Source organism: Balaenoptera borealis (genome assembly GCF_965194805.1).
Source record: "Balaenoptera borealis genome assembly, chromosome: 1".
Taxonomy (NCBI): Eukaryota; Metazoa; Chordata; class Mammalia; order Artiodactyla; family Balaenopteridae; genus Balaenoptera; species Balaenoptera borealis.
The window spans coordinates 74,887,638-75,031,816 of NC_138860.1; the positions used below are offsets into that span (position 1 = coordinate 74,887,638).

The following is a 144,179-nucleotide window of genomic DNA, read 5'->3' on the forward strand; positions in this document are numbered from 1 at the left end:
TTCAGCAGCCCCAGGAGTTGTAAATTAGCAAATGCTTTTAGGACTAACTTTCTCCATTGCTTCCCTCTGTCGCTTTGCCTGCCCCACACCCATCCTACACCTTGTCTGTCTGCCACAGTTATTTCTTACAAAGCACAGCAAGGTAAATAACCCACTGTAACATCACCAGCCCCAAGTCAACATTTATGGAGTGACCTCAGTGACCAGAACACTGAATGAGGTGCCAGGAGAGGAGGGCAGGGGGAAGGTGGATTATAAAGGAATCCAAAGACATTCCCTCTGTCCTTGAGTAGTTGATGATCCAGGAGGCAATTTTTGGTAAACATTCTTATGAAATAAGATCCATTTCTGTATTGATGGATTAGAGATAGAATGATGACATTATTTGGGGGCTGATGGCATTATTTGGGACCTACATTAATTCAGATTATTTTAAACTATTCTATATCATTTGTTATTCATTCTTTTAAGGTAGGGTGAGGTAAGAAGTTGCAACATACATAGTCTGGCACAATGTAAAGAAAGTGACAGCAAAGAGATGAGGTGTACTTTTTCTTTGGAAGCCATAAATATGTGATGTAAGCAGGCTTCCCAGTGCATCCACCTTTATCTACTAGACCGAGCTCACAGCCTTCCTCTGTGAAGGGCCAAATAGTAAATATTTTTGGAACTGTGGGTCATATGGTGTCTGTCACAACTACTGCACTCTGCTATCTTGACATGATCGCAGCCATAGACAATATGTGAGCGATGAGCCTGGCTGTGTTCTAATAAACCTTTCTTTACAAAAGCAGGGAGCAGGCTGGTTTGGCCCATGGGCTCTGGTTTACCAAACCCAGCACTACCCCTACCAGCTGCTTTTCACCTTGTCTGAGGAAAAAGAGCCTTATTCATTTCAAAAATCAAAACTCAAAATCAAAAAGCATTGATTGTGTCCCAGTAAGTACAAGGCATGGTGCGAGGCCCTCAATCATAAATGATGAATAGTTGGCCTTCAAGGATCTCACAGTCTAGTGGAGTAAACTTTTAATGGATTTAATAGATGTAGTGGATTAAAACATTACAATTCAGTGGAACAAGTACAACAGTGAAAGTTTTTAAAAAGTGCTGTGGGGAGAAGAACATGAAAGACCAGCCACAAATGGAAGACATTTGCAAAGCATACAACAGACAAAATGTAGTATCCAGAATGTAAGAATATGTATCCTTGAAAGCAATAAGGAAAAAAATAAGTAACCAAATAGAAAAATGACCACAATACATGTACAGGTAGTTCACCAAAGAGGAAACTTGAATGGCCAATAAATATATGAAAGGATGTTTATCCTCACTAGTAAACAGGAAAATGGAAAATGAATGCTAAAGTGAAATGCCATTTCACATTCATCTCATTGGCAAACATTAAGAAGTCTGATTATACCAAGTGGTGATGAAGATATGAAATCTCTGGCACACGCAAATGCTGCTAGTACTCATGAAAAATGGCAAACCACTTTGGAGACCCTGGTATTCTACTCTTTGGTATATATCCCAGAGAAATTTCACCATGAGTGCATAAAGAAATATGTAGACAGATTTTCTTAGTGCTTAGCATATTTACAACAGCCAAAAAAAAAAAAAAAGGTAGGAAGTTATCAAACTCCTGTCCCTCAACAGGAGCATGTGATATAGCCATGCAATGAAATATTATACAGAAGTGAAAAATGAAACAAAAATAGCTACACATATAAATACGAACATAGCTCAAAAATAGAATGCTTATTCATTCAAAGAATATTTGCAGGCTTCCTATGTGTCAGGCACTGTTCTAGGTGCTATGAATATGAACAGCATTGAAAAAAAAGTCATCACTCTCAAGTTGTTCCCATTAAGTGAAGAGTGAGTTACAGGAGAATATATAGTATGCCATTCAACAATATGCCTACATATTGTTAGGGATGCTTCATCTAGGCAGTGAAAGTATAAAGAAATTCATGGAAATAATAAATATCAATTTCAGGATAATAGTTACCTGAGAGCAGTGACTGGGGTTTGTCATCATGGAGGGCTATGGAAAGGGCTTCGATTGTATTGCTAGTATCTTCATTTTTAAGTTGAGCGATGGTCCATGGATGTTCATTATTATTCACAATGTAGTAGCCTTGTATGTTTCTGAAATATAATACCTTTCTTAAAGGAAAACAGAAACATCTTTATGCTCAGTCGTTACGTAAAGAGTTTGATTATTAAATGTTACAATCAAATTAAAAAAAAAACAAACTAAAGAGTTTGCCTGACATTCTGAATATCCAGAATAGATTCTGCTAGCTGATGACAAATTAAGCACATTAGAGATTTTTCATTACATTGAGAATAGTGCTGGTGACTGTGATTTGGTTGAGTATGAATTAAAACAGAGCCTTCATTGATGTTGTGTCAGTGTTTCTGGGCTAGGGCCCCATGTAAGATGATTATAATTTCTTAGTAGAAATTCACTTTTAACCAGGAAAAAAAAAAGATGCTGACCTTAGGGAAAATAGAAAATTAAAACTAATTTTATCTGGAAGAGTTAGGTAAAACTTCTCAGTGGATACTTACAAAAGTGACTATGATTACTAGTCTTCTTCCACTAGAGCAGTGCCACCTAACCTCGCATGGCGATGACCTATTTTAAAGACTTTGAGGGGACACGTCTCCTGGGGTTGATGAAAGCAGGACTACACTGGAGGAACTAGTTTACTCTGCAATCACCTTTGGGAGGAGTCACTCTTTGGGGCATGCTATGTAGCTATCAAATCATTGGGACTAGTGTAGGGTACGCTGGTTTGGAGTCCTCAAGGAAAAAATGCAGACAACCAAGACATATATGGGACATGGTAATCCCAGACTGCCACAATAGAAACAAGGGTGGGAAAAGATCCATATTTGTATCTTATGAAGGCATCAAACTGGGCATCCCAAAACCATATTTGTGTTTCTTATATAGGCACCCCAGCTAAAGAGCCAAACAGAGCTTCCCAAAGTTTTCAGATCTAAATTTCTGGAATTTCACCTGGTTTGTAGAGTTCAGGCTATGGGTTCCTAAATTCTAGAAATATGGCTAATATGAGTTTGCTTTTATTAAAAGTTCAAAGAAGATCAGATCCTATTTGGAAGCAAATTTCTTAAATAACTAAATAAATCTTTAATATTTCTAAGTGCAAATATAGAGAATGTACAGTCACAGAGGGTCTTAGAACATCAACTATTTCCTTGATACATTGTTACATCACAACTGGGGGAACTCAAGCCCAAACCCCATGGTTTGCTTTGTTTTTCCTTTTCATAAAGCTACAAAAGGGGAGGGCTAAGTGTGACTTTGGGGCTAAGTATGTAGAAAGGAGAAGGGCTTTTCCCCTTGCTTCTGCAGATGGCTGGGGAGTGAGGGAAGGAAGCATACCTCTGGGCAGATGCCCTGCAGAGGCATACCTCTGGTGGGTACGGCATGTGGAGCTCTGGCTTTTGTTCCCCACCTGCCTTTCTGAGCAGTTGGAAAAATAATCTTCGCTTACAGAAAGTTTGGTAGTTTCCTTCACCCTGAACATAAAAGGTAAGCAAAAAAAGAAAAAAAATAGTCAGACTTCTCTGTACTGGTAGAGGATGGGAGAGATTTCTCCAGAAGTGTCTGGGGCCTGGTAACATAATTTGTTACACAGCAATGGATAATTAATAAAGGATTTGGGCAAAAAAAGACTAACAACATTTGGGTGGAGAGAAGGTCCTTAAGAGATGACAAGGTCCACGGACACTTCTTGAGAGCAGGAATTATCTTTTTCACTTGACTTCTTCCAGTGTATATACTCATATGGCATCTGGTATAAAGCGGACTCTTAGTAAATGACCACTGAGATATTGATTGAAGATGAGACCTAAATTCTGTGAAAGTAAAGGGAGCCCAACCATGGATACGAGTAAGGGAGCAAATAGGGCTTCATGTAATATATATGTCTAAGGAGACCAACCATCTGGGTTCGCTCAGAAGCCGGTTTCCCGGAATGTGGGGCATTCAGAGCTAAAACTGGGACAGTGAGAGAACTAAAGGAACCCTTCTAAGAAAAATGGAAAATAAATAGGAGAACTTAACAAGGGACAGCCTTAGCACCTTTGAATACAGTGGGGTTTCTTCATTCGTTTCTTCACCAAATATTATTTTGCTTCCATTGTATGCTAAATTCTGTAGATTAAAAGATAAATTACAGTCTCTGGCTTGAAAGAGCGCTGATATAAAATTGCCTTGATTACATGAGGACAAATTTGCCTCTGAGATAAAATGCAATTGATTTCTGAGAACTTTTAAAAAGATATTAATATTTCTATAACATTTTCTTCTTCAAGTCTAGTCTAAAAGATGGTTTTAAGCATCTCAGTGTTTTCTGAATCCTTTCTGAGGTATGCCTGGTGACATACCCGAGAGCAATAAATAAACATTACTAGTGGGTAGGTCATAATCATGAGTATCTGGTGTTTTTTTCTGTTTAGATTATATTTCTTTCAAATCGTAAAATCTCACCTAGCATCTGCTGCAGCCATTTTTGTCTCATCTATTTCTTGGATTTCACTAGTAATAATAGCCATTTACAAAGAGTGCTAAGTAGCTCACAATTATTTTCTGATTTAATTCTTACAAGAACTTTGTGAAATAAAGACTACTATAATCCCTAATTTACAGATGAGGAACCCAAGGCTCAATGCCATTCTGTAACATGACCCAGTTTACACAGCTGGTAAGTTGCAAACATGGAATTTGAAAGTCTCTCCAAAACGCACATTCTTCACCACTGCACTAAATACCTCATCTTAATAATTGCTAACACAATATAAAGTGCTGGGCTATGCACTGGGTGCTGTGTCAAGCATTTTACATATACCATCTCTTTTGAAGGGCAAAGAACTTGGTGATATGAATGTGGAATCAATGAGGAGAGACAGGGAGGGCTATTGACTTCCGTATTCCAAGTGTGGTCTGTGGTTCAGCAGCATCGGTATCACCCAGGAGCTTTTCAGAAATGCAGGATCTCGGGTCCCACCCAGACCAGCTGAATGAGAATGTGTATTTTAACAAGATCTCTAGGGGACTTGTAAGCACACCAATGTGCCCCTACTGCTGTGGAAGACCTATTAAAAAAAACCTATCCCCAGCTGTGGGTGGATTTCTTTACTGCAGTGGTTCTCTAAGTGGGATCCCCGAACCAGGAGTGTCCGCTTCACCTGGGCACTTGATTGAAATGAACATTCTAGAATCCCACCCCAGACCTTTTGAATGAGAAGCTCTGGGGCAGCAATCTGTCTTAGCCCTCCATGTGATTCTGATGAAACCTGAGCTTTGAGATCCCTCCTCCAAACGCCGTACTGTCCTCACACTTATGCTCAACCTGGAAAGAGGAGTCAGCAGTGACACCCTGTGGAACCAAGGGAAGCTTGCAAGTTTTCTGAGTGTACCTGCTATTTTCCCCTGGTAAGATAAAACCGTCATGATCTATGTTTTTTGCACTGAAAATATAAAGCTGATTTCTTTCCCTGTAAACTATTTGCTTTAGGATCCTGCATTCATTTTGGTCAAGCAGACTAGGGTTTTTAATTCAGCAAACATTTATTCATTCATCACCAAGTAGGTGTAAAGGACTGCCGATAGAGGTTGTGTAGAAAATAGAAAACATATCAGATTGGTCCCTGGAGCAATCTACTACCAGTTATGTTTATAACAGCACCAGCTACCATGTGAGTATTCGCTGCGTAGCAGGCGGTGTGCTGTTTTATAAAACTCACTCAATCCTTATGAACTATAGATGTATTTATTATCCTCATTTTATAAGAAAAGAAATGTAAATACTGACTCTGAAGTGTATGCTTTTAATCACACAGCAGAGCTTCTTAAAGTGATCTCCAAAGATCATTGTTACAAGAACTAAGTGCACTTGTTTCAAGTGTAGATTCCCAGAGACCCACCAAATCAAGGCATGTTTAACAAGTACCCCAGGCAAATATTACACACACTACAGTTTGGGAACTACTATACCACACCACACTGCCTCCATCAAAGTACTGGCCTTCAAAGTATTACGGATCTTACCCTGAAATAGGTTAGCATCAAAGATTTGTAAAGCGGTGGCAAAGAGATGATTAAATTTGTATTTTAGGGAGATCTATGTAGTGGCAGTTATGAATGGATTAGAGGAGGATGGTGGTAGTAGAGACTGACTTTATCATCTTATCAGAAAAAAAGCATGTCACACTGAGACATCAATGCCAGGTGGTGGTCTAGAGTTCATTCCCTAAGTGACTTGCTCATTGTTTTATGAGTATCTCAAATTCTTGTCTCAGGAAAGTTCAGTTTTAAGAGTTGCATGCAATCTGAGCTAGAAATCCTGAACAAGTACTAGGAAGATAACTTAGACAAGATAATCTAAAAAAGATAATAAAATAGGATCAGGATTGGAGCTTTGGCCTAAGGATCACCCTTTTAGCAAACTTTTAAAATAATTTTAAGCTACTGTTTAGAATTTATTTCAATTCTATAGATTTCAACAATCCAATAGATTGTCTTTAAGTTCCTTTTGACAATTTTTTGAGTTACTATCACTTTAAAATTTTTCAGCTTTGCTGCTTCAAATATTAAACTCGAGTTATTCTAGCATTGGTTATACAAGTTGTGTTATGCCTCCTGGTGGCAATATGGATAGGAAGATGAGAAGCATATTTCAATCAAAAGAGGGCCAACTTAATTGAAATAGGTGGCAGGCCCTGAACTTGAAATGGAATTTCATATAAAACTTTTCTGGTCTTACTAAAAATAGGAAACACCCCGTTAAACTAAAATCAGATGTATTAACTTCAGCCTTATGAAGGTGCATATTTCAATTTCCCTTGCTTTGTCATAAAATGGATTAGCTCCTTGAAATATGTCAGTTGAACCTGAAATTAAATATTTGCTCTACATAAAGCTAATAAGTAGCTGGACTCATAAAAGATAACTAAAGTCTATATAGACACAGAATTTCCTTCAAGATCAGGCCTCAGCATATGTCACATATACATGATGCCACTGCCTTCTTTCAGAGCATTCATTTCCCTATATTAATAAACTTTTAAAGGTTACATAGCCCAAATAGTCATTTCCAAGAAGGTGTTAGAAAAAAGTTCTAAATTTTGTCATTTGTTCTCCAATCAAAACAGCCAAATATAGGTTTTAATGTGGATTATACTGAGGGCTGCTTAATTAAGGCTTTTATCTGTTTGGGGCCAAAAAAAAGATGAGAGTGAAGACACTGAACTACTAGAACGTCTGTTGATGTTTGATGTGAAAAAAAAATGCATGAAAGATAAGTATCTCTTCTTGGATTAAGATAACTTGGCCTCAATGGCTATATTATCTGGTCATAGGAGAGAAAAATGGCTATTCCTTAAGTAAACAAAGTGGCCAACCACGTGCCTGGCACTATGCTATACTATTAGTACTAAAAAAAGAGACGTCACTGGCCTCAAAAAACATGAAGCCTAGCACAGTGGAGGATGTGTAAAAAATTACAGTATAATGATACAAGTTATAGTGAAAATAATAACAGAAGAAAAGGAAAACCTGACATTTAAAAAGGTATTACAGCTGTAGTTCGGGTGGAGACTTGAAAAATGCGTATTTTGGACATACAAAAGAAAAACTGTGAGAAGAAATGTGAAAACACAGAGAAGTGTGAGGTGCTAAGGAAGCTAAAACAGTTCAGTATTACTTGAGGATAAAGTTCAAATGAGAACTGGCAAGAGAAAAGACATGAGAGTCTAGAGTATGAAGGGTCTTGAAACTCATGCAAATTTCTCCTGTAAGTGACAGGTCCCAAGACTTCCTCAGTTCATGAAGCCCTTAGTATATCAGAAATTCTTTTACTGTGCCCCTTGGCCAAAAAAATCAAAACACAAGAAACTTAACAGTTCCATTATCAAGCAGTTTCAAGTATCAAGTTGAACCTAAGTTCAAACAACTTAATAGGTATTTATGCCCTAGCAACGTGTATTTAAGAAAGAAAAACACACAAACTGAAAGAATATTTGTATTCTACTCTTAGATAGCCAATTATTAATTGAATGTGCATGCCTATCCGGCACTGTACAAATTCTCAGATCCTGAAATCAGATTGGATGTTGCCACCCTCATTTCTTATTCCATAATGATTTTCATGTGATATGTGATTTGTATCACAGCAAATGCCAGAAACCCAGCTTCATAAAGATATATCATTGAAAGGAATGTAGTGTGATCTAACATTGAAACTGTGAACTTCCTTGAGCTAGTGGTTTGCATTGGTGTCCAATAGATAGCAACTATCACTCTGCTTTCTTTGCAAATTTAAATATTGCATGGTTTCTCTGTGAGTTCACTATGGCACCCGAGCAGCACAATTTGAAAATCTAAAAAACTTTGTAAAAATTACTGACATAATCTAATTTGCATGTTTAGAATAACCTAATACCTTTGTAGAGGTGGGTTAGAGACTGGAAGCCTGGTAAAAAAGATTATTGCAAGTACACTAGCTGAGAAATGATGATGATGTAAACTGCAACATGGGCAAAGATGTGAAAGAAGGAGACTTGGGTACATCAATGGAGTTCTTGCTAACTAAATGGATATAAAGGAGTGAGGGGTAGTGGCATAAGAGGGAAAGTGGGTGAGTTCCTTTTCCATAACATGTTTTTAAGTATTTTGATAATCATATTTGAATCTAATCGCTTGCAATCCTGTGTTTTATTTCATGCATGAAAAACATTACTCTGAAAAGGTCCATTTAGGCCTCACCAGAATGCCAAAAGGTTAAAACCATTTACAGTCATCCCTCAGTATCTGCTGGAGATTGGTCCCAGGACCCACCTCAGATTTTGTCAACTTATGCTCTGGTCCTCTGTATCTGTGGCTCTGCATCCACGGATTCAACCAACGGTGGATCATGTAGTTCTACTGAAACAAATACACGTAAAAGTAGACCCTTGCAGTTCAAAGCAGGGTTGTCAAGGATAAACTGTACTGGCTATTGGATACCCAAGTCTGAAATTCCGGAAAAATAGGACAAGTGTAACTAAGTGTATATAATGCAGTAAAAGTTGCATGGATGTTTAATTCGTGATTGAAGTGGTGGGTGTTGATAAAAGTCTTCAAGGAGGGGTACAGAGGTTGAGAAGAGAAGGAGGGTCAAGGGCAGAAGTCTAGAGAACACAAACACATCAGAGAAGAACAGAGAATGAGGCCCTCGTGGAAAAACATTTAAAAGGAACAGACAGAGAATTAAGAGAACCAAGAGAGCAGTGTTACTGAGATGAAGGGAAAAAAGTACTGGACGGGTAAAATGTAAGGACGATAAAGATTAAAACACGTCCAGGGAATTTTGATAACTATTAATGTGATCTTAGAAAGTTCAGTGAATTAGTATGGAGAGAAGTAACAATGCCATGATGGGCAGGGAATGAAGTAGAAGCACATGTATAGATTAGGTTTTCTAGAAATTTGGTTGTGGAAAAAAAAAAAAAAGAGCAAGAGCTGAAGGTGGAGATGGGTCCAGGGGAGTTAAAATTTTGTAAATATAAAATGAGAGACATGGTCATGTTTACACCCGTTACCTAGCCTCCTAAACAGACCTTTCTATGGATTAAAATTCTATTTTAAAAAAGCAAGAAAGGGATAGAGCAATAGCTCAATTTTGTGTCCCAACTCTTCCTCCCTGGACACCTAGCTCTTTCCACTCCTCCTATTCCAGGGCTTTTCCTCTCACTGAAAGCCTACTCTCTACTTACCGTAGTATTTTAGTATTTCTGACAAAGAGAAAAGTACCTGGAACTCCAAATACCAATACTTAATATATACATATGTCTACCAAACATATACATGTCTACCATGGCACTGTTCTAAGCAGTTTGCACATTTTAACTTATTTTCCTCATAAAAATGCCATGGCATCAGTGAAGAATTAGACTACCACACTCAAACTTTCTCTTTTAAATAATTACATTAGAAAGTGTGGGACAGTAGAAACATTCCAGACCTCAGTCTCATACAGAGCACAGTTCAAATTTTGGCTCAGGACCTTCATAGCTACTCCAACTATAAAGTAGTTATAAAAATGTCTTCCTAGAGTTGCTTGAGTGAAGATCAAATGAGATCCCACAATGCTTAGTGCAAAGTCAGGGCTCAATAATACTATACCTCTGTATGTCGACAAACAAAGCAGCAACAGCCATGATAATAACAGAGAAAAATTATATATTTCAAATGCAATTATTTCTGTTTTACTCCAACCACCACTTACAACAAGGAGCAGAATAGAGACATGAATGGCTGCACAAGCCATTTTAATTTTAAGTTCATAAAAGTCTACATTAAATGCATTATCTTACAAAATAATAACCTATGAGAGTATATAAAAAATAACTGAGCCAACATTATTTGGTACTTTTGATACTTCCATTAACTTCAACTTAACTATTCCCTTTCCGAATATAAAACTAAAAATTGGCAAGCTATTTACAAAAAGATGTGTAATTTTGTTAATCAGGTTGACATTCTGAACATCTTTTTCTTCAGTTCAGCTGTTTTCTCATCTATTTTAGTATGACAGTCCTCTGTTGCCTTTTCAATGCCTTCATGGTATTTCTCCAAAGCAGCTTTCAAGCTGAGAAATATTTCCTAAGTAGAAAATGAAATATAATAAGAATGATTCCATGCAATGACCTAAACTGAGTTACAAGAATTCCAACCGTCTCGTTCATATTTATTAATATTTTAAAGCCTGAAGTACCTTATGCACATGTACACACTCGTATGCCTACTCTTATTAAGCTGTGCAGATGCATCAGAAAGTCAGCTACTTAGAAAGAACAAAGCAGAAACATTAACAATGGCTTGAATTCTAAGACATTAAGAACATATTTTTAATCATCAGATAAAAATTTTTACTTTGGAGCTTTTCATGTTTACTTGGCAAATACCTAGATTACTGTACTCTGCACTTGACCCTGATCATTATTTAAATGATATGTAAACAGATTTAATAAGTAATCTACAGGACTGAGAAATATAGGAATACCTTTTAGAATTGTTTTAACAAACTGATCAGGCAGTCCTACTATAAGCAATACTGAGTTTTCATATAAACCTATATGGATGTGTTAGGAATTAAGACAAAAATTACAAAACAATTTCTATAGACTGAATAAAATAATGAATGAACCACTTTGCATACATTTTATTCTATCTCATACTCATCAAATGCCAATTTTGATCCGTTTATTACTGATTTTTCTTAAGCAAAACAATTCTCAAACCTTGATACAAGAAAAAGTAGTATTCTGGAAGATTATAAAAGGTGTTTCACCACTGAAATAAAACAGCAGGCCTTTTCCAATGGAAGGAAAGAGCAATAAATGGGTATAATGGGTATAAATGTTCTCAATTTTAAGTGCTGCTCCCATTAAACTTTTCTTAAACCCATAGTTTGGCTACTATTTGTCTTAGTTTAAATTCTAGTGTAGATACTGTCTGATTTTGAGCAAATTAAATAGATTATAATTTAATATAGTATGGATTCAAAATGTTCCAAAAAAGGACGACACTATTTCCAGAGACTGCCACCTATGCAAGTTTGAGAACTACTGCTCTAGATTAAGCGAATATAAATAGATGCTTAAGGCTAAACATTTCCCCAAAATCTAAACATAGATCATTATTAAATCCTAATACAAAAATAGAAGAGGGTAATTAGATTCCCAAGATCTAAATCAGGCATCAAATTACTACAACTATGATGGAATACTAATCATTAGGAAAATAAATCAAAAGTTTTTGATACCTTTATTTCTTAAATCTTGTAGGAAAAATAAGGTGAATTGCTATCTTATGTAAACACCATTTTTTTAAAAAAATCAGCACATTCAGCAGCTACAGATCAATTTAATTTCCTGGCTCTACAGAGATATGTATTTATTCATTCCAAAGAGAAAGCTGAATAAATTTAGTAGAAAGACATTACTCATGAGAAACTATTAAAATGAAGTGTGGTTAAATAAAGATATACAATCTGTAAATATCTGAACCAACCATTTCAACACACTCAGAGGAACAATTTTCTCCTGAGAACAACTATATTCTCAAGGAGGAACCAAATCCTACAGGTAGAGCCACAATAAATGAATGAAACATTAAAGCCCAATTCCACTGGCACATCCACAGAAGCAAACAAACATTTGAAGTTCTAAGCCAACCCTCACAGGATATTAATAGCAATATATCACAGCCCTCACAAAAGCAACATATTTCAATTTCCAATTAAGTTCTGTATCCAAGTGGAACTTTATCATATTCATTCACATAATAAGTAAGTCTTACTGTGATAGCTTGGCTGAAGTTAAATATTTTTAAACTCAAACTCTAGTTCTACAGTGCCTAACATGACAACCACTAGGGACACGTGATTATTTAAATTTACATTTAAACAGCTACATGTTCCTCAGTTGCACTGGCCACACTTCAAGTGCTCAGTAGCTACATGTACCTAATGGCTACCGTACTGAGCAGTACAGAACATTCCTAGCAGTAAGTTCTTTGGACAGCATTGGTCTAGGTAATTATCTCACTTTTCAAATCAGAGAAATTCAAGATGACATAACAGCCAAGGAATTTTATGGCCAGTGTAGCCATTTACCCACCAAGTATGTATTCATTCATCAACCAATATATTACTGAGTACCTTCTACAAGTAGCACTGTAAATAGTACAACAGTACAATGGAACATGCAATTATGCTTTCTACCCTAAAAAAACATACAATCCAGACCAGACTGGATACTGAGCACTTAAAATATAGCTAGTATAAACAAGGAACTAAACTTTAAATTTTATTTCATTTTAATTAATTTAAAAGTAAATGTAAATAGCCACATGTTGCTAGTAGCTACCCCATTGGACAGCACAGATCAGAATAGACTAAAAATGCTACAGTATTTGAGAAGGAGAGAAATCAAAGATATCTGAAAGGAGCCAGAGAAAGTTGTATTGAGAATACACTTTCCATTAAACCTTAAACAATGAAAATGATTAACTTAGACACAAAACTTTAAAAATCCTAGAAGGTAGGGATCATGCCTTCCTCGTTCATACTTACTCCCTGAATCAAATATAAAGGCTGGCACCTAGTAGGTGCATAGACCATTTGTTGAATGACTGACTAAATGCATGAATAACTACAGGAAAACAGGGAGTTCCTGTTTTAAACGAGAAAATGTAGTAATAAGAGTGATATTTTAGCAGGTTAAATTTGGCAATACTTAGGATTCAGGGCAGATTTGATGCAGGAGAATCTTAAGTCAAAGAAGAAATTTAGCCAGTGTTTGCTGGAATTCATGAGTATTAGAAAATTATGTGATAGAAGTATGATTAGAAAGGATTTGTTATGAACAGTATCAATGACATTATCTTGGTGATTGGATATCAGGATTATCTAAAGAAAATCCAAAATTGCAATTCTTTGTGATATTTTGAAAATGATGATGCCACTGAAGAATATGAAGAAACTAAGTGAAAGAGAGAAGGAAAGGGAAGGGGAAAGAGAGAGAGAGGGGGAAGGAGAAAGTGAGGAAGAGGAAAGACACTAAAGATGTTGAATGTAATTTAATAATTGTTTATTTTTGTTGTGATAAGCTAATCCATTGAAAACATCCATCAGGCAGCTAAAATAAGAAGTAGAGTTGAGGTGGACAGAACAGGAAACAGATTTTTGAAAGCTATCTAAATAAAGATGATGATTGAAACTAGAAGAGATGAAATATCTATGGAAAAGAATATTTAGTGAAAAAAAAGGATATGATGATCATTAGGATCCAACAGAATTACACAAAGAACAGTCTGGCAATCTTAACATATCCTTCTTTCCTTTTCATGAAAGATGATTATGAAGTAAGCTAAAGAGGGTTCTTTGACAAAATATATCTTGATTTCACCAGGGGACTTAGAGACTCTCCCAAGCTATTTTGGAACAAGTGGATATCACAGTGTTGTCTGGGTAGAAGTACGGTTAGAACAACTTAGCAAGTTGAACAGCTGTATCCAAAGTTTTGATCAATAGTTCTATGCCATTCTGAAGGAAGAAATACAACACAGCAAAGGGCCCAGTTCTACTCAACATTTATCTCCCCTGGAGCAAAAGGCATGCTGGTCAAATCTGTAGGTGATGCTAAGCCATGAGAAATAGTTAATGTGAATGATACATAGATTTAAACTGACCTTGAAATTTTGGAAACCTAGGTGGAAATAAATAACATGAAACCTAAAATAAATAACAGTAAAATCCAGAATTAAAATTTCAAAGAAATAGTTGCATTAAAGTGTGGTGAAAAAATTTTAAGTTGGCAGAACCTCATATGAAAGAGACAGAGGTCCTTTAATTGATCACAAGCACAATATGAGCCAAGGGCAAGATGCTGCTGCTAAAAATCCAACCCAATATTATGCTTCATTAACAGTAGCCTTGTGCTCTGGGGCTGGTCACACCATTACTTGGAAGACTATGTTTAGCACTGGGTTCTACATTTTAAACGGAATAAAAAAAGCAGGAAACAGAGTAGAGAGGACAGTAAACAGAATAACGAATCTGAAAATTAAACTATATAAAGAATGGCTGGAAAACTAGGGCTAATTAACCTGGATGAGAAGGCTGAAAGAACCCATGATCTTTACCCTCAAATGTCTTAAGTGCAGTTTTATTCAGTAGAAGAGGACACAGATTTGTTCCAGAGAGGTGATCTTGGTTCACTAGGGTACAGAAATGAAAATTTTTAAACTCAGAATAAGAAGTAACATTTTAATAACTATAGCTGTCCTAGTAGAACAGCTTGGGTAGTGATGAGCTCTATAATATTGAAAACAATGAAGCAGGACACATCAGTGGTTCTCAAGAGCCATGCTAAAAAATTTAGGCTCATGGGCCCCACTGCTGGTAATTCTAATTCAATATATTTTGGTGGGGGGTTGCTCATCTTTAAATTCCTCACTGAGTTCTACCACATGGCTAATTTTAAGAAACAGCATGCTAGATGGCTTTCCAATTTTACAAATATTTATGGAGGGCATACTACATATAAGGCAGCATTCTAGGCATGGTTTGACATGACATACTAAGGCGAAAAATAAGATTGCTATTGTTGAGAAACTTAAAATGTTATTGGCAAGACATATATGCACAAAACTAAAAGGAATTTAAGGCAGGCACGGCACCTTTTATGACCTGTAGACAAAAGGTACTTACATTAGTAACTGGTTCATTAATTGTATCTGACCATGTGATAACAAATAAATATCTGCTCATTTGATTTGGTTAAGAAGTAGGATTAAATATCTCCTAAGGTCCTTCTAACCCCCATTCTAGAGAGAAACAAAGGGCCAAAGGCTTGGTAGATATCCAGTTAAGGGCAGAAAAAAAAAAAAAGTAGTTGAATGTAGAAAGAAAAGGAAGAATAGAAAAAATCAGGACAGTGTACTGGGCAGACCATGGGAGGGGAAACCCAGCCATTTTCTTTTTCTTTCTTCCATTCCTTTCTTTCTTTCCTTCCTTTTAAAGTAGCCGTGAGACAATCCTCACTACGTATATATACACTTAGATGTGCACGTGCTAACAATCTAATATTTCAGAGGATAAAAGTTCCTGAGAACAAGAGAGGGGGTTGCCTACTGTGGTTCTTTTAGTATTAAGAATCCTTGCAAATTAAATGTGAATGGTGAAAGGTAATGACGCATGTTTAAATATCTTTCAGGTTTCAGAGGTTTAGGATAAGATATCAATGTAGGCAAGATGAAGAATGAGAAAAAAAAGAGGCTAAGGGATTTTACATGATAAAGGGCTGTTTTTAGTGACTTCTGGTAGAGCAGTTTGGGACAATCTTGAGGACACTGGACAAACTTTAAAGGCTAAGGATAGAATGAGATATGATAAAGGCAGCAGGAATAGACTACTTCTTTGGGTCTTTGGCAGTCAACAAAAAAAAGAGAAATAAACATAATAAACATATCATGTTTGGCATTATACTGACATTTTGGAAGATAAAAATGTAGAAGACAAGATGCCTGTCCTCATTAAACTTGAGACTGTTTATGAAACAATAAAATAAATACACTTGAAACAAGCAGAGTAACTTTAGGTAATTATGATAAAGTTATCATTAAAAAAAAAAATCTCAAAATACCGGTAATAACTCAAATACATTTAACACTGATGATAAGAAATACTTTTGAGATCCTTTTATCAGGAAAAATTGCAAAAATTTTTTAGAAGACATTACTTTAAATCACCATCTAAATTCATGTATCAAAAAAATTCAGAACCTTTATGGAGCACCTACTCATATTGCAAAGCACGATTCTAGGTGCTAACAGGGAAAAAAGGCAAGGAAAAAAAAGGTATGAGGAGACATACATGCAAACTATCCCAGGGTAATGGAAAAGGTGCTATAAATGGAAATAAAAGCAACAGACCTGAGGGGTCAATTTCTACTCTGGAGAACTGACAAAATCTTCAAAATGAGGAAGACACAATTTACATTTTAAACTTGTGAGATTATCTAAAATTAATTTCTTATGAACACATACTCACCTGAGACTTCAGTTTCTCCCTTTCAGCAGCATCTTTTAGTTGTTGAATTCCAAATTTAATTTTTTGGATTTCTTGATTAATTGTGGTTACTCGCTCATAGACAGCACCTCTTTTTTCTTGAACTTTATTGCAGTCTCTAAAGGAAAATAGAGACAGCTAAATTATAATTCTTCTTAAGAATCTAAACAGTCAAGCATTTAACTCTAATTTTGATTCCAAAGAGACTGTCTGTATTTGACTGACACACCTAAAACTCTTCTCAAGATACAAAAGCAAGCAGATGAGAATCGCAGGGTGGCGCTATATTCAGGTCATGGCATACAGGAAGCTCTTCCACACAAAGCTGTTATTTAACATGGAGATCTTAAGTCACATCTCCCCAGTTGTGCTCACTCATGTACTGTTGTTAGGAGTGCGAATCAGCACAACTTTTCTGCAAGGCATGTGGCAACAAATTAAAACCTTCAGGTTCTGCCCTTTTTCTTCATCTGCATGAGGAAGAGCAAAGGAAATCTTCAGACCATCCTAATACACCTTTTAGAGGCTGAAATAGTGTCATCTCATAGACATATCTGGGGCATTTATTCTAAAAACACATTTTTGGAACGGATGGGAAGAAGACTCTACCAATGAAACACCCAAACATACTGGCCAACAACAACGATGATGACGGCCATGACAAAATGCTTAGCAAAGTACTACTTCGTATATGAATAAAAAAATAAGACTTTTTCTCAAAATATGCTATGTTACAGACCAGCTGCACAATAAAATGAACCAGTTGATTCACTCTAATACAACTCTAGACCACTGTCTCTAAAGTACACTGAAATAAGCAGTAGCACCAGAACCCTTTTGAAGAATTATGCAAAGGATTTGGAATTGTGATATCAGGAAAAGAAAAAAAAACTAGTACCTAAAACATCTCTAAATCTAGATATAGCAACATTATGAGATTCATAATTAACTCATCTGTTTTAGTCACCTAACGGTGGAATACCTTTTTGAAATTATAGGAGATTTGGAATCTTAGGGAAAAAGTGAATTAGGTTTTTCTAATTACTTTCTAATGCATTAAATTTAAAATAAGTTCATACTCAATCACGGTGCGTTTGTACTGCTTGACATCCTCATGCTTCTTATTTATTCTGAACTGTGCTGTGGCAAGTTTTTCCTTCTTCACAATCATCAGTCTTTTAAAGGAATTTTCTTCAGCCTTCAATTTCTTCAGTTCTGACTCATCACTCTCAATTTTGTCCTCCAAGTTCAGGCTCTGTATTTTATGAGATGTATTTAAAGTCAATACAACCAATTAGGATTTACAAATAAAATGAAGGACTATTTTCTAGGATGAGCTGTAATAAAATACAATTTTTAAATGTGATAAAACTGTTTAAACACTGAAAGCCCAGCACAAGAACACAGACTGAACAAAACAGACAACAGGAAGGCACTAGGGATACTGAGAAAGAACCTGACACCTAGAGAGGTGTTATTTATCATGTCATTTTATCAGCAAGGATTGCAATAGAGGAACACGTTAATAAGATCAGCCAACAAGCTAAGTTGAGGGGGTGAGCATCTGAACTAAGGTAGTAGGAATAAAGAGGAAAGAGTAGACCCTAGAAACAAAAGCAGTGGATCTCAATCTTTTTTTGTGCTGACTCTTGATGGGAGATAAGGGAAGTGTGTAGCTGGGAAAGAATATCTCAGGCTACGCACCCTTCAACCCCTTTTTCCCTCAAGAAAGAAATCTTTCATCAAACGCTATGTCAGTGATCCTGGGGACAGTCTGGATTAGGACAATGAAGTGAAAAGGATTTTCAAGTTTCTAGCCTAAGAAACTTAAAAACGTTGGCCTTAGCTGTCCATCTTCACTCAGGGCAGGGTCTGTGTCTTAAACTTTAATTCTCTTTATAGATCCTAGCTACAGTGTTAGGCAGTAAGTTGGGACTTTATGCTTACTGATTAGAAGATCATTTCCAACTGTCAGAACAAGTTTAAAATTCCATTACTTTTTTCCAAAATATACATGGTAATATGCTATGTTAATTAATTTATTATTCATTTCATCTGAAGGTTAAAATGGGTCTACTATTGCTATGTTTAAAAACAACAGTGTTTTATCCTTGAGCACACATTGCCACATCTATTATAATGTAGAATGACCCAGCTTTTCTGTAGGAAAATAGCAACAGAAAGTAAAAGCAAATCCAAGGGACTACAGTAAACTAGTACATAATAAAGACATAAAAACTCCATACAATACAAACCTCCTTTAAGAAAGTGGTTAATTTTTCCCTATTATCTGCAAGGTCCTGTATTTTCTTTTGATATAGCTGCACCTCCAGCTGACATGAAGGCAGGCAGTCAACAGAGTCTCGATAGATTTCATACTTTTCCATCACTTCTTGCTTTGAAAGAAAAAAAACACAGAAACCAGGTTGACACTCTCCTTTATGAAACTGCAGTAATGTCAATTTGTTTGCTCTTAAATAATTTCTGTACTTAATACTGAAAGCTTAAGAGCAGAGAACAATTAAGTTTCTAGGTCAGTAACAAAGCACTATTACTGACATGTGTCTAAGCACACATAATTATGCTTCCTAATTGCCAAATATCCTTGAACAAAGAAAAACTACCATAATTTTACTAAATCACTCATTGAAGTACCTTCCAAAGGTTATTCATAATGATTTTAAAAGAGTTCATTTCTGCTAATACTCAAACTACTCCTGATTATTCCTGGGCAATTATATTACCAATTATAATCTTCCTATTCATTTGTGTAATAACTATTACTACAGCTAATTCTTTCAAAAAGATTAATCTTCTAAAATTAGGAAATGAGCATATGTTTACCACAAGCACTGCAACAATACAAAGGCTTCTTTCCTTTCCCCACTAGTCTCTCCCTCCTCCCGCCTTATTAACCAGTTGCATTTTGTCTTCAGTGAAATGCTTAATCATATTTCAGCTCATTTTTCCATTAAGTTGTCTTTTTCCTACTAATTTGTAAATACTCTTGTGTCTTTGCATATCATGGATACAATCCCTTTACCTGTCATATGCACTATATATATGTTCCACACGTCTACTTTTCTCTATAGCTTTTGAGTTTCCAATCTTAATTTAAAAATTCTATCCCAGTGCAAGATAATACAAGTGTTCTCCTAAAATCTGTAAACTTGTTAAATTTTCAATCCAATTAAAAATTATTTTTGTAAATAGTGCAAGGTATAGATCCAACTTGCTTTTCGTCTAGATGAACTGCCAATTGAATCAGAATTGCTTATTAAATAAATAGATCTCATAAATACTCAGATCTATTTCTGAGCTCTCATTTCTGTTCTAGTAATCTTTGTCTATTCCCGTGTGATAATTCTCAATTATCAGGAATGACTTGAATAACAAATTCAGAGATAAACCAGAAATGTTCTTTTTAATTAATAGTTAAAAACCTTTCCTCATAAAGGATGCTAAATTGTCTACCCACTTCTACTTTTGTCCCACATACCTCAATCCATCTCCCAGAGTAACCCATAATCTTTTTAAACTTAAATCATACCATGTTCCAACACTCCCCTTTTAAACTAGCCAGTGGTATGCCCTTGCTCTTAAGGTAAAATCCAGCACCCTGAATAATCTGCCCATTGCCCATTTTTCCATCATCATCTCATGCCATTCTCCTTCTTATACATCATGCTTTCTTCCTTGAATATAACTTACTCTCTACTACTAACTCATAGAATTTGCATATGCTGTTCCCTCTGCCTTGAATGCTCTTCCAATATCAATTTATTAATATAACCTCTGTTCATCCTTCAGATCTCAACATAAAGTTCCATTCCTTCCCACCTCCACCTCTTGATTTCCAAAATACTAAACTAGGCTACTCTCATTATGTTATTTTGAAGTACCCTATCCTATTTTTTATCTGTTTGTTTCTCTTTTTGGTGCTTTTTTAAAAATAGACTTTATTTTTTAGAGCAGTTTTAGGTACACAGCAAAATTAAGCAGAAGGTACAGAGAGTTCCCATATACTTCCTGCCTCTACACATGCACACCCTATACTTTTTCATAATACATATTATAATTTATAATTATATAACTAATTTTAAAATTGTTTAACACCTTTCTCACTTAAGATAAAGTAACTAAGTCTCATGAGGACAGGTCATTTCTGTTTTGATCACCCAGGGCGAAAGCCTCAAAAATTTGTTGCATAATTAAACAAATATCTTGAAATTATACTTCTTTTTCTACATCCATTTTAGAGAAGAGCTAAAAATTAAAGACAAGGGCAAAAAGCCTAAGAAGAAGAGATGTATAGATAATCTGGAAATTAGAAAATTAACACACAATTAAACAAGAGTTGCTAAAAAGAAAAAGAGAAAAGCATTAAAATTAAAAGGAAACTCACTCTGGAATTCTTAAGCTTCTGGACTGTATCTTTCATTTTTTCTTTATAATTCTTAAGCTTCTCTGGAGAATCCACAATTTTTGTTTTCAAACTCTCTTGTACTTCTTTCAAAGAAACCACTGACAATTTTAGTTCATTCTGTTGAGAAAACATTTTTATATTGTTAGATATAATAATAAAACTGGTGATTAGCCACTACAGTAATGGAAAAGAACAAAGAAATGGGTCTGTGTTTGTTGTAGTGGGGGTTAAATTAAATTTTGACCACATCACTCCCCTGCTTGATTGCTCACATTTGTCTGCAGGGTAAGATCAGGCTCCTTAACACACCATTCAAGATCTTTCATTATGTAGCTCTTACTCCCCTTTCCAGTGTCATCTTCCACCAGCTTCCTACTATACTCTACAATCTGGTAATATAGTCAGTCTTATGTCTGGACAATTATAAGTGATCTCTCTCTGATAGTATAGTCCTCCTGAGTACCATCATCCCATTCCTGTACTGCAAGTGAGTTTCTATTAATCCTTGAAAATCCTGTTCCTACTTCCTCTGTATTCCTTCTATAAACAGTTATTGTACATGTGATACTATAACTATGTATTTAATATGTGTTTCTGAATTAACTGAGCAACCTGGGATTGTGAACAGTTATCTTTGCTTTCCCAGAACCCAGTGAAAGTAATAGCACTGAGAAGGTACTCAGTACACAGTTACTAAACTAAAACAAATTTCCTTCTCCTGAATTTCAAATCATTTGGGGAATTAAGATGAAGGGTATCTGAGAATTCTCTTATATAACACAAATGCATTCCTATGAAAACAGAACAACAAAACAGCAACAAATGACTATATGCACCTACATCTGTGCATGTAACGGCACAGAAAAAGGACTGGAAAAGTGTAACCTCTAGGTACAGTTGGCAGAGAGAAGAGGGCCTTTCATGTCTCTCTCTCTCTCTTCCCTCTCTCTCTCTTTATATATGCATATGTGTGTTATCTGAGTATTTTACAATAGGAATGTATTACTATACAGCTTATATAATTTGCCTAAATTATTTCTAACTGAAAAATTTTTTAAAGTTCTTACCTTTTCATCAACTAACTCAGAGGCCAAAACTGAATGTTTGAAACGATATTATTTACTTTATTCTTAGAATTTAGCACACCACCACATTATCTACTCTTTTAACACCCTACAAAATTAGAGATCATTTTCCTTACATTAGCATTGACGTTCATCAATTTTCTTCCCTTTACAAAAAGCCTAAATTTGCTATTTTAACTACAAAGTGATTTTGTTTTAATATAGATTTAAATGGGACAGAGAGAAATGAGTAATAAAATTGAACCATAGTCAATACTACTCTGATGAAAACATCTGCCAATAAAAAGTGACAGAAAAATAAGGAATATATTATACCAAAGTAAATTTCAGATAGCTATAAAGTATAAACATTAAAATAATAGGGGGGCTTCCCTGGTGGCGCAGTGGTTAAGAATCTGCCTACCAACGCAGGGGACACGGGTTCGAGCCCTGGTCTGGGAAGATCCCACATGCCGTGGAGCAACTGGGCCCGTGAGTCACAATTACTGAGCCTGTGCTCTAGAGCCCGCGAGCCACAACTACTGAAGCCTGCACGCCTAGAGCCCGTGCTCCACAACAAGAGAAGCCACGACAATGAGAAGCCCGCGCACCGCAACGAAGAGTAGCCTCCCGCTCGCCGCCACTAGAGAAAAGCCCACATGCAGCAACGAAGACCCAATGCAGCCAAAAATAAATAAATTTATTTAAAAAAACAAAAAAAAATAGGGAAATAATAAAAGTACAAGAGAAAATATGGGATTAAAAAAATGAGGAATGAGATAGGCCTTTCTCTGTATAGAGTTAAACCCAAATGTAGAACACTGTATCTATCAATTTTACTACAAAAATACATAAACCTGCCAATAGGAAAAAATGATGAATTTGAAAGACAAATAGAGTTAATACCCCTAATTCATGGACTTAAAAAAAAAAATGAAATAAACAAGGAACATAAACAGGTAGTTCACAAAGTAAGAAATAACAACAAATCACTGAATAAGGTGGTCTAAATCACTAAAAAAAAAAAAAAAAAAAAAAAAAAAAAAAAAAAAAATCAAAATTAAAATGAAGTGTTTTTTTTCCCCTATGAGAATGACAAAGATAAAAAGAAAAGAAAAGTAAAAACATCCACTTTTGACAACAATGTAGGGAAAAGAATACTCTCATATTCTACTGGTAGAAGTGCAAATTGATATCTTTTTAGAAGTCAGTGTGGCAATGTGGGCCAAATTTAAGTGTGATTCCCTTTAACCCAGAAGTCCAAATTTAGGAATCTACTGTATGATAAAAAGCAGCCTGGTGCACAAATATACAGGTACATGGGTAGGTGTGTAACACACATGTGCTATTGTTCAATAGCAAAAAAGTTAGAAGCAATGTGAATGTCTATCAGTAAGACACTAAAACAATCTACATTAAGGTGTATACATAGAATGCACAACTATATGCAGTTATTAAAACAATGAGGCTGTATACTGACGTGATAACTACTCACACTGTACTGTAAAATGAAAAAAAAGCAGGTTTCAGACATGTCGAATGTAATACCGTTTATGTAGAATTACACATATATGTGTATATTTGCACAGAGAAATGTAACCTATGACATGTATCTGCGTGGTGAGCTTTCAGGTGATTTTCACTTCTGTCATACATTTTTGTGTTTCCATATTTTTTAAAACAATAGTCAACTATTATATTTAAATTGGAAGAAGTTCAATTAGTTTCACTTTAAGGGAAAAAGAGAGAAACATTTAACAATAATAACACACAGTTAAAATACTCCTCCAAACAAAAGATTCAAACCTTAAATGCTAGTTAAATGAAAAGATGCTTACCAAACGCTTGGTTTTCTCTGAAATATCTGATTTCTTTTGTGAATTTCCCTCTTGCAGCACTAACTAGGGAAAGAAGCAAACAACTGTTTTATAATGATTCAAAACAGATTTAAATTTAGTCAATGCTTTTTAATAAAATAAAAGTAAGAAAGGAGAGGAATTAAATGGATTAGACCAGATAATCTCAAACTTTCTGTTCATTATGACCTTAAGGACAAAAGAAACACCTAACAGTTCCTTTATTAAGTAGTTAAATCCTAATAACTGAATAAGTATTTATGTCCTAATAAGTTAGTAGCCCTTTGAAAAAGTAATACATACAAATTGAAAGAAAAATACTATTTTTATTTCATTCTTAAACAGCCACAACTACTTCCAAATTGGATGTGTGTACTGCAAAAATTGGGCACTGCACAAATTCACACATCTTATAATCATTGGACACAGACAATTCTTATTTCCTGTTGCATGATGATTTTCACATAGCACTTGCTTTTTATCATGGCAAAAGCCAAAAACCCATGCTCACAAAGATACGAAAGGAAGGTAACGTGAGTTCATGTTGAAACTGTGAACTACCTTGAGCTAGAAAAGTTCAAGCAGTGTATGACAGATGCTGAATGTTGTTTCCCTTTAAAATTTAAAATATCCTGAAGCACCCTTGAGGGTATGCTGCACTATCCAGGATGCCTCAGTACAGAGTTTGGAAACATCAGGTTTAGACACAGAAAAATCTTAAAAAATTCTAGTCAACAAGATAGCATATACCTTTGACAACATCAATAAATAATCATGGTTTGACCTGGACAACAGAAGTATTTATCTGTTATAAGGTGCACAAATGGACACAGCGATATACCCCATTTCTTTAGTAATTGAAAGCAATGTGATCTTAGCTCCTTCACATCTACAAAAATACTTTAAAAAAGTTTAAGGCGTCCAACAACAGATACCGTTTTTTGACGAAACTCTTGATTCAGCGATTGCTGCAGCTCCTGAATATCATCTGAAAGCTGCTTGAACTCTGCTTGCTCTTCAACTGGAACAGAACTGAACACAGCAAAATAAATTAAAATAACATATATCAAGTTCTTAACCTTGAAAGGCCAAGAACAGTCTCTGCCCTCCAATAACTTAAATGAAAAAAACTATCTGCTTTCATGTTTATGAGTTCTCATTCTTCCAAATGACAGTAATTTAAAATCCATGACCTGGTTGGCCTCTACTACAAAGAGAAAATAAAAATTAGATGAGCTCCTTCAACTTCCTGCCACCAAATCTCTGTGTGGACTCATCTGCATACATACCTACCCTTTCTAACTCCACTCCTAATTTTAGTGTTGATTCCTCCACCTCTGCTCTGGCTCTCATTTTCTCACATCTCTCTCCTGTATCACCCATTTCTTTTGCTCTACTAATCCTTCTTAACAGCACTTACACATGTTTCAGTCTCTTCCATATGAATGTTCTCAACTTTAGTTTTTAAAAGATGGTGTAGAATTGTTACTTTAATTTTCATTTCCTTGACTGCTACTGAGTTTAACAATCTTTACATATTTTTAATTAGCTATTTGTACTTAATCCTCTGTAAATTCCCTGTTTATAGCCTTTGCCCATTTTTCCATTATCTTTTTTCCTATCAGTTTGTAGGAGTTCTTTGTAGATTAAGAATATTACATGGCCTTTGTTATTAGAGATAGTAAGGCTTTGCTGCATATGTTGCAAATATTCTCTTCCAGTTTGTCATTTCTCTTTTGACGTGGTTTATGGTGAATTTACCATGTTAAATTTTAATATCTGCCTCCTACTCCCAGTCTTTTCAGCTTACTGCTGTCTCTAAAGGCAATTTATGCCAGGGTAGGCTAAAAAAGAGCTCTCACCTGAAACAGAAAAATCCAAAGACATCATCATATTAGAAGGGATAAAAAAATCCTTTTGTTCAAAATCAATATATATAAAGCCAAGAAATCATAACCCTTGAATGATTCCTTCTCCTATCTGACCTTTGAGTCAAAAAACAAAACAAAACAAAACAGCAAACCTCTGTGGAAGGAATAAAAATTTTAACAGAATTAACTGATCTGAAGGAAAAAAGAGAATCCTGTCAGTAACTGCTCACCTATGTAAGATAAATACCACTAGATATAATTTAGGAGAGTAAGTTAATGGCTTTAAACATGTCTGGCTGATGCACTAACAACAAAAAAGAAGTAAAAGAGTAAATTATGCACTAAAAGTTAGAAAGAAGAAAAGCTAGTTTTTCTTTTTCAAAAAAGGTAAACTTAAACACTCTGCTATTTAATAAGGAAGATAAAAGAGATGAAGTAGACTGTAGACTGTAAAATACTACTTACATTCATTTTGCATTTTGAAATTGCATTTATTTTATTTGTAAATCTCCTACTTACTCAAGTCTCTCCAATTTCATTATTGCCTCCTGGTGTGCAGTATTTAACTGCTGCATTTTGTCCACAGAAGATTTCTATTAAAGCAATTTTAACAATTTCATATTAGTGTTTTTCAACAAAATCAGAGACATGTTTAAAAAAGTATCTACTGGTACTGGCTACAAAATGCTTCCTCACTCCACAACTTTCACCATGAGAACTAAGAAATTTAAGAAAGAATTTGGCATTTACGACAAGTGACTTAGGAATTCCTTTACTTATTCAACACACAAATGCTGAGTTCTTACTACAGTCAGGCCCTGTGCTAGGTACCAGGAATAATTTCCAAGAAGACTAACTTGTAGTTCCTTGACGTAAGTAGTTCAGTCTCCTTGACAAGTCAGAAAAACGAATATAAAACTACAAAACAACTTGTCACAGAACTGAATATAATGACATCCAATCCGACTTGGGCAATGGCTGGGAAGGTGTATCGCAGAGGGTTCACAGAAATGATAGCTGTCTGAGCCATGTCTTAAAAAAATGAAGCGAAATTAGCCAAACAAAGTTGTGTGTTTGTATGTGTCGGCACATACATCTGTACACTTTGGAGAGTATGTGATGTTTAGGTGGTATAAGCTGAACATGATTTGTACAAGGGAATGTTTATCAATGTAGCTCAGTCACTAGAGGCCTAATTCTCTGGTGTTACTCCGGTGCTTTTCTAAAAGTATGGTACCCTCAAACTGAGGACAGATGGGAACAAATCACACAGATAACCCATAATCTTTCCAAATTCCCTAAATTGTTGATGAAATGAGTTTCTATCAGTTAAAGTGATTTACTTGAACTGAATCTTACAATGCAATGCTGAGTAAGCATGATAAATAGAACAAAACACCTAATTAGGCCATTATTTAGAAAGCAAATATAAACGTCAAATATCTCAGTTATTTAAAGAACACTACATTATCTATTAAACTTCAAAGAAAAGGAATGGGTTATCACTATTCTCTTCCCTTACATTTCCTAATAAAGGAGAAAAGGAGTCTCAGCTACAAAATTAAAACAAAAACCCCAGCTTCTCCCTAATGATACCAAATATAGAAGAAAATCTCATTCTGAGATCAGCTTACTAAAATCTGCAATTTCATATGAATATAATATTGATATGTAAATTTAATTCTGATGGCCATAAAACAATTAGGTATCTGTGACAACCATTTCAAAACAGATTAGTGGTGCATAAATGATGTTATTGATCTGGTATGTGACCCAAAAAATACACTTAAATCTTACATATTGCCAAAGAAACTCCATGTATGTCTCACGGCATGCTTCTCTGAAGTGAATAAAGTTGATGATGCCACTTAAAAACCGACTTGTCCGTTTTGCCTCTAAAACAGAAGGAAAGACTCCTTAAACAAATCTTTGAAACAATATCATATAAAAGTGAAAATTTATCCTTTTTCCACCATATATTCCTCTCATAGTTACAGAACAAAAATGTGTGTATGCTAATTAACCAAAGTGAGGAACTTCTGCTCTAACTTGATGATCAGAATTATCTTAACCAAAAAAAAGCACTTTGACCATGAAAGAACAACAGAGACCAGATTTACTATCCCATCTTAAACAACGAGAAAACCAGACAAAATATATAAAACAACAAATTTTAGACACTGAACAACGAGCACTATAGGACAGCAATCCACAAGAGAAGTAAAATGAGGTGAACCCTATTAATGAATGCACTAGCCCACCACTTAAGGGAATTTTCAGGCTGTAACCCAGGGAGGTAGAATATAAACAGAACTCATGGTTTTGCTGAGTCATGAAGATAGAGTTTAGAGTTTGGAGAGAACAAAGCAACTATAATTTTTAGAGTCTGAAGAGGCCAAGGCAACTAAAATTTATAAAAACTCTATCTTCTTGATTCAGCCTTTGAATTCATTCAGCCTATGAATATATTCTATAAATATATTCCATTTGTTCAGGAAGGTAGAGAAAAGCATTAGCATTATGAGAGAAAGGGAAAACCTGAATCAAATTTTACAATTGAAAAATAAAATACCTGAAATGAAAAATGCACTAGATAGGATTAGACCTACAGATGAAAGGATTAGTGAAACTGAAGACATAGCAATAAAAGCTATCTAAAATGAAGGCCAGAGAGAAAAAAAAGAATAGAGAACTTATGAACTGAGGGACAATATCAAGCAGCATAACAAATGTGTGATTGGAGTCCTACAAAAAGGAACGGCAGAAAAAACTTTTATAAAATAGCTAAATATTTTCCAAATTTGATAGAAACTATAAACATATCCAAGGAAGTGAGCAAATCTAAGTGGGGGTAAAAAAATAAAATAAAATAAAATCCCCAAAGGCACATTATAATCAAATTGCTGAAAATGTGTGATAAAGAGAAAGTCTTATTAAAAACAGACAGACAGGGACTTCCCTGGTGGCGCAGTGGTTAATAATCCGCCTGCCAATGCTGGGGACACGGGTTCGAGCCCTAGTCCGGGAAGATCCCACATGCCGTGGAGCAACTAAGCCTGTGCGCCACAACTACTGAGCCTGCGCTCTAGAGCCCGTGAGCCACAACTACTGAGCCTGTGTGCTGCAACTACTGAAGCCCAAGCACCTAGAGCCTGTGCTCCACAACAAGAGAAGCCACCACAATGAGAATCCCACGCACCACAACGAAGAGTAGCCCCCGCTCGCCGCAACTTGAGAAAGCCCACGCACAGCAACAAAGACCCAATGCAGCCAAAAATTAAATAAATAAATAAATTTATTAAAAAAAAAAACAGCCAGAAATGAGGAGAACCAAGAGAGAATAACTCCAGGTTGAGTAAGCAAGTGGTTTAGATTATTAACTTTCATATAGAAACAGTTGATGATGCCTTGGACCCACATGACACAGGGAACTGGAACTGAGATCCCTAGTAGATGTGGGACTCTAGAAAGGCTACATCCTTAGAGAAAAGGTAGATTCAGGAAAGAAAAATTTCTCATAACAGTGCAGGGAAATGACAAAGTTACTAGTGGCTCAGCCTTGTCTCTAGTAAGGAAATAGCCTCCTCTGAGAATTCTAAACCTTGGGCCCATTGCCATATGGGTTTTTGGTTTAAATTAAACTATATATTTGATCCAAGAACTATCGAAATTAGGAATTAAGATAAAAAGTGGTCTTTAGCCTATGATAATCCTGGAATAACTTCCAAAAGCAAAAGATATCTCAGGAGGGATATGGCCTCAACCCCAGAAGCCAAAGAAGCACAGGACTATCCTGCTGAAGATGAGCTTAAATTTATAATCCAAAATGCATGTGCACGTGTACACACGTGCGTGCGCACACACACACGAAACCATCTATAATCAGTCTGTGGGACACAGCTAAAGCAGGGCTAAAGGGAAATTTATTAGCACTAAACACCTATATTAGGAAAGAAGAAAGATCTCAAACTGATGGCCTCAGCTTCTAACCTTTAAAAAACTAGGAGAAAAAAAAAAAGAAGAGCAAACCCAAAGCAAGCATGAAAAAAGAAGGAATAACAATAGCACAAAAACCAATAAAACAAGAAATAAAATACATAAAAATCAGTGAGATAAAAATCTAGTTCTTTTAAAAGCTCAAAAAAATTGATAAACCTCTAGCCAGACTGATCAGGGAAAAATAAAAGAGTGCAAAAACAGATTACTAATGTCAGAATGAGAGACGGGACATCACTACTAACCCCAAAGACTATTAAAATGATACGGGAAAATTAGGAGCAACTTTATGTTAATAAATTTGCCCATTTAAATGAAATGGATAAACTTGCTGAAAAAGGTAGCCTACAAAATCTCATTCAGTAGCTTTGGGAATAAACAAGCAGCGTAGCCCTTTATTTATTAAAAAAAAAAAATTGAATTATTAATTAATTTAAAACCTTCTCACAGAGAAAACTCCAGTCCCAGATGGATTTACTGGTGAATTCTACCAAACATTTAAGGAAGAAATAACACATATTTTACAAAACTATTCCTGGAAATGAAAGAGGGAATCTTTCTAAACTTATCCTAAGAGGCCAGAAATACCCTGATATACAAAGTCTGTCACTGCAGTAAAATTACAAAAAAATTACACACCAATAGCCCTCATGAACATCATCACAAAAACACAACAAAATATTAGCAAATCAAATCCAACAATATATTAAAAAACATAATGTATCATAATCAAATGGGGTTCATCCTGAATACAAAGTTGGTTTAACATTCAAAAATCAAACAATGTAATCCACTAGACTGAAAAAGAGAAACCATTTGATTTTCTCACTAGATGCAGAAAAGCAATTTAAAACAAGTCAACACCCATTCACGAAACAAACTAGGAATAGAAGTTGCTTACCCTGATAAACGCAATCTAAGAAAATCCTAAAACTAACGTTATACTTACTGGTGAAAGCCTAAATGCTTTCCCCTTAAGATCAGGAACAAGACAATGATGCCTGCTCTCACCATTTTAATTCAACATTACGCTAGAAGTCCTAGCCACTGCAGAAGGAAAGACAAATAAGTAAAATACATCTAGACTGGAAAAGAAGTAAAACTGTCTTTGTTCTCAAACAATATGATTGTCCGTGTAGAAAACCCTAAGGAATCTATTTTAAAGAATCTACTAGAAATAAGGTCAATATATAAAAATCAATTGTTTCTCTACACTAGCAATAACCAATCAATCAGAAATTTAAACTAAAAGAAGTTTACAATATCACTTAAAATTGAAGTACTTAGGGATAAATTTATCAAAAAGTATATGACCTGTACTCTGAAAATTATAAAACACTGTTGTGAAAAATTAAAGACAACCTAAATAAATGGAGGGATATACACATGGATTAGAAGACCCAATATTATCAAGTTGTCAATTATCCCCCAAATGAACTATACATTCAAAGTAATCTCAGTCAAAATTCCAGTAGGCTATGGGGAGTGGAGGGGGGGTTGAAAGTGACAGGCTGATTCTAAAATTTATATGGAAACACAAAAGACCAGAATAACTAAAACAATTTTGAAAAAGTGAACAAAGTTACACGACTTCCACTCCCTGATTTCAAGACTTACTATAGAGCTAAAGTAATCAAGGTAGTATGGTTGGTGTAAGGACAGACATATAGATCAATGGAGCAAAGAGTGAAGCCAGAAATATACTCATATATATATATGATCATTGACTTTTTAAAACAGAATTCTTAGAGCACTTTAGTTCACAGAAAAATTGAGCAGAAAGTAGTTTCCATATATGCTATGTCCCTGTACACGCACAGCCTACTCCACTATCAACATCCCACACCTGAGTGGTATATATGTTACAAAAGATGATCCTACACTGACACATCATTATCAGCCAAAGACCATAGTTCATATTAGAGTTCACTCTTGGAGTTGCACATTCTATGGGTTTTGACAAATGTATAATGACACGTACCCACCATTACAGTATCATACACAATAGTTTCACTGCCCTAAAAATCCTCTGTGCCCTGGTTATCCATTCTTCCCTCCCTCTAGTCCCTGGCAAACAATGATCTTTTTACTATCTTTATAAGTTTTGCCTTTTCCAGATTGTCAAAATTGGAATGGTACTGTAAACAGCCTTTGTAGATTGATTTCTTACACTTAGTAATATGCATTTAAGATTCCTGCATGTCTTTTCATTGCTTGATAACTCATTTCTTTATAGCACTGAATATATTCCCCTGTCTGGATGTACTAGTTCATCCATTCATCTACTGAAGGACATCTTGGATGCTTCTAAATTTTGGCAATTATGAATAAAGCTGCAACAAATATCTGCTTGCAGGTTTTTGTGTGGACATGAGCTTTCAACACGTTTGGGTAAATACCAAGGAGCATGACTACTGGATCAAACAGTAAGAATACATTTAGTCTTGTAAGAAACTGAAAAGTGTCTTCCAAGGTCACTATACCATTTTGCATTCCCACAAGCAGTGAATGAGAGTTCCTGTTGCTCCATATCCTCATAAGCATTTGGTATTGTCAGTGTTTTAGATTTTTGCCATTCTAACAGATGTACAGTGGTTAATCAATTACTTTTGACCAAAGTGCCAGGGTAATTCAATGGGGAACGGATAATCTTTTCAATGAATGGTGCTAGAATAATTTTATAACCATATGCATAAAGGAAAAAAAATGAACCTTGACCTATGCCTCAGATGATATACAAAAATTCAGGCATTAAACAATAATAGCTGAAACTACAATACGCTTACAGCAAAATATAGGATAAAATTTAGCCAAATAAATCCTTAAGGCCAAGATTTCTTGGTAGAACACAAAAAATAGTTTTATGAATGACAAAAGAAAAACAATGATCAATTAGAATATCCTAAATTGAAATATATTTTGCTTTGAAAAGACACAGTTATGAAATTAAAAAGGCAAGCAACAGACCAAGAGAAGATATTTTCATAACACATACCTGATAAACTACTTGTTTCCAAAATACCTGAAGAAGCCTTCCAACTCAATTTAATTTTTAAAAAGTAGGTAAATGATTCAAATAGACACTTCACCAAAGACATATGGATAGCAAATAAGCATATGAAAATATGCTCATTATTATCTAGTCATCAGGGAGATGTGAATTAAAACCATGAGATACAACTAGACAGCCTCTAGCATGTCAAATTAAAAACCTACAATATCAAGTCCAGGGAGGATGTGGAGCAATTGAAACTATCACATGTTGCTAGTGGTAATGCACTAGCTTCATGATACAGCCACTTTGAAGAACAGTTTGGCAGTTTCTTAAAAAGCTATAGCATATACTTACGACGTGAACCAGAATTTCTACTTCTAGTATTTACCCAGAGAAATGAAAACATGTGCATACAAAGATTTGTACACTAATGGTCACAGCAACTTTATTCACAATGGCCAAAAGCTGGAAACAATTCAAATGTCTATCAACTGGACAATGGATAAACAAATTGTGGTATATACTTATGATACACTACTATTCCAAAATAAAAGAAACAAAGTACTAGTAAATGCAATAACATGGACAAATCTCAAAAGCATTATGCTAAGTTAAAGAAGCCAGACACAAAAGACTACAGACTATATGCTTTCATTTACATGAAGTTCTGAAAAGTCAAAAAATTATAGTGATAAAAAGCAGATCAGTGATTGCAGGTAAAAGGGGGTGACCAAAGGAAACTGACTTCAGAGGAATGTGAGGGACCTTTGGGGGGGTCATGATTGTGGCACTGGTTATATAACTGTATATATTTGTTAAGATTTACTCAATTATGCATTTAAAATTGGTGAACTTTTGTGTAAATTATGTCAATAAACAACAACAAAAAAAGGAGGAGATCCAAAAGAGGATAAAAACAAATTTTTAAATAGCACACCAAATATCTTTCAACATAAGATAACCTGATATATAAATACAAAAGGGTCAAATGAATAAACGGACACAAAGTTAGGAGAATTTTACATTTTAATATAATATCATGACTATTATCAGTGTTAAAAGGTACTTTCTTCATGGTAAAAAGTAATTACTACAGTTGATAAAACTGGTATAATTAACCCACTATGCAACATCATAGCTTGCGTATTATTTGTATTCATATTCTCAAATTTACAGGACATTTTTCAAATGTAAGGAGTTAAGAAAAACTAATCAGAAAAACAGCTTTTCTGTGGCTTTACAAAGGAAAAATTTCCAATAATAGGATATGAAAAAATTCATCCTTGAGAATCAGATATACTTTCTAAATCCAAGTTCCCTGAAGTCTTTTCTCTTTTTTTTTTCACATTTATTGATGGAAAGGTAAAATGTTAGATTGAAGCCAACCGTTAAAAATTGTTTTAAATTCTCACTTACTTGGATATAGAATATCAGCAATCTCGAAGTCATTCACCCGACAGATGGGCAGAAATGAGTCCCTTGAAGATAAAGTGGAGCAAGCATATTGAAAAGTGTACTGTGAATTACATACTAAGCCAAAGGGCATAAACATCTTATTTTCAAAAAGATTTCTGGATATATTTCTCAATGTCAAAGGACCAAGTCAGAAGTCTACTACAATATATAATCCTACAGCACTGAAATCTACTTTTTCTGCATATTACACAAATATTCATGTAATACCAAGGTATCGTTACAGATTCTAATAAACAACCCACATTCTTTGAGGTACTAGGACTCTCCAAGAATGCAAAACCCTCCAACAATTTTAGACTCACAATATCTTAATACATCAATTGAATGAACTGAAGGTGCCACAGGTGGAGGCAGTTAGCTGTGTTTGCTGAAAGTGTACAATTTTGGATATTTATGGGATGGAGTGGAAAGAAAAATAGTAGAAATTCCCTCCCAAAGAAAATAATGTCTTTAAGAAAGCTGAATGTAATGTACATATGAATGTGGACTAAGAAAATAATGACTCTTTACTCACAAATGAATAAACAGATTGCTGACTGGTAAGAAGCCTTCCATTATATGTGGATACATGACTTCAGAGTTCACTGGCATCTAAATGAAATAAACCAGAAAATCTAAGTTACACATTGATTAGACAAAATGAGAAAAATCGTCAACCTCAAGAAATCTTAATCAGAGATTACAATCAAAATATATTAACTTATTATCATTAATTTAAAACAAACAAGCAAACAATACAGATCCTGCCACAAAACTAGAGTTGTCATTAATATTAATAATGCTAGGTTCACAGTCAGTGCTCAATAAAGACTTTTTAAATGAATTAAAAAATAAAGGGGTTATACTCAAATAAAGATGTCAAAAAAAAATAAATAAAGGGGTAATGGTTAGCATTTACAAAATATCAGGTACTATGCTAAGTATTTTCAATATATTCTTTCTTAATTTTTATAACCACAGTAGGACAGAGTACTATCCCTATTTTATAGACAAAGAAACTAAGCTTTAGCAAGGTTTCGTAGCAAATAAGTGACAAACCCTTTGATTTTTAAATAATATATAATATTGGTGAGACTCTACAGATATAACATTTTTGTACATCTTCAGATGATGCCCTGATGATTTAACAACAACAGCAAAAAAAGATTAAGAAAAATAATCTTCCTACTAGAAATACCTAATTTGCTAAAAGCTCAATTGCCTTATTTCAATTGTTTTCAATCTTAGTGCGTATCTCCTACTCTAATTTGGGAGTCCTTCATGAGAAGAGAACAGTATCTGTAAAGACTTTGTTGTTGCTTACTATAGTCTCTGAAGACAAACTGTAAATCTGTCAATAACTGCATAGCATCAATAACTTGTGTCATTTAGGTCTTTAGTAATAGTTTTCATCTTACTAAAGCTATCAGTATAGGCCATTATTATGCCTAAGATTCCCGTGTAAGTGACATTAATTTTAAATAAGCCTTGATTCTGTTAAAAATAAAGTCAAGAACTTCCCATCCTGAAAACCAGTACTCAATGTAAACATGAGAAATGCAGCAAAAAACATAATTTTGCCTCATCTTAAACCCACCATGTAAAAATGCTCCAGTCGAACTCCATATACTATCTGTAAAGCTCTCATGTAGATCATATGCAAGACTTCAGGCTACAATAGAAAAATAACTTTTAATACTCTGTTGCACCACTATCCCCATTGCTGTCCAATATTACAGTAAATGGATACAAAGAAGAAAAGAGTGATAACATTACTCCAATCCCCTTGAAATATTTCTTAATTTTTCCAAATTTTAAAACACCTTATATACTTATCAGTTTGCTCACATGTGATAAGTGTCAATAAGATCAGTTGTTTAAGCTTATATACAGAATGTCAGCAAGTATATTCAAATCCAATCCAGGCAATCTATCCACATTAGGGAATGGAAGATGGGTTAGTCTTTCAAAACAGGTTGTCAGACATATGACAAAAATAATGAGGGTGTATTTTTTTAAAAAGAACATGGGAAACCTTGTTTGGTGCCTCAGATGTTAAGGTTAAGATGCCTTAGCTGTTAAAGTGACTACTATGATCGAGGAGGTATAAATTTAATAGGATAGTATGGGATTTTTAACTTTTATCTTCTAAATCAGTGGTTCCCAAATGCTGGCCTATAGAACCTGTTCTCATCCATATACAAGTTCATTTATTCTGAGATTATTTGTTCTATTTTAAAGAATTAAAGAGGCATCAATATCAAGAAGTTTAAGTTCTACATCATTAAACCAGGTTTTATTATGTTATCACTTCAAGATGAACACAGGAAACTGGAAGGAGACTTTGGGATTTTCTGTGACACATGAATAGTTCTTTTTTGCATTTAATAACTAAAGATATAAAGAACAGTGTCTGTCAAAACAAGTCAATTCCCCCTTGGGGCATAATGCAAGAAAATTAATCTGTAAGCTTCCAAAGAAGACTGTTTCTAAGCACTTTTTCTGATTGGAAACCACTTGGAGTTAAGTTCCTTCAAGCTTTACCAATAAATGATACCCTCAGACCACTACTCCGATAATAAAAAGTTTAATATACTTTAATATGCCTATGGTTTAGAAGCTTTTTTTTCAGGGTCGGGGGAGAAAACAACCATATTAAAGATTTGAATTCCTAATGGGAATGTAGAAGTTGCCCCACATATAAACTTAATGTTATTTTAAAATTACACTAGGTGAGAGAGTTTCTCTGGATTAAAATGACTAGCCTATATCAAACAGTAATATACATGCCTTTCCACATTCTATAGACCTAGTAGTTTAATTTCTTTTCAAATAACATTAACCACATGCAAACACAATCACATTTTACCTTGGGATTTGGAGAAAGATCATTCTTGGAGAGGTTTTTACCATCAGCTCCTGTTAAGATTTTGTTTCGAATATGAACCACAATTTCAGCTACATTATATCTGGGGAAAGACAAAGTTTCCATCTTGGGAGTCTCCTGTTAGTCTGAAGGAATTGAAAACAAAAATCAGAAACATGGCACAACAGGCAGTTTTCATTATGTAGAAGCTGATAAATATAAGGACAAAATTAACAACCCAAGGTTGAACTATATTGATAGTAGTGTTAACTACCATCAAATCATCAAACATCCTAGTAAGATAACATGAAAGACAATATATATATATATATATATATATATATATATGTGTATATATCTCCTAAAATAACTTTTATTCTAAAGCAACACAGTCATTTTCTAGTTTTCTTAATGCTGTTTTCTTTCATATGGGAAAGAAGACAGGTTGAACAGACAGATGAGAAACTTCTTTAAATCTGGGGGGCACAGAGTTTAATAAGATCTATCCTGAGAATTAATCCTCAAAGCAAGATATATAGGCAACACTATCAACAGAATCTATACACAAACAACAGCAAAACAGCATAAATAATAAAACTGTATTCTGATTTAACATTCTATTCAATGTACACACAGTGAGATGATTAATTAATAAGGTTTGAGATGTAAGTAGGAAGAGAGAGAAAAAAAAAAAAACAACTGTAATTGGCAGGAATTCCAATCACTAGAGTGAGAACTTGAAAAATAAAATAAAATAAAACAAAAAACCACTTCCCCTAATGTCCTTAGATAGTAAAATATTCCCACCTGTGTTCTCCTAGAGCAGTAGTTCTCACAACTTTGGACACACTTTTGGTTGTCAGGACTAGAGTGCGGACGCTACTGGAATCTGGTGGGTAGCAGGCCCAGCATGTTGCTAAACATCCTGCAATGCAAAAGGGGGCCAATCAACAGAAAAGAATTATTCAGTTCAAAATGTCAATAATGCTGAGGTTAAGAAACCCTACCCTACAGCTAGCACTGAACTCTGTTATAATACTTGCCACAGTGTATTGTGATAATGTTTATAGAACTCTGGCACTGCATTGTGAGGCAACAGTAAGCTAAGACACTTTCATTTTCTCCATATCTCTAGCTATGCCTAACAGAATAGCAATAGTAACAGTAGTCGTAGAAGCAGCAGCAACAGAAGCCACTTTCTCCGCCACTCGGTTAACAATACTTGGTTCATTACTTATGGATCTCCTACTCTCTAGAGAAGCAGTGTGAGCCCAGAGATCCAAAGTGAATACACTCACTTTTGCAAACAAACTGAAATGACCCACAATTCTGGAAATCTATTTCTTTAGGCTACTAATGTTTCTCTGAATGTTAGGGTTAAAAGGCAGCTTTGGCAACTTTAACCACTGACAAATGCAGGAAGCCATTCTAAAAGATGATTAACAAATAACTTCTCAGTTCTGCTTAAACACTTGCAAACATCACAGAATTCACTGTCTCAGGGAAACTTTCTACCTTAGTATGTCTCTAATAATCAGATAACTCTCTCTCATACTGTGTAGAAATATGTTTGTTGTAACTCTTACCTTCTGGTCCTACTTCTAGTCATTGCAACTACTTAGAATATATTAATCCTTGTTTTTATGACTCCACTTTCAAAAACGTGAAGAAAGCTATCATATCTCTGCTTAGCCCTGTCTTGTCTAAGGTAAGTATACTTTAAGAATAGCCACTCCTTTTACGACTTTGTTTTTAAAAGTTTACCATTCTACTCACTTTCCTCTAAAACTGTTTTGTCAATGTCTTCTTAAAGTGTAATGCTCAAATTGAACACAATACTCCAGATATGGTCTGCTTAGAGCAGAATATCAACACAGTTGATGATGGTCACTGCTGATCTTGTGCTACTATAACACCTATTGACAAATATATATATGTGTGTGTGTGATTGACTGAAACTCCCAGAACTTCTTCAGCATAGCCCGCTTCTCCATGACTTCTTACGTGACTTCGTAGCCAACAAGCCAGGACTTCCCCATGTTCTGTTTACATAATTGATTATTTGAACCTTAAGCAAGGATTTGCATTTCCTATTATTGAATTTCCCATTATTCCTATTTCCTATTATTGAACTTTGTAATTTGCATTTCCTATTATTGAATGTCCTATTATTCCTATTTCCTATTATTGAATTTCATAATTCCAAGCTTTCCTTCTAGAGCCAGAATCTTTTTGGATCCAGATTCTGACACCTCATATATTATATGTCCTTTTCAACATAAATATGCATTCTATATTTTCACCTAAGTCATAGATTTAAAAATCATCAATTGCCCAAAGACTGCAGAAAAAGTCAACTTTCCAAAACAAACTATATCTGGATCAGAGATGGTCTCAATAGAGAAAGAGGTGTAAAATAGCTTCATTAATTATTATCGCACATCCCTCTCTTCTAAAGTCTTGCACACTGTGCTATCAGATGAATCTGTATAGAACACCAAATGCATCATGTAACATCTTTACAAAAATACTTTAATTACTCATCCTACCCACCACATCAAATAACCTCATGAATTTTCTGTTACAAGTTAGTCTCCTTCAAGACGTTTCCCAAATTTCCAATGTTTCCTTTTGGAACCACCTCCCATATCCAATTTCTATCTTTCTTTGATAGTACAACTTCAGTTCCAATTCATTCATGTGTGTGTGTAGAGAGGGAGGGAGAGCCGGACAGAGGAGAGGGAGAGAAAAGGACAGAGGGGAGAGAGGGGGAGAGAGGCCTTCCAATACAGTTTGAGCTCTGGTGGGATAAAGTATATAAATGACCTAGTATATGTAAAGTGACCCTCAGATCGCCTACCAAGTAGCAGGCATTTACTACTAATTACCCCTCCATTCCTCATTTATTTGCAACACCACGATCCTGTGCACAGTAGGTATTGAAAGAATACCGATTAAATTTCAGACACTTCATTTTTCTAAAATAAACTAGATCGTGGAAATCAAACTCCCAGGAACCAGAGGCTAAACAAAAACAAAGAGAAAAGACTCCCAACCTCAAAAAATTAAGTAAAAAGTTTCCTGAACTCATTCAGGGAGAATGATCGTGCCACGCATGCAAAGCGCCACGCATACACCGCTCTCTTCCTCTGACTTTTGGATTAAGCATGATATTTTTGCCTTTTGATTTTTGGGTTTGACTTTGGTTAAGCGATGTTTGAGCAACGGAGACTTGTCTACAAAGACAGTGGACCAGCATCTGCAACCCCATAACCTTCTAAATAACTGGGTTAAAAATATACAAATACAAGATTTAACTGACCAGCTGCACCTCAAGTTTCTTTTCCCGTAGTCTATGCTGTACTAGCAAACACCCATTCGTTTCGTAGGAACTGGGCTCAGGTTGTTTGGGGGACTAAAATCCAATAAAAACGACCTATGAGCTTTCCCCTACCTCCCAGGGGCTGGCTTCTCCAGCCTCCTCCCCAGCTCTATGCGTAACGAAAACACTGCCAGGCTCCGGCTGGCTGCTCCGGAGCGAGAGGGCGCACTCAGTCTCGCGTCCTCTGTCCGAGAGTGTCTGCACTCACCTACCGCACCAGCCGCCCACAGGAAGGCTGCGAGTCCGCGGAGCAGCTACAGGCGAACTCAAAAATCAGCAAACACCGACCGTTGTCTCTTTTCAAACCTGCCGCCTCCTACTGGAAGTCCCACCCCATTCCGCCCCGCCCACTTCCTGCGCTCCGCCGCGCCGGGTGCCGGTTGGGCTCAAAAGACACGAGACGGCTGGTGCTGGAGTTGCGAGAGAGGACGTCGGGCTCCGAGCGGAACTATTTTTCGCGGAGTTGGCGTCTAGTCGGACCTAAATTCCGCAGGAAATGGGAGCGCCGCGGTTTGGGGGAGGAGTCCGGGGCTGGTACGAAGTTCCGCGAGACCTTTGAACAGTTTTGGAGTCCGAGGTGAAGAGCGAAAGTGAATAGAGGGTTTCTGGAAACGAGCTAAACTCAAGGGGCCAAGGGAAGGAGGACGTGGGGCTCTCAGTGGGGCAGGGTAAGTCATAGAGTCTCAGAGTAATAACACCGATATTTTTTGAGCGTTGATTGAGACGCCAGGTTCTGTGTTGGATGCTTATAGGCATTATCTCATTTAGGCTTCATTAAAAAGGGAAAGGGGGCTAATAGATACTATCATCAAATGAGGGATTAAATCAGGGATATTGTGCAACTAGCCCAAAGCTGTGCGCAGTAGTTCACAAGTAGCATAACCAGGATTTGGACACAGATCATCTGATTCTGCGTTGGTGAGCCTAACTTCAAAAGGTGGGAGCAGTCTTAACAGTTCATCTGGTCAAATCCTTTCACATTTACAGGCAAGAAACCTGGGGCTCAGAAGTGATTTGTTTCCACTTGTATAGTAAGTGGCACTATCTAGTGTAGAACCCGTGTCCTTTGTTCTCCCTCCCTTCATTCATCCCTCTACAGGAGCCAGGCACTCCCGGTGCTAACAACATTGAACTGTTCCCCAAATTTGCACGTCCCGGAGTGAGTTGGATTCTTCAGATGATGCGTGGCACTTCATACATGATCACAAGTCTGGGTCTTGCAGCAGAAGGTACGACTGGCCTAATTGTCGGGGGTGGGGGGACCATTTAGTTTTATTATGGCTTGGAGCTCTAGAAGCCGTAATAGGACTTGCTTCTGACTGCAGCGTACAGTATTATCTAGTGAGGGTGGTGTATTGGGTGGGAAGTCTGCACTGAATCAAGTGAAAAATAATACTGGAAAGACTGTATTGAAAGTACACAAATTCTGGTGCTTTGTTGTAGGGGGGTGGTGGAGGCTATACCTATTGATATAGAAATTTATACCGATTTGAAATAAAAATACATTTCATATTCAGTAGTTTAGGGCTTCCTTTTCCCTTTTCTATGTCCACTTACTGATGTAATTCTCAAGAGTCAGAATCTAGTAAAATTCAAAAGTGAGTTAGAAAATAGATTTTTTAAAAAATACTTGGAGTGAGGAGAGGAGAGAAAAAAGACCTTTCTCATTGGCACTTACCAAATCAAACTGATTACTTGTGCATGCACATACTCCACTAGGCGGTATCTTCTTAGAGGCAGGGTAAAGGACCATAGTTAGCATAATGGCTGAGAGCTCAGCTCTTGAGTCAGAAAGAGCTGGTTTTAAATCCCTCATCACGGGGCTTCCCTGGTGGCGCAGTGGTTAAGAATCCGCCTGCCAACCCAGGGGACACTGGTTCGAGCCCTGGTCCAGGAAGATCCCACATGCCGCAGAGCAGCTAAGACTGTGCGCCACAGCTACTGAGCCTGCGCTCTAGAGCCCGCGAGCCATGACTACTGAGCCCGCGTGCCACAGCTACTGAAGCCCGCGCACTTAGAGCCTGTGCTCCCCAACAAGAGAAGCCACCACAATGAGAAGCCTGCGCACCACAACGAAGAGTAGCCCCTGTTCACTGCAACTAGAGAAAGCCCGCACGCAGCAACGAAGACCCAATGCAGCCAAAAAAAAAAAAAAAAAAAATCCCTCATCACACTGCTTACAATCTGTATGGACTCAGGCAAGTTGTTCAACCTAAGTAAACTGGTTTATGCATCTTTAAAGTAACAATAATATTTTATAGGGTGTCATGAAGATTAAATGGATTCATTCAGGTAAAGTGTCTGGCAGAATTGTAAGCACTCGATAAGTATTACCTGTTATTTTGACTATTATTATTTATACATTGTCCTAGTAAAATATCTTGCAAATGGTAAGTGCTTGACAAATGCCTGAACCATTGTTAAGAGTCCAGACAAGGAAAGAGTGACCTATATGTAAATGAAGAATAGAATGGACCATATGGAGAGAGAAAAATGAGGTGAAGGAAGAGCAGGATGACTCTATTTACAATAAAATAATTGTTTATTTGGTGGATAATTTTACTGTAGATATGGCAAATTGATAGTTATATTAGAAGTAAAATTAAGAAAAAAACGAATGGGTATTTATTCAGATTGTCTCGATTATAAGGGTAGATCTGATTTTTCAAAATTCAGTTGTCTGTTACTGGTCATTGTGAAGTAGAGGGCAGAAATCCAGAAATCCCAACCTAAACTTTCTAGAGTTTTGTCATTATCCATAAAGACATTAACTACAGCAGAAAATTAGACTCCAGTACTCTTTATGGCTGTAGCATCTTTTTTCCCCTGGACCTATATACCTTCACATGCTCTGTATCTGCTCTTATATTTCATTTTCCCTGTCAGCTCTCCTCCCATTACCTCCCTTCCCAGCCTAGACTGCATGGTTTATCAACATCCAAACTCCCAGCATCCCTTGCCTCTGACCCCAGTGCCTGTCAAAATCCTAACCCTGAATCTGTCCCATAAATCCCCAGCTGAGCACCCTGGAGAAAATCACACAAAGTGATGTACAACAGGTTCTTGGTCTGCAGCTTCAGCTCACCCCCAATTCTTGACACTCCTTTATCATTTGTCAGTTCCCTGTCTTATAACTTGCAGTGATTTCTCATAACTACCTTGCCATCCTCAGGTTCAACTTCTCTTTTTATTTGAAGGTGACTAGAGTAGTGTAAAAGATATTTTTCAAGCACTTAACACACATTCACATGCATCTGCGACTTTTATGCCAGTTTCTTTTCTAATTTTAATTCCATGTTCCTTTTCTAGATTGCACTTTAGATCCTGAATGACAGACCTGTAAGGACTGAGCAGACCTTTGACTGACAAGATGGGATGCTCAGTGAGACCATGGCAGCCTGCAACTAGGACTTTATCTTTAATTCAGGTGGTGGTCCTGTGGTAGCTAGTGCTTTTGGTTAAAATTTTTAAAATCTCTTTTTTAAGTGACAGGAATTCCAAATTGTTGTTTCTGCTTTGTTTTAAGTGGGTCAGTGAGGATGAACAGATGAAATACTCAGACTGGGTCCTACACCCTCCTTGCCATCAAGCACCCACTTATTTGAATATAGAGATTTCCCAGGGGCCACAGACATTTCCAGCAACCTTGTTCCCAGTTAATTGAGAAAATTCAAGCCATCATGCAGCACATTCCTTAACTTCCTGCCCACCCATTTCCCTTACCACCGCATTTATCTGCCTCTCTCTTATTGATCTCAGAAGATGAATAGTGCCTACTCCTCCTGTGCTATTAATCAGTGCCTCTTTCTAGACCTCTCTGCTACATTTTACACCATTAATCAGACCCTTCTTGAAACCTAAGTCCCTTTGCTTCTCTCCTGTGTCTTCTGCCTATCTCGTGCTTCTTAGGGGGCTCTTTCTCTTTCTGCCCTTTATACAGTGTAAGTTTCAACCTTGATTTTTCTTTTTTTTTGCATAAATCTTCTCCTTCAGAGTATCATCCATTCTCATTGTTTTAATCTATTTGCTTAAGGATCCAAAAACTACTGCTATCCCTGACTTCTTCCTTGAGATTCAGATTTTTATTTCCTTGCCTCCTAGATAGATGCATTTGGGAGGGCTCCTGAGCCATTCAAATTCTAATTTATCCCTTTCTTTTTTTTCAACTGCCCAATCTATCTCACTGTTGCTTCGGGCCTTACAACCCTCACCTGCATCCCCCACTTTGTCTTCTAAGTAGCAGCCGTAATGATCAGTCTTAAATGTAAATCTGACTATTTCACTGGTCTGGTTAAACTTCTACAACCCCTCCCACCATCACCTCCAAGACAAAGTCCAACTCCATAACCTGCACCCTGGGACCTCCATGATCTTGCCACTGTTTATGTTTCCACTGTCATCTCCCATCACACCCACTGCCCATTCATGAGGCTGTTTTATACTTTGAGACCTTTTCTTATTCTTGTTGACTCCGTCTGGACTGTCTTGATTTTCTTTGCCTGATCCCTACTTTCTTTACTTACTTTTCAGATGTCTTCTAAGAAGCCTTTCCCTAATCCACAGTCTGAACTAGTTGACTTTCCTTCTGACTTTCTAGGTATAGATTTATTCATTCAAAAAATATTTATTGAGCCTCTTATTTTATGCCAGACACTAAGCTAGGTACTGGAAGTATAATAATGAACAAGCATATGTGATAATAATCTAATAATTGACCTAACAGAGCTTATACTCTCATAGGGAAGGGAGACAAGTAATTAAAAAAAAAAAAATTGTGGTTTAGTCTGAGTGGCTCCATGCAGGAGACTAGCTAGAAATTGGCCAAGTTAAAGGGTGGAGGGCAAGAGAGGTAACAACCGTGAAGGCCCAGACATGAGAGGAGAGCACAGCCTAGGAACAGAGATTCTAGACACAGGGCTGGGAGGTAAAGAGGCACCAGATCATGAAGAGTATTACTAGTCATGTTAAGGCGTTTGGACTTCTTCTTAAAAGTAATAAGACGTTTAAAGGGTTTCAACAAGATTAGGTTTGTATTTAGGTGATGACTAGCTGCTGTGAGAAAATAGAATTGAAGAGTGGCAAGACTGAAGGAAGGAAAACCAGTTACGACCTCATTGTAGTAATCCAGGGGAAAGAAGATGGCAGCCTATACTAGGGTATTGCCAGCATGGATGGAAATAGATCCCACTGGAATTCAGGAAGTAGAAGTGGCAGGACTTGATGACTGAATTGGGCTGGCAGAGGTGAGAGAAGTCAAGAATGAGTTCCATAAACAAGTTTTAGTGAGGACCCTATTTGCTATCATATGTTCATGGTCTAGACGTCATTAGACATTGTAGATGCTTGATAAATATCTGCTGAGTGAGAGTTTTCTGGCTTGAGCCCCTAGATAAATGGGATGCCATTCTCTGATTTAGGAAATATAGAGGTGAACTCATTTTGGGAGGTGACTGGTGATTGAGTTTTGGACATGTCTAGCTCAAGATGCCTGTGGAAGATACACATGAAAATGATAGATACAATGCAATTGGGAGAGATCTCACGTGTATTCTTTGTATACTGAAAAAAATAAAAGTTTATACTTTATTGAAATGATCAGTTTTGTGTCTGTCTCCACTATTGCACAGGGCTGATTCTAAATGACTTGATTCCCTAGCACCTAACGTTTGTGTCTAGCACAAACTGGGTACCCAGTCAGTGTTTGTTGTTGAATTGTGAACTACTCCTTTTTAAACATGGTCCATCTAACAGGAGAAATTAGTAATAGTAGTAGCCTCTGAGGAGGGAGACTGGGGCTCAGAGTGAAAAGATTTTCTTTTTATTGAATATACTTTGGTTCTTTATACTTTTCCCCCATGTGCTTATATTTCCTATGAAAAATAAAAAGATGAGAAAGAAGTGTTCTATTTGTATGAACTTTAAACTGAAAACAGTACTCCAACTATGATCTGATTGGTATAGAGTAGAATAGTAATGATATCTGAGGTCATACTAGCTTTTTTTTAAAATTTTTTATTTATTTATTTTTGGCTGTGTTGGGTCTTCGTTTCTGTACGAGGGCTTTCTCTAGTTGCGGCAAGTGGGGGCCACTCTTCATCGCGGTGCGCGTGTCTCTCATTATCGCGGCCTCTCTTGTTGCGGAGCACAGACTCCAGATGCGCAGGCTCAGTAATTGTGCCTTACGGGCCTAGTTGCTCCGCGGCATGTGGGATCTTCCCAGACCAGGCCTCGAACCCGTGTCCCCTGCCTTGGCAGAGATTCTCAACCACTGCGCCACCAGGGAAGCCCCATACTAGCATTTTTTGACCACATCACATTATCAGTTGGTTTACAAATTTGATGACTATCATTGATGCCATTGTTCAATTCACTTACACAAATAATATTTATTCATGTCTTAAAAATAATGACTAACCATGAATAGCAGGCTAAAGTGAAATTATGAACACATACTTTATATTAAGGGCATCAAAAAATCTTTGAAACAATGTATCGTGAGGTATAGGTAAAACCTACTAAAGCAAATGAGTATCATAGTTTTACATCTGCCTAACAGTTCATGTGAGAGGAAACAGTGTGCCTCTTTGACCTGGCAGCTACCATTTATTGCTTGCCAACATTACAAGTAGTATCTAATATACAAAACCCTTATTTACAACTGTTGGAATATCCTTTACACGTCCTAACTAGTTAATTATGAATGAATAGGTAAAAATGCTTTTATATATTTGTGAATTGACATTTTAGTGTATAATTTATTTAAAAGGTTGGGGTTATAGGTATACTGAAGATGCACTAATATTTAAAGTGGTAAATTCTAGTAACATTTTTATTTGCACAGCATATTCACTGGGTGGCGCTATTGTATTAATGTTAACCTTACACAATTTGGAAGTTCTGTTTCATTTTCTTTTACATAAGTAAATAGAATTAGAGTGTAAACATTGAACACAATGTTCTAGGTGGAAAAAATTAGATTCTGAATTTATTGGCTTTAAGATACATGTTTAGAGTTCAGGCTTAAGAAGACAAGCAGCATTGAATTCAAAGTAGCTGTCTGCTTTTTATTACCTTTTAATCATTCCAGACCTGTTAATCTACTTCATTCCTCAGCTGTGTTCATCTTTGTTAGTAGATTTGGAAACTGAGCTATACATTTGAGGTACTGTAAACAGTATCTTTGTTTTGGATTCAGATGAAATTTTCAGTTTGAAACCATAAAATGTGTCTTCTGTTAATCTGCGATGAACTCTAAAGCAGATTTAAGGAAGCAAAAATTTGGTATGTTATATTCTAACGTCCTAGTATCCTATCCCCAGCTTTCACATCAACCTATATTATTTTAACACAGTATAGAGAGCCTTAGGAATTAATAGTCCAAAAAATTGGATATTGATAAAAATATTTGTCCAATGTGACTTTTTTAAATGCAATTTTTATTCTCTGGGTATTTCCAATTTTGGTATCATAATATTCTGTGGTGTTTCCAGTTATTTCAAAGGAGTTTAAAAGATTCTCAAGGGGGAAAATGTTAATATTAATGAACGCTTATGTTAAAATTAATCATAACAAATTTTGGAAAAGGAAGTTAAAAAAAAACAGAACCAATAATGACAGTATCATAAATCAGAAAACTCTGGAGATAACTAGTTTTTTTTTTTTGTCAGAGTGTTAGTGTCACGTTGTCATTCCTATAGATTCTTTTTTACTAGTGATTTCTATTATCTAGAGTAATTCTTCTAGTATGGACTTTATTTAATGAACCCTTAGAAGGAAATAACTTCTGAGTTCTCAACATCTTTTCATAGCCCCGAATCCTGTTTTCTCTCAGAAAGGAGACTGTATCTGAGTGTTTTATCAAAACATTTCTACATTAAGTACCAAGTAAGAGTATCTAATTTCATCGTTAGTATTTGAAAAAATTACCCTTCAGTTTTCACTGACTATTTATTAAGCAGGCAACCTGATAAACAGGTTGACCATATAAATTCAAAATTGATACCTGAATATTGCTCCTAAGATAACCCATTATGACAATTTCCATTTATATACCTTTTGCATACAGTACTTAAATAATAATTCACATTCATAGAAGATATTCTAGGTGCTAGGTCCTCTTCATGTATTATTTCATTAATTCTCACAACTGCATGAAGTAGTTTCCATTCCCATTTTTCAGATGAAAAACCAAAACTTAACTCACTTAAAAAACTTAAACAATTTGCTTATAGTCATATATCTAGAAAAACGGAGCCAAAATTTGAACCCATGTAATCTAATGGGGGAAACTCTGTCTTTATCTGCTGTACTGTGCTACCTAATCTTGAACCCTATAACTGGTAGGGACAGTGTTAATTTTTGTAACCTGAGCAGTAGACCCCTTCTTTTTATGTTCCTCAGGTTGTATCCTTGGGTCCTTCTAGGAAAGATTGTATCCCTAGATACCTTCCACCCTTTACCAACCCCCTACAATACTCACAAAATACCTATGAAGCCTTGAGCAGTTCTTTGGGGAAGAATTTAGTTGACTGGATTCTTTGATCTACTTTTCCCTTGTGTTCTAGGGATTATGCCCCCTTGTAGGCTTTTGGGTAGACTGGCAGCCTGCCTCACAAGGGCATTCCAGGCCTTCAGAGATGTCCTGTGTAGGTATTCTCACCTTCCTAACCCTCTTTTCCCACAATTTGGCAGCTTCCAGTGTCTCTCCCAGCCCTTATTTCCCTGGGACCTATGATCATTCCAAAGAAAAAGAGTAAAGTTCCAGGCTCGCTGTTTCTGCCTTTGTCTTAACAGGAAATTTCACAGCTATAGCCATTTGTTGGTTGTCATTTGCTTCTGGTTCTGCTCATTGATGCGGGCTCCACCAAAAGTTTTTTCGTGGAGCTAATATTAACTAAAACAACACATTTAATGCATTTACTCCACCCCAAGGATTAATTTCCTTAGGAAAACCACTATTTGCTCTATATGAGAAATTCATAATCACAGTATTAACATAATTTTGACTTATTTCTTAGGAATAAACCAGACTATATTATGCTAGGAGATCATTCCCAACTCGAGTGACAATGAATTATCTTAAAATCACTTTATTTCTCCCCTAACCACAGTGGGGGTGTAGTTGTTCGGGGTGGGGTGAGGACATTTTATTTCATTGTGTTATGTTTTCATTTTAGGCTTGGAGACAGAAAGCAGAGTGGCAAACCACATAGGGTGGTAGCTTAGTAGGGAATAGAAATTTAAACTAAGATTCTAACCCCTAGGTTAATCAGAATTGACAAGATTGCAAAGATTTTGTATAAACTGTAAAGATAACGGCCATGATACTGTCAACAGGAGTTCATTGAATATTTGTATGTGTCAGACACTATACTTTCAGAACCAAAAATTAGGACAGATTTGCTACAGGTGCAAAATAACGTTTTAACTTTGTATTCTTCTCTAGGTGAGTGAAAAGGGAAAAACTCTGTTTCTACTCTCAACACTGTTTCACTTGTGGTCGCCAAATGTGTGGGGTTTTTCCCGTATGGCCAATTCTCTGATACCAGCATCAGTTCTGACACTATCTGTTGATAGCTGGAGTTAGTGTCAGAGCCCACAAGTTAAGGGCTCAGTCCCACAAGACTGCCACCACTTCAGAGGCCAATTGCAAGTCCCAGGTTGTCACCTGTACTTCTGACTGATGGACTAAAAATTAGAGTTCCCACAGCCCCCTCCTCAGGTTCAATAATTTGCTAGAATGGCTCACAGAACTCAGGAAAACACTTATGTCTACCGGTTAGTTATATAATAAAGGATAAAGAGGAACAGCCAGATGTGAGATACATAGGGTGAGGTGTGGAAGGGTCCTGAGCACAGGAGCTTGTGTATCCATGGAGTTGGGGTGCCCCATACTCCTGGCACATTGATGTGTTCACAACCCCATATTTAGGGATTTTTATGGAGGTTACATCCCATAGACATGATTGATTATTAACTCAGTCTCCAGCGCCTCTCCCCTCTCCCCTTTCCTCTCTCCAGAGAATGGGGGTCAGGGCTGAAAGTTCCAAGCTTCTAATCATGGCTTGGTCTTTCTGGTGATCAGCCCTCATCCTGAAGTTATCCAGGAGCTCACCAAAAGTTGCCTCAGAACAAAAGATGCTCCTATTACCCAAGGTATTTAGGAGCTCTGTGTTAGGAACTAGGGTCAAAGACCAATTATTAGAACAGAGGATGCTCCTAGCACCTTTATCAGTTTTTTAGTAGGTTTTTTAGTAGCTCTAGCCAGGAGCCAGGGACTAAGACCAAATATATATTTCCTATTATATCACAATATCACAGTGAGAAACTGCAATGCCCTTTTATCTGCTCAAATTTAGACTCCTTATTCTGGTACTAGTCTATTTCTCACATCATCCAATCCACTTTTCTTATCCAACTTAATCTTCCACTACATTTTTTTTTGTTGAAGTATAATTGATTTACAATGTTATGTTAATTTCTGCTGTACAGGAAAGTGACTCAGTTATATATATGTATATGTGTGTATATATGTATATGTGTATATATATGTATGTGTGTGTGTGTATATATATATATATATATATATATATATATATATATACACTTTCTTTTTTATATTATTGTCCATTATGGTTTATCCCAAGACTTCAAATATAGTTATCTATGCTGTACAGTAGGACCTTGTTGTCCATCCATTCTATATGTAATAGTTTGCATCTACTAACCCGAAACTCCCAGTCCATCCCTCCTCCATCCCGCCTCCCCCTTGGCAACCACAAGTCTGTTCTGTTTGTCTGAGTCTGTTTCTGTCTTCTACTACTTTTTAAAACATGCCCTCTGGGCACTCCAGGATTGTATTGACTTGCAGCAGGGATAGGGGAGGATGGGGGCATCGGCTGCTTCTTCTAGATGCCAGGGTATGCAGCTGGACCTGGATCCAAAGCAGGCTATCCATATCAACCGGGCCAGAGGACAATGCCCAGCTGGAGGACTGAGCAGAGCACAGACGGCCGACCATGCTGGGCCTTTGGATTGGAGAATTTAACCCATTTACACGTAAGCTGTGTGGCTGAGAGGGTCTTGGTGCTCCGGCCGGGTGTCAGGCCTGAGCCTCTGAGGTAGGAGAGCCGAATTCAGGACATTGGACAACCAGAGACCTACCTGTCCCATGTAATATCAATCAGCAAGAGCTCTCCCAGAGATCTCCATCTCAATGCTAAGACACAGCTCCACTCAATGACCAGCAAGCTCCAGTGCTGAACACCCCATGCCAAACAACTAGCAAGACAGGAACACAACCCCACCCATTAGCAGAGACCTAAAATCATAATAAGTTCACAGACACCCCCAAACACGCCACTGGACGCGGTCCTACCCACCAGAAAGACAAGATCCAGCCTTAGCCACCAGAACACAGGCACCAGTCCCCTCCACCAGGAAGCCTACACAATCCAATAAACCAACCTGAACCACTGGGGGCAGACACCAAAAACAATGGGAACTATGAACCTGCAGCCTGCGAAAAGGAGACCCCAAACAAAGTAAGTTAAGCAAAATGAGAAGACATACAAATACACAACAGATGAAGGAGCAAAGTAAAAACCCCCCAGACCAAACAAATGAAGAGAAAATAGGCAGTCCACCTGAAAAAGAATTCAGAGTAATGATAGTAAAGATGATCCAAAATCTTGGAAATAGAATGGAGAAAATACAAGAAACGTTTAACAAGGACCTAGAAGAATTAACGAGCAAACAAACGATGAGCAACACAATAAATGAAATTAAAAATTCTCTAGAAGGAATCAATGGCAGAATAACTGAGGCAGAAGAACGGATAAGTGACCTGGAAGATAAAATAGTGGAAATAACTACCGCAGAGCAGAATAAAGAAAAAAGAATAAAAAGAATTGAGGACAGTCTCAGAGACCTCTGGGACAAAATTAAACTCACCAACATTCGAATTATAGGGGTCCCAGAAGAAGAAGAGAAAAAGAAAAGGACTGAGAAAATATTTGAAGAGATTATAGTTGAAAACTTCCCTAATATGGGAAAGGAAATAAGTCCAGGAAGTGCAGAGAATCCCATACAGGATAAATCCAAGGAAAAACACGCCAAGACACATACTAATCAAACTATCAAAAATTAAATACAATGAAAAAATATTAAGAGCAGCAAGGGAAAAGCAACAAATAACTACAGGAGAATCCCCATAAGGTTAACAGCTGTTCTTTCAGCAGAAACTCTGCAAGCCAGAAGGGAGTGGCAGGACATATCTAAAGTGATGAAAGGGAAAGACTTACAACCAAGATTATTCTACCCAGCAAGGATCTCATTCAGATTCGACGGAGAAATTAAAACCTTTACAGACAAGCAAAAGCTAAGAGAAGTCAGCACCACAAAACCAGATTTATAACAAATGCTAAAGGAACTTCTCTAGGCAGGAAACACAAGAGAAGGAAAAGACCTACAGTAACAAACCAAAACAATTAAGAAAATGATAATAGGAACATACATATCAATAATTACCTTAAATGTAAATGGATTAAATGCTCCAACCAAAAGACATAGACTGGCTGAATAGATGCAAAAACAAGACCTGTATATATGCTGTCTACAAGAGACCCACTTCAGACCTAGGGACACATACAGACTGAAAGTGAGGGGATGGAAAAAGATATTCCACACAAATGGAAATCAAAAGAAAGCTGGAGTAGCAATTCTCATATCAGACAAAATAGACTTTAAAATAAAGACTATTACAAGAGACAAAGAAGGACACTACATAATGATCAAGGGATCAATCCAAGAAGAAGATATAACAATTGTAAATATTTATGCATCCAACATAGGAGCAACTCAATATATAAGGCAAATGCTAATAGCCATAAAAGGGGAAATCAACAGTAACACAATCATAGTAGGGGACTTTAACAACCCACTTTCACCAATGGACAGATCATCCAAAATGAAAATAAATAAGGAAACACAAGCTTTAAATGATACATTAAACAAGATGGACTTAATTGATATTTATAGGACATTCCATCCAAAAACAACAGAATACACTTTCTTCTCAAGTGCTCATGGAACATTCTCCAGGATAGATCATATCTTGGGTCACAAATCAAGCCTTGGTAAATTTAAGAAAATTGAAATTGTATCAGGTATCTTTTCCGACCACAATGCTATGAGACTAGATATCAATTACAGGAAAAAAATCTGTAAAAAATTACAAACACATGGATGCTAAACAATACAGTACTTAATAACCAAGAGATCACTGAAGAAATCAAAGAGGAAATCAGAAAATACCTAGAAACAAATGACAATGAAAACATGACGACCCAAAACCTATGGGATGCAGCAAAAGCAGTTCTAAGAGGGAAGTTTATAGCAATACAATCCTACCTCAAGAAATAAGAAACATCTCAAATAAACAACCTAAACTTACAGCTAAAGCAGTTAGAGAAAGAAGAACAAAAAAACCCCCAAAGTCAGCAGAGGAAAGAAATCATAAAAATCAGACCAGAAATAAATGAAAAAGAAATGAAGAAAACAATAGCAAAGATCAATAAAACTAAAAGCTGGTTCTTTGAGAAGATAAACAAAATTGAAAAACCATTAGCCAGACTCATCAAGAAAGAAAGGGAGAAGACTCAAATCAACAGAATTAGAAACGAAAAAGGAGTAACAACTGACACTGCAGAAATACAAAGGATCATGAGAGATTACTACAAGCAACTATATGCTGATAAAATGGACAACCTGGAAGAAATGGACAAATTCTTAGAAAAGCACAACCTTCCGAGACTAAAGCAGGAAGAAATAGAAAATATAAACAGACCAATCACAAGCACTGAAATTGAGACTGTGATTAAAATCTTCCAACAAACAAAAGCCAACACCCATTTATGATAAAAATCCTCCAGAAAGTAGGCATAGAGGGAACTTACCTCAACCTAATAAAGGCCATATATGACAAACCCACAGTCAACATTGTTCTCAGTGATGAAAAACAAACCATTTCTACTAACATCAGGAACAAGACAATGTTGCCCACTCTCACCACTATTATTCAACATAGTTTTGGAAGTTTTAGCCACAGCAATCAGAGAAGAAAAAGAAAAGTAATCCAAATTGGAAAAGAAGTAAAACTGTCACTGTTTGCAGATGGCATGATACTATACGTAGAGAATCCTAAAGATGCCACCAGAAAACTACTAGAGCTAATCAATGAATTTGGTAAAGTTGCAGGATACAAAATTAATGCACAGAAATCTCTTACATTCTTGTACACTAATGATGAAAACTCTGAAAAAAAAATTAAGGAAACACTCCCATTTACTACTGCAACAAAAAGAATAAAATACCTAGGAATAAACCTACCTAAGGAGACAAAAGACCTGTATACAGAAAACTATAAGACACTGATGAAAGAAATTAAAAATGATACCAACAGATGGGGAGATATACCATGTTCTTGGATTGGAAGAATAAATATTGTGAAAATGACTGTACTACCCAAAGCAATCTACAGATTCAATGCAATCACTATCAAATTACCAATGGCATTTTTTACGGAACTAGAACAAAAAAATCTTAAAATTTATATGGAGACACAAAAGACCCCGAATAGCCAAAGCAGTATTGAGGGGAAAAAACAGAGCTGGAGGAATCAGACTCCCTGACTTCAGACTATACTACAAAGCTACTGTAATCAAGACAATATGGTACTGGCACAAAAACAGAAACATAGATCAATGGAACAAGATAGAAAGCCCAGAAGTAAACCCACACACCTATGGTCATCTAATCTATGACAAAGGAGGCAAGGATATACAATGGAGAAAAGAGAGTCTCTTCAATAAGTGGTGCTGGGAAAACTGGACAGCTACATGTAAAAGAATGAAATTAGAACACTCCCTAACACCATACACAAAAATAAACTCAAAATGGATTAGAGACCTAAATGTAAGACTGGACACTAAAACTCTTAGAGGAAAACATAGGAAGAACACTCTTTGACATAAATCACAGCAAGATCTTTTTTGATCCACCTCCTAGAGTAATGGAAATGAAAACCAAAATAAACAAATGAGACTTAAAAGCTTTTACACATCAAAGGAAACCTCAAACAAGATGAAAAGACAACCCTCGGAGAAAATATTTGCAAACGAAGCAACTGACAAAGGATTAATCTCCAAAATATACAAGCAACTCATGCAGCTCAATAACAAAAAAACAACCCAATCCAAAAATGGGCAGAAGACCTAAACAGACATTTCTCCAAAGAAGATATACAGATTGCCAGAAAACACTTGAAAGGATGCTCAACATCACTAATCATTAGAGAAATGCAAATCAAAACCACAATGTGGTATCACTTGACACCTGTCAGAATGGCCATCATCAAAAAATCTACAAACAAAAAATGTTGGAGAGGGTGTGGAGAAAAAGGAACGCTCTTGCACTGTTGGTGGGAATGTAAGTTGATACAGCCACTATGGAGAAGTATGGAGGTTCCTTAAAAACCTAAAAATAGAACTACCATACGATCCAGCAATCCTACTACTGGGCATATACCCTGAGAAAACCAAAATTCAAAAAGAGTCATGTATCACAATGTTCATTGCAGCACTATTTACAATAGCCAGGACATGGAAGCAACCTAAGTGTCCATCAACAGATGAATGGATAAAGAAGATGTGGCACATATATACAAAGGAATAATACTCAGCCATAAAAAGAAATGAAATTGAGTTATTTGTAGTGAGGTTGATGGACCTAGAGTCTGTCATACAGAGTGAAGTAAGTCAGAAAGAGAAAAACAAATACTGTATGCTAACATATATGTGGAATCTAAAAAAAAAAAAAAACTTCTGAAAAACCTACGGGCAGGACACGAATAAAGATGCAGACGTAGAGAATGGACTTGAGGACACAGGGAGGGGGAAGGGTAAGCTGGGACGAAGTGAGAGAGTGGCATTTACATTTATACACTACCAAATGTAAAATAAATAACTAGTGGGAAGCAGCCGCATAGCACAGGGAGATCATCTCCATGCTTTGTGACCACCTAGAGGGGTGGGATATGGTGGGTGGGAGGGAGACGCAAGAGGGAGGGGATATGGGGATATATGTATACATATAGCTGATTCACTTTGTTATACAGCAGAAACTAACACAACATTGTAAAGCAATTATACTCCAATAAGGATGTTTTAAAAAAAAACCAGTGTAATGTGTAAACCTTGATTGGGCCCTGAATTAAATAAATAACCAGCTCTATAAGACATAAAAAACAAAACAAAACAAAACCCCTTTGTTATCAGGTTTGTCTCCTTGCAACAATCCCGGCTCACATCACTATCAACTCTCAGTAGCTTACTTCCACCTGGTGCATTTTGTTCCTTTTCCATTTAGGATTCTCCTCCCCCTCTTTCCAACCTAGCCAAATTCAATTCAGCTATCATTTCTTTCACCAATCCTTCACTTCCTGCTCCAGTCCACACAGATCTTTCTTTTATTTGTTCTCCCAGTATGTACCACATAATTACATACTAAAAAAAAAAAAAAAAAACAACTATGTTATATAGCTTTTGAATCATTCCATACAGGTAAATTTGATTATCTAAATTGCAAACACTCTTAAAGTCAGGGACTGAAGCTTCTTCTTTATACACCCTATAACAATGAACCCTACAGTTGGTCTATAAATATGGTCTGACCCATGGACCTATTTTGCTCCCTGATGAAGTTTTATCAATTTAAATGAGAAAAATAAGGACAGTGTAGTGAGTTTTTCGTAAAGCTAAATTTACTTTGTTTAAAAACCAGTTTAGTATTATGTCTTTTCTACATTTTTTAAGTTGAATTACCATTTTCTCCAAGATGATTATAATAATAGATGGCCGCTTTCTAAATGTTCCTATTTGTCAAAGTACAGAATTGTCAATCTTGTGTCAGTATCTAGCTTTTGCTTGTACTGTTTCAAATAATCCAAAAGTCAGAGCATCACTGGTGTCACATAAGAACTTAACGACTTAGTTACTTTAATTCATGTTGCATGGCTCATTAATTCAAGAAGTTTCAGTTGAGTACCAACTCAATTTAAAATGCTTTAAATATTAAATATGTTGAAAACATGCTGGTAAACATTGAAATGGGGAGGGTTTCTTTTTATTCAATTGTAGAGTAGCCCATGTTCTCTGGTAAAGTGACTGATCTGAACTAAAGATTAAGAATCACTCTCACAGAAAAAAATTTTTAATGTGGCTCACTGCTGACTTCTGTCAAAATCATGTGTGGTGCTGAACTGTTTAAAACTCAGATTATTGGACCCCCACCTCCAGACCAACTGACTCAGGATCTCTGGGTTTAAGAACTTTAAACTAACACTTTAAAGTAGTTCCCCAAGTGATTCTGATGCAGGTAGTCCATTAGAGTCAAGAACAGCTGCTAACTAGGTTCAGAACCCAGTCCTGCCTGTTACTAGTCATTGTTTTCTGGGGAAAGTTTCTAAACATCTTTACATCTCAGCTGAGTGTTCTAGAAAATATGGTTAATAAGGCTGCTGTGATGAGGGTTAAATGAGATAGTGAATATAAAGTAGTAACACAATAAGGATGGTCAATAAATACTAGTTTACTTCCTTTCCTTCCTTTGAAATCCCCTTATGCTTCAGTGAGTAGAATAGAGAGTTTCTGATCATTTATTTGACATTGCTCTTGACTGCAAATCTCATTATTGAACCAGTTGTGTGTTTCTAAAGCTCTTTTTTTTTTCTTATTACTGTTGAAGCCAAGGTCATCCTACTTGTCATTAAGTTGCAGGAATGTAGTACTTTCTTAATCCCCAGGTTCCTGCTACTCCTTTTCTTACCAGCAAGGGACCAAATGGACTAGAAAATATCTGGATATTGGTTTCTGTCTGGGAAAAACTGTGTTTCTCCTTAACTCACACTCACAATACTTCTGACACCAGATGTGGGGGGATGGGGGTGGCGGTTTCCATACATCAAGCAATTATTCAACACCAGCTGGGTGTCCTACAATTCAACTCAGTTCTGACACTGTCTACCTGGAGTAAGTATCAGATCCCACAAATTCAGAAATCAGTCCTACAAGACTGCCCCCATTTCAGATGTCAACCACAAATTCTAGGTTGTTACCTGTACTGTTGACCAATCATCTGTAAATCAGTGTTCCCATGACCCCTCCTTGGGTTTGATAATTTGCTAGAATGACTCACAGAACTCAAGGAAATACTTGTGTTTACCAGTTTGTTATAAAGGACATAATAAAGGGTACAGATGAACAGCCAGATGAAGAGATACATAAGGTGAGGTCCAGAAGGGTCCTAAGCATAGGAGATTCTGTCCCTGTGGAGTTGAGGTACCCTACCCTGCCAGTATGTAGATGTGTTCACCAACCCTGAAGCTCTCTGAACTCCATACTATTGGGATTTTTATGGAGGCTTCATTATGTAGGCGTGATTAATTATTAACTCAATCTCTAGCCCCTCTTCCCTTACCAGAGAATGGGGGTTGGAACTAAAAGTTCCAAGCTTCAAGTCATGGCTTGGTCTTTCTGGAGACCAGCCCTCATTCTGAAACTATCCAGAAGCCCACCAAGAGTTGCCTTATTAGAACAAAGACCTCCTGTAATCCAGGAAATTCCAAGGGATTTAGGGGCTCTGTGTCAGAAAGTAGGGTCAAAGACCAATTATTAGAACAAAAGATGCTCCTAGCGCTCTCATCACTTAGGAAACCCTTAAATTACAAGGGTATTAAGAGCTCTGTTCCAGGAAGCAAGGGCAAAGACCAATATATTGTTTCTATTATTTCAGTTTCTTACTCAATAAAATAGGAAATTTTTCTAGATAATTTGATAGGTCCTTCCTGCTTAAAAAAATTTTTTTTTTCTTATTTTCATGTCATAAATAAAAATTGAGAAGACTTCATTAAGTTCTCCAACTAATTACCACTTTTCCAATGTAGAATCCTAGATTTATATTGGAGAAAACGATTTTATTTCAGGAAAAATAATAAGTAAAGGATATACTAGAGTTAGTTTTTACTGAATGATGACATCTCTTTGGCTCTGAAAGGGGATGAGGTAAGGAGAGATAGCAGGGGCTAGAGAGATAAGTGTGGGAAAACCACACTTTGAGTAGCCTGGTCATATCAAAATCCCAGTAGCTCTTTCCTCTGTTTTAGCCTTACCCCTTATAGGAGTTGCTTGCAAATGTGGGATGAGTTCTTTTGTATATGAATTCAGAAATTAAGAGATTAGAAAAAAGGCATTATGTGTTGGTTTGCTAGGGCTACTGTAACAAGTACCTCAAACTTGGTGTCTTTGGCAACCAGAAATTCATTGTGTCATAGTTCTGGAGACTAGAAGTACAAGATTTGTAACTGAACAAGGCTGGTACTGAACCTAAGTTCAGCTGCTCACCACTTGAAAGGCCAATGTTTGAAAGGTGGAAAGGAAAATTTGCTTTATTCAGGAGGCTAGTAACCTGGGAAGATGGTGGACTAAGGTCCTAAGACCATCTTCAAGTTGCAGGCTAGAGACAAAGGTTTTGAAGGCAGTGTGAGGGAGGAGGCTACAGGGTACATGATCAGCTTGTGCACAATTCTCAGATTGGTTGGTGAAGAAATCCAGGTGAAGTTTCGAGCATCACCAGTCTTCTGGTTTCAACCAATCTGTGGTGTACATGCTTGCGGTCAGCAGTTTTCATCTGGTGGAGGTCTGCTCCCTGTAAAAACAACTTAAGAATGTGTGTCAGGCCTTTATCTATATCTTTCAGGGAACTGGGAGTTCAGTGAGTCTGCTATGTGGCTGATTTATAGTCTAAATTGTTACTAGTTTCCAACCCAACAACTATTCTTTATTTTTACATCTTCACGTTTCCTAATCATTAACTCTTGAGACAGGCTTTTGAGACTCTGGGGAGGCCTGGGAGACTAAAGCAAAGCCTTTTACTTCAAAGGACAGGGAATAGGGGCTTGTATGTGGTTTCAATCCCCCCTTTTATTTGATACTCCTCAATCTTGAGGGAAACAGGATTGGGACCAGAAAGGCAATACAATTTTGGATAGAGAGGTTAATCATAAACTCGGCAGAGGAACTCAGTTTTGGGGGGACTCGGTTTCAGATTAAGGTGTCAACAGAGTTGGTTCCTTCTGAGGGCTCTGAGGAAAACTCTGTTCCATGCCTCTCCCCTAGCTTCTGGTGGTTTGATAGCAATTTTTAGTGTTCCTTGATTTGCAGATGTACCACCCCAATCTCTGCCTTCATCTTCACATGACATTCTCCCTATTTGTGTATCTGTGTCCAAATTTCTCATAAGGACACCAGTCATATTGGATTAAGCGTTACCCTAATGACCTCATTTTAACTTGATTACTTCTATAGAGACCCTGTTTCCAAATAAGGTCACATTCTGAGATTTGGGGGCTTAAGATTTCAACATAGCTCTTTGGAAGGACATAATTCAATCCATAAAAACATGTTTCACAACACCGTGAAACAAAAGCCTTCCTGAACAGGATCTATAAATAGCCTGAGGGTTCAAACCAGGACAAACGTGCCAGCTCCCCTCAGAGCAGAATACAATCCCTTATTATACCTCCTTTTTAAATTGAATACTAATTACTTATTTTTTAATATTTACTAATGCCCTTTGAGTGCAACATGCACAGTACATGTGGTTCATTTTATTTTTCTTAGAAACAGAACTCTTAAAAAGCACTGTTTGAATATCTTCAAAGGGAACAAACAAAGGTAATTGAATTGGTGACACTTTGAGTCATCATAGAGAAAAGTAGGTTTCATTCAACAGATCGTAGAGGGCTATCCTAATTTACTGAGGACTGACAGTGTCTATGTATTCTAAAACTGTGCACTTAGTGAATACACAAAGATAAAGTTGAAAGGAACATAACAGAGTGAGCATGTATCAGTTTAGAAACGACTTTAAAAATAAGTCCAAACTCCAGACTGCTGATAACATTGTAGTTTGCTAATAGTGAAAAAGTTTGTTTTAATATGTGTAGTCAGCTTTCAATGAACATGTTACATCCATATCATTCTGAAGGTAGTTATATATCAGCATCACGGGGGGCACCCTGTACCACAGTTTTGTAGCGTCACTCACAGCTGATCAGCTGCAGACCAGTGACCCTACTTAAGAAAATCTGGCTAAGGGGATAAAGTAAGGAAGGCATGGTACAAGAGAATCACAAGTAGAGGTAGATATGCCAACAAAAGGGAGAGCTTGTCCTCTTGCTCCATGTTCATCTGTAGAACCTACAGGCCTGCTTGAGAGTTCCCACTGGAACACAGTGGAGTGTGGTGGGAGAATTCTTCGGAAAGCTTGACAAGGAATTCAGAGGAAGATCATGTTTGTAAACATGGAAGAAAGTGCCTATAACTTATTTAGATATTATGAAAGCAGAAAGCATATTAGTGTAGCCTGTACCGGTAGGGCTTAAAGGCACCAAAGTAAAGAATACTTTGGAAGAGAACACATGGGTTATGAGACTGCATGGGAAAGGATATTGTGGTTGGGTGGGGGACAAGATCTCTAAAGCAGCTCAGACAGCCACAGGACCAAGGGAGGGAGCCCCCATCCAGAAAAAATACTGCAGCAGAGTTGGAGGGAGACTAGCATTAGGACAACCGAACACCTCTTCAAGAAGTAAGCACTCCATCCTTACAGAGACCATCATATCAGTTGAAGCCACCAGCACAGTATAGAGCCATTCCAAGCCTGGGAGATTCTAGAAGTGCCTTACACCTTGGTCTATTATATGGATGGTTTTGTAAGATGACCTCTGATTCTCCTGTCCCTCTTGCCTGCCCCCAACTTCAGAACAAATAGACCCAAGAGGGGAGGGGAGCAGTGGAAGAGATGCCATGCTTCACTTGCTCCCCTCCCGTTTTAAACTGACAAGTCTGTGTTTAGTAATTAAAAGTGACCAAAAAACTATGGAATCTGTCCAAGATACTATTAAAGAAATGAGAGATTTAAGATAGCCTAGTTGGAGGTAATAATTAGAAGAAACAAAACAGTTTAAGGTTTGTAATATTTACATTGTAAACATTCTTGAATCAGTCATAGTCCTAGTCCCAGAAGGATCTTCAGGGCTGACATGCTAGGCATAATTGAAGACTGCTGTTAGACCACAGAGCTTTTTTTAAAAAGCTTTCCTTTTTGGCTGTTCTCAGTGGTTGACCCTCTAATCGTCAAAGAGTCACTATTTGATTGTTGTATGTCTAGAAATCCCTGTTTAAATAAACTTAACAAATTTATATTGGCGGCCTATTATTAAGCAGAAACCATATTAGGTGTTGGCAGTATAAATACAAAGTATTGCCCCGTCCTTTAGGTCATTGTGTGTGTGTTTATAAACAGCTAATTATACCTCAACCATAGAACTATTAGACCTACTAGAGAGTGGATAGAAGTGTAGAGTAACTCTTAGGAGGAAGCAGTTGACCTCCTGGGGAAATCGATAGAAGCTTCACAGAAAGCAAGACATTAAGCTGGTTCTTGGGGTAAGTGCATACTAAGACTGTGAAATCCATGTCAACCTTTAATACCTTGCTCAGATGAGTTTATAGGGTTGTTTTTCCACCTGGCAGTTTGATGAGAGCAGGGCAGGAAAGTTCTGATGGGAGGAAAGAGTGCCAGAGAGAGAAGGCCCTACAAGGAGGGAAGCCTGGAAAGCAGGGCTTCCTGAACCTCCCCAGGGGAGTAGCAGGGATACCAGGAAGAGAAGCTGCCAGAAGTGGAGGGAACCAAAGCTGTAGCCTAGATCAATTTACTTGGGTCTGTCCTTGTTCTATTGATCTATTTCAGGGTTCTTTTTACAATTATATTTCATATAGCAGAATCAATCAGTGACCAGATAGGACAGTCACTGACTCTTAAGGCTTTCCAATTTGAAACAATGTGTGCAGATGTATAGACACATAGAGCAATAAAACAAGAGCTGATCTAGGTGCAAATGCTCACCTCAGAATGAGGAAGTGAACACATACAGAAGTAGAGTTGAAGTTCTCTTCATCCTTATAGCCCTCTGAAGCTTTGATGATCTACTTTATGTTTTTAAAAGTTCCAGTTTCAAGGAGGTGTATGCTAAGACATCGGCTAATTGTGTGATTTGGAGCAAGTCTAGAGAGATCCCATTTTTAAAAATAATCCTAGTACTAGAAGGTTGGACTAAATTACCACTATGACCCTTTCCAAGGCTATCTGTAATTTACGAGTATTTGAGGCTAGTTCAATCAGTGCTAATGATATCATAGTCAGATTTGGAGCGCTAAGGTGAAATTCATTCATTTAAAAACTATTTGGTGAGCATCTATTAGTAAGGTTGCCAGATAAATTACAGGATACCTAGTTAAATTTGAATTTGAAATAAGGAACAATGACTTTTTATAAGTATGCTCCAAGTAATATTTAAATATTCAAATATTAGGCTTAAAATTAATCTTTAATTGAAACAAATTTAACTAGGTATCTTTAATTTTTTTTTCTTCTAAATCTGGCATTCTTATTATTAAAACCTAGGCTCCAGGGAAGATGAAACAGTGAATCAGGCATAGATCCTGCCCTTGAGTCAAAAGAGACTCAAATGGAAAAACCATATTACAAAGCAAAAAGTGATAAGTTTGTCAGAAACATACAGTGAGAAGGCTATAAAAGTTGGCAAGAGGGAGAGATTACTTCCAGGCTTGAGAAGCAAGGGAAGACTCTGAGCTGGGCTGAGAAAGATGACAAGATGAAGGCACATGAATGTGGTAGGGGAGAGGGAGAAGGCATTCCTGGTAGAGTTCATGGCTTCAGTAAAGTCTCGGAGGGACAGCACAGAGTGAGAGAGGTCCGCTAGTCACTCAGTTTGACTGAAGCCTGATTAGTGAAGGGAAATAATAGCAGAGAAGATCTGAAAGGTGAGTTTGGGCCTTACCAAGAGAGCCTAGACAGAGATATGAAGGATGGAGGCTAGAAGTCTGAATAGGCCAAGGAGTTTGACTTGACGCTTAAAGGTTTATGATCCAGGGTGACACTGCACACCAAAGAGACAAGGAGAGTATGACGAATCATCCCAAACCAATCATCTCCAAGAAAACATGGCCCATTAGTGTCGTCTTTGTCCACAAAAGAAAAAACATCTTAAAATATCACTAAGTGGAGAGGAAATGCGGTAAAGTGGGAAAACCACAAGCTTTGTTGTGAAAACATTCGGAGTTCAAATCTGCATTTCCCCACTGACCTTAAGTTAGTTCCTGTCTCTGAAGTGTGGTTTCCTTATCTGTAAAAGAGGACTAACAATGCTCTTGTTATGCTTAGATGTTGTGAGTAGGTACCAACATGTACCTGGAACACAGTAGGCGCTCACCAGATACTAATTACTGCGTTATTATTTTGCTTACTAAATACTTATTCCTCTCTAGCTTCCAGAGTTTATTTTCTTGTAACAAGTGAAGATGCTATAAGTAAATAGAAAACTTCCTTTCAAAATATTTATTTTTTCTCTTTATAAAGAATTAAATATTTTAAAATAAAGAACAACATACCCATCTGAACTGAAAAAAACAGGAAGAACCAAGTAGCAAATATTGGGGATATCGGGGCCAAATATTTGCTTTAACTTGGTTCCTCGATGTAAAACAAAAAACAAAAAAAACTAGGTTTCCTTCCTAACTTAAATATTGCGTGGGTAGAATGGGTATCCTGGGAAGAGCTTGAGTGTCTCTGGGTAATTATTAAGTGAAAGCAGACATTTCTACTTACTTATCTATGGCCTAACCAAATGATGTGAAAGTTATACCTCAGCTGGTGAACCAGGGAGTCTCAGGGCTGCTCTGTGCTTGTTGGAATAACAGTGTGTGTCACCTATGAGAGCCAGAGGGAAGGGGAGACTTGAGGAATAATAGGACAGCTTATCCCTTGTAAAGATTCATTCTAGATTATTCTTCTGGTTTCTGTTTTTTTCCCCTAGAATTCTCAGTCGTTTATGTAAAATGGGCCACAAAGACTGATGATAAGTTTGTTCTCTAAGAATAGCACCTAGAGGAATGGTTACGCAAAGTGCCCTGTCATGGTCTGAAATAGCCACCATTGCTGAATTGTGCGTTTACAGATAATGCCTCCCCATTTGGGCATTTTTCTTTCAAAAATGAATTCTCATCAGTAGCTACCTTTATTCATATCTTTTCTCCTCGACCTCATTCCAGTCCCCATTGCTCAGTATCCAAAATAGATTTGCAGCTGAAGAAAAACTACCTGTTCCCTTGTCTCTCCCCATCAGGCCTACAGTTTTCTCTCAAGCTTATTCCTGTGCACAGCACAACATGAGCTGTGTCTTAGGTTCATTCTCACACTTTGTATTCGGGGTCAGTAAACTCAGTAAGTGCACAACTGTGACACAGTAGGATTCCTACAGACTTTAAACACACAGAGGTGGTTATCAGTCCCAGAAGACCAGCCCCTGGGTGACTTGCTTGGGTGACATTTTTGGCAGTGCCTCTGCCTTGTTTCTAATAACATTCTGGGTTCGTGTTTGTGAGACTCAAATTTATTTCCAATTACATAAAGGTGACCTTCCTCTTCTCCAAGCTGAATCTCCCGTGAGATTCGTGAGTCCTGTTGAGGCTTATCACAGCTCTCCTTAGTTAACTGCTAGAGCACCTTCAGTCTTAAAATAACCGACATAAAAATAAGACTGTAACACGAAGGAAGAACAGGATGGTCAGGCACATCACACCACATTTTTATCAAATGATTTGGGTTAAGACTTGAAAACCTGGTTAGTGCTTGACATTTTGAATTTGAAGTTAGATGGAGAAGCTGAAGAAAGCTTAATCACAGAGCATAGAATTAGGACCAATCATATTCAATGTCTGGGAACACTGAGATCACGCTGCTTTAGAACTTAGCTCTCATTTGTCTCCCTGTACAAGAGAACACTCTCTCATGTGGGTGAACTGCAAGACCACTGGCCTCCATCCCGTCTATTCTCCAAGCCTTAATCTTCCTGGGGCTCACTAAAGTCAGTCACTCACTCTGGTAGTGAGATAGCTGAGTGAAAACCTCCTTTCTACTTGTCTTTCTGCCTTTCTAGGAAAGGGACAATTTTACTGCTTACCTTGGGAAACATGAAAGTTAAACACGGTAAATATAAATGGTGGTTGAAACCAGCATTAGATGCTATAAAATTGAAAGTGGGACTTGATACTCTGGAGTAATGTGTTGTTCTTTTTTTAAAAACAAAACACGTATGAGTCATTTTAGAAAGGTTAATTTATGCCATCTCTCCAAATATAGGCATAACTTCAAGATACTGCAGTTTTGGTTCCAGACCACCGGGATAAAGTGAGTACTGCAATAAAATGAGTCACACGAATTTTTTAGTTTCCCAGTGCATATAAAAGTTATGTTTACACTATACTGTAGTCTATTAAGTGTGCAATATAGCATTATGTCTAAAAAAACCAATGTACATACCTTTACTAAAAAATACTTTATTGCTAAAAAATGCTAACCATCATTTGACAATGTAGGGTTGCCACAAACCTTCAATTTGTAAAAAACACAATATCTGTGAAGCACAGTAAAGGAAGCACAATAAAATGAGGTAAGCCTGTATTCCCAAAACAATGACAGAGTAAAATTGTAATTTAAAACAATGGAAACACCATTGGTAGAAGACTCTTTTCCTGTCTTTCAGTTAGTAAAGAATAACCCTACTAGACCAAATTAAAGAGCAATGATGTTTACTCAGAAGCTGTAACACTGGCCTCTAGGAAACAGAATCCAAATCATTTCTCAAAAATGTTCACGTCTCAGTGACCTGTAGATAGTTTCCTTCCATGAGAAAACATCCCAGTGTTTATTTTAGATTCTCCATCAACAAAGAACTGTACCTTGTACATATAATATGCTTCTAGCTTTTCAAGGCATTTCACATTTCACATTTCATTCCTTAATTGTTTATTATAATAATAACCCTCTGCTGGTATTATTATTTCAGAAGCCCTCCAAGTTTGGGAAAGACATGCAAAAAGAAAGGAGAAATGTTGGTTGCTAGTCTCCACTTAGCTTCTCTACAGCCATTTCCTCCCAATATTTAAAAGCTACAAAGGAAGGAAGACTGGCATTTGAAACACTGAGGTATTGCTCAAGGAGAACTCACTTCTCTGATGGAAGAGGATAATTTGTTCTTCCAATGCTGTACAACTGCACTGTCCACTTAGATCGTAGGGTTTCAAGAGTTTATACTGTATAGCTCCTTTTTGCATCCCTCCAGTGCCTACCCCAAGAAAAAGGAGAACATGCCATTGGCTTAATAATTCTTGTGAAACATAGTGTTTGGATTTCAGAGTAGGGACAAGGGAAACACACAACTGGCCGTCCTCTCAATTGTGTGCTTCTATCACAAAAATTTGAGAATTCTTTTAAAGGGAAGTATGAATTGTGTTTCCTGCCAGCAGCCACAGGTAAGTAATGATCTACTTAAACTACATAATAGCAGTCATTAGAGTAATTTGGAATTTAACTAATTGTTATATACATATATGCTGGTATGTGTCCTGCCACTCCAAATGAAATGATATACATGTGTAAAGGATATTTCATATCTCTATGTCCTGTTTCCCCTTCATTCCTTGCATTGGGCCTTGTGTATTTTTAGTGCTCAACAAATATTTGTCAAATCAATCAGAAATGAAATGAAAGAAAAACTTCAATCTACAAACCTATCCATAGTAAATAGTAGTGGCAGTATTTAAAAAAAAAAAAACCAAATCAACAGTTTCCAAGCAAAACCAACTTTGCTGATGTTCCTAAATGACTTGGCAATCAACAATTAACAGCTCAAAAAATAAAATAAGATAAAACAAAACATTAACTCTGTTGTTACAAGTGTCTTCAGAATAATTTGTTCATCATAAATTCAGTTATGATTGAATATATTTCAATCATATGATTGAATATACTTTTGGGAATATATTTCATTTTGCTCCTTGTTCTGATTACACTTGTAGTAGGATGGAATTCTCTTTCTCCCTTATTCATTTTTCTCTGCCCTGCCCATTTCTGTGAAAAGGGAGATGTGATTTAAAAAAAAAAAAAAAAAAAAAACAAAGGTGGAGACTTGGCTAACATAACAAGTGAGAGTCAATATATAAAGAGAAAGAAATTTTGTCTTGTAAATACCATGATCTGAAGAATTTAAGGATCAAAAAGCCTCCTCTGAAGATCCACAGTATCAATCTGATGTCATCCATCAAGGATGAAGCTAGGATATTTGCTTAAAACTTTGATGTCTTGATGGTGCACCTTCAAAATGGATTCTAGTATGTGAGATTGGAGTGGGGATGGGCAGACTAGGAAGAGAAAAAATGGGAGGAAACAGAAGGATAGAGCAACTTGCATTCCTGATCTGGGAAGCAGTACGGTATGGTGGTTAATGTCAGATTCTCTGGAATTAGATGCCTAAGTTTAAATCTGTCACCTTATTAAATAAGGAAGATAATAGCCTTGAATTCAAAGAGTTATTTTAAGAATTAAATGAATTATCCATGTAAATTCCTTAGAATAGTGGGTGATAAGTAGTTATTTTATAAATGTTAGCCAACATTATATGAGTCTGTCTCTATTGAATTGGTGGTGTTTTGATGGGGAAAGAATGCAAGTATTTTGACCCCTCTTCTGGGCTACATATGTATGTTGGATAAGCTAACAAAAATATCGCTTATGGTCCTAAGTGACAATCCCGATTTTGTTTGGTTTCCAAATTCCCTACATAGCACAGCGATGAGTTTAGTTTTCCCATTAACATGAGACTATCACTATCTTTGCTGATTCTATAATTCTTTTCGAGGAAATAGCTCAAGCTCCCGCTTTTTTTCACATCTACATAATTTATTTCTTAAACTAAATTCACTGATGGAACAGGTTTTCTATTTTTAGTTTTGAGTCATATTTTTTACATAAAATCTGTGTTTCCTTTTCTATCAAAGTGCCATTACAGCAAATACTCACAACACACTATTACATTTTTTAAGGTCAGAACATAACACTATAGGTACATGTTAACCCCAATTATTTATTGTAGTTGCCTCCAGAGTAAGATCATAGGGAACTTTTGTGTATTTCTTTATACTCTTGAATATTTTCTAAATTACCTAAATATGCTTAGATTACTTTGACAAATAATTAGAACATTATTTTAAATGTTTGTGTCCCCTACAAAATGAAACTTATCCAGACTAAATTATACATGCAGAAATGAAACTAAAAAGAAGTGCCTGATTTCCTTTGGAATGTATTCTCCAGATTCCTAATGCCAGTGATTTTACTGTCAATCTAGGATTAAATGGTAAAAATAGATGATATCAATATGTTTCAAATGTTGTTTTATCAGAGTAACCAGGCTGATAGAACCTGAACACGTGCTATTTTCTCTTTCTTTAACACCATTTAGTTCGCATCACAAAGATTCTGTTTATCAGTCCCACAAGTAAAATGGTTATTCTACATTGGATCTGTTCACAATTGCAGATTTTTCAGAATAATGAGAAAGGAGAAGATAGAAATGAGTTCAATCCTAAATGTTACACAACATCAAAATCATTTCCATTTGGGTTTGGAAAGTAATTGTGTTGGCACATCTGTGTCTTTTATCCTTGGAATTCACAATACATTAAAGAAAATAACAAAGCTACACTAGAGATTGAGGTAGTAGACAGCTCTTTGATTCAACAGAAGACCCTATCTTTTTTTAATGGCCTGGTTTCTCTGTCTCAGAATGGATGTCTTGAAGCTATCTGCAGCACTAAGGATTTATCTGGTATCAAAAGAAATCTTTCTATTCAGTTGGTTAAGTCAATAAAATCCATGAGGTGGGAGAACAACAAATAGTTTGAACTCTTCCATTATTTTAAATTATTAAATTCCTGTGGTTGCCACTTACAAGCATAATTTTGTCCTTTTTCTCCCTAGTCTTAAACCCAAAGAATTCTATTCAAGTGATATTTCTTATTATAACAGCCATTTTTAAGACTGTATTTAATTGTGAGTAGAAGATTTCAAATTGGGCTGATCTCAGAATATCAAATGTACCCTTTCTTTAGTGAAGATATGAAAGAGGAATCAAGAGAAGCACCTTTTTTGATATTTGAAAGCCTATCTTTTTCTCTTCCAACTATGGAAACCCTAAAGTCTGAAATTTTTGAAAGATTTATTATTTTTTTTCTGTGTGAGCTGCAGGTGTCTTCTGGACATGATACTTGAATATGATGTATTGCCATGAGAGAGAATATAATACTAATATGATTTATTACAAGAGAATATATAAACCTCTGCTGGCAACAAATAAAGGCACAATTAGATTATTAAAAAGACATCTCTATAAATACATTGGGATGACTTAGTAAACAATGAAGAAATTCTATACAGTAGTCCTGGTAAGAGTTTTACAGGAGACAAGGAGACACTGGTCATATGTTGTTTGTAAGATTAGATGTGAAATGGGATACTGTTGCACTGAACCAGAAGGTAATAGAATTATATAGTCAGAAATTTAGATCAGGAAGGGATCTAAAAGATCAGTTAAACCCACCATAGCATTTCAAAGTATAAAAAATAAAGTTCAGAAAGATGAACTTTTACAAGGTCATAGTTAATATCACAATTAAGTTTAATGCAACATAATTATATTAAGCACTTACAAAGATTTTAAAAAATAAGACAAATCCTTTCTTTGATCTGATTACTCACTATCTGACAGGACAGCCAAGCATTCCACACATTCTCTAGATTTAAAAATTGAGTATGGTATCATAAGTACTACGATAGAGGTGTACAAAGAGCCTGACATGGAGTTTCTGGAGAAGATGACACAAGTTAGCCAAGCCAAGAATGATAAGAAGGGCATTCTGGGGAAAAGTAACTGCAGGAGCAAAGGCATAGGGGTATTTTGTATACAGGAAACAATGAGCAGAAGAGTGTGGAAGCAGAAGGTAGCAAGGACTTTGCTAAGATTGTTGCACAAGGTCTTGGAGGGCAACATTGGCAGAATTTGAACTTTATCCTTTAGAACAGTAATATGGGGCATTCAAAGGGTTTTAAGCCTGAGAATATTTTGAATGTGAATTTATTTGATCTGGTTACAGTATGGAAGAAAAGCGACCAATTAGGAAGTGATTAGAGCAACAGGCAAGTAGTGATGAGGCCATGATCTAGAACAGTAATAAAACTGGAATATGCCAACATAGGAATGCCAGAGAGAGGCAGTTCAAGAAATATGAGGAGGTAAAATTGTCAAGGGTAAGGAGTCTATGATTGCTTTCAAGTTTCCAATTTGAGTGACTGCATAGATGATGGTGTCTAAGTATTGGAACAGGAAAAGTTTGTGTTTGGAGTAAAAAATGAATTCAGTTTTGAACACAGAGTGTGAGGTGCTTGTGGGACATCCAAGTTGATATGTCCAAAAGAATATGTGAGTCTCCAGTTCAGGATAGTCAGATTAGGGGGATATATGCGAGAATCATCAACCTATAGATCTTAGTTGAAATGACGAGAGTGGATGAGATAACTAGAGACTGCATAAATAATGAAGACTATTGGACCCTGATTAAAAAATCTGTAAAACGTAAACACAGCTATCAAGAAATGACCAGAGAAGAAAAAGGGAGAATTAATAGAATAGATTATAGATGCTAAAGGAGAGAATTGAATCTCATGAAGTAAGTGGTTAACAATATCAAACATTGCAGCGAAGACTAGAAAGATAAGGCTTGAAAAGCATCACTGGATTTGGCTATTGGGTCATGTTTGGTAATCTTTGCCAAAACCACGGTGTTAGAAATCAGATTACACAGTGGAACAACAAATGATTGAAGTAACTCCCAGTCCAGAGCTCTTCCCACTATACAATATCGTTATAAAACTTTAAACTCTCTCTCTCATTTCTATTCTCTCCCAAGGACTCAAAATCCATTTACAGATGATTATTATTGCTATGCATTTTTGCCTAAATATAGAACTGTTGAATATAACTTCAGAGCTAATAGGTTCAGTGAGTTCTTTCTTGGACCTAAATTTACAGGTTCTACTGTGCCTATTAGTTGAAAAGAAAATGAAATGCATTAGCGTCAGGAGGAAAGGGCTTATAGAAACTCTGCTTTTAAATTTATCTAATTTATAAAGGAAAATTTTAATCTATTTTCTGTCTTTATGGTTTACAAGATGCTCAATTATCAGGATGTTCAGAAAAGATTAATAATAGATTTGGGAACTTCAAGTTACAATGACACCCTGAAGGTCTGCCTTCAGAAAATGCAGTGAATATAACAAACAACCAAAAATTTAGAATAAAACTCCATCTTTAATAAACTGAAAGAAGGACATGAGGAAGACTTAAAATATGAAGGCAGTCCACTCAATTTTATAACATTTGGACAAATTAGTGAGAAAGCTATGGTGGAAAGTAATGAGGTTTATGCATTGGAGGATATATTGGAGGAATCCTATTAAAGAGGTACTTGATGTCTTGTCTATTCAGAAGGCATGTGGAATGAATTTGGTGGGTGGATCTTTGGCCCCCTAATAACTTCTCAGAAACTTCATGCTTGTAGCCACCAGCTATAACATGTAATCCAATGGCATGGACCAGTGTATAACCATTATTTTAGACATCTACCAGGGTATAAATGAACTTAAGTAGTACAGGGCATGGTCCTGACAGCTCATCAGTGATTCTTTAATTGAACCGATGAGACCCAGTAGTGTGGGTAGTATGAAAGTAGTATAACTGGCAGTGGGGTTGGGGAGACAGGGGGAGGTTGGGGAATGTCTCTATAAAGACGAGATTCCAGATAAAGACTACAAGGAGAATAAAGCTGAAAGAGGAGCCATTCTTATATTTCCTTTGACCTAGCCTTCTACACAGAAAAACTGCCTGGAGGTGAAGTGGAGTAAAGGTGAGAAGGGAAAGAGCAACCACTTTGCAGGTGTGGACCAAAACCTGTAAACCTCTCCTCAAGGAACCTGTGACATAAACAATTTCACTGTGAACCATGTTAATTTTCTATTTATCTCAGAGGAAAAAATGAAGATTGACACCAGCAAACACACAATCCATCAGCAGACACTGAATGCTTTTTTGGAGTGAGGTGTTTGAGCACAATGTCTGACTAAATCTTTGGCTAAACACTGAACTATGCAGATACAGGTGTGACCACTAGGAATCCAAACTCAAATATAAAAAGAAAAAGATAAAAACAAAGACATCAGTGACCAGCATTTCAGAGAATCAGGCTCCACAAAATTTTCCAGGCAAGTTACTGAGCAAGCAAAACAATGACAAACATCAGAGGGGAAAATCAGAATTCAGAGATACCACCTACAATATATTATCTAAAAAGCCTAATATTCAACAACAACAAAATTGAAAGAGCTGCAAAGAAACAGGAAAGTGTGGCCACACTAAGGGAAAAATAGCAGTCAATATAAACTGTCTCTGAGTGTCCCCATATGTTGGATTTATCAGACAAAGTCGTCACAGCAATTATTATATATATGTTCAAAGAACTAAAGGAAACCATGTTTAAAGAATTAAAAGAAAGTATGATAAAAATGATTCAATGAATAGAGAATTTCAACAAAGTGATAGAAATTATAGAAAAGAACCAAGTGAAAATCCTGTAGTCAAAATGTTACTAAGATATTTCATACTGATAAAAAGTTTTTATTTTGAATGAGTGAAAACAAAAACCTAAAACATCGAAATCTGTAGGATGCAGCTCAAACAATGCTTAAAGAGAATGTATAGCTTTTGACAACTATATCAGAAAAGAAGCAAAGTATCACATTAAAAAACTAAGCTTCCCCCTTTAAAAAATTAGAAAGGTGGAATCTAACCAAAAGGAAATAATGACAGTCATAGCAAAAATCAATAAATAGAAGAAAAAAAAAAAGAAAAGAAAAGAAAATTAATGAAATCAAAAGTTTTTTTGAAAAAACAAACAAACAAAAATGACAAATTCTTAGCTAGATTGTACCAAAAAAATAAGAGCACAATTTACCAAAATCAAGTGAAAGAGGAGATATTACTTCTGACCCTAAAGAAATTTAAAGTATTATAAGGGACTATTATGAACAACTTCATGCCAACAAATTAGACAACTTAGATGACATGGACAATTTCTAGAAAAGCATAAATTAGAAAATCTTAATAGATCTCTACCACGTAAAGAAGTTGAATTAGTACTTAAAATTTTTCCCACAAAGTAAAACTCAGAGCCAGATGACTTCTATCTGGTGAATTCTGTTGAGCTCTATCAAATGTTTAAATAGGAAATGATATCAATCTATAATAAATTATTTCAGAAAACAGGGTAAGAGGGAACATTTTCCAGCCTGCCTGTGAGACAGTATTACTGCGATACTGAAGCCAGACAAAGATATCATGAGAAAAGCAAACTACAGACGAAATATCTCATGAACAAAGACACAAAATTCCCGAATTAAATGTTAGCAAACCAAATTTGCAACACATAAAATGCACTATACACCATGACCAAGTGGAATTTATCCCAGAAATCAAAGGTTTGTTTAACATCAGAAAAAAATCATCTAATATATTATAACAGATTAATAGAATAAAGGACCCAAAATGCAAGACCACTTCAATAAATACAGAAAAAGCATTTGACAATATCCAATACCTACTGATGATAAGACCTCTCAACAAGTAAGAATAGATGGGAAATTCCTCAACCTGTTTAAGGGCATCTCCAAAGTACCTACACCTAAAATTATACTTCATGGTTTAATTATTATTATACCCTACATCACACCCTATGTAAAAATTAACTCACAATAGATCATAGACCTAAATATAAAAGGTGAAACTATAAAATTCTAACGGAAAACATAGGAGAACATATTTGTGACCTTGGGTTAGCCAAAAATGTCTTACATAATATAATAAAGGCACAAGTTTTAAAAGAAAAAATTGATAAATTTGATTTCATTAAATCAAAACTTCTGTGCTTCAAAAAAGACACTATCAAGAAAACAAAAAGGAAAGCCTCAGACTGGGAGAAAAATTTACAAATTATATATCTGGTAAAGGACTTTTTTCCAGGATATACACTCTTATAATTCAATAGTAAGAAGAAATAATCCAATTAAAAATGGGCAAAATACAGCAATATGCATTTTACCAAGGAAGACATATGAAAGAAAATGTATTCAACATCATTGGTTATCAGGAAAATAAAAATTTAAACCACAATAAGATGCTACTACACACCCAAAAGAATGTCTATTGTCAAAAAGACAATATGAAGCATTGGTTAGGAAATGGAGCAAATGGATCCATCATACATTGCTGGTGAGAAAGTAAAGTCAATTTAGAGAGCAATTTGCTACTTAGTTTCTTTAAAAACTTAAATGTACCATATGACCTAGCAATTCCATTTTTAGGAATCTATCCAAGAGAAATAAAAGCATATGCCCACAAAAGAAGTCATTTGCAAATGTTCACAGAAGCATTAGTCATAATAGATTAAAACTGGAAACAAGCCAAATGTCCATCAACTGGTGAATGATTAAAGTCTGGTACGTCTATACAATGGAATACTACTCAGAAGTAAAAAGAAAAAGATAATGATGCATGCCACGTCATAGATTAACCTTAAAATATGATATGTGAAAGAAGCCACATACAAAAGACTACATATTCTATGGTTCCATTTATATGAAATAGTCAAAAAAGGAAACTTACAGAAACAGAAAGGAGTGGTTGCTTGGGGCTAGTGAGAACAGTAGTGAAAAAGTAGATTACAAATGACCTTGCAGGAAAATTTGGACGTGATTAAAAAGGTCTAAGACTGGTGAGTGGTGATGGTTGAAAGTCTCTATAAATGTACTAAAAATCATCTAATTGTATAGTTACAGTTTCATAGCATTTAAATTATACTTCAATATAGCTATTCCAAAAAACGTTTTAAAAACCCATGAGGAATGACAAAGACCAAGGTCTCTGAGCAAGTCTGGCTTTGTATATTTAGACAAAGACTGGGTTTCAAAAGATTATTTTTTCCTTCTTGTCTGACTTGATTATCTCTGCTTTCAATATTAAAAGTTTATGGGAAATTTAAATGCTTAATTCCCTAGAGGACTTCTGACTTTTCTGTTGTCTTCAGAGGAGAAACATCCAAATAACAGAGGCACAAATTTCATTAATGATGAAAACCGTAGAATTTTTTTTTTTTTTAATTTAAGACAGAGTGCCAGTAGTTCTGTTTATTTGCCCAGTAATCTCTCTTCTCAACAGGTAAATTCACTTTCTGAAATCCCCACAGACTAAATTAACTATAAGGCTATGTCTTAGCCAGTTCAGGCTGCTATAACAAATAACCACCAGGTGGCTTAAGCAAAAAAAACATTTATTTCCTACTGTTCTGGAGGCTGGGAAGTCCAAGATCAAGGTGCAGGCTGATTCAGTTCCTGCTCAGAGCCCTCTTACCAGTTTGTAGGTGGCCACCTTCTTGCTATATCCTCACATAGCAGAGGGGTCATTGCTCTGGTGCCTCTTGGTGTAAGAGAACTAATCCTATTATTGAGGGTTCTTCCATGACCTAACTACTTCCCAAAGGTTCCATCTCCAAATACCATCACATTGGGGATTAGGGCTTCAAGATATGAATTTTGGGGGCACACAAAATTATAGCAAGCTATAATGTCCTTGTGAACTCTTTAGGCAAGGAAAAAGAATTGTGTCAAGAATTCAAAGATCTCTGAGTGGTTAGGGAGAGTAACCCTAAGCACATACATGATAACTTTATGCATTCACAAAATTGTAAGAAGTTATATATTGATAAATAGTTACTCTGTAGACTTTAATAATATAGATCTCCTATTTTATTGCTATATTTGAGATTATGTCCCCTTTTCCAATTAGAATTGATAGAGTCAAATATGTCAAAAATAAATGGCTCATTCACTGAATTCATTAAGGGGAAAAGAAAAATCATTCTAGGGAAGTAAAGCAGTCAAGTCAGTTTTATATGCATGCAGATTGGAGCTTAAATAATATTTTTTATGTTCCAAATACAGTTATCCCTCAATATCCAATGGGAATTTTTTCCAGGACCACCTGTGGATACCAAAATTTATGGATGCTCAAGTCCCTTATAAAAAAATGGCATAGGATTTGCATATAAACCATGCAGATCGTCCCATATAATTTAAATCATCTCTAGATTACTTATAATACCTTAAACAATGTGAATTCAACATACAAATGAACATGTAAATATTTGTAAATGTAACATAAATGCTATGTAAATGTTGCCCACACAAGGCAAATTCAAATTTTGCTTTTTGGAAATTTCTGAAAAAATTTTTCAAGTATTTTTGATCTGTGGTTCAAATCCATGAATGTAGAATCCACAGATACGGAGGGCTGACTATGATAGTTCAGAAACAACATGAAACAGAAGCCAATGATAGACCAGAAGTCAGAAAACTGTGAGGCTATTTTCCATTTTGTTACTAATAACTGTGATTCTGGCATTTAAAATCTTCAATTCTCTTTTTTCTCCATATATTAAAGGAAATTAATAATAACATAATAGTTGTATGGTGCTACTGTGATGATAAAACAAAAAAGTTAATGTGTAACCTAACTTAACCAACACATCTCCAGGTCCTATAGCCCTAGGGTGCATACAAATGAAGTAATATTAATATTAATAACCTAAATTTCCCTGCCTTAAAATCCCAAAATGATTCAGGACCATAAGGCTCCAACCCCAGTTGAGGAATCTTGATCTCATGAATGCTCAGGAATAGGTTTTCTCCTCTTTTTTCTGTCCTCACGTCATTCTTATTGTCTGTCACTTGTGTGGGACCCCTCATTACTGCCTTGACTACTAATTTTCTGTACTTTCAACATCACAAACCCTTCATGTGCTCGAAAGCTCTGTTCCCTTTAGTTTTCATGGTGTTCCTAGAAACATGCCAACTTCTTCAGAGCAATGAGTAATTCTTTTTCCCATCTCTGCATCACATTGTTACCTGAGCCCTAAAGCAGTACTTCATGGGCCTCAAATTCCAGTGTTCCTCATAAAGACAGCATTTTTAGTGCTTTGTTTGTCCTTTTATCTCTAATGGGTGTCAGATCTTCTTCCTGGGCTTGGTTAGAGATACACAGCATCTTTTAATTTTCTCAGGATTGGAGCACAAAAACTTCAAGACTCCTTTACCCCATGCGTATCAACACATGCAGGAGGATACTTTGATATCTTCATTCCCATATGTATACAAAACAACCAAACTGATTTCTAGGGTAAGTTTAGGTGTGACCCTGTCATATGGTAAACAATGTTTATATGAAATATGTGAAGTTACTGTTTGGACATAGAACCTTCTTGAATTATCCCAACCAGAATGGATTTCTCCTTCCTCTGTAATCCTGTAGTACCTTTTCTCTCACATCCCTCTGACCCTGATATGTTGAAAAGATGTTTAGGTATTATCCAGACTGAAAGCAACTGGAGGCAAGGATTGGACCCCTTGATCTTCTAATTTACCACTATGCTTAGCACAGAACCTTGCATAGATACAAACACAAATGAGCAAACTTGATGCCCTAGTCCAGCACCAGCCCAATTTCATACTAACCCTTTTTCACATGTAAGCACAAGTACGCACACATAAATATTTCCTAGATTTCTTTAGATATTCCCAGAAACTGTAGTAATGCAGTACACTTGTATAGAACTTTTTAAAATATTTTATTTTCCAAGAGCTATGTATCTTTATGTCCTCTTTGGCTCCTCTCCTCCAGAGATACATCTCTGGTGTCTTCGTCCCTTTTAGAACTGCAGAAGGTGCTCCAGGGGGCTAGTACAAAGCACAGAGCCTGGAAGTCTGGAGACTCCGGTCCTAGTCACAGATCTTTTACTCTTAATGTAAGTGACTTTCTTCTAAATATGTACCTGGTGGACTTCCCTGGTGGTGCAGTGGTTAAGAATCCACCTGCCAATGCAGGGGACACAGGTTCGAGCCCTGGTCCGGGGAGATCCCACATGCCGCGGAGCAACTAAGCCCATGCATCACAACTACTGAGCCCATGTGCCACAACTACTGAAGCCTGCATGCCTAGAGCCCATGCTCCACAACAAGAGAAGCCACTGCAATGAGATGCCCACGCACCGCAACGAAGAGTAGCCCCCGCTCGCCGCAACTAGAGAAAGCCCACGCACAGCAAGGAAGACCCAATGCAGCCAAAAATAAATAAATTAAAAATAAATAAATAAATAAAATAAAAATGTACCTAGGATTTGTTTTAATCAGGTATGGATAAGACAGCAGACACGGAAATGTTTGTCATGAAGGAAGAAGTTTACAGTCACAGTCCCAGCACCATGGAGTGATTTAGGGCAGAGGGAATATTGACTTGGTGTGTGAGAGTTTTATAAAAGAGATACTTGGGATTGGGGGCTCTGGATTGGTTGATTTGTGTATCAACACAAATGACACAGGGGAGTCATTTGCTGTCTCTAAGAATTAGCCAGCCCTAGGAGGGGCAGTGTCTCTAGTATCAAGGCCTCATTTGCAAGAGCATCAAGGATATAGAAAATTAGAAAATATAGTCAATACAGACCTTGTTTGAGCTGCTTCAAAATTCAGGACCTCAGTTTCCTTGTCTGTAAAACGAAGGTATTGAAAGAAGTGGCCTCTAATGTGTTTCTAATATTCTCTGATTATGAGGAAAAATCCCTTGGCTCTGGGTTATGTGCTTCAAGCTTTTTCTTATGCCAGTGAGTAACAGCTATAGTTAAAACTGTGGCTCTGTTTCACTAGAAGGTATTATTTATGTTTGAATAACTATACTTTTTGGAGATAAGCCTAACAACTCTAGCACCAAAATATTTAGTGTCTCATTTACACATTTTTTTCCTCAATAAGAACTGAGCAGGTAAAGATTTTGAGTTATCTAGTAAAACCACAGAAACCTTAGGAAGTGGGGGAAAGTGTCAGACAAATCTCTTTCAAATTTTATTAGAGGATGAGTTGGATCAGATATGGTATATTATTTATATATAAATCACTAGGAATGAAATTAATCTTTTAGTTGGACAAAATTAATATTCAAATCCCTGATTCATTTGCCAAATATGGTCACATGTATATCTGTGAAACTTATAGAGGCCAGGCACCACTCAGGTAATTTTAGAAGTATTATTTTCAGATTATTATCTATAACACATAAATTAAAAATTTAGAAGTTCAGAAAATGTAATTTTCATTTCATGGTTTTTGTTTATGATCTATGCTCTTAAATCTTTATTCTCCCTCCCTAAACTTTACACAACTCACATAACTCCCCAGTAATGCTAACCTGGCTGCATACATTATAACTTTGGAATAGATTTAGAATAGAAGTGTCATGTGTGGTTGTGCAGATTGTGGGCTATACAACTCTAGGGGCCATGATTCATAATTGGACTTAATCCTGGCCCTTCAGATGCTTTCAATTTAGATAAGATGTACATCTTGCAACATGTAAGTGTAAGAAACTGTGAGGGGAAAGGCACTTCAGAGTTTCATAAGATAGATAAATAACCTCTGGTTTGGATGACCAGAGAAACTCTACATGCTAACAATAATCACCATGTGTCTTAGTCTGCTCAAGTTGACATAACAAAATACCAAAATACCACCATACACGTGGCTTAAACAACAGATTTTTATTTTTTCACAATTCTGGAAGCTGGGAAGTCCAAGATCAAGGTGCTGGCCAATTCAGTTTTCGGTGAGAGCTCTCTTCCTGGCTTATAGGTGGCCACCTTCTCTCTGTATCCTCAGAGAAAGAGAGAGAAAGAGAAAGCTTTCTAGTGACTCTTCTTACAAGGGCACTAATCCCATCATGAGGGTTTTACCTCCTGACCTCATCTAACCTAATTATCTTCCAAAGGCTCCACCTCTAAATACTATCACATCAGGAACTAGGGCTTCAACATATGAATTTTTGGGGAACACAAACATTTATTCCACAACACCATGTGAATACCACTTCCTAGAATCATAAAATGCATAATTTTCACAACTCTTGTCTCTTTCTCTCTCTGGAGCATCTTTCAACTTTATTTTTTACTATATCATTTTATTCCACTCATCTTCCAAAGCCCACTTAGGGTTCCAACTCCTCCACTTATTTCTTTAAAAATACTTGAGAACTAGGTATTTTCCAGGCACTGTAGTAGGTATTGGAAATACATCAACAAATGAGATATGTCCCTGCTTTCTCTTGCCTTGCAATCTATTAGATGAGATAAATGCTAAATATAATAAAGTATCTAAAACACAGAGATATAAGTCTAGACAAAGAAAATTAGTTGTACAAAAGAGAAAATGACTCATTCTACCAGAAGGAGATGAGAGAGCCTGTGGGGCATCAAGAGTAGAGTAAAAATTCACAGAGAGAAGTAATTTTTAGCTAAATCTTCAAGTATAAAGTATTTGATCGAAAGATTTGAGTGGTGTGGACATTAAAGTTTGAGACAAGGTGTGGAGATAGGTCACTGAAAGCCCTTTATCACCTTCTAAAGGGTTTGAACTTTAGCCTATAAAATGTAGGGAACCACGGAAGAAAAACACTATGCTTTGGAAACATCATTTTGGTGGTTGTTTGAGGGATGCAAGTCAAGTTAGGTGACAATTGTAAGAATGAAAACAGATGACGAGATGATGATGGCAGTGAGGTGCATGTGGGGATGAATACAAGAAATATATAAAATAAGGAATATCCGTATAATTTAATGGGTGAGTAAATGTGAACAGATCAACAAAAGGGAGGAGACTAGAGTGACTCCCAGTTTCTGACTCCCAGTTAAATGACTGGGTCTTGCCTTGAGTTGTAAAAGGAAGGATAGATATAGGGTGCAGATAGAGAAGGATGCAAGGTTTAAGGAGAAGATGTTTTAAAAATTATGGTTAAAGGACCTTGATCATGTTTATATCCTATTTGAAAGGAGTTAGAAAAAGAAAGGATAGTAAATACATGATAGAAGAGGATAATGAAGGTATAAGCTCACCTATAGGAATAGGCAATCAGATGTAGAAAATGTGAAGAAAATAGCACTGAACTAGAGAAGAGAAACTGCTTCCTTTGATATAGAAGCAGAAACAGCAAGGGCGAATATACATTTAAATAAGTTGTAGGTTTGTAGGGTCAGAGGTAAGATGGTAAGGGATTTAGCTTCTGATATCCTCATTTTTTTCCCTATAAAAATCTGCTGAAGTTGCGGGAAAGATGGAGTAAGGATCTGTGAAGTGTAAAGAAAGCATGAACTAGCTAGCCTCTGTGAGGGATGGAAGAGAGACTGAGCAGAGACGGGTAAAAGGTTTGTCACAGAGTACAGGGGGTACCACTGAGATGGAGTCCACACATTTCTAGTGGTAACAATACACATACGTATGTAATAGCCTTTTGTAATGCTCAGCAGTTCAAGTGTATGAGTGGTGAGGGTACATGTCTGGGTTTATCCATGGCTAGGAATTGACAGGGAGGATATAGAGGTTTGAGTCTGTGGACATTGAAGTACTAGTGAGAGTAATTTAAGACACTTACTAGAGCTTTAGATTGAGTAGGAAGAGAAGGGAAAGCATAAAGAAAGTGATGAATTGAGAACAAAAAGGAAAAATGTAAGCAAAACATTCCCAAGGAGGTTGAAGAATAGGTTGACATAAGGGAGTAAAATGGCTATAAGGATAGAATATGATAGTCAGATCTTGGAATACTGGAATTTACCATTCCAGAGATGAGAGCATTCCAAGGTCCAAGTTCAGTCATGTGCTTCGGTTATTGAAGTGGAAGAATTTTGGGGTCAAGGAGCTTAAGACCATGTTGTTGATTGAGCATCCACATGCATGATGCAATCATCGGTGACCTTGGCAGGAGTTGGGGCAAAAATGAAGATTGTGAGTCATACCAGAATGCTTAATGACAAGAGATGTGGGATGTAATATGGGATAAATAATGAACAGATGATCTTTTATTCAATTCAGAGTTTACACCGTGTTACTCAGGTATTATTTTACTTAATCTTTACAACCTGTGACACAGACATGACTATTAGTCTCATTTTACAAGTAAAGAGTGATTTAAGTTGGAACCCCCCCAAACAAAAACCACTCAGCCAGTAAGTGATAAAGCTAGACTTCAAGTCCACATTTTTTGACTACACATCCTTTTTTCTTTCCAGGGTAAGATACTGTCTTAACAAACATAAAATTTTACCCCTTCCGGCACACATTTCACAGAGGTACTCTAAAGATATAAGGCCTTAATCCAAACCAAAAATACAAAAATAGGTAATTTAAAGCCCATTGGTTTAAGTAAAACGTGGTTTCCTAGAAGCCTCTGTATGAAGTGAAGGGTGTTTCTGCCAGTTTGTACCAAGGAAAACAAAAGGCTTATGTATACACAGGAGGCATAACCCTTCCTCAGCTGCCTGAGTCAGAGTGGAACTGACCCTCTGCCACACCACAAATGCTACTTGATGTTGAACTCAGCTTGATTACACCTTTAAATTGTCAGATGAAGAGATCACAAACTAAGGGATGGAGCATCCAATATGCTACTTAAAGTATTTCTGCTTAAAAACAACAACATAAAAAAGTGGATGGCTCAGATCTTATTGTTTATCTCTCTCTAATGACTCTCAATTTCCTCTCAAAGATAAAAGTACTGATAATTATTTAAACAAAATGTTTTTAAAACACCAAGCTTTCTGGGAGGAAGAATCACACTCCGTACTTTTGGACAACATTATGACCATTTATTCCTGCTGTTTGACTCACCATAACTATGAAGGCAGAAAATTAAAAATGAAAAAAATTAATTTCTCTTTACCACTTTCCTTTGATTTTTGCATCCAGAATTTATCCGTGAAGGAATGAGGTTTTGGGGAGTCCTTGGTGCTCCTTCCCTACCCAATAGTAGTGCCTGGAATATGGGAGGCACTCAAGAAATGGTAACTAAGTTACATTTAACCTAGTAACTAAGTCAGGGGACTGTCCATCAGGAGAAAAAAACATTTCAACAGTGAGAGGTACAAATACCCAAAACCACTTCTATAGAGGTTAGAAAGGTAAAAGAACTGAATTCAAGAATCTGAGGAAGTAATCTCTTCCTTGACTATAGGTTAGAGTGAATATTTGGAGGACTTAAGAAAGGCCCCCCCCCCCCATTTAGGGAAATGCCTAATGGTCAGATTGCCATGAATTTGGATGGAGTGAGCCTACAGATGGCAAGATAAAAGCAAATTAAATGTATAGAAATAGTAAGATCCACGAATGTTAAACAAGCTATTTTCAGATGACACTTTATGAAAAGAGCTTGAGGTGTAAAATTCAGGTAATGAAGTCCCTGAGGTTCTTTACCGCATAAGGTGTGGGTGTGAGTGGGGAGTGGGGGACAAGCTGAGCTGAGAGGTGAGCTGCACGGGATACCACCTAGACCACTTTGTGAAATCAAGTTCTTCCTCCCAGCAAGGAATTCACCCCTACTCAAAGAGACACAGGAATCGCCAGCCCATGGAGATGTCTAAGGTGAGAAAGAACTTTGATGTTGGTAGCAGTGATGGAAAAAGGCTCAACGATCTGTGTAACTCAGAGACAGGGCTTCTTCTAGGTACAGTGGGAGCAATCACTGGGTGACTGAATAAAGAGGCGGGGGATTCTCTAATCAATGGGGAAGGGGACTACCTCGCACATTGTAGAGGATGTAGAAAATGATGGTGATGGAGGCATAAAGCAATATGTTTGCCATCCGAGGACCATGGCATCCCAATCCAGTCCCGTGATGTCTGCAGCACAGAGACAGCTGCCTGACGATAAAGAAAGAATCCTAGAAAACTGGCCCTACATAGAGCCATTTAAATAGATGGCATCTTAGACTTTCTAGCAACATGCCATCTAAGAGCAAGAATGGACACCGATGGGCATGCCAACCCTCAAGAAATCATGTCCTATTACTAAAATACTGACACTAATGGATGTTCTGAGTAAATGCCTTATGAGGAGAAGGCAATGTACTTGAGTTAAATCCAATTAACCACAGAGTACTCACCTCTTGTCCCAGAATGTGAACTGGCTTCTCAATTCCAGTGTTAATCACATTGGCCAGTTTGACTATTGATTTGTGACCTATAGATTGTTAGCTCCATTATACAGACTAGGTTATTTTCTTTTAAGTGTGTTGCTTTGATTATGATATTATTGCCCTGGACAGCCCAATTTAGGACAGACCCAGGTCCTAACCTTTTGGGGAGGGAGTAGAGATAAAGCAACTGGATGAAAAATACCTGTTTTTCACAGGAATGCAGAGGTTTACTAGGAGAATAATATAGTAAAATAATGTTTTTGAAATATTAACCTTTTTTTCCCCCTGATATTTCCCCATTTCCCTTCTTTCTGTACAAGATATTAGTTATCTGTGTTCATCATTCCAGGAAAGGGCACAAAGCTTGTGAGTCTCTTGATCCTGGCTTTGTTTTCCTAAAACCTTACAGGAAGGGGTTAGAGGAGAGATAAAAATGTTTGGAAGACATATGGATTGAGAAAAATGAGGTGTTCCCCCTTCCTACACTAGAAAAATACTCTTCCAGGCTTGGGAAGGGAAGGAGCAATGCAGAGGAGTTTATGAGAACAGAGTTCTGTGGGCCTGGGAGAGAGAATGGCCCTATACCTTTCTTCTCTGGCATAATCCCAGGAGGTGGTGTGAGGGCTGTGGCGCTCTCAAGAGCAGAGAATGGACCCAGTTCTGTAGACAGAGCCCAGGAAAGGTGACAAAACCTCAGAGAGGGTATGGATGCAGAGAGGTCCAAAGGCAGACTTTAAGAGATAGCTGAAAAACAGGACAAGGATTTCTGTGCCTTTAGGCACAAGAAAAGAAGGGACAGAGAGAACTCCAGTCCTGGAGGAGCCGCAGAGAGAGGACCAAAGGTCATCACATTGATGACTGGTGTGCATAGATAAATGAGGTCCAGACAGCATCCTCACCCCTGGGGCTTGGCCTACGCAAGCTCTCATCAAGTCTTAGACACAAATCGGGGAAAGGAGAGGAAACACATAAAGTTTCTGCCACACTAGCAGAATAGAGGCTTGAAATCCAGTTTAGGCTGAGTTATTAAGCAGAAACGTTAAATTTACTTCACATCTGAATTTGAGGCCTCGTATTTATAATAGGTAAACCGCCACTTATGTCAGTTGGCAACTTCATGCATTTATGTCTTGGGTCCCCTACCAGGCGCACATATTGAGACCAAAAGGTGTCTTACACATCCTTATATTTCCTTCAGTATTTAATAGTCACTCAATCATTTAACATATTTGTAAAGCACCGATGGGTTTCCAGGACTGCTTAGTTCCTGAGGGTATGTCTTTGAACAAAACTGGGGATGTTCCTGGTTTCATGGAGTTCACAGTCTAGTGCAAGAGATGGACAACATTCTGATGGCCCTCAGAAGAATGTACAATCCACCCCATTCAAGGACTCACGATCACAGAAATTCTTCTGGTCTGGGCTCAGAACCAGACTGCTTCATCTCCTCTGTCCTTGGATGTTCTGCTTCTGCTGATATGGAAATCAGTGAAGCACACAAACATTATGGAAGAACATTGGTACAGCTGGAGACAGGGAAGGGCATGTGATATCTGACTCCTAAAAGCCAGTGGGAGTTATTATTATGTGAATCCTGGCAGTTGCAGAAGTTCCAATTATTATTTACTGTTGGGAAGATTATATTTAATAAACTATTAAATATTATAATAAGTATAATTTATTATATTTAATAAATTATTAAACATTTAAAATGGCAACTATGTGGTCTGTTAAACTGTGAAAGTGTACCACGTATTATGTAAGGGAATTAATCCACATATTAAATTCCACATATTAAGATTAAGGAATATTTTTAAAGGAGAATATAAAACAGTCTGCACAGCCTGGAAAAAAAGAGATGAACAATATTCAAATGAACAACTATATGACATTTTAGGTGGTGATTAGGGATGTGAAAATTATAAATCAGGGCAAGAGAGGTATCTAGAGTATTCACCAGTTTTGAATACATGATACTTGCCCAGTGAAGCTGTTAAACTGACTTGACTGGAACTCATGATTTTTGGAGCACTGACAATCATTTCAATAAGCAAAGAACATTTTCTCAAGAAAGCCAAAATAGGCAAATGAGAGAAGCAAATATTTATGTAGATTCTTAAATAAAACAAACCAGCCAAAGACCTTATTAATCAAATAAAGGGAAATAAAAGTAAAAATCACACAAGGGGGACTTCCCTGGTGGCGCAGTGGTTGAGAATCTGCCTACCAATGCAGGGGACACGGGTTTGAGCCCTGGTCTGGGAAGATCCCACATGCCGCGGAGCAACTGGGCCCGTGAGCCACAATTACTGAGCCTGCGCGTCTGGAGCCTGTGCTCCGCAACAAGAGAGGCCGCGATAGTGAGAGGCCCGCATACCGCGATGAAGGGTGGCCCCCGCTTGCCACAACTAGAGAAAGCCCTCGCACAGAAACGAAGACCCAACACAGCCAAAAATAAAAAAATAAAAAAAAAAAAAAATCACACAAGGAACAAATATATTTTTATTAATTTAAATCCAAACATGCCTGATTCCAAAACTTGCGAAGTGTTACCGCATCAGGAACAAAAAAACATAGGCTACGGATCTGAATTCCTGTTTCAGTTATATTACCTTGGCAAGTTACTTAACTTTTCTTAACTTTTTTTTTTCAGTCTTATAACATAAAAGGAGATTAGTAATTCCAAACTCACTGATTTGCTGTTGGGAAGATTATAAATTATAATTTTAAAATACTGTAAGCACCTAATAAATGATAATTATTTTTAAAACATAGCTCCCTTCCATGTAGCCCCTCACAGATATATGTGGATGACATACAGAAGTGGGCACAGAAAGAATGTATACTGGTAATACGTCACTGGTTTAAGAGCAGAGTGGAACACGGGGATATTTTGAAGCAACCAGAGGATGCCTTCAGTGTTCTTTTTTGGAATTTGCACTTGACCTCCATTCCCCAGCATTTATCTAGGTGACCTCCCTTCCTGGCAGAGGATATAGTCAAGTCTGTTACCTGAGTACGCAGTGCTCAGGGCTCCTGCCCCTCATGCATTCCTCCCAAGCAAGCCCCTGTCCCCCTGCTGGCCACTCTAGATTTGCTGATGCCATGTTCTCTCTCCCTTTCCAGCCTATAATTCTATGAGTGATGAAGAACTTCTGCGACTGCCAGGATTCACATAATAATAACTCCCACTGGCTTTTAGGAGTCAGATACCACAGGCCATTCCCTGTCTCCAGCTGTACCAATGATCTTCCATCATACTTGTGGTTCCCTCCATTATAGTTACTTGCTGCACTGTATTGCAATCATCTGTTTATAGATCTCTCTCTCCTCAAGGACTATAAGCGCTTTAAGGCTGAAACTGTCTTAGTTTATCTTTAACCACAACGCTGGATGTAAACTGGGAGTTCAGATATTTAATTCAGCAAATGAAGGAATAAACCATCATCATTATTTAATATGCACAGAACACTTTGGCTCCGTGCCTAGCATGATGCTGGTGATTTTGCATGTAGTAAAATATACATTTTAGTATTCTCCTTCTGAAGATAAGGTTGTGAGTTTGGTTTAAATAACTCAAAGTGTGTGCATCTAAAAGAGAAACATATCAGGCCAAACCAGAGGGAGGGTCAGTGGAGAGAGAAACTTTTAGCAGATGAGGGCTTTTAGCTTTCCCAAATCTCATGTAAATATAGCTGCATTTTTCTGCCTCTGTGTAATATGGGCTTTGGCTTTAGGATTCTGAATGTCACTGTAGAAAGGCAAAGATACAGAAGGGGAAAGGGCTTTGCCATTATTAAGCCATCTCTATTTACTCCAGATTTATATTCATCTCCCACCCACCCACAGCTAACTTCTGTAAAGGGCATTAATTTGTCAAGTTATTTTTTTGAAACCATCTGACAATTCTTCCTGAAGCTGAAAATTTCCCAGATGAGTACCCTGAGAACTAGTTGGGTTTCTTCTCTAATAACATTCAAAACCAGCAATTAATTCTTCTGTGAACAGATTCAAACCACAAAGGTTGTAAACGACATTGGAAGAAGCCAAACTGGCTGCAAGCATAAATATTTTCCTCAACATGGTTTGCAAATTGCTTGCATCTTAGCTCTGCAGAAAGGGCCAGGGCTGGTGGGAATGCAGTAACTGGGGACTAGTAATCCCCGTCCATGTGTCTCCCTAGGGAGGACTGTCCTTTAAGGTGCCATAGGGATCAGTTAATGAGGCCAGCCTGTGGTCTTGGGTCATGTCTGAAAGAGGAAACAACAAAATCTTCATGGGAAAATTACGTAAAAATGAAAATAGCCAGAATATGCAAGTATTATCTAGCACCCTAGGGAGGTTATAAGTATAGCCTGAAAAAAGAGAAAAGGGGCATGGGGTGGGGGAGAGAGGGGTAATGGAAAAAAAACTGGATTAGGAGTTTAGTCCCAACTGTGTTAGACTTTCCAGTGTGTGTGTTGCTATCTTTCTCTGGACTTCAGTTTCCTCCTGGAAATGTCACTTTCTGTGAGATACTTTCTAGTGCTAACATTCTATAGTGCTGCTCTCAAGAACAGAAAGAGGGTAATATTTTGCCATTTGATGGCAGGCTGGTACTTTGAAGATCCCCCATCCTCCCCACCTCAGATTCACCAGTTGAATACCTCAGAGAGAACAAAACTCGTGCTGTAAGATCCCCAAAGGGAATTCTAGATTTAAATAATCCTAAGAATCCTTTCCCAATCTTAACCTCCCAAACCACAAATCCCCTTCCTGTGGGTTTCCCACTCACCCAGGCAGAATTCTTCCTTTTTGCTTTCAATAGCCCCCAGTCGGTATTGCCAAAAAACACATCACATTATTTCATAAATATTTCTTTGGTTGTCTAATCTAGACTAGAATGGACTAGAATGACAGCTCCTTGATGAAAAGGATTGTGTCTTAATCACTTCAGTGTTCTCAGGATTCATGGTAGTACTTGGTGCATAGTAGGACTTCAAAAAAATAAGTGTTAAATGGAAGAATGAATGAATGTGTTGAAAAGAAATGTGAGCACACGAAAAAGGGAAAGGTGGCAGACAACATTACCTTCCAAATCCTTTCAGATCTGAGATTGTTAAACTTTTATTGATCTAAATAATAGTTTTCTAAATATCAGCATGATTTTGTGATGATGTTCTTCCACATCAACCCTCACTGTCTGTTTTCTTAGACTTCCATGTACCTGTTTCTTGCACTTAACATTTCTGCCTTTCTCTCCTCCCGCACCAGGATATCAGCATTGTTAGACTGACAGTTACTTTCATCCTTCTTTCCCCTCCATATATGGACAGTATTCTTTGTTCCCCTGTCTTGGGATGACAGGTAGGGAAAAAAGCATCTTTTGAAACTGATTTCCAAATTGCTTAGGTGATGTACTTTTTTTGTGTGAAGTTCCTTTTAAGCAAAGAAGCTGTTGCAATTAATTATAAACCAATCTTAATGACACTCTTTTATTGGATGGATGTGTATCTGCCTACTGGCTAATTAATCATCATCCTAGCCTTTTCACCAACTTCCTCTTCCTCATCTCTCATTCTTGTACCCTCTCTATCCTCAAGCTCCATTTAACTTTAGAAAAGATAGTTTCATTCTGTCCTAATTTATTCCTGATCACTGATTTTCAATGTTGATTTAGATTAGAAGTAAAACATCAAAGAAAAAGAGTGTAGATTTCAGAGTATCTTGACATGGGAAACTTGTAGAAGTGGAGGCTTGCTTCAACACTTTGATCCTAGAAGAAACAGAGTGAAAACGTTATGTCTTTATTAGAAAAGTGGTGCAGAAAATTGGCTCACCCCGAGGGGTCTAAGGGCTTATTTAAACACACCCAGTGCTCAAATTATCCCCCTTTAAGAGCTTCCAAGTAGAATCATACAATAACTTCATCAAAGATGAGATTCACATTTGCAATCAGCTGGTGTATTGGTGTGATTTAGAATTATAGAATATTAAATTTGCTGTAGCTAACCCTTTCACTTTTACAGATGAGGAAACTGAGGCCCAGAATGGAGTGGCTTATTTAATGTTACACAGACAATTAGTGACAATTGTCTCTTTTAATTGTCTCAATTAGTGATAAATTGTCTCTTTTATCAATCTGAAGTGTTTTCCCTGCCAGCTTCCATGAAGACTAAAATTTTCACCTTCCAAATCACTTCCTACTTGCTTTGAGTTTGCCTCTAGAAAGCCCCTGACAGAATACAATATGCAGCTGGGGATATGGTGCATTCTCATAGCACTCACTGCCATAAATTTGGTTTTCAGATTAGCTCCTGGCCCCTACCCTGAGAGAATTGGGTGCATCAGACAGGTACACTTGGATGTCAGAGGTAGAAGTAAGGAAATGGCTGAAACAGCATTTCTAATTCTGTGTTTTGCAGATGCTCATTATCTTAAGATGCTAATTATGGACAAAAAAAAGGTAATCATGGTAAAAATCAATTGAGAAATACTGTAATAAACACAGTTAAGTGAAATTTTTAACTTTTACTATGCAAAATACTCTGTAAAGAGAATGAAAAATCAAGCTACAGACAGAAAATATTTACAAACCGCATATTTGACAAAAGATTTATCAAGTATATATAAAGAACTCCCAAAAATCTACAACTGGAAAAATGGGCAAAAGACATGAAAAAGATATTTCATCAAGAAGAATATACAGATGGCAAGTAAATGCATGAAAAGATGTTCAACATCATTAAACATTAAGGAAAGGAAAACCCCATAACAAGATACCACTATACACTCACTAGAATGGCTATAATCTAACAGACAAACAATACCAGGTGTTGACAAGGGTGTGGAGAAACTAGATCTCTCCTACGTTGCTGATGGGAATGTAAAATGGTATGGCTACTCTGGAAAATAATTTAGCAGCTTCCTAGAAAACTAAATATATACTTAACATACAATTCGGCAATCACATTCCTGGGGGTTTATTGCAGAGAAATGAAATGTCCACACAAAAATGTATATGAGTGTTCATAGAACATTATTTGTAAGCTTTATTTGTAATAGCCAAAAATTATAAACAATTCAAGTATCTTTCAATGGATAAATGTTTAAATAAACTGTGGTACATACATAATGAGAAAATGAATGGACAATTGATATATGTAGCAACTTGAAAGGATTTCAAGGGAATTATGCTGAACAAAAAAAGCTAATCTCAAAAGGTTACATACTGTATGATACTATTTAAGTAACATTCTCAAAATTACCAAATTATAGAGGTAGTGAACATATTAGTGGTTGCTGGAAGATAAGGAGTGAGATGGGTATAACTATAAAGGAGTTAGCTGGAAATCTAGGCTGGAGTTATACATTTGGGAGTCATCAATATACAGATGGCACACAAAACCAGGAAATTAAGTGAGATCACTTTGGAGAAAGTTAAGATAGAAAAGATGAAAAGTCCAAGGACCAAGTCCTAGGTCTCGAGATAGTTAAGAATCCATGAGAAAAGGAGAGATCAGCAAAAGAAACTAAGATGTGACCAGAGAGTGTTAGAATGGTGGGATTATGGGGTGACATTTATCTTCTTTTTCATATTTTTCTCAGTGTAGTTTTATTACTTCAAAAATGAAAAAAGTACAACTAAAACTTTTTTGTTATGTTTTTAAGCTCCTTAAAGACAAAAAAAAAAAAAAAATCTACTGCTTGCTCAGTGATCCTTATATATACTCTGCCTCCACTGAGAAACCAACATCTTCAAAAAGAACTTGTTAAATCAAGGAATATATTGGCTAAGATGTTTAATAGGCATGACAGAGGATTGAGTTCCTCTGGGTATGTGTTATGTTGTCTTACCTAAATGTAACTTGAGGAAAAAAGAAAAAAATCTGAATGCATTACTGGACAACGTTTAGCACTGAATTTTTTCTCCTCTTTATCCTAAGCTTCATAAGGTGAGGGATAGTACCTATCAAGTTTTTTGCACAGTGCCTTCCACTTAGCAAGTTTCCATAACATCTGAGACATTTAGGTCTGTTAAAAACCCAGAAACACCCCCAACCTTTTATTTATGAAAAACTCCCTTGCTGATGACTAAGCCCTGGGCAGAACTGGTCTATAATTTTACATGTCCAAATTTTTTCCCTTTTATGGATGGAATTTTATAGATCATAAATTCAAATGCTCAGAGAACCTTAGAAGTTATTTATTCTTACCCTTTCTACCAATCCTCTTATGTTGAATTACTGACTCAACAGAGCTTAGCTGAGATTGGCACTTTTCTAACACTAATATTTTCTATGTTTTCAGTTTCTTTCTGCCAAGAGCTTAAAAGTAGTGAGGTGAGCAGGGAAAGGCATTTCTTCTCCAAAGACCAAATCTTGAAAGTTCACTCTGGCATCAGCAACAGTAAGGCTTTCTCCAGTCCCACCATACCTGACTTTAGCAGCTTTTCTTTAGCAGGGGTTTAGGAAACCTAGGTTCTATTCGTAGCTGTGCAACTAGCTCACTGTGTGACTTTGGACAAGCCATTTAATCTTGAAGCTATAATGACTCACCCTAACCACCTCTTAAATTTGCTGTGGGAAAGCTTGAGACAATATTCATGATCGGTTTAAGACACATAGATGGTTAAAGGTCATTGCTCTAAAAATAGATATTCTTTACATATTTGTCTTTGGCTTTCTTTTTTTCTTTGCACTCAGTTTATGATAATTTCATAGCTGTAGTGATTGTTTCCAAATTATTAAATTCACAACTGTGTCTCTAGTCATGTTTTCTACTAGTGCCTCAGTTCTAGATGATCAGCAGTTAGCTCTGCAACACCATAGCCTAACCCATGTTTGCAGAAAGACTTAGGACTCAACTGGAGAACCCAATGGATGTCTTTGGGGCCTTGTGTCCTGTGTCAGCCGAGATCTATAAGGTGTTGTTAAATTAAATGAATGAGCTAAGTACTTCCAGGCTCAAGCCCATATTTCCCTAGGAACAATGGTAGTATTGTACCTACTGATTGGAATACCATGTACTGAGCTAGGGGTAGCTGAGAGAAGGCAGTGGAAGGTAAATATAATGAGGAAACTAATAACTAGTACGTACTAGTGATTTATGATATTAACTCATTTAACCTGCACAAAAACCTTGCACAGCAATTACCATCATTCCCCATTTAATAGGAATCTGAGGAAAGAGTGGATGACTTTCTCAAGGAAATATTGAAGGTTGGTAGAAATTTGGAGGCATTATTTAACCTTCTAAAAAGAAGACCTTCCTTCGTGCCGTGAAAAATATAAATTAGAAGAATCTTGATAAACATACTAAGAGGCTTATTGGCCATACTACAGGAGAGAAATGAAGATCTAAACTAAAAGCTTCCAGAAGGAGGAACTGATTCTTCCTTTCTTACATTTCCATAGAAGAGACACTTTTACTCTACTCCGCATAAAGTAGATTATTGGAGTGGACACTTCCTGTCTCTTTCCACCCATTTTTGTTCCAACTCAAGGAGCAGGTGCAGATGATTTGAAATTCGAGAACCTCATGCTCAATGGGGTAACTTCACTTGCAGTATGTTTACTAAATTGAATCGTAATGTAAGTACTTTTCTCATTCTCCTTCTCTCGTGTACTTTCTGCCCCTAGTTTTATAAGAGGGGACAACTCTTCCATCATGAAGCAGATAAACAGGGCAGATATTCCTCCATTTGTTGAAGGTGGACCATTTTCCAGTTTCTTCCTTGCCATTTGAATGAGTAAATCAAACCCTACCCTTCCCACTGATGTCAATGTCTACATTTAGGGTGAAGTGTTAAGATGGTCCTAGCTTGGCCCAAGATGCTAGCCACAATTTCAAATCCAACTTATCAAGAAGCTCTGAATTTTGTGTTTACTGAACAGCCATCAATAAAGCTGATTCTTTCCACCTTTTATCTCTCTATACCTGTTATAATCCTAGAGGAAGCATTATTAGCACCTGGAGCATCAGTGGGGATAGAAATAAAAGATTTGTGTTCATCAAGCAGTGTTTTTCCAGGAAAATGATTCCCTAATATTTTGAGGAAACCCTGCTTCCCTGCTTGACCAGTGCCCAGAACAAGGAAATCAGTTTGTCTCTGAGTCTTAGGTTCCTTATCTGTCAAATAAGGATCAGGGATAGCTCATTTTAAACATGGGTAATGCTATTCTCCATCACCCCTTAGGTTCATAGTAGGACATTATAGAGCCTGGTGAGTTTTTTATTATTTTATCTTGAATGGCAATCAAAACTTCATCTGGGTCTTTAGGACACCCTGATCGAGTGTCAGAAATCATTAAACTAAAAGAGTAAAGATAAACAACAGGAGTCTTTGATCCCTGAGCCTGGTAATCAGTTCATTAAAAAATTAAAGGGTGAGGTCCAGTAACGCTCTCTAACCATATTAAAGCCAAGGCAGATCTGACTCTCTACATGTATGGGGGGCCTGTTTGTCTCTTGCAGATCTAATAAAGAAGGTGGTTTTATCTCTGCTCTTACTAACACTGTCACTCTCTGTCCTGAGGGAGATAATATGGGTAGGAAGAAAATGAGATCTGGAAAGCTGAGCACCAGGACTGTCTCGCCCACATATCTGTGAGTGCCCTAGGGATAAACCTATTGTATTCAATGTCTCTTTTCATTCTGTTTCCTTGTTTTCATAAAATTACAGAATTTCAGAGATTCAAATCCTTCCTTTTCCATGGAGGAAACAGAGGCATTGCCCAGAGAAATGATCTACTCGACATCACAGAGCAACTTAGTGATGGAGTAGGAACAACTGAGAAAGCGTATGAATTGACTGAAAGAATAAACTGTTGATCCTCTACCATGGGCCAGCTTTGTGCTAGGCTCTAAGAGTAAGATTAAAAGATGAATAAGTATTAGTCGCTGCCTGCCCCCCAGGAGCAATAATGTATTGGTGGTGCTGTGGAAGAACTTTGTGTAATATGCAATGGGATCAGTCAGGAAGGAGTGGCCATTTTTCCAGGAAAGGAAATATGTACATACTTCAATCCAATTGCAATATGCAATAAAATTTCAAAAACTAAAGAAGTATATAGATGATTTGAAATGTTATGGTACAGTTAAATGTAATTTAATTGAACATGTTTGCCTGATAGTCAATCCTAATAGTTACTGATTACATACTAAATTGATCTGAAATAGAAATTCACCCATGTCGCAGACAATATAGTTGGAAAGACATGGCTTAAGAATGGTACCATACTGCAAGGCTGCGAAGAGCCCTGAAACCTCACCAATTCACTTGACTAGAACAAAACTTGCATTTTCCCATCAAATTTTTCTTTAAATTATCCAGATAGCTATTTAATATCCCTTGGGAAGACTTTCCATTGTTTGGAAAGTTTATCATTGCAATAAATCCCAGAGGAATTGACAGGTAATACTAGACTCTTGCAGAGTAAATTGTTCATAGAGACAAGTGAGTTTGGTGACAATAAGTCACCTTAAGAAGAGCTGTCCTTCTTGCAGATTAGAGCTGTCATTAAGTACTTAGGTATTCTTTCTCACAGGTGGCTGTCCTGCTTTTAATTGCAGGCCTAATTGGGGACATTATCTGAATGAGTTATCTGGAGAAGATAATTACTACACCTCAACCGTACAGAACACAGAAGTTGTTGTTTAAGCTATCATTTGTTGAACACACACCATGGATCAAGTGCCATTCCAAGTGCTTTACGTATACTGTCATAGTGAGTCCCGACAGCACCTCTTTGAAATAGACATTTTTGTAATCATTTTTACAGATGAGGAATCATAGTTTCCAAGAGTTAAAATACTGTACTGAAATTTACATAGGTAGTCAGTGGTAAAAGCTAGGATTTGCTTTTGCCTTCTCAATACTGATGCAATAAACATTATGCCAGGAATTTCAGGGGAGGCAAAAATATAAAAGTTGTCGTTACTGATTTCTAGGGTATTACAATGTTTGAGGAATCAGACATTTATGAAAGCAAAATGACATCAGTGCTAACTTGTTAGAAGCAGAAATTCTTACAGTAGTATTTTAAAAGAAAAAGAGACAACTGTGAAGCCTCTTTGGAAGAGATGCAAGCTTTGTGAAACTTCAAAAGAACTATTCCTACAAGTTATCATGGGAGAAGAAGAGAATTCTGGGCAAGGGTTCTTGAACAAGTATATAGGGTATGCTTGGAAGTCCATAGGTAGATGAGTGAATAGAGTTCAGGGTACACGAGGGACTATCAGAGAGAATAAGGCTTGAAAGGTAGAGGTGGGTGAAAAGAGCAAGACCACAGATTATTTCCCAAGAAAAATATTGGAAGAGATTTAAAGCTATAAAATTGCTGATGTATTTCAGGAATACATTTTTTTCACTGTTGCTATTTGGAGGAAATCTATTCAGCAGAGTACATTCAATAATGTCATCATCTAAGGTTTTATTTCTCAGATCATCTCTCTCCAGTACTCTCTCACCCCCGTCTACCTAGATAATAGGGGAGTCAGGGAGAAGGAAATGAATCTAATGTCTGTGTGCCTTTATAGGGTATGAAAAGAGGGAGAATAGTTAGGAGGTGGAACTCTAGATGTCTATTATGGAACCAAGCCTTTCCCAATGACAATGAAGCCTGGGACAATGATTCTTTAGTGTCCATGTCATTGGACTTGTTATAGATGAACTGTTATAATGAAAGCCTTCTATTACTTAAACCCTCTGGATGATTCTGTTATACGGAGTCCTTTGATTCTTCAGTCTTCAGTCTTGCTCTCATGGATTACTCTTTTCCATGAATATATTTTGTTGCTTGCTTTTTGGCACCAAGCATGCAGTGAGTCAAAACCAGAGTTGAGGAAAAACTGCGCTTATTTTCTTTTCTGAGTTCTTTAATTTGTTTTCTTTTTTACTTCTTGTAAATGTTACTGTTTCTACTAAAGTTTTTTTTTATTCTGTTTTTTAAAAAGGTTAAAAAATCACTTGTAATCCTTATAGCTTGCTTTCTCCATGAGTCATAGAAGCTGTTGTAGGATAAACTTCAAGCAGTTGGGGAACAGTATGTTTGATAAACTTTGCTACATTAAATGCTTTAAAGATCATTCCTGAGCAAGTGCAGCATAATGAATTAGCAGGACATAGTGAAGCTGCAAGTTAGTTAGAAAGTATTTACTCATTGAAGTAATTTCTGGGAATGAAACTTGGAACAGACTTTGGAGCATTCTGTGTTCTGTGTATGGATATTACTTTGTTAAAACTGCAAAACCATTGTCATGGAGCACATGGGCTTTATCATCCTGACTGTAGACCTCAAGTTTCTTCTGGTAAATACTATTACCAATGGTTAAGAATCCTCCTGCCAGTGCAGGGGACATGGGTTCGATCCCTGGTCCAGGAAGATCCCACATGCCGCAGAGTAACTCAGCCCTTGCGCCACAACTACTGAGCCCGTGTGCCACAACTACTGAAGCCTGTGTGCCTAGAGCCCATGCTCTGAAACAAGAGAAGCCACCGTAATGAGAAGCCCGCTCACCGCAATGAAGAGTAGCCCACACTCGCCGCAATTAGAGAAAGCTCACCAAAAATTAATTAATTAATTAATTATTTTAAATGGGCAGAAGAACTGAACAGACATTAAAAAAAAAAAAAAAGAATGGGCGAGTGTATTTGGTAGGTTTGAGGAACAAGCAGGGCATAGTGCCTGGGGCACTGTAAGTTAGGAGTAGAGTGGTAGGATATGGGACGGGGGAAGCAGCCAGGAGAAGGATCGTGTTGGACCCAGGCACTGATTCTTTTTTATTTTTTAAATTTTTAAAAATTTATTTATTTATGGCTGCTTTGGGACTTTGTTGCTGAGTGCAGGCTTTCTCTAGTTGTGGTGAGTAGGGGCTACTCTTTATTGCAGTGGATGGGCTTCTCATTGCGGTGGCTTCTCTTGTTGCAGAGCATGGGCTCTAGGTACGTGGGCTTCAGTAGTTGTGGCACATGGGCTCAGTAGTTGTGGCTCATGGGCTCTAGAGCACAAGCTCAGTAGTTGTGGCGCATGGGCTTAGTTGCTCCACAGCATGTGGGATCTTCCCGGACCAGGGCTTGAACCCGTGTCCCCTACATTGGCAGGCAGATTCTTAACCACTGCGCCACCAGGGAAGCCCCTGATTCTTTTTTAAATAAAATTAGTATACAGTGAAATGCACAGACCTTAGGTAGAGAATTAGATATATTTTGATAATTATATTCACCCTTGTAACCCCATCTCAAACACGGTATAGAATGTTTCCATCACCCCTGAAAGTTCTTTCATATCCACTTCCAGTCCATCTCCACCCTGCCTCCTGAAGCATACAGTCTAATTTTTTTCTATCATGGATTATTTTCACCCATCCTATAATTTCATATGAATGGAATCACAGAGTATACATTCTTTTGGTAAGTCTTTGTTTGCTCAATATGTTTTTTGAAATTTATCCAGGTTCTTGCATGTATGATTAGCCTATTTTTTACTTCTAATTAATTAGTATTCCAATGTATGAACGTACCAAAATCATTTATCTATTTTCATTAGTATTTATTTGAATTATTTCCTCTGGCCGTTACTGCGTACAAGTCACTGTGTTGACATATCTTTTCATTTCCCTTGGGTATATATTTTAAAGTGAAATTGCTAAGTCATAGGGTAAGTGTATTTTTGACTTTAAATGAAACAAAACTGCTAAACGGCTTTCTAAAAGAGTTGTATCCTTCTTAATTCCCTTCAGCAACATAAGAGTTCTGGTTCTTCCATATCCTCTCCAACATTTGGTATTGTCAGCCTTTTTTCATTTTAGCCATTCTAGTGGGTGCATAGAACTATCTCATTGGAGTTTTAATGTGCATTTCTCTGACATCTAACGATGTTGAATACTCTGTGTGTATTGACCATTTTTATATCTTTCTTTGTAGAGAGTCTATCCAAGTGTTTTACCAATTACATTATTAGTTTGTAGGAATTATTTATATAGTCTGCATACATGGGACTTTCAATTTTTTTGCTTTCTGACTGTGAAGGGAAGGCATCAGAAGGTTTTGAGCATGGAATAATGCAAAACCAGTCATAGAGATATACAGATTTTGCACTGTACAACTTCAGAAGCTGCCACTCACATTTGTAGATATATATATCCATTACAATTCTCCATGAGATGTCAGCAAATGTCTTCAGGAAGAGACAGCCTTTTAAAACTTACTCAAAAACACTATTTGTGTTAGAGGTGGACCACTGTCATGAACTTTTACAAGGATCATTCTGTATTTTGTGTGAAAAAATAGATTGTAGTAAAGCAAGGAGAAGAAGTTTTTCGAGGAGAAGTTTGAAAGTATCAATTTTTTTAAGTTGCATAAGGTATGAGAAAAGAGAAACAATCTAGAGCAGTAATAGTTTCCAAACAATTCAGAGGAAATATGGACCAAGGATACATAAGGTTAGAAAATGTAACTTTTTCACATTTCGAGTCTCTATAATTAGTGTAAGTTTCTCAAAGTAAGAAATTACCCCAGGATATAGATAAAATCAAGGGCAAGAGTGTAAAACCCTTTTTAAAAATTCTTTGAAAGATTTAAGGTGATATTTGCTATACTCTCTCAGCTAAGCAAAAGAGTATCTAAGAACCTCAAACGCACTGTCCTGACATGCTGCTCCAAGTAGAGGGAAGTCTGTCTGAAAATGAATTGTGTAAATGGATTTTATCTTGTGGAATGAACTAGAACCTGATACATAGAAATCCCAAAAAGTTTTTAAGGAAGGGCTATTAGATTATACTAAGAAGGGTCAAAGACAATGGAAAATGAAAGAGATCTCTGGGACCCTAACTTTCTTCAGGCTGAAATCAAGCTGAAAAAGTTAGTCAGCTACAAGCACAGCCATTTCCTTTGAAAAAGGAAAGATATCTAGAGCACAGTACTGACACCCAGAGAGAAAAACCAAGAGCTGAGAAGAACTATGGGTTAGGGGACTTCTCTCAGGGATTAGTACTGGGCCCTAATCAAGAAACATTCTTTATGCCTGTAGAAGGTAGAATTAACACATATTGGTTAGAGGTGAGAATTGCTACAGACCAGCAGTTCCATGAGTTTCCTGTCCTTTGTCTTTTTAATGGAGTATCTATAGCCAATATCCTACTCCTCTTTCAACATTATATCTTGTATGAGTGGGAGGAGATAATGTTATTTTTAGTTCACAGGTCTCTGCATTAAGAGTACGGAGGAACTACACGACAAACTACATCCAAAGTATTTCATCAGTATCTGGACAAGATTTACGTGATGAGATCATGGACTTTAAGCTTGATGCTCTGATTGGATGAAATTTTGGGGTCTGAAAGAGGTGCGAGTATGCTTTTCATGTGGAAGGGATATGGATTATTCTGGCCTTAATTGACTGTGGTAGGTTATTTGCAAAGCTAGCTGCAACAACCCCTTATATTCTGTATGCTCTTTTACTCTTTCCATTCAGAAGCAGAGTCTCTTCCCCTGCTCCTGATCTGGAATGGCCCTGTGACTTGCTTTGATCAATAAAATGTGCAGAAGTGATGGTGTATGACTACTCAGGCCTGGCAGAATTCCAGAATGTGATGCCATGAAGCTTCCACCTTTAATCTTTTGGAACACCCTTCTGAGACTTCTCTGGATGAAAGAAAACATGAAGGAAAAGGCTGAACCATCAGCCAGCCCCAACCAACATACTTGGGGTGAAGCCATCTTGGGACTCCTAGCACAAACTTATGAGTGAGCCCAGACAAAGTCAGACAATTCACAGAAATTTGAGGAACAATAAATTGTCATCGTTTTAAGCCTGTAAATGCATGTGTGCTTTATTACACAGCAATAGACGACTAAAGCAGAAATTGATTTTATCAAAATTTTTCTCCCAAAGAAAACCCCTGGCTTAGATGTCTTCACAAGTGAATTATAAAATATTTATTAAATAAATAAAGCCATTCTATACAAACTCTTCCTAAATAAAGGAGGAAGGAACATTTCACATCTAGTTTTTTGATGTCAGCAAAACTGATGTAACAAAGTATATTTATTACAAGTGTTAGGTCAATATCTCTTTTGAACGTACCTGCTAATATCCCTAAGAAAATATTGGAAAATTGAATCAGGAAATTTATAAAATGAAAAATACATTAGTTCCAAGTGAGTTTTATCTCAGGAATGCAAGTTTGGTCTAATGATAATCAACCAATAATTTGCCATCTTAGTAGAAGAAAGGGGGAAAATATGGTCATCTCAATCGATGCATAAAAATTTGAAAATTGATGCCTATTTATGATTAAGAAACACTGAGAAAAATAGTAATAGAAAGGAACTTCCTCTGATAAAGAACATCTATTAAAATCCTACAACGAACAGACAGAAAACTTTGTCCCTAATATCCAAAGCAAAACAAGGATATTTGCTCTTATCCCTTCTAGTCAACATTGTACTTGAGGTCCTAGCAAATAGTAGGTCAAGAAACATAAATAAAAGGTTTGGGGTGGGAAATGAATAAATTTTGATTGATTGAAATATATTTTTTTAAAATAACATGATTATTCACATAGAAATTTCCAAAGAATCCTGCCACCACTCGGAATTTTTAAAGCAAAGAAATAGCCTGCTCACATATCGTCAATAGATGGCAAAGCTATTTGGTGAAAGTTTAAAGAGGAACAGGATACTTACAGAATTTCAAAACATCTCCCCACTTATCAATTACAAAGCTAAGCAATGGTTAAATTTACTACGGAGAAACCTCACAGACATCATTTTAATCAAGTGATCAAAGCTAATATCACCAATAATGGGACACATAATGGGAGAAGGTTAATGTCACCAACCATGTGCCTCTTGATATGAGGTACCATAAAGAACAAAACATCACTCATGTAGTATTTTTGTCCAAGATGCATAACCTGAATCTAACCATGAAGAAATATTTTTAAAAATGAGTAACATTCTAAAAACTGACCCTTACTCTCCAAAAATGTCAAGGTAATAAGGGGCTAAAAGATTAAAGCGTCATGACAATGAAAAAAAAAAAAAGAGCTCTTGAATTGGCTCCTGAATTAGGGAAAAAGTGATATAGAGAACATAAAATTTGAATATAGGCAGTATAATAAATCATGTTATTATATTGATGCTAAATTTTCTGAATTTGATCAATGTACAGTGGTTTTATAGGAGAATGCCCTTGTTATTAGGAAATGCATATTGAATTCTTAAGACATAAAGGGTTATTATATTTGTAATATACTCTCAAATGATTCAGAAAAAAGTAGATGTCTCTATGTGTGTGTACAGATGGAGGATATGAAGAAGTGCTTTATTGTTCCTATAACTCTTACATAACTTTCAAATAATTTCAAAATAAAAAGTGTTTCTAAAAAGTGGTGGAAACTATCATAAACAGGATTACACATGCTTAGCCTACTGCATTCAAATCCTGTTTTTAAAAATCCTATGAAAATAAAAAAGAAAGAAAGAAAGCAAAAGAAAGGAAGGAAGGAAGGAAGGAGGGGAGGAAGGAAGAAATGATATCAGAAAGTCAGTTCCAAGTCATGGGTCACCAGGTTGCAACCTCTTGAACTCTACAATCTCAAGTTCAGACTTCTTTTCTAAACCATCCTCAGTCTCAACCTAATTTACCTTTACAGACATGTCTTCACTGCTTCCCACTCTTTTTTTCTTTTTAACATCTTTATTGGAGTGTAGTTGCTTTACAATGGTGTGTTAGTTTCTGCTGTATAACAAAGTGAATCAGCTATACATATACATACATCCCCATATCTCCTCCCTCTTGCTTTCCAACCTTAATCTTTGGTGCTAGTTAATCTGATCTGCCCCAGTACTCCCAGAGACATTTCTGTTCTTTCCATCTGGGCTTATGCTGTCCTTCACATCAGAAACATTATTATTATTTTCTCCATCGATGCATTTTCTCCTGTTTCTTCAAGTTCCTTCTTAAATTCTACCTCTTCTCTGAAATCTTTTCTAATGACTTCAGTCCGTAATAATCTCTCCCTCCTCAGAACTCTCGTAGTATCAATTGTGTGCAATACGTTATTGTATTGACTGGTTAGTTGATCAACTGGGGGTCACAGCGTACCAGCAGACTGAAGAGGTAAGATTCAGTGCCTGGGCATGTCTTCTGTTTAATGACTTTCACTCTTACACGTTGCTTCACTTTGTTCTAGTGGACTCCCTTGTTGCCCACTGACTCCCAATCTCTCAAGAGGCATATACCTATCTATACTAATACACATGGCAAACTTCCAACCACAGCCATTATTGTACCCAGACTTACTGAGTACAAAACTAGGTGTCCCATAACCAGTTTGTACTGATCTTTAAGAGTCTGGAGAAAATAATACCAGAACTATATCAGACATATTTCCTTCAAAAGGCACAGGAAGATATCACTGAGTATGAACAATGAATGAAGAGATACCAAAGCTGTGTGCCTACTTTAAATTTTAGACAAATTGACCAGTCTCCATCCCATAGTTTTCCATAAAACAACCTATCAAAGAATTATAGTGGTACATCTTAAATCAAACTAAGTGACACTTAGTTTCACTGTGCCCCCATCCCCACCCCATTTTACAGGAAAACAAAACAAAGTGAAGGATAACAAGACAAAACAAAACAAAACAAATGGAAGTCTAGTAAGAGTAAATTAATTACTCAAGGTACACAATTAGCAGGAAAGATGGGTCTAGAATCTAGGTCTCATAACTTATTATTTTTTTTTTTTTTTATTTATGGCTGTGTTGGGTCTTTGTTTCTGAGCGAGGGCTTTCTCTAGTTGCGGCAAGCGGGGGCCACTCTTCATCGCGGTGCGCGGGCCTCTCACTATCGTGGCCTCTCTTGTTGCGGAGCACAGGCTCCAGACACGCAAGCTCAGTAATTGTGGCTCACGGGCCCAGCCGCTCCGCGGCATGTGGGATCCTCCCAGACCAGGGCTCGAACCCGTGTCCCCTGCATTGGCAGGCAGATTCTCAACCACTGCGCCACCAGTGAAGCCCTCATAACTTATTTTTAAAACTTTCTCTGCATTTCAACTTCTCTGATTTTTGCCCTTAAATATGAAAAGTACATCTTTTAGGTTATATCAACTACTATAGTTGTGGAAATACTCTGCTTCTGCACATGTAGCAATAGCAAGGGAAGGTGGAAGTTCTGATATTCTCCATGTATTTTAAGTCACCAAACACCAAAGAGATTTCCCATTCAGCCTTTGTCTCATTTTACCATTTGTTTATTCCCAGTGCATAAGATAACAGAGCTTTAATAAGCATAAATGGTCTTCGGGACTCAAGGGTGAGGGAGTGGATAAAAGGAAACAGTACCAAATAAGTTCAGTTTATTCTTCATCATACAAAACACATTCCTTCAGACTTACTGTAGCCTTGTGCATACCAGTGGACTAAAAATAGACCCAATGTTTATTCCTGGAACATTGTTTGCTTTACTATTGTTAAGTACTCCAGGCAAAGTGTTTTTTCCCAAGAGATTACATTTGGGGATCACAAAATCTGAGGTTTTCCTTTCCTCATTCCCAGAAGTCATCCTTCCCTCCCAGTTCCTTATAATATGAACACAGGCTTTGTCTTTTATTAGTACACAAACTTCAGCAAGCCCCTTCATGGCCGTGCTTCTATCTTCTTTCCTGGAAAATGAGAAAAATAATCATAACTGCTCTAGTTATTGCGGTTCTAGTTACATAAATATATGTAAAGGTATTTTACAAATTTTAAAACACTGTACAAATGCACAGGATTATATGGTTGTCAGGGCCCCCTAAGAGGTAAATTTCTTCAGTACCACCTGTTATGATTTAATATTTAAAAAGAGAGAGATGGAAGAGGCTTGCTTCCAACCAGCCAATAATTGTTAGTTTATTATGTATCATTTGCTCATCTAATTATTAATTTGGTAAATATTTGTTAATGCCATACTATGAGCCAGGTATCTGGAAGATACTGGGAATTCAGTGATGAAAAAAAAAAAAAAAGAGAGAGATGGAAATCCCTGACCTTATGGAACTCAGATCTTTGTGGGAGAAGTCAGACAGTAAAGCAGGAAGAGGATAAGAACAGAAGGTCTGTGTGTGTGTTAAAATTTTAATTAGAATCACAGAGAAAGTCTCACTTAGAAAATATATCTGAGTAAAATTCTGAAGGAGGATGTGGAGGAAAGCCATGCAGATATCTGGGGAGAGTTTTCCAGGAGAGGGCATTGCGAGGTCACGTGCTCTGAGGTTCACACATGCCTGCCTCTGTGGACAGTGTGCAGCAAGGAGGGTAGTGTGGCTAGGACAGGTGAGTGAGGAGAGAAGAGCGGAAAGCGAGGTCAGAAAGGTAGCAGTCACTGAGCCAGGGAATGGAGGGGAGATCTGCAAGTCTTGCGAGAATTTAAAGGCTATTATAACCCCAGCATTGCCTTTTCTTCAGCATGATAGGAAGTCATCAGGATGTTTTTAACAGAGGAGTAACCATACTCTGACCTAGCTTTTAACACAGCATGATCGCTCTGGTGGCTGTGTTAAGAACAGATTGAAAGGGACACTTAGAAGTGTATAGAAATGGCGAACATCTAGGAGGCTAAGTTACTAATTAATATGCGAGATGCTGGTGTCTTGGACCAGGCTGCTAGCAGTGGAAAGAGTGACAGTGGTGTATTCTGGTTATCACTTAGGACTATCACTCCTGCTGTCTTGTCACTCACATCACTTAAATAAATGACCAGTGTTTATAATGATGATTTTTCAAAAAAACTGAAGCGGATGAGAAAAGCAAAACAACTTTTGGCCTTGAAGGGCCATTATGGAGTAAGCAAGAAGCTTATTTAGTTTTCTCTCTTAGGAGAATTAAGCACAGGTAACAATAAAACCCAATTTTCAGCTGGATAGGACAGCAATCATCTTCAAAGACTCACATCACATAAAGCTCAGCACCATTTGTAATCATTTTTCTACTGTTGATTAGAAGAGAGTAATCCTGCAGTTTAGCTGTTCTTTGTACACATGATTGGTGTTTGTTTCATGGGCAAAATCAAGTCACAGAACATTCCGTGGCCAACATATTGAGCATGTTTAGTAGAGTGGAGGGACATCTCAGAATCCACGATAGATCCATGGGACAGGCTTGCTCCTCAGAGGTCTTGGTCCGAGTCCTAAGTGCCCCTCCATGGAGCTTGGAGACACAAACACCAATTGAGCAGTGTTCCCTCCTCAGATGTGTGGGTTACAGTTATAGACTACTCCTCTAAGCTGTTCAGTTTAATCTTTCCAGCCTTACCCCTTTGTCCTCCTAGAGTTGGTAGCTGCTTCCTGCAGTTTCTACCTCAGTGATAATTCTGTTTGCTTTTTCTTGTCTCTAAATATACCTTGTGAACAGTTCTTAAACTTATTTAACAGTTTTTCATATTGCATTCTTTAAAAATTACATGTGATTCTTACCTCCTAACTGAACCCTAATTGACTCAGAAACTGAAACTGATTGTCCCCAGAAACAGTCACTCAAAGATAGACTTTTGAGGTTGGTTTGGTCATGTCTTTGGGCTTGAACTCAGTGCTGAGCTTCTGACCATGGTAAATGGAATGCTAGTAATTTATGGAATGCAATGATATCACACTTAAATTATTGCCTGTGATTGATTGGATTGATGCACCTACTGAGGCAAGTGCCTCAGGATACCAAATGTCTGCTACACATCTGAAAAGTCCCATGTAAAGCTACAGGTTCACAGGGAGTTGGGGTATGGACATTTTTGAGGGTACATTATTCAGACTACCACAAGAGCACAGCATTAATTCTATGGTTTTCCATAGAATTGACCATGTGAAAATATCAGATAGACTAAGTTTGAAAGGCACCTTATAGAATGAAAGAGCTGAACTCTTTAAGATTGTCAAAGACATGAGAAGAGGAAAAGAGGAACTGTTGCAGATTAAAGGAAATCAATAAGACATGATGATTAAATTTGACACACACAAAGGATTCTGTAACAAAAAGAAAAAAGACATTGTTTAGATGTTAGTAAAATTTGAATAGGGTGTGTGGATTGGTTAATGGTGTTATGTTAAAATTGATTTCCTGATTGGGAGGGTGATAAAGTCAGTAAGTGTCCTTGTTTTGGTTGGTCTCATACTGAAGTATTTACATTGATGGGAAATCATTGCAGGGAAAAGTTGTGTGTGTGTGTGTGTGTGTGTGTGTGTGTGTAGAGGGAGAGAATGGGGGGCAAATGTGAAAAAAATAACAATTAGGGAATCTGGATTAAGAAATATGGGAATTCTTTTATTATTATTGTAACTTTGTAGGCTTGAAACTGTTTTGAAATAAAACTATTTTAAGGTAAAAAAATTATCAATAACAGTAATAAAAAATACAATATTCCCATAGATCTTATGAACATCGAAAGGATGAAAAGAGGATACTGTGAAGAACTTTATACAAATACATGTGAAAATTTTGATAAAATAACTTCCACAAAAAGGCAATTTATTAAAACAGACAAAGAAGTAGAATCTGAAGATTGATATCTACTAAAATATTAAATCTGTTATTTAAAATCCTGCTATAGGGACTTCTCTGGTGGTTCAATGGTAAAGAATCTGCCTTCCAATGCAGGGCACGTGGGTTTGATCCCTGGTCAGGGATCTAAGATCCCCCATGCCATGGGGCAACTAAACCCACGTGCTATAATTATTGAGAGCCCGTGTGCTGCAAACTACAGAGCCCATGTGATCTGGAACCTGCGCACCACAACTACAGAACCCGTGTGCCCTGGAGCCCACAAACCACAACTAGAGAGCGAAACCCTGCATGCTGCAATAGAGAAAAGCCCAAGTGCTGTAATGAAAGATCCTGTGTGCTGCAACTAAGACCCGACACAGCCAAAAAAGTAAAGAAAAACTTAAAAATAAATAAATAAAATAAAATAAGATCCTGCTATAAAGAAAATCACAAAATATCTGAAAACATTTGCAAATCATACATCTGATAAGGGGCTAATATCCAAATATATAAAGAACTCATACAACTCAATAGCAAAAAAACAAACAGTCCAATTTTTTAAAAAATGGGCAGAAGATCTGAATAGACATTTTTCCAAGGAAGACATACAGTTGGCCAACAGGTATATGAAAATGCACTCAACATCATTAATCATCTAGGAAGTGCAAATCAAAATCACAATGAGATGTCACCTCACACCTGTTAGAATGGCTATCATCAAAAAGACAAGATATAACAAGTGTTGGCCAAGACATGATGAAAAGGGAACCCTTGTGCCTTGTTGGTGGAAATGTAAATTGGTATAGCCACTATGGGAAACAGGATAGAGATTCCTCAAAAAAATGAAAAATAAAACTAACATACGATCCAGCAATTCCATCCTCTGTATTTATCTGAAGAAAACAAAAACACTAATTAGAAAAGATATATGCACCCCTATGTTCATTGCAGCATTATTTACAATAGCCAAGATATGGAAGCAACCTAAGTGGCTTAGGTTAGATGAATGGATAAAGAAAATGTGATATATATATATATGATATATATGATGGAATATTATTCAGTCATAAAAAGAAGGAAATCCTGCCATTTTGGACAACATGGATGGACCCTGAGGGTATTATGCTAAGTGAAATAAGTCAGATAAAGAAAGAAAAATACTGTATACTCTCACTTATATGTGGAATCTAAAAACAGTAAATTCATAAAACAGAGAACAGATTGATGGTTGCCACAGGTGGGGATGTGTGAAGGTGGTTAAAGGGGACAAACTTCCAATTATATGATAAATAACTTCTGGGGAATGTAAAGTACAACATGGTGACTGTAGTTAATAATACTGTATTGTATATTTGAAACTTGCTAAGAGAGTAGATCTTAAAAGTTCTCATCACAAGGAAAAAAGATTGTAACTATGTGAGGTGATGGATGTTAACTAAACTTATTGTGGTGATCATTTATATATATAATATACATATATATTCATTATACTGTACTTCTGAAAGTAATAAAATGTTAACATGTCAATTATATCTCAATAAAACTGGAGGGGGAGAGGAAAACCCCAAACGTGGATGACTTAATGGGTTAATTCCTTCTGATGTTTAAGGAAGAAATAACACTAATGTTGCACAACATTTTCCTGAGAATTAGAAAAGAAGGAACATTTTACAACTCATTTTTAGAATCCAACATAACCTTGTTGAAAAGGACATTCCAAAAATGGAAAATTGTAGATGAATTTCTCTCATGAACATGGATGCAAAAGCCTTTTGAAAAATTAGCGTATCAAATCCAGCAATATACAGAAATAGATATACATCATAACCAAGTAGCATGAACCTAATTTTTCAAGGGTAGTTTAATTTTAAAAAATTAATCAGTGTAATGTACATTGACAAAAAAAAAAGGGGACAGAGAAACATATCATTTCAATAGATACAGAAAAAACATTGAAAATGTTAAGAATTCCTACAAATCAATAAGAAAAAACACACAACCCAGTAGCATAATTGAACAATTTACAAAACAATATTTAAATAGTCAACATACATATATAAAGGTGCCTGACTTTATTTGTCATCAGAGAAATGCATGTTAAAAACCTTGATATACTACCACCACATGACCAACGGAATAATTTAAATGATAAACATAAGCAGTACCTACTGTTGGTGAGAATACAGAATTGAAACTCATAAACTGGTGGTGGGAGTGGATATAGACATTCTGGAAAACTGATGGTATCTACTAGAAACTAAATATATACTCTATGTTCCAGCAATCCTACTCCCAGGTATATATATCCAACAGAAATGAGTCCATATATTCACCAAAAGTCATGTTCATAAAAGCAGTATTCATAACAGCTAAAAACTGGAAACAACCCAAATGCTCATCAACACTGAATGAAAAAATAAATTATGGTATAATCTCACAATTACAGTCATGGTTCTCAAGCTTTTTGGTCTCAGAACCTCTTTAAATTCTCAAAAATTACTGCAAAACCCAAGGAGTTTTTGTTTATGTGGGTTATATCTATCAATATTTACGTTATTGGAAATTAAGACTGAGAAATTTTTAAAAATGGGAATACGTAAGTACCTTTACATGTCATGTAGCCTCTAGGAAACTCCACAGTACACTCATGAGAGAATGTGAGTGAAAAGGCAAATGATATTTTAGTTTTACTAAGAAAGTGATTGAGACTTTGTGGATGAAACTGAGCAGGACCCTGTGGGGCTCCTGAGCAAGGAAGCCTTTCTGTTCAGCCTCCATGACCTTCCCTGAGTTCCAAAGGGCAGGTTCAAATAGTTGCTAATCAGGGAAGGGAGGGGGTGCAGAGACAAGGGAGGGGCAGACAAGAAAGAATAGTGCAGCCTTGGGGCAGGGTCCTGTTCCATCTCAAGGGATACACATAACAGTATCTTTGAGCTCTTTATGGAACTGAAATCTCCCAAATAGAAGATGTAGCATTCTTCATTCCAGAGAAGACCACCTGAGGCCAGATTAAAGTAACCAGATAAGCTCATCAAAACATTACCTGAGGCCAGATTAAAGGAATGCAGGCCCTGCACACACCCTAATCTTATCAGCAACCCCACCCTTGAACTATTGCTATAAAACTCCTCACCAAATCCTTCCAGGTTGGGACACACAGTTTTCGAGGGCAGGAGCCTGCCGTGTCCCCCTTTGCCTGGCAAAACAATAAAGCTATTCTTTTCTACTTCACCCAAAATTCTGTCTCCGAGTTTTGATTCAGCACCTGTGCACAGAGGCTGAGCTTTTGGCATCATGGGCACCCTGAAGAGGTCCCAGAAACCCCCGGAATACCTAGAAAACACTTTGAGAACCTCTGCTTACACAACAATGCAATTGAACAAACATGCAAAAATGTGGATTAATTTCCCAAACTTAATGAAGAAGACTGACACAAGAGTACATACTGTATGATCCCATTTATGTAGAAAGTACAGGAGCAGGCAAACTAAACTATGCTATTAAAAGTGACAATAGGGGAGTATGACTGGAAGGGAACTCAAGGGGGCGCTGCTGGGGTGCTCTTAGCGCTTTGTTTCCTAATCTGGACGCTGGTTATATAGGTGTGTTCAGTTTGAAAATTTATAGATCTCTAGCCTTGTAACACTTTTCTTTATACTTATTACACTTCAATAAAGAATAAAACAATCAAAAATATTATAAAAACTTAGTGAGCTGCAAATCTATTTACCACTCAGAGCCATAAAGTCTGTCCAGATAAAGTCTGAGAATTCCAGGCTCCCCGCAACAAGCTTTTGACCTCAGCCCATCCCTCTGGCCTTCACATGAATGACCTCTGTCTGAGGGATTATAAACAATACTTTTGGGTGTGGAAGCACCGCCATAATCCACTTCTTGGTCCCCAGCTGTTTCCCAGATGCATCTTCACAATAAACACCTTTGTCCCTTTTGTAGGGTGGAGAACATTTATTAGGGAGTAGCCTGAGGCAATGTTTGTCTTTTACCACAATCCCATTCCTAAATTTCCTACTTTCCCATCTCCTGTCTCACTAATTTTACTGTGGGTAATTGTTCTTAACCTTTTTTATGCCACTAACTCCTTTGGAACTTCGGTGACACTTACAAACATGGAATAATGTGTTTAAGTCCATAAAATAAAATGCATAGGGTTACAAGAAAAATGAGATTGAAATATAGACATGAAAATATTAAAAACATATTTCTGATAAATAGTTGTTTACTAATTCATTAAATTTAATATTTAGGATATTCAAAATTAATTCAATATCTAGCAGTGAGTCTACTGAAATTTCAAAGTAGTTAGCTAAATAATATTTTGAGACATCTGTAATAACTATAATATGATATCTGTGAATTCTATGGATAGCAAATGGAATCACACAGACCCACCTGTGAGTTGGTTTGTTTGTTTGGTCTACATTTATAATTAAAGGAAATGCTAAATTTCAGTTAGAGGTTAGTGAAATGAAAGATGTAATTTCTTATCTCCATCCAAATACATATATGCTCTGAATTTTGTTAACAGAGCCTCAAAGCACCTGAGATATATGGAGATCAGATTAAGAACTCATGGGTCAGATTCAGTTTTTCTAACCAGTTCTGCATAGCTCCAAATTACCAGACTCTCAGTCCACCTGGTCTACAGACTATAGCTAAGTCACATTTCCCACCTCACTCTTTAGATTGCACACTTTTAGAGTCAGCTTTTCTTTATCTTGTACAGATGTACAACAAATGGTCAACACAAACCAACATTATAAATAGTGTGTTCCTCATTGCCCCATGTCCAGCCTCTTACACCCGATTCTGCATTTTAGGATTTGTTATTCACAGCACCGTACTCTGAGTACCAATTTTTGTACCCGTTGGTTTGCATTACAAATAACATAAGCCCTGATTCAAGCAGTTTTAAGCAATAAGAATTAATTAATCACACATGAGAAGTCTCAAACAATGGTAGAATTCAGGTTCAGAATTATTTCCATCAGTGGCTCCATGATGTCATCAAGGTTCCAGGTTCTCTGCACCTCTCCCAGCATTATTTCCCAAAGTGAATTGTATGGGGTGGTATTAATCCCGGGAAGGAGATGTCTAGTAAAGCAAACATAGAAAAAAATTTAAAAGTCCCAGTGAACAAGAATGCTCAGGAAACATTTCACAGAGTATTCTCATTTTATAGATTCACAATGCTAATCAGCATATATACATATGTATGTACAAATATTAGTCTTAAATAATGATTTTGTTTAATATTATAATTTATAGGAGAGAACATGTAGAAAGATATTGATTGCGCTCTGATCCAGGCCCCAAATTTCTTCCCTCTGCAGTGAAATAAGTGCCAAGTGATGATATCTTCCAGGGGACATCCTATAGCAACTGTGTTTCTTCATCCAAAAAAGGCATAAGTGTAAAGTCATGAGGGGTTTTGTTCTGTTTCACAGAGAAAATGGATTGAATAGTTGAGTCTTATCACGTGAAAGAGGCAGCAACTTGTCAATGTTACAAAAAATGGTGCATACAGATTTTTTACCAAAAAAGCTGTGTAGTAAAGATAACTGGCAAAACATTTAAAAAATACCATCCAAAAAATTAATTCCAGATGAACTGAAGATATAAATCTATAAGAGTAAACCATATAAGGAACCAAAAGAAAATAGAGCATTACATCAAGACAGAAACTTTAATCAAAAGGCTGAAAACTGTCACTCATGTAATTATTTGGAGAAAAAAAAAAAAGTTGAAAATCAAATGATAAAGGTAGAAATATAACTGAAATCCATGACAAAATGTTGAGTTATCATATTAAAGAATATCTAAAAGTCATTATAAATATGAATAACTAGACATAGTTTAAATTAACAAATGACAAATATAAGCTTGGTTTAATCAATGTTCTTTAGGACTCACCTTGTACACTTGATAATTTATGAAGGTTAATGGTGGTGTCAATAGAATAGGAGCCAGCTGTTCAATTTATTCTTTAAATTTAAAACAAAGTATCACTAAATTTTCTTTTTAAGATAGGATTATCTGAGTGAACTTGATTCCCAAAGTGTAGGGATTATATTTGTTTTAATTAAAGTTTTACCTAGCAGGGTACCTTACACAGATGAGTGGTTTTTTGTGGGGTTTTTTTTAATCAACATATTTTTTATCTAATAATTTTACCTGGTATACCTATCCCAGATGAAAGTTTAACGGATGAAGTTGTCTATGATAATGTTCACACAATATGTGAAATATTTTGTTATCACATAGACTTCTTTATGACAGAAAACATGACTGATTTGATTTTTTAAAAATACCGTTTTTAAAAGCTGTATATATATTTTTAAAATTAATAGACTTTATAGAGAAGTTTTAGGTTTGGAGCAAAAAGCAGAGTTTCCACATTTCTCCAGTGTGATACATTTGTTACAATCAATGTACCAACACTGAAACATTATCAACCAAAGTCCATAGTTTACATTAGGTTTATTTTTTGTGTTGTACACTCTATATGTCTTGACAAATGTATAATGACAGATATATATATACCAAATAGTTTCACTGCCCTAAAAATCTTGTGTGCACTGCCTATTCATCCCTCTCTCCCCAACCCTCTGGCAACCACCAATCCTTTTACTGTCTCTATAGTTCTGCATTTTCCCGTATGTCCTATAGTTGGAATCATACATTATGAAGTCTTTTCAGATTGGCTTCTTTTTTTTAGTATTATGCATTTAAGATTTCTTCATGTCTTTTTTGTGGTTTGATAACTCATTTCTTTTTAGCACTGAATAATATTTCACTGCCTGGATGTTTACCACAGTTTATGTATTTATCCATTCACCTACTGAAGGACATCTTGGTTCCTCCAAGTTTTGGCAATTATGAATAAAGTTGTAAAAATATAAATATGCAGGTTTTTATGTGGAGGGATATTTTCAACTTAACTGGATAAATATTTAGGAGCATGATGGCTATATCATATGGTAAGAGTAGGTCTAGTTCTATAAGAAACTACCAAATTGTCTTCCAAAGTGGTTTTACCTTTTTGCATCTCCACCAACAATGAAATAGAGTTCTTGTTGCTCTGCACCTTCACCAGCATTGGTATTGTCAGTGTTTTGAATTTTGGCCATTTTAATAGGTGTGCAGTGATATCTCACTGTTTTGTATGATGTGGATTATCTTTTCCTATGCTTATTTCCCATCTATATATCCTCTTTGGTGAGGTGCCTACTCATATCTTTTGCCCATTTTTAAATTGGGTTGTTTGTCTTCTTGTTGAATTTTAAGCGTTTTTTGTTTGCATAGATTTTTGCAACTAAAAAATAATAATAAAAAGCCAGATGTGATGAGCTCCATTTTCTGTCTGTTCTGTTTTTATTCTGCAAGGAGTTTGTCTTTGATGTGGAACTCAAACACCTGTTGGTCAAGCAAGTAATGTCCATGTAGTTGGTAATGGAGGCAGTGGTCAAAGCAGTTGCAAGAAATGGTATGCAAGCACTGAGCAATGTTTTCATGTGAAGACATTGTCTCTAACTCTGGCATCTGATCTAGCTAGCCCATCTATCCCCAGGTGAACTTGTGGACCCATCCCTGACTCCTACTCTAACACAACTAAAGCTCTAAGATGTCTTGGTGAAAAGAATTGGTCAATTTAATTTTAAACTTTGTTCCTAAAGTTATTTGACAAGAAGCCCACTGACATCTTACAGAACCAGTGCTCCACTGAACACACTTTGGAAACACTGGTAGAAAGCAGACAAGGAAAGTGGCCTTTCCTCAGTAAACTGGGAGATTACATCCCCAAACCAAAAACTAACATTTAAAGTCCCACGTTTTTTTAAGTATTCCACCTGCCCAGAAATCATGCCATCCAGGTGACAAGTCCCTAATTTCCCAGCAACTCAAATGTTTTCCTTGTTTCCTGCTTGTTTTTCATCTTTCTCTTCCTTGTTCATTTACCCTAAAAACTTGCTGTTTTCTCTCCTGCCTCACAGTTCTCTGGACTCTTGTGAACATAGACTGCCTGCTTCATGAAGTGTTAGGTAAAGTTTGTTCTGTCACATAAATTTTTTCAATTTTTTTTTACCACTTGTAAAACTTTAAGCAATTTGGGGAAGGGGTAGGCATGCAGTAAGGACTCATTAAATCTTTACTGAATCTGAGAAAAAGAAAAGATCACCTGACCTTTGTATTCTTGGTCTTTTCAGAAAGAGAAAAGTAGCCAATGTCTTCTTTATTGTTAGCCAGTCCTGTCATAAATGCTGATTTCCTTTCATCTCCATGACAATCCTGGCATTTACTAGATCATAAATTGTTTGTGACTGTTTTTTTCTCCAAAATGTGTAAGAAATACAAATAAATCTTCTTTGAAATTTTTTTCAGAAAATCTAGAGAACCAAGTTCAGTTAGCAGAAATCTGGAGTAAGAGATTTGGGAGTGGAAAAAGTAAGTGGGAAAAAAAAAAAGATGAACAGTCAAGCAGAAAAGGTAAACAGCTTGGCATTTCTGTCTTAATGATTCTTTCATTTTCTTAAATTTGTTTGTTGAATGAGACAGAGGTAAATAAAGAGCCAAATGCTTGTAAGGGTCCAACACTTTGGATATTTCCAAATCTTAGTGTATATATAAATGTGTGTAGATGCCTCTAAAATATTAAAACAAAGTGTTTTATGATATTTGAGTTTGATTAGAGACTACTGTAATTACTTCTGTTTTTGTACAAAGTGAATAACAATGACTAACATTTAATGAGTCATTATTCTGTGCCAGGCATTATGTTATATTTAATATGCATTATTGTATTTAAGCCTCACAAGAACCCTGTGAAGTGAGAATTATAAGTATCCTAATCTTACAGTTTTGGAGCCAGCAGTAGAACCTGCACTCCTTAGCCAACTGTGATATCCAGCCTACTATGAAGAACACAGTTATTTCAGGAACTGCCCTGAATTAGATCTAAGCTTCCTGCCTTTCTGAGAATGAAGCTTCCTATACGGCTTGAATTATCTGTCATTTCTTACCTGAATTATGTGTGTCCATTGGAAGAATTGATTAGCTGCATGGAGATCTCTGGACAGGGATCCACCTGGCATGATTTCAAGGACATATGATGAGAGTACAGTGTTTCCAACTGACTTATGAGAACTAAACCAGGTAAAATTACATTTATGATTTATTCCACCCACATTTAGTTTAGACTTTGAAATGCTCCTATGTTATAGTAAAACCAACTTGTTTCCTCAAAACAGTTGTATCTTCTGAGCACAGTGGATTGCGTAGGAGGCAGTGATATTGCTGAAGAACTGGGGGTGGAATCAAGGTCAAATCCATTGGTTTTTTTGTTAGAGAAATATTTTCCCTTCTGTTTTACTCCAGGTAGTGATAGTGAAGAATTTGCCTGACATCCATCAGTGATGAAATGGGTGACCCTACCTCATTTTTGTATAATATCATCATCAGAAATCTTCCTGTTTGTTCATTAATTCATGAACTATTTAGCAAGAAAAATAAATCCTTCACAAAGTAATTAGAGAGTGGTATTTATTCATGTTGAAAATTGTGTGGGGTTAGAATGGGGATTTAGGACTCTTATGGACAGAAGACCCAGGATTGTCCAAAAAATACTCTGGCAAATACTCCTACCTTGGCCAGGCTTTTCAAAATCATTAGCAAAAAGGAAACCAGAAGTATTATTTTGCTAATAACTTTGCAAGCTCTTGGTTCCTCAGTGAAAACTTTGTTAAAGACCTGGTTAGGAACATTTTAAATATTGAATTTTACTGTTTTTTGGCTGGCCATACAGAGAATAAGATAAGAAGAAAGAGTTGGATTTTTAAAACTCTTATCCACACACATATATAGCAGAGAGGAAAGAACAGGAAGAGAAGCAGCTAGCAAGGTGTCCTGTGGACTTGATGTATGAGGGTAACACCACCTATCTTGAGGTCAGATGGAAATGGAGAGAGGAAGGGGAGGGGTGAGAGTGAAGAATGTAGGAGAGGAAGAAGTTTTCCTTGACACTCAGAGTCCTAGGCTGGATCTGAAAATTAAACTGACAAAAACAGATTAAGAGGAGAAAAACATACAAATTTATTTAATACAAGTTTTATGTAACATGGGATCTTTCGTAAGGAAGTGAAGATCTGAAGAAACAATGAAACTGAGTGTTTTTATGCTAGATTTGATGAAAAGTAGAAAGTCATGGAGAAATATGATAGGGCAAAGAGTATGAGCTAAGTGTAGTAAAACGGGAGAAACTTTGCAAGGTCTCTTGCTTTGGGTTCTTCTTGGTGTCCCTCCATCTTGGAGATAAGGATGCTCCATTCTTCCTGGTACAGGGAGGGCACTTCTCATACGAGGGTCTTATGACCAGCTTCAGGGGAGAAGGGCAGAGGGAAGGTCAAAGAGACTATCCTGCTTCTGCAAGTTTCTCAAACTCCTTCAGCTTAAAATAGTCAATATGCCAAGGGGCCATATTTTGAAGTAGCATGTCCTGCATCCCATCAAGAGAAGGAGATATGAGAAAGAATATGAAGAGAAGAGGAGAAAAGGAGAGAGAAGAGATAAGAGACCAGAAAAAGAGAAGAGAACAAAATGAAGGATAGTGAAGGGAAAAAACCTCAGCCCCACGAGAGGCCCTAATTCAGTAAACCCTTCATACAAGCCTGAGGTCAGAATGAGAGACGAGGGATGAAGGCTGGCATTCACTGCAAAATCATGTCTTGCTTAAGTCAGCTTACCACATGGAGGCAGGGACCACATATGAGATCTCATGACCACTAGTACATATACTAATCCATGCTTTGGAATCTAGCCAATCAGATTTATATCTGCTCCTCCATTGATGGATAAGTGAAAGGAAAGAAGAGGAAAAAGATAAGCCTCCATGTAGAAAGAAGGGACCTTAAGACCTTTTCAAAGATTATTTATTCTTCCTTCAGTCAGATGATGCAACTGGTATAATCCATCAGGTTGTTTGTTTTTTTTTTAATTTGCCTACAAAAAGTTTACATTTCAAATGAATATAGGCGGTAAAGATGGCATTTTTGAGTGTGCACTTTGAAGTATACTATCTTCTCCAAACACAGAGTGAAAATATTCAACTTGTCAAAGGCAGAGGCCATTGTTGATGCCCTGATATGGTCATTACCATAATTGTAGAAGGGAGAGAGGGCAGCACTTTGCCTCACAGAGATAGACCCATAGTCTGGGTATGGGCTTACCTTTACTGCCTGCAGCATTTCTGCCAGCATTATCATTTAAATAGACCCATATTCTGGGTATGGGTTTACCTTTACTGCCTGCAGCATTTCTGCCAGCATTATCATTTAAAGTCTTACAAAATGCCTTATTTATCACCTTAACGTGCCGTAGAGCACTGCCTCTCAATCAGAGATTACATTGTATGACAAGGGAGGTATGTGATAATGGCTCATACTCATGAAAATCACTGGTTTTTACTGTAGGTCACAGGGCCCAGAAGTAACTGGCTTGATAAAACAGCTAAATGGCATGGTGAGGGCATAGTTACAACATGAGTTGGAGGTTGATTACCTGAATATTGGGCTTCTGTGCTAATAGATACAATGCATGCTTCAAACCAGCAGCCCATTTGTAAGCCAGCTTCACCACAAATAGAATGCATGAGTTCAGGAGCCAAGAAGTAAAGGCAGAAATGACCCCACCCACTGCTGTAGCTAACATCTCAGCTTATAATTTTGGTTTTCTGTACTTTGACCTTAGGCTTGTTAGGTTTGGAAATCCTGGTGCCAAAGAGTAGGTTGCTTCTACTAGGAAATATCTCCATGGCTCCAAGAAATTGGAAGCTGAGACTGCCTGTTGGTCATTTGGGGCTTCTTATGATGCTAAACCAATTGGCAGAGTGGGAGTCACTTTACTGGACTTAGTGATTGGTCCTAATGATCAGGGGGAGAATGAGTTGTTACAAAGGGGGCAGAAATGACTATAATTGGAATGCAGGGCACCAATAAGACATCCTCTATTACTCCTTCATGCAAGATAGAATGTGTAGTTGAAGGCAGCTATGATGCAAACTTAGATTTTTGATCAGCTACAGAATTAAAGATTGTAGAACCTATGTTTTATGTTAAACAATTATTTTCCTTCTCCCCCTTTTCTCTTTACTTCCTTACATGAAACATATAAATGTCAAATAACATTTTATGTTTTAGGTCAGAGTATGAATAAATCGACCTCTCCGCATGATGATATGGCAGCTGATAGGACTTTGTACCCTGTGTTCAGCTCACAAACTTTTCTCCTAGATAAAGGACGAGAGTGAATGCAGACTTGAGGGGTGGACTTAAGACTTAAGATGCGTGGACAGTGCTTGATATCTTACACTCTCCCCTCCAGATCCACATTGCACCCTTCTCAATAAGTACTGCATGTTGACTGGGAATGTCACATGAATATTGAGGCCATAATGAATGATGAAAAGAACCAGTTACAGAGTTCTTGAGGAAATTGTGAGGCAGGAGTTGAAAGGCTTTCAGATTAAGAAGGAGATACTAGGTGGGTGAGGGTAAGGGTAGTTGTTCCACTTAATTTCAAACAGTAACTTAAATAAATTAAGAGTTTTGCTTTTCTTAAATAACAGGAAGTTTGGAAGTAGGCTCTCTGGGCTGATACAATGGCCATGTGATGCCAACAGTGACACAGATGCTTTTCTTTTCCACTAAACAATTTTTAGCTTGTGGCTTTTGTTCTCATGATCGTTGCTTCAAGGTTGCAGGATGGCTGCTCTACTTCCAGTATCAGGTTGGCATTACAGACAGGAGGAAAGGAAGAAAGAATACAGTAAAAGCCATTTGCTTACTCTACTCACTTTCCAAAAGCAATCTGCCCTGGGAGATTGTCTCTTAAGAAGAGGCTCCCTTGTACATATAGAAATACTTAAGGATGTTGGGGGTGCATAATTGCCCATGGTTTAATGGGTATTGGTGCTGGATGACTGATACATGAGGGCTCATTATACTATTTTGTTTACTTTTGTATATATCCAAATATTTTGTAATAAGAAGTAAAAAAAAAAAAAAAAAAAAAAGATTCCCTTGCCCTCTGGCTTCTGGTTGAGTTTGGCCAATAGAGAACCCTGGAAAGAGATTGGTGGAAAAGAAAAGAAAGAGGTCAGGGTATATAGTCCCCTGATTCCCTCCCTTTGAAGGCATCCCAAGCTGTGTCCTTCACTGAAAGGACCCTGCTCCTCTTAGAAGGAGACCTCTATTACACAACTCTACCCTAGGTTCTGGTAACCTCTTTCTTTGAAGAGGTTTAGGTATCTGCATCTGTGTGTATATAAAAGTTTAAAAATATAGTTTGGATACAAACCAGATGCCTATTAGCGGTTCCCTTGGAAAAGGGAAAGGAAGAAGACTGAGAAAGGGAGCAGAGCCAGATTTCAATTCACTTGTAATGATTTATTTGTTTCTTAATGATGTATCTGTTTTTGTTCTGGCCTAGGAGTACTAACAGCTCGCTCTCTCTCCTGCTGCCATGGGTTACTGACCTGTTCCTTGTGGCATCCCTACTCTCTGCCTACACTTTTGTAATTAGTCCTTGTATAAGTAAGCCTTTGTCAAATTATCCAAATTTGAGTGTGCCATCTGTTTTCCTACTGCCACACCAGTATTGCATGCTTATTACAGGTCATGAAAGAACTAGGTGCTTCACGTAGGTTACTCATTTAATCCTCATTTGATCCAAAAATGCAGCTACATGTACTGACTACATTTTTTAGATGAAGTGACTGATGTCAGAGAGTTAAAATAACTTGCCTAAAGTCACACAGTTAGTATGTGATAGGTGCTTGGATTAAACCCAAGCAGCCTAGTTCCAGAGCCCTTGCTCTTAATCACCATACGATGCAGCCTCTCAAATAAATGATTTTGAACACACATGATGGAATACAATGTTTACAGTGAATGATATAGATAAATATGAATCATCATGAGAGAACTCAAAGCCTAAACTTGAGGAAAAGAAGAAAGTTTCAGAATCATTCCATTTTATGTATGTTTTAAAATAAATACACAAAACTAGATTTAGATTATTTATGGATATATGTATACATAAATATAGATAGATATTTCTTTTTATATAGTAAAGTATATAAAATAAAAATTAAAAGATATATATTTATATGTAGTAAAGTATAAAAAATGATTTGGATGTAAACTAAATGTATCGTAATAATTTTCTAGGTAATAAAAAGAATATGTGTAGGGAAGAGAGCAAAGGGGATTTCAACTTTACCTGTGATGATTTATTCATTTAAAACAACAAAACATGGAAGAATATGAAAAAAAAAGGCAAAAATGTTAGCAATTTTTGATTCTAGGTCATAAGTATATGAGTGTTTGCTATATTATCTGCTGCACTAAAAAAAATAAATTAAGCCCATTTTCAAAAAACAAACGGCAAGAAAAAATATTTAAAGAAATACACATGCGAATAGAAAATAGGAGGTGACGGTATGGAGATTGGATGTGAAGAAAATTCTTTAAAGAACTTTGACCCAAAAGGAGAGGAGAGAGATAGAGGTAGTTGTGGGCAGGGGTTGAGATAAAGGGTAGGTTTGTGAAGATGAGAGAGGTAGAGTATGGTTGTACGATAATGGAGAGTGAGCCAGGAGGGAGGGAGAGACTGTCAGTGAGGAGGACAGAGGGGGATTATTTGAAGGAGGAAGACCCCTGGGAGCTGCCAGTGAGGAAGAAGTATTTGCTGATGGAAATATGAAGGAGTTAGTTTTTGGAGGTTTGAAGTTCTTTTATTTTTCCCCCAATGAAATAAGATCCAAGACCTTGAGGAGGAGGTGTGAGACAGTTCTTCAGTTATTTCAATAAATGGGAACATAAACTTCTTACAACAACCTACTGGAATTTTGGGGGAGAGTTGCGTATGCATTTGACGTTGTTGATCACAAACTTAACATGAAACTTATCTCCCCTGTGTGAAAACTTGTGAATTCTCTTCTAGAATATTCAATTGCTTGGTGAAACTAGATGTAGGTTTTTGCCTTGTGAACAAATTGGAGGGAGCAGGAGTCAATAGTGTTGAGAGTGTGCGAGGGATCAAACTTCAGTTTCATGGAGTCTTGCCTGGGAAAGTAGGGAAGTAAATAGAGGAGGGATTTTAAGGCTAGTGATACAGTAGAAAGTTCAATAGTCTGGTGCTTCGACAAGGTCAAAAGATTATTTTAATGGGATTACTTGATCGACTAATCTTGTAGAACAAGAAATGCTCTACAAGAAGTTTTGGATTTTAGATTTTGGAGGTGGTGCAGTTTCGGGTTATGACAAAATCCTGTGTGAGTCCTTGGTGGAGTGAGACAATGCTAATCAGAAATGAGTTTAAAAAAAAATCTTTAGGTGTAAATGTTGATTGGACACACCTCCAACTTGGATACTGATACCACAATGAATGATGGCAAGAATCAAGGAGCAGGGGATTTCTCTGGCGGTCCAGTGGTTAAGACTTTACCTTCCAGTGCAGGGGGTGCAGTTCGATCCCTGGTTGGGAAGCTAAGATCCCACATGCCTCATGGCCAAAAAACCAAAACACAAAACAGAAGCAATATTGTAACAAATTCAATACAGACTTTTAAAAAATGGTCCACGTCCAAAAAAAAAAAAAAAAAAATCAAGGAATGGAGTGCTAGAGGAAAACTGTGATCTCGCTGTCAAAGTCCTCAGAGAGTAGGAGTAGCCATAGAAGTTAGATATTTATTTAGCTTCAAACATGGGTCAAATAAATGAGGAGTTCTATTTCTGTTTCATAACAAGAAGTCTGGATGTAGGCTCTCTAGGCTGATACCAACAGGCTTTTTTTTTTCTCTTTCCTTTAAACCATCTTTAGCTTGTGGCTTTTGCCCTCATGCTTGCTCCCCCATGCTTACCAGGATGAAATGCCAACTTAATGCTACATACAGCATGAAGTTGTCACTACAGTCAGCAAGAAGGGAAAGGTGAGGGACAAAAGTAGAGATCCAGTTGAGTCTACTTTTTCAAGTGAGTTTCTGCAAATCCTATCCAGTGATTTCTGTTTCCACTACATTAGATAAAACTATGTGACTTGGCTAATCTCAGCTGCAAGGGAAATCTAATTAAAAAAAAAAAATCTCAGCATATTGCTGTTCCATACAAAATCAGTTTCCTGTTTTGGAAAAATAAAAGAGAATGTGTAGTGTATAGGCAATTAATAGTATCAGCCATATGTTATATGCAGGGGATGTGAGTCTTAGAGGATAAGTTGATTTTGTGAGAGCATGGAGGCATATGAATCTTGAAGTGACAATGTATAGAAAGGAAGAAAATGAAGATACCTCCTGATCCTGCAGTCAGGAACAGGAAATGAAACACCATATAAGGAAACAAAACAAAACAACAATAGCAAAAATAAAAATCCTCACATTTGAGGAGAAGTTCAGTTTCAGTTAATGGTAAGAGAAGAGGCTTAAGTTAAGGAAAATAAGCCAATTTATAAAGACAGAGCTACAAAGGGTCCAGTGATAGGGCTGTAAGAGAAAAAGGGATTGGGTCAGAGTAGTATGAGGTTAATAATGATGAACCGCAAGGCTTTACTTCTGGAGGTGCCTGAGGTAAAGAGAGATAGGAGGCATCATGATGTTGATCCCTAATAGTAACTCTGAGGAGGGTGTGTATTTCTTTGTGGCTGCGGGTTAGACGCTTAGGTTAGTAGCATGATGGTTCTCAGGACAGCTGTCCCCTAAGGTTATATGCAGACCTATGAGGGAGCTATGAAGAAGCCAGCTCCTCTGGCTTCATGAGAGGTAGAATGATGTAAGGCAGTAGCAGGGCCACCCAGTACAGCCATAGAGGTTATATTCTGACCAAGAAAGGAGGCTGGGGGTGAGTCTCAGCCTATGGTCCACCAATTAAGCCATGCAGTTAGGTATTTCATCCACCCAGAATGGCCTCTTTTTTCTAATTCTCATGATGATGGTATCCTTGGGCAAAGCTGTGATGTTTAGAGGTATTGTCATTTATTCAATTAACTCATTTATATTTTCAGTAACAGATTTATTGATACAAGCACTCCATCCTATGTGTTTTGGGGGACCCAAAGACAAAGTGTGTTCCCTATTTAGCCTCAAGAAACTTAGACTATAGTATGGATATAAGACACAAATCGTTGTACACAACGACACAAATCACCCAGATTTAAAGAGCTCTAGCATGTTAGAAATGGAAGGGAACTTAGAGGTCATCTATCTAAATCCCTCATTCAGATGTATGAACCAAAAACAAAAAAACAAAAAACACTTGTGTAGAAGATAGAGATCAAGGATTGAAAGATTAATCCTCCATCTAAAAGACGCTGCTTATTTCATGGAAAGAGAATTAAGAATTAAGTCCAAGACATTTGGCTCAGAAAGATCAAAAAAGGCTTTGTTTTTTAAATGTCCTCCAGTGTTAAGTTGGATAATATTTGTAATGAGAACATGGACTTACAGAATGTTCTTCCAGCAGAAATTATTTGTCAGGGGAGGATGCAGTTCTCCAGGGAAAGGGACAACCTTTTTAACAGCCACTACTGACCTTGAAGATAAATACTACCTAAGGGTAATTATACCAGAAAATCAGCTCTCACAGAACTATGCTGACTGTCTGTTCCCTTTATTAACAAAGTAGGACTCCTTGTTTTCAATGTCTTCTAAATGCGAAAAAGCATGTAGTCTGGACCCAACTCCATTCTACTTCTAATTTAACTTATGTAGTGAGAGCCTCCTAGAATTTCCACAGGAATCATCTAGTGTTTAGATACACTGAAGCCATCCTTAAAAGACAATTCCATTTACCAAAATATATGATAATTTAACAAAACATGAACCTAATGGAAAGAGTGAGTGAGAATCTTTCCAAAGATTCTATGCTTTCACTTCATCCTAAATGGTTAGATTGGGGCTATCAAAGAAGCCTCCGTATCTTCTGTTCCCTTGGCCATAAATATCCTTAGAAATATCATCCTTTTATTTTCTTTCTACTTAGTCTCAGATGGATCTACATTCTTTCCAAACCTCAGCCTGCCCACTAGTCACCTTGTAGACATGCTCACATCTCATTCATGCTTTTAAAAGTAATTCTTACTTACTTATTGCTGCTCAAGTTACCATATCATTTCTCTCCTTCCGATCACCCCCAAACGTCCTGAAAGAATAATCTTTACTAATTGCTTCAATGTCTTCAACTCCCATTCACTAGCAAATTTCTTAAAATTCTGAACCCACAACTTCTCAGAAATGGTGAACTTCAAGTTATTCTCTCAGTCAACTAGCTGGACTAACAAGCAAAGTATACGGCTTTCACTCCTGCTTCCTCCTGACTCATTCAGGAACACTACCGTTTCAGTGTGGGTCTTCCATACGCATGATCCAGATTGAATCTGTTCTTGTCCCCAGCCCATCCTCCAGGTTTACCAATATAATAAGACAAGACCTGGTTCAAAACCAATCCATCCAGCACAGCCTGGCAGACAACGTAGAAACCTGACCATAATGCAGTATCTAAACCCCAGGAAACTCTTGGGAGAAAACTCCCACAGGAGGTAATTTTACAAAAGATAAAATCCCAGACAGGAATTAAAAACCATGAGGAGATTCAATGTCATGGAAAACAAATTAAAAACACAAGAGACAATTTTAATAGTGAGTCTTTACTGAGTGCTTACTCTACAGCACTATTATAAGTACTTAATAGGCACGGTCTTCTTTAAGTTTCACTTTATAGAAAACATCAAGCTGCCCAAATTTTAAGTGATTAGTCCAGTGTCACAGTTAGTAAGGGGTAGAGCTATAGTTTGAACTGAGGCTCTCTCTCTCTCCAGTCTGTGCTTATCCGTTATGTTATACTGCTCCCCTGAAAGGCCATTGAAATATTTTACAATAAGTGGTTTTTAAAACTGCAAGGCAATAAAACAGGACATTATATCCATAAAACTAGAACAAAGTTATTCAAATGGATCAAATAGAAATCTTAGAAATTAAATTTATCACCATTATAATTTTAAGGAAAAAAACACCTCATTTTAAGAGTAAATAGTAGAATTGTCATAGCTGAATTCAGATAACATTGATAACGTACTTCAGAATGCTACTCAGAAATTTAAAGTGATGGAGAATATAAAAATGAAGTTAAAAAAGGGATGATAGGGACTTCCCTGGTGGCGCAGTGGTTAAGAATCTGCCCGTCAATGCAGGGGACACAGGTTCGAGCCCTGGTCCGGGAAGATCCCACATGCCGCGGAGCAACTAAGCCCATGTGCCACATCTACTGAGCCTGTGCTTTAGAGCCCACGAGCCACAACTACTGAGCCTGTGTGCTGCAACTACTGAAACCCATGCTCCACAAGAGAAGCCACCGCACCGCAGCGAAGAGTAGCCCCTGGCCACCGCAACTAGAGAAAGCCCACAAGCAGCAACAAAGACCCAAAGCAGCCAAAAATAAATAAATAAATATATTTCTTTTAATAAAAGGGATGATAGAATGTGATGCTCAACATTGTTTACTGGAAGCTTCAAGACTTTAATAGAGACTATTGAAAAAAGAAGCAATGTGCAGAGAATGGCTGAGAATTTCTAAAATTGAAGAAAGACATGGAATCTCATTTTGAAAAGTCCTTGATATCAAGCAGAATTAAAAACAAAGACACAGTATGCCCTTTGTACTGAAAAATGGAGGAAAATCCTAAAGGCTCCTAGAGAGATTGCTCACAACAGAGCAAGCACATTGACAGGAGAGCTTGCATCAGCAAGAAATAGGTGCCAGAAAACAGTAAATATATTCAAAGTGCTCAGTGCAAAATATTGTGAACTAGAATTCTACAACCAGCGTAACATTTTTTTCTAGAAATACAAGGATTCTTAAAGTATACTCCCACAGATCCTTGCTGAAAGAACTACGAAAAGAAGACAAATGAATGAGAAAGAAAAAACGGGAGATGAAAAGCCACAGTAGAAAAAAAATCAGTATGACATGAGAATAAACTTATATAGTGACTATAAAATATTTTGAAAGAAACAATAGCTTACTGTTTTGTGTTTTGTTTTTTTTTTCTTTTAGCAGGAAAATAATAACATGAGAGAAAGGTATTTTATGGAGGCTAAGGTTTTTATTTTTTTTCAGGGGAAGAGAGAAATACTAAGTAATGTTTAGACTGTTAAAATTCATTTAATATGCATATTAAAAATCTGTTGGTGGCCATTAAAATAATAGAGTCTATAACTGTTAAGCAAGTAAAGCATAATAGAAAGAAAAAATGAAAAAGAAACTCACTGTCTCAAAGAGAAGATTAAAAAAGGGGGGAAATGTTAACACAAAATAGGATTGTAAAAATACATCAATACATCCAAATACATTATTGATCACAATAAATGGGAAAAAAACTATACTTGCTAATTATTAAGGGACATAAACTATTGGATTTGAAACACAGAGATATGTTTTTTAATTTAAAAGAAAGACCCAGAAATGATGGACATAAGCAATTACTAACCAAAACAAAGGTCAGATAGAAATGTTAATATCAGATAATGTAGATTTTGGAGCAAAATTTATTGAAAGAGACAGGGACAGATATTACATACAGATTTTTTTAAAAGCCATTCAATTAAAAGATATAACAATCATGACTTTGCAGGCATCTAAAAATATAGTTTCATAATATGCAAAGTAAATACTGTCTCAGTTACTAGAAGAAACTGAAAAATCCTTGCCATATTGAAAAGTATTAAAATATCTCCATGAGGAACTGATAAACAGAAATAATAAATAAGCATAGCAAAGATTTGAATACAATGAATAATTACAATAAAGAGATGTATAGAACCTTGCCTGTAACCAACAAAAAGAAAATATACATTTTTCCAAGCAGATAAGGAATTTATCTTGACTGCAATACAATTAAATTACAAGTCCACAATAGAAAATTTTTCTTTAAAAATTATACATTTAGAAGGTAAAATACAGAAGCTAAAACCCACATTTCTTAATAATCATGGATTAAAAGAATACTATAATGAAAATTATAGGGAATTCCCTGGCAGTCCAGTGGTTAGGATTCCATGTTCTCACTGCAGAGGGCCCGGGTTCAATCCCTGGTGGGGGAACTAAAATCCCATGAGCTGAGTGGTGTGACCGGAAAAAAAAAAAAGAAAATTATAAATATTTAGACTAAATAACATATCAACACTTGTATAATGAAGATAATACAGGTATTTAGAAGGTAATTTATGGCTTCAAATGAAAGGAAAACTGAATATAAATTAGCCAAGTGTTTAAACTATAAACTAATTTTAAAAATACACACTATAGAATAAACATTAAAAAATAGAAAATAGGAAACAATAAAGATAAAAACACACAAAGTAATAAAATAGGAAACAAAAGAGATGGTCACCACTAATACAAATTAATTCTTTGTAAAGGCTAACAAGAGAGAGTAAACTTCTTGTGAACAGCAAGTATCAAATTATTAAGCAAAAGTATAGGAGAATACCTCTGTGAGTTTGTTGTAGTGAAAAGCTCTTTTGCGTAAGACCAAAACCCTCACATGGTAAAGAAAAAACTAGATAAACTTGACAAAATCAAAATGTACCATGAACAAGGTAAAATAATAAGCTACAAAATGGGAGAATATATTTACAAAACACTGAATTAAGATTAGAATACATAAATAATAATTTAATTTTTTAAAATTTTGAAATACTCTCAGTCTTATGAAAAAGTTGCAAAACTGTGGCATTCCTATATACTCTTCACCCAACTTTTCTTAATGTTACAACTTACATAACCCAAGTACAATGTTCAAAACCAGGATTTTAACATTGATAAAATTCTATTAGCTAATCTACAGACTATTTGAATTTTGCCAGTTGTCCCACTAATGCCTTTCTCCTTATCTAGGAACTAAGCCAGGACCCCACATGGCCTGTCTCCTCCAGTCTGTGACGGTATCTCAGTTTTCTTTGCTTTTCATGACTTTAATGCTTTTGAAAAGCAAAGGCCAGTACGTCTTTTCCTCAATTTTTCTATTTGATTTTGATCTTTTTGTCTTCAATTTTTTTAAGCTCATTATGGGGATTAGGGATATCAGCCCTTTGTCTGGGATTTGTGCTACAAATTTTCTCTCAGTCTGCCAGTTTTCTTTTGATTTCAGTTTTTTGATTTTTGTCATGACTTTATTTTTAATGTATCAAATTTACCAATTTCTTTCTTTATTGTCTGAATTTTGAGTGCTAGCTAGAAAGCCTTTCCCTCCACTTAGGTTAAAGAGAAATCCACCCATGTTTTCTTCTAGTGCTCAGGGTTTCATTTTGTACTTTTAGATCTTTAATCCATATGAAGTATATTCTTGAATACGAGGTATGGATCTAATTTTATCTTTTTCCAAATGGCAAACCAACTGTCTGGCACCATTTATTATGTCTATTTTGGTCCCAGTGTTTTGAGATATCTTTTTTATATACTAAATTTTCATACATAGTTGGGTCTATTTCTGAGCTATTTTGTTTTCCCCATATATTTATCTACTCATGTACCCATACTACATTGTTTTAATTATACAATATTTAATGTTCTGATATTCATGCATGATTATTTTTCCAAGTTGAACTTTATTATCAAGTTAGCTAACTCCATAAAAAAGTTTGTTGGAATTCTTATGAGGATTGTGTTAATTTTAGAAGTTAATATAGGCAGAACTGACATCCTTAAAATGTTGTCATCCTAGTCAAAGAGAAGGATGTCTTTTCACTTGATTGACTCAACTTTTGTGTCTGTTAGAAGTGTTTTAAAATTTTCCTTGTGTTAGTTTTATACGTTTCTTGTTAAGTTTGTTCCTAAGTATTTAATCTTCTTTGTTTCTATTATAAGTGGATTTTCTCTGTAACATTGTGCCCTCTAATCAATTTCTTGTTAATTGTATATTATGACAACTTACTGAATTTTTATTGTTTGAGTTAGTTTTATCATTGATTCTTTAGGGTATTTGAAGCCTACTACCATGTCTTCTGCAAAAAAGAGATCCTTTTTCCTTTTTCTTTAGCAACTCTTACGCCTCGAAATGATTTCTCTTGATTGCATCATATAATACTTCCAGTACAACATTGAGAAGGGCATCCTTTTGCCTTATTTCTTGTTTTAGTGGAAATTTCCTATTGTTTCCTTATGGAGTAAAACCTCGATTTGTAGTTAATTAGATCTGTAATTTACTTTTGGGGGTATGTCTTTATTAAATATGTATATATATTTATATTTAGATAATATAAATATATAAAAATATATAAATGCATATATATTCTTGTTAAGGAGATGTGAGTTATCTATCAATTTTTATCAAGAGTGTTAAAATTTTGCCAAAGACATTTTCAGCATCTATGGAGGTAATCATATGAATTTTGCCACTTAGATTTATTAATATGGCAAATGATATTAATGGGTTTACTAATATTGAACCAACGTTGCATACTAGAATAAATTCCACTTTGATATAGTGTATTATTTTCTTATGTTGATTCTGTTAGTATTTTATCTAGTATTTTCATATTTATATTTTTGAGTGATACATGTCTATAATTTTCTCTTTTGTTCTGTCTTTATTACATTTAGATATTAATATTAAACATACCTCATATAAGGAATTGGAAAGTTTTCCTTCATTTTCAATGTGCTAGAACAATTTATAGAGCAGTGGGACTGTCTGGTTTTTGAAGATTTAGTTGAATTCCCCTGTGAAATAATCTGTTCCTTGTGCTTAATAACTTATGCCACTTTTTTTCTATGGAAATTGGACAGTTTAAGATTTCTAACTTAAATGGGGTTCATTTTAATAATCAGTGTTTCCATTGAAAATTATCCATTTCATCTAGGTTTTTAAGTTTATTTGTACAGAAGTCTAAAAAAAGTCTCATTAAAAAAAATTTCTTCTCTTTCATTAGTTCTTTCCTCCTGTCAATTCTTAATTATTTATTTGTGATTTCTCCCTTTTTCTTGATAAAGTTTGCTAGTTATTTGTCTTTCTTGTTCATTTGTTTTTAAAACAGGAGTTTGTTTACAAATTGGGTTTACTATTTTTTCTCTCTCCACCCCATTCTTCTGCTTTTATTTTTATTATTTCCTTTTGAGCTTTTTATTTCTTTTATTGATCTTTTTTGTAGTTTTCTGAGCTGAGTATTTAATTAATTATTTTCACTTTTTTCATTTTAACCATTAAAAGTATTTGGTGCTGTGATTTTTTTCATTTTAACCATTAAAAGTATTTGGTGCTGTGATTTTTTTCTCTGTGATTTTTCTGACCACTACTTTAAATGTATCTCAGTAATTAGAATAAGGCAGTGTTTTCAAATTATTACTTTTTAGACATTCTGTAATTTCAATTTGTATTTCCCCTTTTCATTCAGAGTGTTTTAATAGAAGGTTTTTAAATTTCCAGGTGGAAGGCCTGCCTCCTTTTTGTTAGTCACTTCTAATTTTATTTCATTGTGATCACAGTGTTGCAATATTTGTTTCTATTTAATAGAACTTATTAATTTTCTTTGTAAATTACTGTTTGCTTATTTTTTGGTGAATATTCCATAGGCATTTGGGAAGAAGGAATATTCTCTGTCATCAGGATGTAGAGTCTGATATATATTCATGAGAACTACCTTTTGTTTTTGTGGTTTTGGACTTTTATCTCCATATTTATTTTTTGCCCTTTCTCTTGTACTAAGAGTAATGTGTTAGTCTCTGATTACTCGTGTGTTTCTGTCTATCAGAAAGGTGGTTCCTGTGTTATTTGGTGCAAAAATATTTATATTTTTAAAATTTCCAGTAAGAGTTATGGTTTTTAAGCCTAAAGAGTATATATCTTTGTCATGTTTAATACTTTTTGACTTGAATTCTTTGTCTTATGTCAGAATTACTTCTCTTACTTTCTTGTTGTTTTCATATGTCCATTATCCCCTTGTCCATCTCATAGACAATATTGGGTCTTACTTTATAAGCCTAATGGGAACTTTTCTTTTAAGTGATGATTAATGGCTTTTCACATTTTTGATATGACTTACATGTTTGGTCTCAACTCTATCAGAATATTGTATAATTAAGTGTATTTTGTAATATGTCTTATTTTTTGCTCTGTACAAAATCTGTATTCTTTAATCTACAATTTTTCTTTAATTTTGGTACTTAGGAGGTTTGTAGTTTTGTACTTATGGTTACATTTATCCTTATATGGTTCTTTTTTTCTTTTTTTTAATGAATGTATTTATTTATTTATTTATTTTTGGCTATGTTGGGTCTTTGCTGCTGTGCGTGGGCTTTCTCTAGTTGTGGCGAGCGGGGGCTACTCTTCGTTGCAGTGCATGGGCTCTAGGCATGCAGGCTTCAGTAGTTGTGGCATGTGGGCTCAATAGTTGTGGTGCATGGGCTTAGTTGCTGTGCAGCATGTGGGATCTTCCCAGACCAGGGCTCAAACCCATGTCCCCTGCATTGGCAGATGGATTCTTTACCACTGCACCACCAGGGAAGCCCCTTATGTGGTTCTTAGTGCCTTTCATCTCCTGTTTCTTATTTTTTTTTGAAAATAAAAAAAATCACTTTGTTGAAGTATGATTGTCATTAAAAAGACTGTACATAATTAATGTATACAACTTGATAAGTTTGGAGATAACTATACCCCTATGAAATCATCACCACAATCTATGCCATAAATATATCCATTACCTCCAAAAATTTCTTCCCATCCTCTTTATCTATTATTATTACCATTATCATTTTTACTGTCTTGTGATGAGAACACTTAAATAAGATCTATCCTCTTAGCTAATTTTTAAGTATACAATATAGTATTGTTAGCCATATATAGGCACTGTGACCTATAGTAGCTCTGTAGGACTTATTCATCTTATAAATAAAACTTTGTATCCTTTGACTAATACCTCTAAATTTACCTCTCACTGCACCACCATCTCCTAGCCACCACCATTCTACTTTGCTTCTAGGAGTTTGATTACTTTATTACTTTATTTATTTATTTATTTATTTAACATCTTTATTGGAGTATAATTGCTTTACAATGGTGTGTTAGTTTCTGCTGTATAACAAAGTGAATCACCTATATGTATACATATATCCCCATATCCCCTCCCTCCTGCGTCTCTCTCCCACCTTCCCTATCCCACCCCTCTAGGTGGTCACAAAGCACGGAGCTGATCTCCCTGTGCTATACGGCAGCTTCCCACTAGCTATCTATTTTACATTTCGTAGTGTATATATGTCCATGACACTCTCTCACTTCATCCCAGCTTACCCTTTCCCCTCCCCGTGTCCTCAAGTCCATTCTCTACGCCTGCATCTTTATTCCTGTACTGCCCCTAGGTTCTTAAGAACTATTTTTTTTTTTTTTTGGATTCCATATATATGTGTTAGCATACTGTCTTTGTTTTTCTCTTCCTGACTTAACTCACTCTGTATGAGAGTCTCTAGATCCATCCACCTCACTACAAATAACTCAGTTTCGTTTCTTTTTATGCCAGAGTAATATTCCCTTGTATATATGTGCCACATCATCTTTATCCATTCATCTGTCGATGGACACTTAGGTTGCTTCCATGTCCTGGCTATTGTAAATAGAGCTGCAATGAACATTGTGGTACATGACTCTTTTTGAATTATGGTTTTCACAGGGTATATGCTCAGTAGTGGGATTGCTGGGTCATATGGTAGTTCTATTTTTAGGTTTTTAAGGAGCCTCTATACTTCTCCATAGTGGCTGTATCAATTTACATTCCCACCAACAGTGCAAGAGGGTTCCCTTTTCTCCACACCCTCTCCAGCATTTATTGTTTGTAGATTTTTTGATGATGGCCATTCTGACCCGTGTGAGGTGATACCTCATTGTGGTTTTGATTTGCATTTCTCTAATGATTAGTGACGTTGAGCATCCTTTCATGTGTTTGTTGGCCATCTGTATATCTTCTTTGGAGAAATGTCTATTTAGGTCTTCTGCCCATTTCTGGATTGGGTTGGTTGTTTTTTTGATATTGAGCTGCATGAGCTGCTTGTATATTTCAGAGATTAGTCCTTCATCAGTTGCTTCATTTGCAAATATTTTCTCCCATTCTAAGGGTTGTCTTTTTGTCTTGTTTATGGTTTCCTTTGATGTGCAAAACCTTTTAAGTTTCATTAGGTCCCATTTGTTTATTTTTGTTTTTATATCCTTTTATCTAGGAGGTGGATCAAAAAGGATCTTGCTGTGATTTATGTCATAGAGTGTTCTGCGTATGTTTTCCTCTAAGTGTTTTGCCTATGTTTTCCTCTAAGTGTTTTATAGTGTCTGGCCTTACATTTATGTCTTTAATCCATTTTGAGTTTATTTTTCTGTATGGTGTTAGGAAGTGTCCTAATTTCACTATTTTACATGTAGCTGTCCAGTTTTCCCAGCACCACTTATTGAAGAGGCTGTGTTTTCTAAATTGTACACTCTTGCCTCCTTTATCAAAAATAAGGTGACCATATGTGCATGGGTTAATCTCTGGGCTTTCTATCCTGTTCCCTTGATCAATATTTCTGTTTTTGTGCCAGTACCATACTGTCTTGATTACTGTAGCTTTGTAGTATAGTCTGAAGTCAGGGAGCCTTATTCCTCCAGCTCCGTTTTTCTTTCTCAAGATTGCTTTGGCTATTCGGGGTCTTTTGTGTTTCCATACAAATGGTGAAATTTTTTGTTCTAGTTCTGTGAAATATGCCATTGGTAGTCTGATAGGGATTGCATTGAATCTGTAGATTGCTTTGGGTAATATAGTCATTTTCACAATGTTGATTCTTCCAATCCAAGAATATGGTATATCTCTCCATCTGTTTGTATCATCTTTAATTTCTTTCATCAGTGTCTTACAGTTTTCTGCATACAGGTCTTTTGTCTCCTTAGGTAAGTTTATTCCTAGGTATTTTATTCTTTTTGTTCCAATGGTAAATGGCAGTGTTTCCTTAATTTCTCTTTCAGATTTTTCATCATTAGTGTATAGGAATGCAAGTGATTTTTGTGCATTAATTTCGTCTCCTGCTACTTTACTAAATTCATTGATTAGCTCTAGTAGTTTTCTGGTGGCATCTTTAGGATTCTCTATGTATAGCATCATGTCATGTGCAAAGAGTGACAGTTTTACTTCTTCTTTTACGATTTGGATTCCTTTTATTTCTTTTCTTCTCTGATTGCTGTGGCTAAAACTTCCAAAACTATGTTGGATAATAGTGATGAGAGTGAACAACCTTGTCTTGTTCCTGATTTTAGAGCAAATGGTTTCAATTTTTCACCATTGAGAATAATGTTGGCTGTGGGGTTGTCATATATGGCCTTTATTATGTTGAGGTAAGTTCCCTCTATGCCTACTTTCTGGAGGGTTTTTATCATAAATGGGTGTTGAATTTTTTTTTTAAGAAATTCACGCTCTTTTATTTATTTATTTATTTATTTATTTATGACTGTTGAGTCTTCGTTTCTGTGCGAGGGCTTTCTCTAGTTGCAGCAAGTGGGGACCACTCTTCATCGCGGTGTGTGGGCCTCTCACCATCGCGGCCTCTCTTGTTGCGGAGCACAGGCTCCAGACGCGCAGGCTCAGTAGTTGTGGCTCATGGGCCCAGTTGCTCCGTGGCACGTGGGATCTTCCCAGACCAGGGCTCGAACCCGTGTCCCCTGCATTGGCAGGCAGATTCTGAACCACTGCGCCACCAGGGAAGCCCTGGGTGTTGAATTTTGTTGAAAGCTTTTTCTGCATTTATTGAGATGATCATATGGTTTTTCTCCTTCAATTTGTTAATATGGTGTATCACATTGATTGATTTGCGTATATTGAAGAATCCTTGCATTCCTGGGATAAACCCCACTTGATCATAGTGTATGATCCTTTTAATGGGCTGTTGGATTCTGTTCGCCAGTAATTTGTTGAGGATTTTTGCATCTATGTTCATCAGTGATATTGGTCTGTAGTTTTCTTTTTTTGTAACATCTTTCTCTGGTTTAGGTATCAGGGTGATGGTGGCCTTGTAGAATGAGTTTGGGAGTGTTCCTCCCTCTGCTATATTTTGGAAGAGTTTGAGAAGGATAGGTGTTAGCTCTTCTCTAAATGTTTTATAGACTTCGCCTGTGAAGACATCTGGTCCTGGGTTTTTGTTTGTTGGAAGATTTTTAATCACAGTTTCTATTTCACTGCTTGTGATTGGTCTGTTTATATGTTCTATTTCTTCCTGGTTCAGTTTTGGAAGGTTGTGCTTTTCTAAGAATTTGTCCATTTCTTCCAGGTTGTCTGTTTTACTGGCATATAGTTGCTTGTAGTAATCTCTCACAATCCTTTGTATTTCTGCAGTGTCAGTTGTTACTTCTCCTTTTTCATTTCTAATTCTGTTCATCTGAGTCTTCTCCCTTTTTTTCTTGATGAGTCTGGCTAATGGTTTGTCAATTTTGTTTATCTTCTTAAAGAACCAGCTTCTAGTTTTATTGATCTTTGCTATTGTTTTCTTCATTTCTTTTTCATTTACTTCTGATCTGATTTTTCTGATTTCTTTCCTTCTGCTAACTTTGGAGTTTTTTTGTTCCTCTTTCTCTAATTCTTTTAGGTGTAAGGTTAGGTTGTTTATTTGAGATGTTTCTTGTTTCTTAAGGTAGGATTTTATTGTTATAAACTTCCCTCATAGAACTGCTTTTGCTGAATCCCGTAGGTTTTAGGTCATCGTGTTTTCATTGTCATTTGTTTCTAGGTATTTTCTGAATTCCTCTTTGATTTCTTCAAAGTGATCCCTTGATTATTTAGCAGTGTATTGTTGAGCCTCCATGGGTTTGTATTTTTTACAGTTTTTTCCCTGTAATTGATATCTAGTCTCATAGCATTGTGGTCAGAAACAATACTTGATACAATTTCAATTTTCTTTAATTTACCAAGGCTTGATTTTTGACCCAAGATATGCTCTATCTTGGAGAATGTTCCTTGAGCACTTGAGAAGAAAGTGTATTTGTTATTTTTGGATGGAATGTCCTATAAATATCAATTAAGTCCCTCTTGCTTGATGTGTCATTTAAAGCTTGTGTTTCCTTATTTATTTTCATTTTGGATGATCTGTCCATTGGTGAAAGTGGGGTGTTAATGTCTCCTACTATTATTGTGGTACTGTCAATTTCCCCTTTTATGGTTGTTAGCATTTTCCTTATGTATTGAGGTGCTCCTTTGTTGGGTGAATAAATATTTACTATTGTTATATCTTCTTCTTGGATTGCTCCCTTGATCATTATGTAGTGTCCTTCTTTGTCTCTTATAATTGTCTTTATTTTAAAGTCTATTTTGTCTGATTTGAGAATTGCTACTCCAGCTTTCTTTTGATTTATATTTGCATGGAATATCTTTTTCCATCCCCTCACTTTTGGTCAGTATGTGTCCCTAGGTCTGAAGTGGGTCTCTTGTAGACAGCATATATATGGGTCTTGTTTTTGTAACCAATCAGCCAGTCTGTGTTTTCTGGTTGGAGCATTTAATCCATTTACATTTAAGGAAATTATCAATATGTATGTTCCTATTAACATTTTCTTAATTGTTTTGGGCTTGTTATTGTGGGTCTTTTCCTTCTCTTGTGTTTCCTGCCAAGAGAAGTTCCTTTAGCATTTGTTGTAATACTGGTTTGGTGGTGCTGAATTCTCTTAGCTTTTGCTTGTCTGTAAAGATTTTAATTTCTCCGTCAAATCTGAATGAGATCCTTGCTGGGTAGAGTACTCTTGGTTATAAGTTTTTCCCTTTCATCACTTTAAATATGTCCTGCCACTCCCTTGTGGCTTGCAGAGTTTCTGCTGAGAAATCAGCTTTAACCTTATGGGGATTTCCTTGTATGTTATTTGTTGCTTTTCCCTTGCTGCTCTTAATATTTTTTCATTGTATTTAATTTTTGATAGTTTGTTAATATGAGTCTTGGGAGTTTCTCCTTGGATTTATCCTCTATGGGACTCTCTGCTTCCTGGACTTGATTGACTCTTTCTTTTCCCATGTTAGGGAAGTTTTCAATTCTAATCTCTTCAAATATTTTCTCAGTTCCTTTCTTTTTCTCTTCTTCTTCTGGGACCCCTATAATTCAAATGTTGGTTTATTCAATGTTGTCCCAGAGGTCTCTGAGACTGTCCTCAATTCTTTTCATTCTTTTCTCTTTATTCTGCTCAGCAGTAGTTATTTCCACTATTTTATCTTCCAGGTCACTTATACCTTCTTCTGCCTCAGTTGTTCTGCTATTGATTCCTTCTAGAGAATTTTTAATTTCATTTATTGTGTTGTTCATCATTGTTTGTTTGCTCTTTAGTTCTTCTAGTTCCTTGTTAAATGTTTCTTGTGTTTTCTCCATTCTATTTTCAAGATTTTGGATCATCTTTACTATCATTACTCTGAATTCTTTTTCAGGTAGACTGCCTATTTCCTCTTCATTTGTTTGGTCTGGTGGGTTTTTACTTTGCTCCTCCATCTGCTATGTATTTTTCTGTCTCCTCATTTTGCTTAACTTACTGCATTCGGGGTCTCCTTTTTGCACACTACAGGTTCATAGTTTCTGTTGTTTTTGGTGTCTCCACCAGTGGGTAAGGTTCGTTCAGTGGGTTGTGTAGGCTTCCTGGTGGAGGGGACTGGTGCCTGTGTTCTGGTGAGTGGGGCTGGATCTTGTCTTTCTGGTGGGCAGGTCCACCTTTGGTGGTGTGTTTTGGGGTGCCTGTGACCTTATTATGATTTTAGGCAGCCCCTCTGCTAATGGATGGGGCTGTGTTCCTGTCTTGATAGTTGTTTGGCATGGGGTGTCCAGCACTGGAGCTTGCTGGTCGTTGAGTGGAGCTGGGTCTTAGTGTTGAGATGGAGATCTGTGGGAGAGCTTTTGCCATTTGATATTACATGGAGCCAGGAGGTCTCTGGTGGACCGATGTCCTGAATTCAGCTCTCCCACCTCAGGGGCTCAGGCCTGACACCCAGCTGGAGTACAAAGTCCCTGTCTCCACATGGCTCATAAGAAAAGGGAGGAAAAACAGAAATAAAGAAAGAAAAGTAAAATAAAATAAAATAAAGTTATTAAAATAAAATTTTAAAAAAATATTATTTAAAAAATTAAAAAGTAATTTTAAAAAAGAAAGAAAGAAGAGAGCAATGAAACCAAAAAGAAATCTACCAATGATAACAAGCGCTAAAAACTATACTAAAAAAAAAAAAAAAAAAAAAAGACAGACAGAACCCTAGGACAAATGGTGAAAGCAAAGCTATACAGACAAAGTCACACAAAGTAGCATACACATACACACTCACAAAAAGAGAAAAAGGAAAAAAAATATATAAAAAAAAGGAAGAGAGCAACCAAATCAATAAACAAATCTACCAGTGATAATAAGCTCTAAATACTAAACAAATATAAACCTAAAACCAGGAACAAATTAGGTATAGAAAGCAAACCCAAAGTCTACAGTTGCTCTCAAAGTCCATTGCCTCAATTTTGGGATGATTCATTGTCTATTCAGTTATTCTAGAGATGCAGGGTACATTAAGTTGATTGTGGAGATTTAATCCACTGCTCCTGAGGCTGCTGGGAGAAATTTCCCTTTCTCTTCTTTGTTTGTACAGCTCCTGGGGTTCAGCTTTGGATTTGGCCCCGCCTCTGTAGGTCAGTAACCCTCTGGCTTCTGTTCCTCACCCAGACAAGAGGGGATTAAAGGAGTCACTGATTAGGGGGCTTTGGATCACTCAGGGTGGGGGGAGGGGGGTACAGAATGCAGGGTGAGCCTGTGGTGGCAGAGGCCAGTGTAATGTTGCATCAGCCTGAGGCGCACTGTATGCTCTCCCGGGGAAGTTGTCCCTGGATCACGGGACCCTGGCAGTGGCAGGCTGCACAGGCTCCCAGGAGGGGAGGTGTGGATAGTGACCTGTGCTTGCACACAAGATTCTTGGTGGCTGCAGCAGCAGCCTTACCATTTCATGCTTGACTCTGGTGTCCGTGCTGATAGCCATGGCTCGCGACCATCTCTGGAGCTCGTTTAGGTGGTGCTCTGAACCCACTTTCCTTGAGCACCTTGAAACAATGGTTTCTTGCATCCTAGGCAGTTCCAGACTTTTTTCCCGGACTCCCTCCCAGGTAGCTGTGGCGCACTAGCCCCCTTCAGGCTGTGTTCTCACAGCCAACCCAGTCCTCTCCCTGGGGTCTGACCTCCGAAGCCCAAGCCTCAGTTCCCAGCCCCCACCTGTCCCGGCAGGTGAGCAGACAAGCCTCTCGGGCTGGTGAGTGCTGGTCGGCACTGATCCTCTGTGCGGGAGTCTCTCTGCTTTGCCCTCTGCACCCTTGTTGCTGCACTCTCCTCTGTGGCTCTGAAGCTTCCCCCCTGCTACCTCCGTCTCTGCCAGTGAAGGGGCTTCCTAGTGTGTGGAAACTTTTCCTCCTTCACACTCCCTCCCAGAGGTGTGGGTCCCACCCCTATTCTTTTGTCTCTGTTTTTTCTTTTTTCTTTTGCCCTACCCAGGTATGTGGGGATTTTCTTGCCTTTTGGGAGGTCTGAGATCTTCTGCCAGCATTCAGTAGATGCTCTGTAGGAGTTGTTCCACATGTAGATGTATTTCTGATGTATTTGTGAGGAGGAAGGTGATCTCCACGTCTTATTCCTCTGCCATCTTGAAGCCCCCCCTTCCTGTTTCTTATTTAACCTGTTGTTATCTGGCTTATCAGATTTTGTTGGTCTCCTTTAACTCTAACTTATTGCCTATACAACAATCGATAATCTAATTCTACCTTTTTTTCTTCCCCCTTTTCCCATTTTTAGTTTTATTTTTTATATAAAGAATTATTGCACATCAATACTGAAAAGGCAAACAGCAAAATAGTAAGATTGTTTAATAAATGAGAATATACAACAAATGGAAGAAAAGAACAGCTATGGCCAATACAAATATGAACAGAAGCTCGAATTCATCAGTAATCAGAAAGTCAAAAATCAAAATGATATTTTTTTGCCTGACAGTGGCAAAAATTAAAGCCTGGCAAATGTTGTGTATTGGTGAAAATGAGAAGAAAATGATGCAGTCATACCTTTCTGTTGGGGGGATCTACATTGGTCTGACCATTTTATAATTTTGTAGTATTATATCTCATGATCTAGCAATTGCGCTTTATGAAATACTTTGTAGATAAACTGTTCCAGAAGACATAAACTGTGACATTAATTGAAGTACTTTTGCGAGAAGTAAAAAAATGGGAATGACCTAAATGTTCAACAGCTGGTCTGTAGACAAATGCAATTATATATGCATATGATAAATTCTCTCCACCAATTAAAAAAGACACACCAGAGGTAGAGTGTAGGCTCCATACTTGCAGTGTTAATATCAATGCTTTTTAACGCTCAACACGTTCATCTTTATTTAAAAGATCAAAGTGCTCCCTCATTTTTAAAATGATAACTACACCACTTATCTCATGGTTTTATTGTGAACGTTAAATACACAAATGTATGAAGAGTGTTTTTAAAAGTTCCTGGTTCATAGAAAATGTTCCATAAGTGTTAGCTAACACTGCATCCTAAAAACAAAAACCAAGAATGTATAATTTTAAATACAAAATTAAGACGGAGATTATATTACCATATATATAAATCAAAACATAAATTATTACTATATACTTTTTATGAATCCAATGTATGTGAAAGCATTAAAAAAAATGATCTGAAAGAAAACCACATACCGAAGTATTAATAGGGATTGTGTGTGTGAAAATGAGGAAAAAATGGAAATAGGAATGGTCTTTTAAAAGTTTAGCTCTATCTATTGCTGCTTAATTTAAAGAAAAAAAAAAAAAGCCTGGAAGCAAATATCACAACTTGTTGA

General features: G+C 36.7%; 1 protein-coding gene and 1 long non-coding RNA gene across 11 annotated transcripts; one reads left to right on the forward strand and one right to left on the reverse strand.

Annotated features, from left to right (window-relative positions):
• Positions 1-10,241: 10,241 nt before the first annotated feature.
• NUF2 (NUF2 component of NDC80 kinetochore complex) lies at positions 10,242-40,895 on the reverse strand. 4 transcript variants are annotated; one of them, XM_082406072.1, is made up of 15 exons: positions 40,776-40,895; positions 37,989-38,106; positions 37,185-37,327; positions 35,913-35,987; positions 34,851-34,927; positions 34,277-34,338; positions 27,667-27,764; positions 26,389-26,462; positions 24,934-25,030; positions 23,981-24,043; positions 21,058-21,195; positions 18,908-19,048; positions 17,732-17,907; positions 16,635-16,770; positions 10,242-10,681 (listed from the first exon to the last, which is right to left on the reverse strand). In XM_082406072.1, exons 3-15 carry the CDS (start codon positions 37,305-37,307, stop codon positions 10,547-10,549), a joined length of 1,395 nt encoding a protein of 464 aa, XP_082262198.1. In that variant the 5' UTR covers positions 37,308-37,327; positions 37,989-38,106; positions 40,776-40,895; the 3' UTR covers positions 10,242-10,546. The 4 variants fall into 4 exon arrangements, with proteins under 4 accessions (XP_082262198.1, XP_082262199.1, XP_082262200.1 ...); XM_082406073.1 differs by having other exon boundaries at positions 40,772-40,895; XM_082406074.1 differs by lacking the exon at positions 40,776-40,895 and adding an exon at positions 40,636-40,771.
• Positions 40,896-40,913: 18 nt separating this feature from the next.
• LOC309635975 lies at positions 40,914-110,302 on the forward strand. 7 transcript variants are annotated; one of them, XR_014249133.1, is made up of 6 exons: positions 40,914-41,231; positions 41,663-41,792; positions 66,904-66,951; positions 101,941-102,090; positions 102,220-105,476; positions 105,773-110,302. It is a non-coding gene; the product is annotated as an uncharacterized lncRNA (long non-coding RNA). The 7 variants fall into 7 exon arrangements; XR_014249134.1 differs by lacking the exon at positions 105,773-110,302 and adding an exon at positions 100,045-100,157 and having other exon boundaries at positions 40,960-41,231; positions 102,220-102,603; XR_014249135.1 differs by lacking the exons at positions 66,904-66,951; positions 105,773-110,302 and having other exon boundaries at positions 40,968-41,231; positions 101,948-102,090; positions 102,220-102,603.
• The last annotated feature ends 33,877 nt before the right edge of the window (positions 110,303-144,179 follow it).

Excerpts from the sequence above, each read along its gene's own strand:
- NUF2 (XM_082406072.1), bottom strand. The coding sequence starts at position 37,307 with ATGGAAACTTTGTCTTTCCCCAGATATAATGTAGCTGAAATTGTGGTT. Across the intron at positions 25,031-26,388 it reads ATGAAATTGGAGAGACTTGA|TTCTGTTCCAGTTGAAGAGC; the intron begins GTAAGTAGGAGA and ends TGCTGTGTTCAG. Across the intron at positions 24,044-24,933 it reads AAGAGTTTCGTCAAAAAACG|TTAGTGCTGCAAGAGGGAAA; the intron begins GTATCTGTTGTT and ends TTCTTTCCCTAG.